The 130,111-nt window shown below is 43.9% G+C and overlaps 3 protein-coding genes and 1 long non-coding RNA gene across 4 annotated transcripts; 2 read left to right on the top strand and 2 right to left on the bottom strand.

The window, feature by feature from the left end:
* Positions 1–28,127: 28,127 nt before the first annotated feature.
* On the bottom strand, positions 28,128–45,728 carry LOC132322254 (V-type proton ATPase subunit S1-like protein). The gene is made up of 7 exons (XM_059836617.1): positions 45,640–45,728; positions 39,320–39,360; positions 38,463–38,524; positions 36,158–36,405; positions 31,808–31,858; positions 30,317–30,560; positions 28,128–28,715 (listed from the first exon to the last, which is right to left on the bottom strand). The coding sequence occupies exons 1-7, from the start codon at positions 45,726–45,728 to the stop codon at positions 28,416–28,418; spliced, it is 1,035 nt and encodes a 344-aa protein (XP_059692600.1). The 3' UTR covers positions 28,128–28,415.
* Positions 45,729–56,293: 10,565 nt separating this feature from the next.
* RPS23 (ribosomal protein S23) lies at positions 56,294–58,043 on the top strand. The gene is made up of 4 exons (XM_059874125.1): positions 56,294–56,406; positions 56,653–56,812; positions 57,591–57,711; positions 57,852–58,043. The coding sequence occupies exons 1-4, from the start codon at positions 56,403–56,405 to the stop codon at positions 57,996–57,998; spliced, it is 432 nt and encodes a 143-aa protein (XP_059730108.1). The 5' UTR covers positions 56,294–56,402; the 3' UTR covers positions 57,999–58,043.
* A 3,342-nt stretch (positions 58,044–61,385) lies between these two features.
* ATG10 (autophagy related 10) lies at positions 61,386–120,682 on the bottom strand. The gene is made up of 8 exons (XM_059873797.1): positions 120,605–120,682; positions 118,429–118,554; positions 114,195–114,314; positions 82,941–83,067; positions 76,411–76,508; positions 63,549–63,646; positions 63,163–63,282; positions 61,386–62,794 (listed from the first exon to the last, which is right to left on the bottom strand). The coding sequence occupies exons 2-8, from the start codon at positions 118,540–118,542 to the stop codon at positions 62,782–62,784; spliced, it is 690 nt and encodes a 229-aa protein (XP_059729780.1). The 5' UTR covers positions 118,543–118,554; positions 120,605–120,682; the 3' UTR covers positions 61,386–62,781.
* Positions 120,683–124,132: 3,450 nt separating this feature from the next.
* Positions 124,133–125,376, top strand: LOC132322528 (uncharacterized). Its single transcript, XR_009485125.1, has 3 exons — positions 124,133–124,290; positions 124,819–124,972; positions 125,240–125,376. It is a non-coding gene; the product is annotated as an uncharacterized LOC132322528 (long non-coding RNA).
* Positions 125,377–130,111: the final 4,735 nt, after the last annotated feature.

The raw sequence follows: 130,111 nt of genomic DNA on the forward strand, positions 1-130,111 counted from the left end.
GAGAAAAGGAAAAGGAGAAAAGGAAAAGAAAAGGAAAAAAGGAAAAAGAAAAAAGGAAAATGAAAAGGAGAAATGGAAAATGAAAAGAAAAAAGGAAAAGGGGGGAAAGGAAAGGGAAAGGGAAAAAAGGAAAAGGAGAAAAGGAAAAGGAGAAAAGGAAAAAAGGAAAAAGAAAAAAGGAAAAGGAAAAAAGGAAAAGGACTCTTCTAGACAAAAATAGCAGTGACAATCTTTCCAGTGCAAAGAATAATCCCTCTTAATTCAGATTTCAGCACCTGTGTGTTGTTCAAACATGGTAACCTTCATCCTCCTCCTCCTCCTCCTCCTGCCTCGGCCACTGGGCTGTGCTCTGTCACCTCCCCTGCACTCTGACAAAAATTCTCCCACCTGTGGCCACATCTGCTTAACCCTTAAATTCACCACATAAAATTCTGCCCCTGAACTTGTCCCACTCATTTTCTTCCCATTTTTGGTGTCTATAGTTTAAGGACAGAGGCTTTATTTCTGCCAACTCTAATACCACCCTGGTTTAATCAATACTGACACTGCCCATTCATTTGGAGTTAAAATTATTGCAGACTCCTCTAAATTCCTCATTAACCTCTGATTTCCCTGCATTTCTTCACAAAGGGAGGGTTCACCCAGGGAGATCTCCACCCTTTCCTTGCAAGGACTTACCCTTGGCAGGGATGGGAGCTCTGCATGGAGCAGGAGAGATTTAAACTGGGTTTAAATCTGCAGAATTTTCTCAGTTCTCCGCCTCATCCCCTCACCTCTGAGTGCCTTACAGCTCCCAGTGCTTGAAACTTCAAATCCTTCTTCAGCACCCAGTTTCTGTCAAAGGGACAGTCACATCCAGACACAGGCACTGGAAAAATTTCTCCACCTCCCACGAGACCTGAACTACACCCCCTGTGAAAAATTCCTGTTTTATGATTGGCTTTTGGCAAATATTGCAATGAATATTATATGTGTTGTGTTAGGAAGTGATGCTGTATTAATTTTCTTAAGTAGTGTGTGAAATATAGTTTTAGTTTATAACAAAATGTTAAAATAGGAAACTATGCTGTGTAAGATACTTTTTTTCCTAAAGAAAGGACTCAAAGTGAGATAGCAGCCACGGGACACCTGAATCTTTCAGAGAAAGAGAATTTATTGCTCCATTATCAGGAGAAATGAACTTCTTCCTGCCTCACTCAGCCCTGAAGGCACTGTCAGGATGCAGATGAAGGAGCTGACCCTGCCCAGCCAGAATCCTGTGTGTGAATGGAATTGATGCACCATGGGTGAGGTGTATGGATGTGCAACAGGCTGTTGCTTTTAAGGGTTAATCCTCTGTTAACGTGGGGCCTTTTTGGGCTTATTTTGCCCAGAAAAAAGTACCCAGACTGTCCCTAACTCTTTGTTTTATTGTCTTGCATTGTCCTAATCCAAATTGTCCAAATTATTATTACTCTAATTATATTACTATTTTTATAACCATGTCATTCCTATTAAACTTTCAAAATTTTAAAAACAAGGGACTGGCATCTTTCACACCCCCCAAACAATTATTTGGGCAACCTCACCCTGGCCTCTGCAGCTGCCAGCTCCTGATGTGCTCTGCTCCTCCTGGCTGGATGCAGGTGTTCCTCCTCCTTTTACCCTCCAAACTCTCTCTAGTCCTCATCTTCCATCCCAAATGGCCCCAGAGGTGTGGGTGGTGTGGCTTCCATCACACTGCCACCACCAGCAAGGACCAAGGGCTGGCTTGAGGAGGTGTGGTGGAGTTTGAGGGTCCCCAGGACGAGGTGAGAGGTGAGAACCTTGACTCCATGTTTCAGAAGGCTGATTTATTATTTTACTATATATATTATATTAAAAGAAAATGATGTACTAAAACTACAGTAAAGAAAGAGAAAGGAGACATCAGAAGGCTGGAAAAGAATGGAATGAATAATAAAATCTTGTGACTGCTCACAGCCTTGACACAGGTGGACCTGTGATTAGTCATCAAGTAAAACCATTTCACATGCTGGGTAAGCAATACTCCAAATCACATTCCAAATCAGCAAAACATGGAGAAGCTGAACCTTCCCAGCTTCCCAGGAGAAAGGATCCTAACAAAAGCATTTTTCATAAAATGTGTCTGTGACAAGGGGGCACCAAGCAGCTCCAGAGTGCCACAACTGATTTGCACATTCCACCCCAGTAAAGCATCTCAGTGAGGCTGTGCAGCCACAGTGGTGATGCCTGGCTGGAGCAGTGTAAAATAAAAATGAAGCCACAGGGGCTAGCTTCTTAGCTGGATAGCTGGTCCCTCGTAGGGTAAGTGCCCCAGGCAAGCAGTCTCAAGGCTGGGTACCTCAGCCCTCTGGAGGCTGGGGTGCCCTAGGCCAGACTGCAGCTCAGCCATGGCCCCTAGCAAGCTTAGTGATTGTCAGCTCTTAGTGAAAATCAGCTCTTTTATGATTTCAGCTCTTAGCTTGCTCGTAGGGGCTGTGGCTGGCTGGGGCTTCTGGAAGGCAGACGAAGAGAGAGGAGAAGGCAGCTAAAAGTGTTCCACGATGGTTTATTCTGAGGGTCTGGCGAAGGGTCTTGAAGCTGCTCTTCTAGAAATGGGCCAAGACAGCCTCTTTTATAGTGTTAGGGAGGATTGAAAACTGACTAGGGAAACTAGCCTATGGGGTCATAAGCAGGCCTGGAGGACCAGAGTGAGGACTCCTGGTTCAATTCCTGTGACTCAGCAAATACCCATCTCTAAACATCCCTCCACGGAGCCGTAGCTGGCCCTGTGCCTGCTACAGAGCAGGGCAAGCACCAGCTGGGGGTCACCTGTTCAGGCATTCCAAGATGTGCTTGTTGCACTGATGAGCACAGCAGACCCTCCTCACCATCAGAGCCAGGGAAGTGCATCCTCTGGCGTAGCAGGGGAGGCAGCCAGGAGGCAGGCAAGCCATTAATGCTCTTTGATTAAACAGGGATGAACCCTCATCTGGAAGAGCCTTTGCTGCTGAGCCAGCTGTGCTCCAAGAGGAGCTGGGAGTGGGAGTGGAGCTGGCTGGATGGGACAGCTGGGGAGGAGGTAGGGCCAGCACAGAGGATTTGGGAAAAGGCTTGCTTAGTATATCAAAGTCAGGAAGCATGGCTGATCTCTAAAAATACACCAGTGGGTGAACCCTGGGCAGGAAGAAGGGCTCCCAGGCTCAAAACCAGCCCTGGCACGGCAACAAAAGGGTGTAAAGCTCGTGGGGCTGTCCAGCCTCCTCCCAAGGGCAGCACAGGGTCAGCTCCCATCTCTGCTCCCTGTAACAGGGACAGGGCTGGGGCTGGGCCAGGGGATTTGGGATGGAGATGAGGGAAGGTTCTTGCCCCAGAGGGTCACTGCTGGCACTGCCCAGGCTCCCCAGGGAATGGGCACGGCCCCGAGGCTGCCAGAGCTCCAGCAGAGCTTGGACAGCCCTGCAGGGATGGCCAGGCTGGGATTGCTGGGGCTCTGGGCAGGGCAGGGGTGGCACTGCGTGGTCCTGTGGGTTGGAGGGGGTTTTTTTGAGCTAATTCTGGAAATGGTTAAATAAACAAGTACCCTCAGAAGCAAACTGCTGGCTTGGTAGAAGGTGCCAGAATGGTTCTCACTGTGTCCTGTCCCTTTTACCTGTGCCTGGAGCACTGTGAGAGCTCAGGGACTGCTGAGGGGGGCTGAGTGGGGGTGCTCAGGTGGCACTGGGTGATCCTGTTGGGTCCCTTCCAGCTCAGGGCATTCTATTCCAGCCAGTTCTACTTCTATTCTATTCTATTCTATTCTATTCTATTCTATTCTATTCTATTCTATTCTATTCTATTCTATTCTATCCTCTATCCTCTATCCTCTATCCTCTATCCTCTATCCTCTATCCTCTATCCTATTTCTATTCTATTCTATTCTATTCTATTCTATTCTATTCTATTCTATTCTATTCTATTCTATTCTATTCTATCTTCTATCCTCATTCTATTCTATTCTATTCTATTCTATTCTATTCTATTCTATTCTATTCTATTCTATTCTATTCTATTCTATTCTGTTCTGTTCTGTTCTGTTCTATTCTATCCTCTATCCTCTATCCTCTATCCTCTATCCTTATTCTATTCTATTCTATTCTATTCTATTCTATTCTATTCTATTCTATTCTATTCTATTCTCTATCCTCTATCCTCATTCTATTCTATTCTATTCTATTCTATTCTATTCTATTCTATTCTATTCTATTCTATTCTATTCTATCCTCTATCCTCTATCCTCTATCCTCATTCTATTCTATTCTATTCTATTCTATTCTATTCTATTCTATTCTATTCTATTCTATTCTATTCTATTCTATTCTATTCTCTATCCTCTATCCTCTATCCTCATTCTATTCTATTCTATTCTATTCTATTCTATTCTATTCTATTCTATTCTATTCTATCCTCTATCCTCTATCCTCTATCCTCTATCCTCTATCCTCTATCCTCATTCTATTCTATTCTATTCTATTCTATTCTATTCTATTCTATTCTATTCTATTCTATTCTATTCTATTCTATTTCTATTTCTATTTCTATTTCTATTTCTATTCTATTTCTATTCTATTCTATTTCTATTCTATCCTATCCTCTATCCTCTATCCTCTATCCTCATTCTATTCTATTCTATTCTATTCTATTCTATTCTATTCTATTCTATTCTATTCTATTCTATTCTATTCTATTCTATTCTATTCTATTCTATCCTCTATCCTCTATCCTCTATCCTCATTCTATTCTATTCTATTCTATTCTATTCTATTCTATTCTATTCTATTCTGTTCTGTTCTGTTCTTTTCTATATTCTATCCTCTATCCTATTTCTATTCTATTCTATTCTATTCTATTCTATTCTATTCTATTCTATTCTATTCTATTCTATTTCTATTTCTATTTCTATTTCTATTCTATTCTATTTTCTATTCTATTCTATTCTATTCTATTCTATTCTGTTTTCTATTCTATTCTATTCTGATCTGTTCTGTTCTGTTCTATTCTATATTCTATCCTCTATCCTATTTCTATTCTATTCTATTCTATTCTATTCTATTCTATTCTATTCTATTCTATTCTATTCTATTCTATTTTCTATTCTATTCTGATCTGTTCTGTTCTGTTCTATTCTATATTCTATCCTCTATCCTATTTCTATTCTATTCTATTTCTTTTCTATTCTATTCTATTCTATTCTATTCTATTCTATTCTATTCTATTCTATTTCTATTTCTATTTCTATTTCTATTCTATTCTATTTTCTATTCTATTCTATTCTATTCTATTCTATTCTATTCTGTTTTCTATTCTATTCTATTCTGATCTGTTCTGTTCTGTTCTATTCTATATTCTATCCTCTATCCTATTTCTGTTCTATTTCTATTCTATTCTATTCTATTCTATTCTATTCTATTCTATTCTATTCTATTCTATTCTATTCTATTCTATTTTCTATTCTATTCTGATCTGTTCTATTCTGTTCTATTCTATATTCTATCCTCTATCCTATTTCTATTCTATTCTATTTCTTTTCTATTCTTTTCTATTCTATTCTATTCTATTCTATTCTATTCTATTCTATTCTATCCTCTATTCTATTCTATTCTATTCTATTCTATTCTATTCTATTTTCTATTCTGTTGTGTTCTGTTCTGTTCTATATTCTATCCTCTATCCTATTTCTATTCTATTCTATTCTATTTCTATTCTATTCTATTCTATTCTATTCTATTCTATTCTATTCTATTCTATTCTATTCTATTCTATTCTATCCTCTATTCTATTCTATTCTATCCTATCCTATTCTATTCTATTCTATTCTATTCTATTCTATTCTATATTCTGTTCTGTTCTGTTCTGTTCTATATTCTATCCTCTATCCTATTTCTATTCTATTTCTATTCTATTCTATTCTATTCTATTCTATTTCTTTTCTATTCTATTCTATTCTATTCTATTCTATTCTATTCTATTCTATTCTATTCTATTCTACTCTATTCTACTCTATTCTATTTCATTTCTATTTCTATTTCTATTTCTAATTCTATTCTATTCTATCCTATTCTATTCTATTTCTATTCTATCCTATCCTATTCCATTCCATTCCAACCAAATTCTGATGGCTCACACACCAGAACTGGCAGAGGCAGCAATTAGTGACTTTTAAAGAGGCATTTCACAAGTTATTCTTAATTAGACCGTGATAATGGTCTGACTTGGACAAGGTGGTCCATCATATCCTCTATTTTTTTGAACTTTGTTCACTCCCATTAAGCATGTCATGTTATTTCTAAATCTTTTATTTCTTCTGGACTTGTCCAGACTAAGTCTGTCGTGGTGGTTTTGCCTGAGTGGCATTAGGGGACATTATTTTATCACAATTCTCTAGGTCCCTACGTATCAATCATCAGCCTTACACCCCATACAAAACTGGCTGAGAAGAAAATTCTGTAAGGCAAAAGTGTGTGAAGTGGCATTCTCCTTAAAAAGCAAAATAAAAAAAATTTAAAATCATTATTTTGATTTTCAGCTTATTGAACGCAGTACCACAAATGTCTTTATGATTTTGGAAATCCTTAATTTCTTTTAAAAGGCATTTTGCTGTCAGAGTTTTGCCTGACACAAACGTTCAATGTTCCAGTCTGGAAAAACTTCACTATTAGTTTGGAATTTTAAGATTTGCCTGAACCTAAACTCTTCATGGAATTAATCATAAGTTCACAAATTCTTTGGATCAAGAGAAAATTTTAATTGTCAAATAAATCTGCAAAACATTTCAGTCCATCCAATCATGCCATGATATACAAACAGTTTTACATGACACAGAGCACTCCAATAAAAAACAAAAATAAAACTAAATAACCCACACGTGGCACACATTAAATGGCAGATTTCTAGGAGTAACTGTAAACAGAAAACCAAAAAACAAGATGGGCTATTACTGCAAATTATAGAAATTAGTTATTGAGTCTGTACCATGCAACATTTTGTGAATGATCCAGGGTAAATATTTAAAACTGCTAGTGGCAGATGGCAGAAAGACTGGGGCAGTGACAAACAAGGAGGCAAGAACAGGACATAACTGACTAAGTAGCACTTAAAGACTCCTAATGCTGAATGAAGGAAAATCTTGTTGGGCCCTTCTAACCCAAACTTCTGTGATTCTGGGGGGATTTTGTGGGGATTTTGTGGGGATTTTGTGGGGATTCTGTGTTACCACCAGCTCCAGCTGAGGCTCTGTCCCATGGCTGCAGGGTCTCTGCTCCCACAAAACCCAATTTCCACTGCAGGGAGCCAAACCCCCTGCCCTGAGCACCCCCACTCAGCCCCCCCTCAGCAGTCCCTGGGCTCTCACAGTGCTCCAGGCACTGGGAAAAGGGACAGGACACAGTGAGAACCATTCTGGCACCTTCTACCAAGCCAGCACTCTGCCTCGGAGGGTACTTGTTTATTTAACCATTTCAAGAATTAGCTCAAAAAAAATATACCTCTTAAAAAATTCTATTCATAATCAGGGTAAGGAATTCATGGAAATAAACATTTTTTGCTGAGTTTCTTGTTCATTCCTTTTTCTCACCAGCCAGGGTCCATGCCCAGATCACAGACAGGACAGCACTGCTGGGAAGGTGCCTTGAGCTGTTTGATTTTCCAGCACCCCTCTCATTCCAAGGTTATGGGAAGATGCCAGCAGCTCACATCCCAGCAGCAGACACAGAACTCAGTGGTACAGCTCCCTTTGGGAGTTCTCTGGCCAATCTCACCGAGCAGAGGCTCACTGACAGGATTTATATCTGTGCAGGATCTGCTCTGGACTGACAGTGGTTCCATCCCACACTGCAAGCACAGGTCCCTGTGGTGAAACAGTGCTGGCTCCTTTCAGACCCAGCACTGCCTGTGAGCCTCAAACACCCTGCACAGAGCTCCACAATTAACTCAGAGCTCCCTGGTGTCTCACCAGACAGACTTTTCTGCAGCCTGGGGAGTTATTCCAGACAAGCACTGACACACAGACCATTGCTCTGTTTGTCCTTTTCTACCTCTCCCGTGACTTTTCTGCTGAGCAATCTCAAGGCTGCTGCTCACTCCAGTCTCAGCTCTGCTGTCTCTGAGTTTCCCAAAACCCTCTGATTTTGTAGATTCCCACACCTTTTCAGATGAAGCAGAGGGTTTTGTCCAGCAGACTCCTCCCTCCTTGCATCCCCACTCCCACCTCTTCCCTTCCCCTCTTCCCACAGCACCCACAAGCAGAAATCTGCACACAGAAGTGCAGATTAAAGGAACAGGAATATTGAAGGGACAGCTTCCACCTCCAGGAAACTTGCAGAAAACCAAATCTATTTTTTCCCCCATGCACATCTTTTTAATGATAAAAATATAAGAGGTGATATCACAGAATCCCAGGGTATTTGGGGTTGGAAGGGATCTCTGGAGATGATCTGGCCCATCCCCTTGTCCAGGGTAACTTGCTGGGGTTGGTTTTATGGGGTTTATTTTATTTTATGGCCATAAAATGGCAACCCTGGCACCACTGGGCAGAGCCTGGCCCCATCCTCTGGCACCAGGGGATGAAAAACTCCCTGTGGATTTCCAACAGATCGTGCAAACCCCAGAACCACTGCCCTCAATACAGGGAGCACTGAGCTGGCTCTTTGACAGGATAAAAAATCCATGTTCTGCAAAGGAAGCCTGTCCTAAAGAGGGAAAATGTAGAGAGGAATGAGAAATTTGTGTTTACAGACCAGCTGTGGGGCTGCTGGTAAATAAAACCAGCACTGGGAGAGGAAAGAAACCATGGGAAGGATTCCACTGGTTGATCAATGCAAAAAGAGATTTACTTTTACAGATAAACTTTGGGTTGGCTGAGAAATGAAATTAAACAATGAGAGATGAAAGGAACAGTGGGGAAGAAAAATCCCTGAATTCCATAAGAATTAAACATTAAAAGGGAGGGTTGTACATCAGAGGGAAATCTCTGGGATCAGGAGTTCTGGGAAGTCTGAACCTCTCCAGTCCCTCAGCCAAGGGGAAAGAGAGAAGGGAAATGTGGCTGGGAATTGGGATAAGAAGGAGGCTGCACCTCCAAAAACGTGAGAGACCCCAGGGAATGGCCCATGGCCTCTGCCTTGGTTGGAATAAAGGCAAAGGGCTCCTCTGTCTGCTGTTTGGACACAAACCCCTGCTGTTTGTGGGTTGATTTTCCTGAGAATATTGTGAATTATATATTGTGATAATAATTTATTATACTATAACCTGGGAGAGACTGCAGCTTTTTTCCCAGGAACACAGGGGTGTGAGGGGTGAACAACCCTCCTGCTGGGTGTTTTGAGCCCACCCCAGGTCCTGCTGGCACTCTGGGAATTATTTTATTTGTGTTTGGAAGCAAAGGAGAGCCTGGCAGTTTGTGGGTTTAATCATGCAGCAGCTGGGATGCATTTTAAACAAGCTCCTTGTCATGGTGAGTTCACAGATCCTGCAGGTTTTAACCAAAATCCCCCTGAATCCAGGTGCCTCAGGTACCTGCAGGGAATTCTGACCTGCAGAGCATCTGCTCCCCATCCATCCCTGTGCCTTGGAAATAATCCTGCATCCCTCTCTAGTGCTGACAAATCCCTTCTGTGTGCAGTCCTGAAACAAATAATTTAAAATTTAAAATTGTACATTTAAAAAAACCCCCAAAAATTATAAAATAAGTAATATGAATTATCTGAGAATTATCAGTTTAAGAAGACCCAACCTGTGCAGCTGTTGGTGCTTTTTGTCTAATTGAAGAAGATTCTGCTGCTTTAGACCTCAGAATTGGTTAAAAATAAAAAGTCTGTGCCAACTTTCTGTTTGATCTGGGCAAACAGAAGCTGCCCTGAAGAGCAAAGTGCTCCCTGAATCCACAGTGAAAATGTAAAAGCCTCTGCAGCTTGTGGCATGGAGGAGGAATGAACTGGAAGTGGCCTTGACACAAAGTTTGACCTCACATCTTTACATCTGCAGCTGAACCTGCTCCCCCCCCCAAAAAAAAGAGTGTGGCTCCACAACCCTGGCACGTCACTATTTAAACCAGATTTATTCAGATAAAGTTACCCAAGTAAAAATCAGTGTAACTGAAAATAATATAACTAAAATTTAATATCATTTTTTATATTTATATATTTTATATTTATAAATATTTCATTTATATATAATTATATTAATTATATATAGTTTTAATAATTTTAATAAATGTTTAAATTAAATATAATTTTATAGATTAAATATATATTTATAAAATAAATAGATAATTTATATATAATCCTACAAATTATACATAGATTTAATTTTTATATAATTTAATTTAGATTTTATATATTTATATATTATATATATTTATAAATATTTAATCTATTTTTATATATTAATATAAAATAATATAACTAAAAATTAAATGCTCTAAAGCAAAACTTCTTTTGTTCAGAGGAGTGCAGAAATGCAGTTACTTTGGTTTTACTAAGCCCATGCAAACAAGCTTGGCCCTGGAGACCCAACACTGCCTAATTTAGACTCAAGAAATTCCATGAACTACCAGGAAAAATCCATTTCCTGATCTCCAGGCTTACCCTGAGATCAGCAAGCACCTGGGCAGTGAGGGGTAGATTAGTGACCTCCAGGTAAGTGTGAGAAATATTGGTTTGCACCTGAGAGGGAGGCAGGAAGAGGAGCAGCAGCAGATGAAGCTGCTGCCTTTCAGTGCTCCTGCTCTTTTGGCTGGTCCTGCAGTGTTTGAATAATTCCAAGGTGGCTCCTTCCAACAGGAGCTCCACCTTGCCAACAGAACACACAGATTTTTATTTGCTTGGGTGTGGAGGTGGCCTGAGAACTCTCAGCTGCCTGAAGAGGCAAAAATAAAAAAAAAATCTTTAGTCATTTAGAAAATAAATATTAAAATTAAATAAAAAATGGTAAAATAAATATTAAATTTTTTAAAATTCTTTAATAATTAGATTATATTTTATTTATTTTATTAATAAATTAGATTTTATTAATTTTTTTGTTCCATTTTCTCTCTGGACCAAAATGAAAAGTTAGGAGTTTATCTGGCACATGCCTGCAGCTTGCCAGAATTCTTGGTTTAGTAAATGATAATAGTAAAATAAATATTAAAATTTTTAAAATTCTTTAATAACTAGATTATATTTTATTTATTTTATTAATAAATTAGATTTTGTTAATTTTTTTGTTCCATTTTCTCTCTGGACCAAAATGAAAAGTTAGGAGTTTATCTGGCACATGCCTGCAGCTTGCCAGAGTTCTTGGTTTAGTAAATGATAATAGTAAAATAAATATTAAAATTTTTAAAATTCTTTAATAATTAGATTATATTTTATTCATTTTATTACTAAATTAGATTTTATTAATTTTTTTGTTCCATTTTCTCTCTGGACCAAAATGAAAAGTTAGGAGTTTATCTGGCACATGCCTGCAGCTTGCCAGAGTTCTTAGTTTAGTAAATGATAATAGTAAAATAAATATTAAAATTTTTTAAATTCTTTAATAATTAGATTATATTTAATTTATTTTATTAGTAAATTAGATTTTGTTAATTTTTTTGTTCCATTTTCTCTCTGGACCAAAATGAAAAGTTAGGAGTTTATCTGGCACACGCCTGCAGCTTGCCAGAGTTCTTGGTTTAGTAAATGATAATAGTAAAATAAATATTAAAATTTTTAAAATTCTTTAATAATTAGATTATATTTTATTCATTTTATTACTAAATTAGATTTTATTAATTTTTTTGTTCCATTTTCTCTCTGGACCAAAATGAAAAGTTAGGAGTTTATCTGGCACATGCCTGCAGCTTGCCAGAGTTCTTAGTTTAGTAAATGATAATAGTAAAATAAATATTAAAATTTTTAAAATTCTTTAATAATTAGATTATATTTTATTTATTTTATTAATAAATTAGATTTTGTTAATTTTTTTGTTCCATTTTCTCTCTGGACCAAAATGAAAAGTTAGGAGTTTATCTGGCACACGCCTGCAGCTTGCCAGAGTTCTTGGTTTAGTAAATGATAATAATAAAATAAATATTAAAATTTTTAAAATTCTTTAATAATTAGATTATATTTTATTCATTTTATTAATAAATTAGATTTTATTAATTTTTTTTGTTCCATTTTCTCTCTGGACCAAAATGAAAAGTTAGGAGTTTATCTGGCACACGCCTGCAGCTTGCCAGAGTTCTTGGTTTCCTGATGAGGACAAATCTAGCACAAAACTTGTGTGCACTCAGTTGTCCATAAATCCTGTGTAGAATTGCTGTTTTCCACCGTGTCTCACAACAACAAAGAAATTAAAATGACATTTTGACAAGGGATGCTGTCACAGTGCACCCTGAGGGGGGACACCTGCTGAATTTTGGGGCTCTCCTCACTCTGCAGAGCTGGTGGTGGGTGCAGGGTCAGCCAGGGAAACCCAAACCAGCCCTCCTCTCCTCAGTCTTCCCTGGAATCCTGGAAAAACTCACAGGGGAATATGAGACACAGAGAGGGAAATTTATGCTGAATATGGCAGATGGTTGTTATGCAGTACGTCCTGAATTCCAGCTCCTTGTGTCAGCAAGAGCAAGACTGGTCCACAGCTGCAAAATAAAATTAAATTAAGTCTAATCATTGTAGAAAATTAGTTATCATATAACAAACTTTATTTATTTATAAATAATCTATAATAAATATAGAAATATAATATATTATAATACATAAATATTTAATAAATATATCATGTAAATGTATAAAATATATCAATAAATACATTTAAAATATTTACTTATATATTTGTAAGTATAAGTAAATATGTGTCTCTGCAGCAGGCTGGGCAGTGGGGCAGGGTGTGTTTGCACAGGACCTGAGAGCAGGGGAAGGTGCAGGAGTGTGGATTTGCAGGGGTGGGGGGTCAGCCTGTGAGACAGCTGCTCACTGTCACTGCCACATTTCCTGAGAAATCCCTTTGCCACGATTTCTTCTCCTGGGAAGGTGAGAAGCCTCAGAGAAAAAACAACATTATCTCATTTCCTTCTCCCTGTTTGGCTGCTTTGGAATGTGGCTGGAGATTGTTGACCAACAGGTGCATGTTTGATTGGTTTAATGTTAATTGTTTTTACTTAATGACCAATCACCATCAGCTGTGTCAGACTCTGAGTCAGTCAAACAAGATTTTATTATTCGTTCTTGTTAAGTCTTCTGTCTGCATCCTTCTCTTTCTTTGGGAATGGAATGGAATGGAATGGAACGGAATAGAATGGAATAGAATAGAATAGAATAGAATAGAATAGAATAGAATAGAATAGAATAGAATAGAATAGAATAGAATAGAATAGAATAGAATAGAATAGAATAGAATAGAATAGAAAATCAGCCTTCTGAGAACATGGAGTCAGATTCTCATCTCTCTCCTCGTCCTGGGGACCCCTCACAAACTCAACAGCTCACAAGGCTGTTCTTCCAGGGCTGGAGTGCCCATCCCTGGAGGTGTCCAGGGAATTCCTGGAGGTGGCACTCAGAGCTCTGGGCTGGGGACAAGGGGGGGATGGGGCGCAGCTGGGACTCCCTGGGCTGGGAGGGCTTCCCCAGCCCCAGGGGTTCTGTGATTTGGGCAGCTGTGGAGCCTCTTGGGGTCTGGCACAGGACCCAACTCAGCTATTGGTATTGGCAGAAGCAAAACTCACAAGCAGAACCTCCTTACTCTGGAGGATGATGCCCTCCAGCTGCCCAAGCACAACGAGGAGGTCACAGCACTGAGACCCAGACCAGGTGCAGCCAGGGGGGCAAAAAGCCCCCTCCAGGTGTGCATCCCCACCTGCAGAGCCACTGATCCCCTCTCCTGCTCCACCAGCCCACAGAGAGCTCCAGTGAGGGAAAGGAGGAGAGCACAACGTCCTTGTGCTGCTCATCAGCTCAGCATGGGCACATCCACCAGGGGCTGAACCTCAGGGCACCTGGAGGGTCCCAGTTCCTGCAGCTGGAGGGTCCCAGTTTGTGCAGCTGGAGGGTCCCAGCTCCTGCAGCTGGAGGATCCCAGTTCCTGCAGCTGGAGGATCCCAGTTTGTGCAGCAGGAGGGTCCCAGTTCCTGCAGCAGGAGGATCCCAGTTTGTGCAGCAGGAGGATCCCAGTTCCTGCAGCAGGAGGATCCCAGTTTGTGCAGCAGGAGGATCCCAGTTCCTGCAGCAGGAGGATCCCAGTTCCTGCAGCAGGAGGATCCCAGTTTGTGCAGCTGGAGGGTCCCAGTTCCTGCAGCAGGAGGATCCCAGTTCCTGCAGCAGGAGGATCCCAGTTTGTGCAGCAGGAGGATCCCAGTTTGTGCAAAAGGAGGATCCCAGTTCCTTCAAAAGGAGGGTCCCAGTTTGTGCAGCTGGAGGGTCCCAGTTCCTGCAGCTGGAGGGTCCCAGCTCCTGCAGCTGGAGGATCCCAGTTTGTGCAGCTGGAGGATCCCAGTTCCTGCAGCAGGAGGGTCCCAGTTTGTGCAGCTGGAGGGTCCCAGTTCCTGCAGCAGGAGGGTCCCAGTTTGTGCAGCTGGAGGATCCCAGCTCCTGCAGCTGGAGGATCCCAGTTCCTGCAGCTGGAGGATCCCAGTTCCTGCAGCTGGAGGGTCCCAGTTTGTGCAGCAGGAGGATCCCAGTTCCTGCAGCAGGAGGGGTCGAAGTTCCTGCAGCAGGAGGGTCCCAGTTCCTGCAGCTGGGGGGTCCCAGCTCCTGCAGCAGGAGGATCCCAGCTCCTGCAGCAGGAGGGTCGAAGTTCCTGCAGCAGGAGGATCCCAGTTCCTGCAGCTGGAGGATCCCAGTTCCTGCAGCAGGAGGGTCCCAGTTCCTGCAGCTGGAGGATCCCAGTTTGTGCAGCTGGAGGATCCCAGTTCCTGCAGCAGGAGGGTCCCAGTTTGTGCAGCTGGAGGGTCCCAGTTCCTGCAGCAGGAGGGTCCCAGTTTGTGCAGCTGGAGGGTCCCAGCTCCTGCAGCTGGAGGATCCCAGTTCCTGCAGCTGGAGGATCCCAGTTTGTGCAGCAGGAGGGTCCCAGTTCCTGCAGCAGGAGGATCCCAGTTCCTGCAGCAGGAGGGTCCCAGTTCCTGCAGCAGGAGGGTCCCAGTTCCTGCAGCTGGAGGGTCCCAGTTCCTGCAGCAGGAGGGTCCCAGTTCCTGCAGCTGGAGGATCCCAGTTCCTGCAGCTGGAGGGTCCCAGTTCCTGCAGCTGGAGGGTCCCAGTTCCTGCAGCAGGAGGGTCCCAGTTCCTGCAGCTGGAGGGTCCCAGTTTGTGCAGCTGGAGGGTCCCAGCTCCTGCAGCTGGAGGGTCCCAGTTCCTGCAGCTGGAGGATCCCAGTTCCTGCAGCTGGAGGGTCCCAGTTTGTGCAGCTGGAGGGTCCCAGCTCCTGCAGCTGGAGGATCCCAGTTCCTGCAGCTGGAGGATCCCAGTTTGTGCAGCTGGAGGGTCCCAGTTTGTGCAGCTGGAGGGTCCCAGTTCCTGCAGCTGGAGGATCCCAGTTCCTGCAGCTGGAGGGTCCCAGTTCCTGCAGCAGGAGGATCCCAGTTCCTGCAGCAGGAGGATCCCAGTTTGTGCAGCTGGAGGGTCCCAGTTCCTGCAGCAGGAGGATCCCAGTTCCTGCAGCAGGAGGATCCCAGTTTGTGCAGCAGGAGGATCCCAGTTTGTGCAAAAGGAGGATCCCAGTTCCTTCAAAAGGAGGGTCCCAGTTTGTGCAGCTGGAGGGTCCCAGTTCCTGCAGCAGGAGGGTCCCAGCTCCTGCAGCAGGAGGATCCCAGTTCCTGCAGCTGGAGGGTCCCAGTTTGTGCAGCAGGAGGATCCCAGTTCCTGCAGCAGGAGGGGTCGAAGTTCCTGCAGCAGGAGGGTCCCAGTTCCTGCAGCTGGGGGGTCCCAGCTCCTGCAGCAGGAGGATCCCAGCTCCTGCAGCAGGAGGGTCGAAGTTCCTGCAGCAGGAGGATCCCAGTTCCTGCAGCTGGAGGATCCCAGTTCCTGCAGCAGGAGGGTCCCAGTTCCTGCAGCTGGAGGATCCCAGTTTGTGCAGCTGGAGGATCCCAGTTCCTGCAGCTGGAGGATCCCAGTTTGTGCAGCAGGAGGGTCCCAGTTCCTGCAGCAGGAGGATCCCAGTTCCTGCAGCAGGAGGGTCCCAGTTCCTGCAGCAGGAGGGTCCCAGTTCCTGCAGCTGGAGGGTCCCAGTTCCTGCAGCAGGAGGGTCCCAGTTCCTGCAGCTGGAGGATCCCAGTTCCTGCAGCTGGAGGGTCCCAGTTCCTGCAGCTGGAGGGTCCCAGTTCCTGCAGCAGGAGGGTCCCAGTTCCTGCAGCTGGAGGGTCCCAGTTTGTGCAGCTGGAGGGTCCCAGCTCCTGCAGCTGGAGGGTCCCAGTTCCTGCAGCTGGAGGATCCCAGTTCCTGCAGCTGGAGGGTCCCAGTTTGTGCAGCTGGAGGGTCCCAGCTCCTGCAGCTGGAGGATCCCAGTTCCTGCAGCTGGAGGATCCCAGTTTGTGCAGCTGGAGGGTCCCAGTTTGTGCAGCTGGAGGGTCCCAGTTCCTGCAGCTGGAGGATCCCAGTTCCTGCAGCTGGAGGGTCCCAGTTCCTGCAGCAGGAGGATCCCAGTTCCTGCAGCAGGAGGATCCCAGTTTGTGCAGCTGGAGGGTCCCAGTTCCTGCAGCAGGAGGATCCCAGTTCCTGCAGCAGGAGGATCCCAGTTTGTGCAGCAGGAGGATCCCAGTTTGTGCAAAAGGAGGATCCCAGTTCCTTCAAAAGGAGGGTCCCAGTTTGTGCAGCTGGAGGGTCCCAGTTCCTGCAGCAGGAGGGTCCCAGCTCCTGCAGCAGGAGGATCCCAGTTCCTGCAGCTGGAGGGTCCCAGTTTGTGCAGCAGGAGGATCCCAGTTCCTGCAGCAGGAGGGGTCGAAGTTCCTGCAGCAGGAGGGTCCCAGTTCCTGCAGCTGGGGGGTCCCAGCTCCTGCAGCAGGAGGATCCCAGCTCCTGCAGCAGGAGGGTCGAAGTTCCTGCAGCAGGAGGATCCCAGTTCCTGCAGCTGGAGGATCCCAGTTCCTGCAGCAGGAGGGTCCCAGTTCCTGCAGCTGGAGGATCCCAGTTTGTGCAGCTGGAGGATCCCAGTTCCTGCAGCAGGAGGGTCCCAGTTTGTGCAGCTGGAGGGTCCCAGTTCCTGCAGCAGGAGGGTCCCAGTTTGTGCAGCTGGAGGGTCCCAGCTCCTGCAGCTGGAGGATCCCAGTTCCTGCAGCTGGAGGATCCCAGTTTGTGCAGCTGGAGGGTCCCAGTTCCTGCAGCAGGAGGATCCCAGTTCCTGCAGCAGGAGGGTCCCAGTTCCTGCAGCAGGAGGGTCCCAGTTCCTGCAGCTGGAGGGTCCCAGTTCCTGCAGCTGGAGGATCCCAGTTTGTGCAGCTGGAGGGTCCCAGTTCCTGCAGCAGGAGGATCCCAGTTCCTGCAGCTGGAGGATCCCAGTTCCTGCAGCTGGAGGGTCCCAGTTCCTGCAGCAGGAGGGTCCCAGTTTGTGCAGCAGGAGGGTCCCAGTTCCTGCAGCTGGGGGGTCCCAGCTCCTGCAGCAGGAGGATCCCAGCTCCTGCAGCAGGAGGGTCGAAGTTCCTGCAGCAGGAGGGTCCCAGTTCCTGCAGCTGGAGGGTCCCAGTTCCTGCAGCTGGAGGGTCCCAGTTCCTGCAGCAGGAGGGTCCCAGTTCCTGCAGCAGGAGGGTCCCAGTTCCTGCAGCAGGAGGGTCCCAGTTTGTGCAGCAGGAGGATCCCAGTTTGTGCAGCTGGAGGGTCCCAGTTCCTGCAGCTGGAGGATCCCAGTTTGTGCAGCAGGAGGATCCCAGTTTGTGCAGCTGGAGGGTCCCAGTTTGTGCAGCAGGAGGGTCCCAGTTCCTGCAGCTGGAGGATCCCAGTTTGTGCAGCAGGAGGATCCCAGTTCCTGCAGCTGGAGGGTCCCAGTTCCTGCAGCAGGAGGGTCCCAGTTCCTGCAGCAGGAGGGTCCCAGTTCCTGCAGCTGGAGGATCCCAGTTCCTGTAGCAGGAGGATCCCAGTTCCTGCAGCTGGAGGGTCCCAGTTCCTGTAGCTGGAGGATCCCAGCTCCCAGTTCATTGGGACACACCAGACAGATGATGGACCTTGGACCTTATCAGCGTAAGAGATTTGATACACAGGATGCCTTGGCAAGAGGGAACAGAACTGTGTGGATTAAATCGAGATGAAGCTGAAGGTTAAATCAGGACTTAAGTCAGGAATTAAGTCAGAAAAGAAAATTACATCAAGACTTCTGCAAGCAGGAGGTGTTATGAAATGTGTAAGTTTTTAATGTGATGATTAACTCGATCATTGCTGTAAAACAGTACTAGCCTTCCTAAAATGGTATCTAAGCACAGGTAACCCACAATAAATTTGGATTCCTTTGACCAGCTCACAGCCTCCATGTCCCTCTCATCATCACCAACAGCAGTTCCTGCAGGTGAGGCCAGGCAGAGCAGCCCCATCCCTCTGCTCTCCTTGTGCCACCCTGAGCCTCACCTGTGCAAGGCACAAATAAATGCAGAGAGATACAACCCTGCAGAGGGACCCCATCTCCTGATATTAAAGGGTTTCTCTGAGAAAATACCTTTGCTTTGGCTATTTTGGCATCTTTGAATAACATCCTTGGTGCTCTGGTGCTTCCTCCTCCTGTTCAGATTTCCATGGTAAATATTCCTGGTGAATTTAAAGTTCTCCCCAGCTGGCTGGCCCTGCCCAGGTAGTGGGCAGATCCCACAGACACACTCCACACCCTTCCTGCCCCACAGCAGCCTCCTCGACAGAGAGACACAATCATCAGCCACGAGGTTTTCAGGAAAATAAACATTTCCCACGCCTTTAATTGTGATGGAGCTGGGACTGTAGGAGAGCTGCCTTCCCCCCAAGCAGCTGCATTCCTTTATTACAAATATTGCCTTCCCCAGACTGGCAAGGCTCACCTCAGCCAGCCATGACCTGAGCCTCTCCTGGAAGAGGAAGAAGTGCCTGGGGCTGGGGGCTGCTCCTGAGCCTCACATCAGCCCGTGCAGCACCAGGGGAAATCACATCTGACAGCCACCAGGAGCAGCAGGGACCCCAAGGAGTAAATAAATCTGCAGGAGGGGAAGCTTGCCAGGGATAAAACCACTCAGAGGTCAGGAGAGGTTGGGAGTGTCAGGAAAATCAACCCACAAACAGCAGGGGTTTGTGTCCAAAGAGCAGACAGAGGAGCCCTTTGCCTTTATTCCAACCAAGGCAGAGGCCATGGGGCATCCCCTGGGGTCTCTCACATTTTTGGAGGTGCAGCCTCCTTCTTATCCCAATTCCCAGCCACATTTCCCTTCTCTCTTTCCCCCTTGGCTGAGGGACTGGAGAGGTTCAGACTTCCCAGAACTCCTGATCCCAAAGATTCTAATGTACAACCCTCCCTTTTCATTTTTAGTTCTTGTGGAATTCAGGGGTTTTTCTTCCCCACTGTTTCTTTCATCTCTCAATGTCTAATTTAATTTCTCAGCAAACCCAAAGTTTATCTGTAAAAGCAAATCTCTTTTTGCATTGATCACTCAGTGGAATCCTTCCCATGGTTTCTTTCCTCTCCCAGTGCTGGTTTTACCCACCAGCAGCCCCACAGCTGGTCTGCAAACACAAACCCACTGCTCCTCTCAGGAGGAAAACAAGGAGAGGGAAGAGCAGGAGGAAGAAGGGGGAGAATTCCTTGCTGTCCTGTGAGGAGGTGCCCCACAGCTGATGCTGCTGTGTGACTGGTGTGTAACTGGTGTGTCACTGGTGTGTGACTGGTGTGTAACTGGTGTGTAACTGGTGTGTGACTGGTGTGTGACTGGAGAGCAGCCACGGAGGAGGCCAGGCAGGATGACACCTTTGAAGGCTGACCTGGAACACAGACCAGACAGGGCTGAAGGATAAATAAAGGAGAGATTTATTAATCAAGAGGCTTCAGTGGATGCACCTGGGGCAGCACAACCCAGAATGGCCCCAAAAGTGGATGGGAGGCCTCGGGGTCCCTCACTTCTGTTCTGCTAATGTTTTTTTAATTGAGTTCACTGTCCCATCCCAGCTTTAGCCCAGGCAGTCCCACCCTGCTTGTTTTTCTCTCTCCAGCCCACGGGGTTTGTGCTCCTGGGCTGAGATTTGGCTCATTTGTCCTTGGTGCCCAGCTGGAGCAGGAATTGTTTTGTCTCCCTGCTCTGTGCACAGAGCTCACCATCCCATAATGTGAACCCAGACCCACACACTAAAGCAGCACAGAATGTGAAAAATAGAAAATCCAAACCTGAGCCATCAAGGAGGGGTGTGACAAGGGCACAAGCAGACACCAGCAGAGGGAAGGGTGTCACCAGCCCTGTGTGGCAGGAGGGGACAAGGCCACAGGCTGATGCTCCTGGGGCTGATCAGGACAGCTGCCAATCATCCTGAGTGACAGCCAGGAGGGGACAGCACGGGCTGAGCCTGACACAGAGGGGTCAGAGAGAACAAAAGTGAAGCTTTCCCAGCAAACACGGGGCCAGAGGCTCCTGATGCTGCTGGGGGGGACCCCTGGAAGGTGGCACAGGCTGCTGGGGTCACCACAGCTCCCTCCTGATGTCCCCCACTGTCCCCCCACGCTGCTCTGACCCCCCCATGCCAACCCCAATGCCCGCTGCAGAGATCCCCCCTGGCTTTCCCAGTATTTCAGTCAGATTCCTGAGCTTTAAACGTGGCCAGAAGTGGTCGGAAAAAATCAGGCAAAGCAGCACAGACAGCACCTAAAATGGTTTACACACCAGCTGAGGGCCTGAGCATCTTTTTTCTCAAAATTTAATAAATACAATGCTACAGTGAAATTTTGCTGCTCCAGTGAGCTCTGAACTGTGACTTAGGCTGGTCAAGCAGCAGCTGCTGCTGTCCTTAATACATCAGCATTTGACATCTCCTCAAAAAATTCTTACTGCTACAGAGATTATGAGCCAAACACTTCTGGCACCAAATTTCCTGCAGCTCAATGGCATTTGGAGCTGGTTCTACTGGGTTGTATAAAAAATAAAAAAACATCACCCATTTACACTCAAAGATGAACAGAATAAACTGAATTTTGTATCTTATGAAAGACAGAATGGCATTTCTGGATGGGCTGAATGACAAACAAAAATTATAAACATTACTCTTTATTTTAATAAAGAGGTAAATAAATAATAAAACTCATCCAGCAGAACAAGGGGTTAATCACAACCAAGCAAATCTCCTCTGTAAGGCTGGGTGTGTCCTGCTTAGGGAGGGTTCCATTCTCCATAATTCATCTGTCAATTATTACCTGCATCTCCTTCAAAATTCCCAGCTGTTCCTCCCAGTGTGTCCTGGAAGCAATGAGAATTTTCTAATTCAGAACAATTCAGACATTATTAGAATAATTCAGGCCTCCTAAAGGACCACCAAAAAAAACCCAACAAACCTCTAATAGTTGTGACTCACTCCAGAGTCTGGAAGGACAGAAGAGGAATTTGTGGGGTCCCAGTGTCCAGCCTAGATCCTGCACCTCTTGCACATAAAGTGAAAGTTCCCCCAGAAATTTGTTCTGCAGAACAAAGGAGAACAAAAAGTAATTATTATAACGTGGTCTTCAGAGGAACAGAAGCAAACATATTCAGGCAGCCCTGGGGAATGATGCTCCAGCTGCTTCCACACAAATTGCCAGCAGGGATTTATGTGAGTCACCAAGGAGATTTCCAGGAGGACTGAAGATTTCCTGATCACTTTAATGACATGAAGAATCTGCCTTTGGAGAGGTTCACTCCATCATTTCCCCTCTGCTGGTGAGCCATTTATCTTCCCAACCCTGCAGCGAGGTTACAGCTGTAATTCTGCACCTCTTTGATTTTCCCTGCAGAGTTCTGCAGGATTCCAGGCAGGGGCTGCCTGCCATATCCTGGGGACAGCAATCCCAAGGGACCTTGGCAGACCATGATTTTCACTGAGACTGTGTTTTATACAAACCTTTTCAACCCTTAAAAATTCCCAGGTGGCACCACAGGCAGCAGCCCTGACACAAAAGGGATTCAGGATTTTTTTTCCTTGTGCTGCACCTCGAGCCAGTGGGAACAGATCTGAAAAGGAAGAACATTAATGCTGAGGATGTGCTTATTTGGGAACAGGTTTGGGGATTTCCACCAAGTTCCTTTTGCTGATCAGGGGCAGGATTTGTCACGGCCCCACACTCCATTTCACAGGCTGCTTTAGCAGAGAGGTTGAATGTGGGGTTTTTTTCAAGAAGTGAAGTTAAAACTGTCCCTTTCTCTCAAGGCTTCACATCTGTGCAGTCATGGCACAACTGGAACAGAGCTTTTCAGTCTCCTGAAGAGCCTTGATTGATATTTTGTGACAGAAAGCTGCAGCTGGCAGTGAAAAACCTGCGAATTGTTGATAAGACAAAATGCTGAAAATTCCTTTTCACTGGAAAGAGCAGCTTGAGCTTGAAGAAACAATGGGAAACCAGAGCTGAAAAAACTCAGATTTGGTTTTATCATGTGTGTAGTTTTGGTTTGGCCTTGTTTTTTGGTTTTGGGTTTTTTTGGGTTTATTTAGTTTTGGTTTTTTGGGGGTTTTTTGGGTTTTTGGGGGGTTTTTTGGTTTTTGGGGGGTTTTTTTGGCGGTTTCTGTTTTGGTTTGGTTTTGTTTTTTGTTTTTTTTGTTTTGGGTGTTTTTTGTTGTTGTTGTTGTTGTTGTGTTTGGGTTTTTGGGGGTTTTTTTGGGTTTTTTGGGGGTTTTTTTTTTGTTTTTTGTTTGTTTGGTTGGTTGGTTTTGGTTGGTTTTTTGGTTTTGGGGGTTTGTTTGTTTGTTTGTTTGTTTTGTTTTGTTTTTTTGTTTTGGGGTTTTTTTTTAAATGATAATGAAATCTCTCCACTGCAGACATGAACAAATAGCAGAAAAGCTGCAGACTGGCTCCAGGACACCTGAGAGGCAGCTCAGTGGTGTAAGGGACATCATGGAGCCAAACAAAAATCTTGATTCATTCAGCTGGAAAACCTCCTTTTCCAGCTTCTATCCCAAGTGAAAACCCCTTCCTAATCCCAAGCAGTTCCCTGCAGACCTGCAATTATTTGCAATAACCAATTCAGATATTTAGGCAGGTAACACAGAGCATGCTGAGGTACCAGAACCAAGAGACTCTCCCAGGAAAAGCACTCAGACAGAGCTGCAGAATGTTCAGGAAGGCTGTTCCAGAAATTTTAGGAACTGAAACTCTTTGTTAGGCTTCAAACATAATGTGAGTAGTGAGTAAATTTACACTACTGACTCATAAGAAACAAGCTGCAATTTCTGATTTATGAGAAGTGATCAGCTTGAAGGAAGAAAAGAAAATGCAAAAACATATAAAATATATAAAGTATATATAAAATTGAGCACTTTCTTCTGATTTCATACAGGTTTTGCCCTATAACATCAAATTTTGAATTGATTTACTACATTGTTACAGTGAACAAATTAAGGTGTGACCTGGGAACCATTAAATCAAATTTCAGGCCTGTCACACACCAGGGAAGTGCCATGTCACAAGGCTCTCTGGAGCTGGAGGACCCCTCAGGAGGTGTTCAGGAATGGTGAAGGACAGACCCACCCTGAAAATGCCCTCTGAGCTCCTGAGGACACTTCCTGAAATGAGAGGTTGCACACAGCCTTTTGGAAGTCCTGGTTTTAAGAGGAAAACAGCAGAAATACCAAAGCTGCTGTGGCAGGAATCAGCGTTTCAAGGATGAGAGTGAAATGCCACCATTTAAAAACCTTGAAGGAAAGAAATAAATCCATTTCTTCTGGCTCCCTGGAGCTCAGTGCTGCTGGCTCATGGTTTGTCTCCCTGCCTTTACAGTGACAATGGCTCTGATTATTGTCTGTGCATTTTTAATTAAGGCTAAGCCAAAACTCTTCCACTTCAGTTCAAGCAAAAGTGCTTCATGTGCTGCCTGAAAATCCAGTTTCCTGCCCATGTGAAATTGCCAAATATTGGGGTGAGGGGCAATTGCACAACATTTTAAGTACTGCAGATGAAATGTATGAAGAACAGATGTTTTGATTTGTTTAAATCAGCCTTATCACAGTCTGTGAAATTTATCCTGTTTGAGTTAAAGGAAGTGAGACTCTCCCTGTCAGCTCTGAGTGGGAGTGGATGGGACCCTGAATTTCCCACTCAGTTGGTTCTGAAAAGATGCTGTAAGGTTTTTGTTTGAGTGAACACATACATGTTGGAAAGCCTGAGGTGTTCTGACGTGGAAAAAAGTTTTTATTTTATAAACCAGTCTGTTAGTGCCACCACATCTTATTTCTGTAGCAGACAAATAATTTTAACTTGAATTTTCCTGTCCAAGGACCAAGGCAGTGGAATGTCTCTGTTGTTCCAAAATGTGCCCTTGACCAGGATTGTTGTCTCACATTTACTGGGAATGTAAGAATACACATTTTTGTGCTTTTCAGCCATGGGTGCTTGCTTTCATACATGGCACCAGGAGACACAAACTGCAATTAGGAGGATTTTTCTCCCTCTGGTGCATGTTCCACCAAAGCATCATTAACTCTTTAAAAATACATGGCTCATCCTTCCAGTACTGTGACCAGCAGTGTATTTCCTGCCTAATTCAAGTAGTTTATTTATCCTTTTTTAATCCTTCTGTCATTTGAGTAGAACTGTGATGGCACAGGGGCTCCCTGGCAGAGGAGAATTACCTGCCACTGCCAGGCAGAGCAGAACACAGAAAGTCACAGCAGAGATAAATACAATGTGTGTTCCTTTCCCCAGGGCATCCCAGTCATGCCATGGGTTAGGAAAAGCTGATAAAGACAGGTGAAAAAAAAAGCTGAAATAATTTTTTTCCTTTTTTTTTTTTTTTTTTTTTTCCCATTTTTATCCGCGTTCTCTTCTACTTCTGAAGTTTTCCTTTTAAGTTATCAGGTACTAATTCTTGCCTTTTGTTCAGGAGGGGCTGGGAGGGACACACACACATACACACACACACACAAGCCTTGAAAATCTGCAACAAAAAGTCTGGCCTTGCACATGCTGGAGATTTGCAGTGCTGAGCATCTCAAGCACTCAGGCAGCAGATATCCACCCTGAAAACCAGGGAAAAGCAAAGAGAACATAGCTGGGCTGGAAAAGGGGATGAGGAATGAGAGACAGGACCAGAGGGAAATTCCCTCATTCCCCACCTCAGTCGTGTAGAACCTCTCACAACGAAGGTGTTGATTTGCCCATTTAAACCAAGGAAAGGAATTATCAGGTCAGAACTATCCTGGCAGCACCCAAAGACACCAGCCAGGAGGAGAAATGAACTCTGTGGGAGGAAGAGGCTCCCCTGTGCCTCAAGAACCTGGGTTTGGGAAGGGCAGCTCAGCAGGGTGAGGATCTCACACCAGGGACTCACACAAAATTTGTCAGGCTGCCTCTGAGCAGCGCCAGGTTTTATTTCCTCAGCCCCAGGCAGGACAGCTCTCTTGGTTTGGAAAGACAGGAGTCTGCTCAGGAAGGCAGGAGCCTCCCCTGGAATGGAGAATGGAACCCCCTCCCTCTGAATTGCTATAGATTTTAAATTAAGGGGCCCTCAGGCAAAGATGTGGGAGCAGGAATAACAGTTCTTTACTAGGGAAGAAAATAAAGGGATAAAATGAACAATGCAGTGAACCAAACCAACCCTGGCAGAGCCAGAGCACAGCCTGACACCCTGTGGGTCAGGGGGCTGGCAGCAGTGCCACTGGAATTGTGGCTCAGCCCTCCTGCAGTGCCAGGGGTGGTTCTGCTGGAGCAGGGATCCTGGAGAAGGGTGCAGTCTGCCTCTGAAGGTCCAGGAGCAGAGGCAGCCGCTGCTCCTCTGGGAATCCAGTGGAGAAGCCATGCTGGTGTTCCAGGATCTCCAGATTATATCTGGGTAGGAATGCTTGGGAATCTCCAGATTCTATCCGGGTAGGAATGCTTGGGAATCTCCAGATTCTATCCGGGTAGGAATGCTTGGGAATCTCCAGATTATATCTGGGTAGGAATGCTTGGGAATCTCCAGATTCTGTCCGGGTAGGAATGCTTGGCTCCTCCCTCTGGGCTCACATCTCCCAATGGGATGCTGCAGTTCTTATCAGCAATGCAGGGACATTCCATGGCCTGTTATCAGCAGGTGTGTGCCCAGTTGTGGAAGAGATCAGGAAAACTGCCTACTGAGCAGAAGAGAACTGCCAGACAGATGGCAAACAGATACAACTTGCTTGGCAATCCAGAACAACAGCCCAGCTCTCTGGAGCACAAGGAACGTCTCCTGTTTGGCCGTGGCACCCTGAGCTGTGCCAGCATCAGCCAGCTCTGTGTGCTGGACAGGGAATGTGAAAAATTCCTGTTTGATGATTGGCCTCTGGCAAATATTGCAATGAATATTACATGTGTTGTGTTAGAAAGTGATGCTGTGTTAATTCTCTTTAGTAGTGTGTTAAATATAGTTTTAGTTTATAACAAAATGTTAAAATAGAAACTATGCTATGTAAGATACTTTTTTTAAAGAAAGGACTCGCAGTAAGATAGCAGCCACAGGACACCTGAATCTTTCAGAGAAAGAGAATTTATTGCTCCATTATCAGGAGAAATTAACTTCTTCCTGCCTCACTCAGCCCTGAAGGCACTGTCAGGATCCAGAGGAAGGAGCTGGCACTGCCCAGACAGAATCCTGGGTGTGAATGGAATTGATGCACCATGTGTGAGGTGTATGAATGTGCAACAGGCTGTTGCTTTTAAGGGTTAATCCTCTGTTAACCTGGGTCATTTTTGGGCTTATTTTACCCAGAAAAAAGTACTGAGACTGTCCCTAACTCTTTGTTTTATTGTCTTGCATTGTCCTAATCCAAATTGTCCAAATTATTATTACTGTAATTATATTGCTATTTTTATAACCATTTTATTACTATTAAACTTTAAAAATTTTAAAAGAAGTGATTGGCATTTTTCACGGGGGACCAGCCTGGGCAGGGTTTAATTCTCAGCTTCTCCTGCCAGCCCCACTCAGACATTCCTGCTTTTGCTAGCTCCCTTCATGGGAAAGATAAAAGTCTGGCAGCAGCTGGCCACAGGCAGCCTTGGCAAGTCCTCAGAAGCTTGTCTGTTACACCTGGTTATGTGTCAAAGATTCAAAGATATATTTTTTCCTTCTGAAGTGCCTTTCTGGATGAACTAATCTCTGAGGACTCCACATCTAGTCTGTGTGTCACCTGAACTAATAAACAGGGTACATGTAGACATCTCTCAAGGGGTTTAAAGACCTCTGCAGCACCGTTTGCAAAGGCTCCAAACAACCAATTCATTCTGTAATCTAAAATTTAAAAAGCCATTTGCTTGCAAATCTGTTTTTGGTTGAGTTTCTATCATGCTGTGGTTCCCATGACTTGTAGCATAAAAGCACTACAGTGATGAGAACATTGCTGTGTTCTCACTTGCTAGAAATCAAATGATGGCTAATTTGGAGTTCCCAAACTTTGCCCCAACAGAAGAAAGGATGAGTGGGATGGCAGTATCCTAAACTCTCAGAGGCAGCAATGGAAATCATAGCACAGTATCCTTGTCACTGCTGGCACCTTCCTGTTTGTATTTATATTTTCCATCTGGCATTCTCCATTCAGGTAGAAGTCCTGAGGGAGACTGATGGGATTTTGGTAGAAAATAAATTTACCTGGAATTACAGCATATAATTCTCATAATCCATCTCCTGGCGCAGAGCTGAGCCATGGGGTGAGCAGGGGTAAGCCTTTGTGAGCAAATGTCTGGTGTTTTCCCACCAGATCCTTGGGATAAACCTCCAGCTTAGGCACAGGAAAGCACTGGGATGCTGCTGTCCTGCAGCCACCAATTCTTCTGTGCAGTGGATAAAAACACACCTTAAGGGGCCCTGAAGATTCCAGAGTAAGAAAAGGAGTTTATGGGGACAAAAAGGAGGGGATGTGACTTGGGAAACAGAAGGAAAACACATCCTGAGAAAGAAACTGATGCTGGTTTGTCAGGACACAGAGCAAATATAAAATGGGGGAAATCTTGCCTTCTGAAAGAATATGCAAAGAGCTTGGTTTGAGGTTTTTTTAAAGCTTTATTTCATTTCAAAGTGTCCATTAAAGATTCTCTCTTCAAGACTTGGTAAGCTGGATGAAGAGCTATGCCTCTATTTTGGCTTTTGCTACAGGAATAAAGTCCCACAACACGAATATCTCTAACTCACAATGGGATTTTTTTTTTTCTCACCTTCATTCCCAAGGCATCTTCCAGATGATTACCAGTGAATAACTGGCTAAACAAACTGTTACCTACTTTTCCTTTCATCAGCTGGTGAAAAAATCTGCACAGACTACATAAACAGTGCCAGCAGAAGAAAACACCTCTTGTTTCACTGAGACACAGACACACTGCTAAATATAGATTTTACCAAACTGCTGGTTCCTGAGTTCATAGGACTCGTTTCCACTGCTTCTCAGGGGCTCCTTCTCATCTCCCATGTCACTGTCCTTCATCTGTGCAAAATAGGCAGGAGGAGCTTTGCACTCGTAGTGCCTGTCCAGGGATTTCAGGTGGATGAGCATGTGCAGAGCATAAGCCAGGACCAGCAGCAGAACCAGGGACATCACCAGCCCCATCAGGATTGCTGGGGAGAAGGATGCACAGTCCCTGGCATAGGCAAAATGTCCTTCCTGGATGTTAAAACCTTGAATCTACAGGGAGAACAAGAGGGAACATGTTAAAGAAAGCACTGCTGTTTCATTAATTTGTGTTTCGTTAATTTGCTCCTGACGGCAGTAAGAATTTCTGATTTGAGACCTGCACAAATTTGTGTCTCCCACTGACAGCTGGAGCTAATGCTCAGAGTTTATCCAGGTCAGTCTTCTGAAACTGGCAGCTCCTCTAATCCCCTGCACTCTGCTGCCCCAAGGATTTGCAGCTGTGTTTCAAACAGAGCCTTCCACGCTCACTCTTGGTGGCTCAGCAATATTTAATTGCAAGCACGGTGCCTTTCATGTTAACTGTGCATCTCCAGCATCACTTGCTGAGAGTCCCAGGAGTTTTTGCTTCAGACTGCACAAACTCCAACATGACAAACCAGGAAATATTCCCAAGTGCCTGCCCTAGGACAAGATTTTTCTCACCAGTTCCACATGGGTGGCATGTGGCAGCAAAACTACAGAAAGCTGCACCTAGTTATGGAAAACACCAGTAGGTTTTATTCGTGGCTTCAGTTCTAATATGGATTTTAGCACTCTGGCACTCAGGGAATTGACTGTCTGCTCCACTAAATCAGTCCTTGGACATTTTTCACACGGTGACAAAAGGTTTCTCCATTCCTTTTTCAGCTCCTCATGCCCCCTGACTCAGGTGTCTAAATGCAAGGCACTCTAGTCCTGCCACCTTAGGCTCCCTCCTTGTCAAACGCAGAAGAATCGGCACTTCCAGAAGACTATTAATCTCCTCCTAAAATAAGGACTTAAGATGGGTCAGGGGAATTATCCAGTGGCTTTAGAGGCAGGCTGGGGTGACATTAATCAGGGCACAAGGTTAAAATTCCTAGCCATCCAAAGTGAAGTGAGATGAATCCCTGGGTGTGTGGTGCTGTTATTGGTGCTGAGTGTGAGAGCTCAGCTCAAAATGATGTAATGACAAGAAATCAAATTCACTCACCACTAGAGGGAACACAAGCAGAAAGACTACAAAAAACAGCCTTTAATTTCCTTGGACAGGCAAAGTCTTGGTTTCTATTTTGTGCTCCATGTGATGCCTTGGGATTTTGGCTTTTATATTTTTCATGTATTTGTGACCCTGCAGTTCTTTAGTGTCAAACTCCAAACCCCACACTCAGTGTCAGCTGCTGCTGTCCCATTTTGGGCAGACACAACAATTCCTCTCCAGGCCTGGCAGCCAAGGACACCTCACTGCCTCAGGGCCAGAGATGCCAACAAATGGGAGCTGGGGGGGCAAACTGGGGGTCAATGACTTCATTAGCTGAAGCTGGAATTGTTAGATTAACCCCCAATATGCAAATGGATCAAACTTAGAAAAGTATAAACAACTCATGACCTGTTGTTCATTTTGGGTGTAGCCCCTGGATGAGCTTTGTCTGCCCAAAATAAACCTGAAGCCCCTTCAATGAATACAACCACATTTTACTCTCTTAATTTTGTCTGGCCTCTCTTTTTAGGCAGCCCCAAAAAACATCACAAGGTGAGGCGCGAGCGTAAACTGCGCATGGAAGGTGACGGCCTTTCCCGAGAAGGGCAGAACCCATCCACGGGATCCATCCGGCTGAAACCCATGGCATCACCTGGAAGTCGATGAAGGTGACCTCCCAGAGGTGGGAGAGGTCGTTCTCAGAGCTGGGCACCAGCAGAGCATCGTGTCTCTGCAGGCTGCTGACGCGCTGGCAGCGGAAGGAGTGGGTGGCGGGCGCGCGGATCCCCGAGGCGTTGAACGTCGCCTGCACCGAGTGGTTGTACAGCAGCTGCAGCCTGGGCAGGCTGAACCAGCTCTGCACGGACAGCTGGTAGTAGCTGGTGGTTAGCAAGAGCCTGGGAAGGCCACGTTGGAGCAGGGAGGAGGGAGAAAATCCGTCAGAGGGTTGCAGCTGTTAAAGTCGCGCAGTGAGCGACTCCGCGCCCGGTTTGTGTCAAAGTAATCAGAATATTAGATCAGGATATCAGAATATTATAGGAGCTCTTGCTCCTTCCTTGGGGTCTGGAAAGGGAGGGAAAGCTTTCCACAGGGGGTGGCAGAGCCCTGGAGCCACTGCCTAGGGAGGGCCTGGAGTGTCTGGAGACATCCCAGCCCCAGCTCCTGTGCCTCTGCTCCAGGGGACCCTGCCTGCGGAGGTGTCACTGACATGTTTTATGAAAAATCCTTTCCTTAGGATTTTTCCCTCCTGAGAAGCTGAGAGGCCTCAGGAACAAACTGTAAACAATTCTTATCTGCTGCTGTGGAATGCAACAGGTGGATCTGGGATTGGTCTCATCTGGTTGTTTTTAATTAAGGGCCAATCACAGATCACCTCTGCAGACTGTCTCGGTCAGGGACAAACCTTTGTTATTCATTCCTTTTCTATTCTTAGCTTAAACTTCTGATGAAATCCTTTCCTCTGTTCTTTTAGTACAGTTTTAATATATTATCTATCATAAAATAATAAATCAAGCCTTCTGATACATGGAGTCAACTTTCTCCTCTCTTCCCTCATCCTGGGACCCTTGTGGACAATACCACAGGGAGGGGAATTGCACCAGATCATCTCCAGAGGTCCCAGCCCCAAATACCCTCAAACACCCTGCGTTCCAGCCCCAAATACCCTGGGATTCTGTGGTCTGAAGTTGTTCCCTGTGGCAGCTGAAGGAGTTTGGTTTCTCCCACAAAGCAAGAAGAAAACGAGGGGGTTTTGCCTAATTACTTGGAAAAATATGGATGTAACACTGGTACTGTACCCCCACCCCCACCTGGAAAGTCACTTCTCAAGAAATGATGTTCTCTTCCATCACCAAGAAGCAAACATAAAGTAGGCCACAGTCTGATGCCCAGAGCATTTCAGCTAAAATCTCAGACACAGGAAGATTCTACACAAAAGAGATGACCCAAACTTTTCCATGAGTAGAAAACTCAATGTAGAAGAAAAAACTCCTTAATAAAGCAAGCCATGCTGAATGCAGGTGTTTCAGTTATACAAGACTTTCTCTCATATTATTTTTGCTTAAAATATTCTCTTGAATTCCCCTCACAACTGCATAACAATGTATTTGTGCTATCTGGTAGGGATTTTATTATATAAACTTACCTGATAACAAGTCCCTTTAGATTGTCAATGTCACCAAAGTTCAGGGACAACCTAGGTCAAAAAGCAAGTAACATCAGGCTAGGAAAAAAATTCAGAGACCTTCAGAGAAAAAAGCACCACAAAAGATTAAGCTCAGTTCAAGTAAGACAGAAAGAAAACACAGTGAAAGCATGCAGGTTCTGAAAGGCCTCCAAAATTAAAGTTGAAGATGACTTGAGGAAACAAAAACAAAACAAAGCAAACAAAAAACCAACAAAAATATTTAAAAACAAACAAACAAACAAACAAAAAACCCAACCAATGTAAAAAACAGCTAGCCCCACAATTTCCTAGGTGATCCAGACTTCCTGGGTAACACTGGTCCCCTAGGACAGGACACTGAATCCAGACCATTCCTTGCTTTACTACAAATGCAAGTCAGAGATACTTGATGACTAGACACAGGAAATTTGCCATTCAGCTAAAAATAAAACAAAAATGCAGCTTGGATTATCATATCTGATACCCTTCCGTGTGTTTTGAATTTTGCCTTAATTTTTCCTCAGTTTATTTTCTGTTAGGTTAAAATACTTACTAATCAGACTAAGATTATTTTCAAATTGCAGGCCAGAAAAGAGGGAGGAATGTTTGTAATCACTTTTTTAACATAAGTTTATTCCATTCTCTGCCTCTACATGTCAGAAGAGTGCTGGATAAGTTCACATGCTGATGATGTAATATTCCTGCTGCCTCGTTGAATATTGTGATGCTGGGTTCTTTCTCCATTTCACTTTGAGCTTTCTGGTAACCTCACCAAAATGTCTGTGCACCTTGTGCTGCACAAGTGCAAGGAGGTGACACCTAATTTTCAGTGAAAACATATTTAGATATACAGGTAAAAGGCTGTGTAGGAGATAAATGAAACTGCTGGGTTTGGTCATCTTATTTGTATTGCTGTGTGTGTCATTCCAGATTTAAACTCCCTTTATCCCTTTATAATTTATTATTTATTATTTAACTCCCTTTATTCCCCAGGAATGATGATCAATTAGGATTTTTAGACCTCCCAGAGTGGAATCTGATGTGAGCCACGAGGCCAGCACCCTGCATGGGGGGAGAGAAGCAATCAGGCACGTGGCAGAGGAAACCAAAAAATGCCACCTGCCTTCCCAGGCAGCCCAGGCACCTGAGGGGTTTGGCTGCAGAGGGGTTCATGTTTAGCTCTCACTCAGGGTGAGAAGCATAGAAAGCAAAATTGTGCTGAACGCTTCTCACTCGGGGTAAGAAACACCAAGCAAAACTGCTAAATGCTGCTGATACTGACAAAATTAATGACAGGCTGGAGTGCAGAGCTCAGGTTCCCAGACACTCTGGTGCCACATGAAAACCTGTGGTGAACCCACAGTTTGTCTGCAGCACCTCAGGGATCACAGCCTGGGATTTGGGGTGACCATCCAAACACAGACCTGCACCCTGTGCAGCACTGATGGTGATGCCTTCAAATTTTAGCTTTTATAATTTCCAGGTATTTGTGACCCTGCAGTTCTTTAGTGTAAAACTCCCAACCCCACAGTCAGTGTCAGCTGCTGCTGTCCCATCCTGGGCAGACACAACAATTCCTCTCCAGGCCTGGCAGCCAAGGACACCTCACTGCCTCAGGGCCAGAGATGCCAACAAAAGGGAGCTGGGGGGCAAACTGGGGGTCAATGACTTCATTAGCTGAAGCTGGAATTGTTAGATTAACCCCCAATATGCAAACAGACCAAACTTATAAAAGTGTGAAAACCTGTTTTCCATTTTTGGGTGTAGCCCCTGAGGGAGCTTTCCCTGCCCAAAATGTACCTGAAGGCCCTTCAGTAAATATAACAGCTTTTTATTCTCTTAACTTTGTCTGCCCCTGTTTCTAGGAAGTCCCAAAAACTCATCACTGGCACAGACCCCTGGAAGGGATAATCAGTCATGCACAGCACCTAAGCCCCACAAGCACAGGATCCCCTCTCCAACCCCACAAGCAGCTGTGTAAAACAGCTGGAGGTGAAACAGAGCAACAGCTTCAGCCCCGTGGGCAGGGAGAGCAAAGCTGGCTGCCCCCAGGAGGGGCTACAGCACTGAAACAACTGAATATGGGGGTCCACGACAGGCTGGGCTTAAACTGCATCACCCTGCTGCCCACAGTGGCAGGACATTGTCACAAAAACCTGGGTCTCAGCAAGGGCTGCTCTCCTGATGCCCTGGAGGGGCTGCCTAGAACAGAGGCTGGACAAGATTGAGAGAATAAAGTGGGTGTTTATTAAAGGCCTTCCAAAGGTGCATTTTGAGCAGTCAGAGGCCTCCCCTGGGCTACACCCAAGGTGGACAATGGTCACGAGTTTTTCACACAATTATGTTTGGTCCATTTGCATTTCAGGGGTTAATCCTCCAATTCCAGCCTCAGGTAATGAAGCCATTGACCCCAGTTTGCTCCCCCAGTTCACTTCTGTTTGTACTTCCAGGGCCTGAGGCTGTGGGGTGTTGTCCTGGATTGCCAAGCAAGTTGTGTCTGTTTGCCATCTGCCTGGCAGTTCTCTTCTGCTCAGTGGGCAGTTTTCCTTATCTCTTCCACAACTGGGCACACACCTGCTGATAACAGGCCATGGAATGTCCCTGCATGGCTGATAAGAACTGCAGCATCCATTGGGAGATGTGAGCCCAGAGGGAGGAGCCAAGCATTCCTACCTGGATAGAATCTGGAGATTCCCAAGCATTCCTACCTGGATAGAATCTGGAGATTCCCAAGCACTCCTACCCAGATATAATCTGGAGATTCCCAAGCATTCCTACCCAGATAGAATCTGGAGATTCCCAAGCATTCCTACTCAGATATAATCTGGAGATTCCCAAGCATTCCTACCCAGATAGAATCTGGAGATTCCCAAGCATTCCTACCCAGATAGAATCTGGAGATTCCCAAGCATTCCTACCCAGATAGAATCTGGAGATTCCCAAGCATTCCTACCCGGATATAATCTGGAGATTCCCAAGCATTCCTACCCAGATAGAATCTGGAGATTCCCAAGCATTCCTACCCAGATAGAATCTGGAGATTCCCAAGCATTCCTACTCAGATATAATCTGGAGATTCCCAAGCATTCCTACCCAGATAGAATCTGGAGATTCCCAAGCATTCCTACCCAGATAGAATCTGGAGATTCCCAAGCATTCCTACCCAGATAGAATCTGGAGATTCCCAAGCATTCCTACCCGGATAGAATCTGGAGATTCCCAAGCATTCCTACCCAGATAGAATCTGGAGATTCCCAAGCATTCCTACCCAGATAGAATCTGGAGATTCCCAAGCATTCCTACCCGGATAGAATCTGGAGATTCCCAAGCATTCCTACCCGGATAGAATCTGGAGATTCCCAAGCATTCCTACCCGGATAGAATCTGGAGATTCCCAAGCATTCCTACCCAGATAGAATCTGGAGATTCCCAAGCATTCCTACCCAGATATAATCTGGAGATTCCCAAGCATTCCTACCCGGATAGAATCTGGAGATTCCCAAGCATTCCTGCCCAGATATAATCTGGAGATTCCCAAGCATTCCTACCTGGATAGAATCTGGAGATTCCCAAGCATTCCCACCTGGATAGAATCTGGAGATTCCCAAGCATTCCTACCCAGATAGAATCTGGAGATTCCCAAGCATTCCTACCCAGATGTAATCTGGAGATTCCCAAGCATTCCTACCCAGATAGAATCTGGAGATTCTGGAACACCAGCACGGCTTCTCCACTGGATTTCCCAGAGGAGCAGCAGCTGCCTCTGCCCCTGGACCTTCAGAGGCAGACTGCACCCTTCTCCAGGATCCCTGCTCCAGCAGAACCACCCCTGGCACTGCAGGAGGGCTGAGCCACAATTCCAGTGGCACTGCTGCCAGCCCCCTGACCCACAGGGTGTCAGGCTGTGCTCTGGCTCTGCCAGGGTTGGTTTGGTTCACTGCATTGTTCATTTTATCCCTTTATTTTCTTCCCTAGTAAAGAACTGTTATTCCTGCTCCCACATCTTTGCCTGAGAGCCCCTTAATTTAAAATCTATAGCAATTCAGAGGGAGGGGGTTCCATTCTCCATTCCAGGGGAGGCTCCTGCCTTCCTGAGCAGACTCCTGTCTTTCCAAACCAAGACAGCTGTCCTTGAGTCTCAGGCCCAGAGGGATTGTGTTGTCTGGCCAAAATGTGAAGACAGGAACTTACAATCTACTTGGAGCTTAGAGTTATACCCTAAAGCAGCACAGGATTTGAAAACAGTACCAGGTAAAACCCTAAGGCTCCACTCCCAGGTGCACTTCCCCTCCTGGCAGTCTGGCCCCAGCAGAGCAGAATTCCCCTTACATGGCGCTGTCCTGGCTGCAGTTTGAGTCCCCAACATCCACGGTGGCGTGGACTCCAAACGTCCTGTCTGTCAGATCCAGCTGGGTGTGGTTCCCAAACCTGATCAGGATCCTCCTGGCCCAGAACAGGATGCAGGGGGTGCCGTTGATGGTGACGTTCAGGGGGCTGTCGTGGCTGTGGGGGAGCCCAGGGTGGCTCCAGGCTGCTCCTTGCCACTGTCCTCCCCTGCTCAAGTTGTAGCTGACAACCTGGGGGACCACACAAGAGATTTCTGTCAGAAGATGAGCATGAAAAATGCATTTTTTATTATTGGTTTTTGGCAAATATTACAATGAATATGATATGTGTTCTGTTAGAAAGTGATGCTATATTAATTTTCTTAAGTAGTGTGTGAAATATAGTTTTAGGTTATAACAAAAGGTTAAAATAGAAACTATGTTATATAAGATACTTTTTTTAAAGAAAGGACTCATAGTGAGATAGCAGCCACAGGACACCTGAATCTTTCAGAGAAAGAGAATTTATTGCTCCATTATCAGGAGAAATGAATTCTTCCTGCCTCACTCAGCCCTGAAGGCACTGTCAGGATCCAGAGGAAGGAGCTGACCCTGCCCAGCCAGAATCCTGTGTGTGAATGGAATTGATGCATCATGGGTGAGGTGTATGAATGTGCAACAGGCTGTTGCTTTTAAGGGTTAATCCTCTGTTAACCTGGGGCCTTTTTGGGCTTATTTTGCCCAGAAAAGGTACCCAGACTGTCCCTAACTCTTTGTTTTTATTGTCTCATATTGTTCTAATTCAAATTGTCCAAATTATTATTACTATAATTATATTGCTATTTTTATAACCATATTATTACTATTAAACTTTGAAAATTTTAAAAACAAGCGTTTTTCACAATGTGGTTTCAGGAGTCACCAGCCAGCCCTGGGCTGAGGAAGCTGAGGGATTCCTGGCTGTCTCCCCTTCCCACCTCACAGAGCACCCAGCCCCAGCACAGGTTCCCCCTCAGCTGAAGACTCTCTGGAGCACCTCTAAGAATTGCTTCAGCCCACTGGAAAGGACTCAGGCTGTGCCAAGGACACAGCCCACCATGCTGGAAGCACACTGGGCAGTGTCCAGGTGAGAGAGATGTCTGAGGTCACACCTACCTGCAGGCAGCTTGGCTCACCTTGGCTTTAAATCAGGGAAATACCTGCTGCAGAATGGGATGGACCGAGTAGGGATCCCTGCCTTTTCAAAATCAGAACTAAAACCCTGTGTCCTCTGCACACACCAGAAAACTGCCACCCCTTCTAAGCCTAATTTCCTAGCCAAATTTCAACTTTCAAAAAGACAATTTGGCTGTCAGGCAAGACAATCTGACTTTAGGAAGAACTAAAGAATTCAGCTGCCGTTCTCAAATTTCGCACTCAGATTTCCAGTCACCACCTCTGTCCTGTGCAAAGAAGATAACACACACAATCTGTGTTGTTACCATGCCACATGACTGCACGTTCACAGTAAAACAGGAAAGCTTTCCTGAGTCCCACTCATAAACAGCATCTTACCAAGCTCCAGAAGGGACACAGCTAAGCCCCAAGGTTTTGTCTTGGCTTAAAGAGAGATATTTTGTGTGTGTGTGTGTGTGTGTGTGTGTGTGCATGCTGTTTAGATCAGCAAACCACAACCCTCAGCTCAGACCCTGAAAGCTCCCTTTTGATGCTGGACCTTACATATGGCACAAGGATGTTTTAGGATTAAAATTAATGAGCACTGACAGCAACAAGCTGAAAGCAAAGCAAAATCATGGTCAGGAAATGTGCTGAGTGGCTATGAGTGTATTTATGTAAATGACAGGGCTGTCTCCTCAGAAGTCCACATGAGAGGGATTTATTCAACATGTTACTAACACTGGAGTGCATCACTTTTGGTAAGGAAGCCTTTTAAGCTCAGTTTTTGACAAGACCCACAGCCTGCTCTCAGGTAAAAAGCTCCCACTAAAAATCTGAAGTTCTGCTCCAGCTCTTCCTTCAGGACCAGCTGAAATCCTTCAGGACTGGTGAAATCCCATTGCACAGAACGTGGAGGCAAGGATTTTGTCCCAAGCCCACGGCCAGCCAGCACCAGAGGTGTCACTGCAGTCCTCAGAAAAGCAGAGGATGTTTGTACAAGTGGTGAGGCAGAACTGCACGATATTTTACATGGTTTTCTTGGCTGTTCCTTGTAAACAAAGTAAATCCAATTTAATTCAGCATTGTCATTCAATTGTAAGACCTGAATGTGCTGTGAAGAGACTTCACAGATCCAGTCCTCCAGGCATTACCTGTGCAACTGCCTCTTGATTGACATCAAACTTTGGCTCCACACGACCACTGTAGTGCTGACCTGCAGAAGAAGGAGAGTTATTTCATCAGCAGCATATTATAAACATCTATTTATAAAAACAGACGTCTATAAAAACACGCATCTATAAAATTTTGCACGTTGTTTTGTATGCAAACAATAATTATCTCTGCACAGAATGTGTATGTCAGAATTACTGCTTTTGCCTTGGAAAGTACTCGACTGGCAGAACATGCTGCCTGCTCTACATGGATTTTCTGTTTCACCTTTCTTGTTCACCAAAGTTCCTCTTCTTTTCATTGGACACCTTGTTACCCTCACTGGGAGGATCTCCAGTGCCCCAAAATTACAGGATTCAGGCTATACCTGTATTTATTCATCTTAAACACATTAAAAGCTGGTTTTTTTTCCTTCATGCAGCAAATTCATCAAAGGGTAGGTGCTGAACTGCCTGGCAAAAGTGTGATAACTGTGCTGGGAGCTTTCTCCCTGCACTGCCAGAGACAGGAAGCTGTGACAAATGCCCTGACACCCCAACTCCTCCTGGCCAGGAGGGTGAAGTTTCACAAGCGCAGAGCATTTCATGGGCACTCTCACAGCCCCATCCTTCAGGCACTTAACTCTGTTTTCATTTGGTTAAAAAAAGGTGAAGGCTTTTTCCTTCCACATTCTCACTGCACCTCAGAGTTGGACAGTGAATTGTTATTTTAGCAGGAAAATCCTTTAAAGGGTATTTTTAAAGAGGGTTTTGCTTTAACAAAACATCTGGGAATGAAATCTTCTGCAGCCACACTAACAGAACCTGCATCCAGGGATTCAGCCCACCAGAAGCCTTACCAGTTCTCTGGAGGGAATCTTGATCTGAAAATCCATGTGAACTAGGAGAGAGGAGAAAAATATTCACTGTGCAGCATCTGACTTCAAAGTCTGCAGCAAGTTTAGAGGGGAGAGCTCCTGTTGCTGCTTCACAAAACATTCCAAAGGCAGCTGGGGTCCTTGGCTGGTGGAGGCCACAGGAACAGGGCAAAGCATCCCAAAGCTGCTGCAGCCAGGCTAGAAAAGTCTCATTTTCAGAGATCATTCAGCTGGACCAGCCCTGACAGGCACTCCCATGTCCTTACCATGCTGTCCCAGTCTGGAGGGGCTGGACAGCTGGCCTGCAAGCAAAGCTGAGTTAACAGAAGAAATAACAATTGATGATTTTTGAGTGTGGGCATAGCAAGGAAGAAGACAAGGCCATCAGCATGGAAACTGACTAGAAAAGATACATGAGAATTTTTGTAAGCTAGACTCCATGCATAAATAGATGTGTACATGTGCCTTATTAAATTTCTGTAAAACTTGTGCCAATTACATTGACACTAATTGCTTTGCACCAATGAATATAATAAGTTATTGTGATGCAGTTAATGACTTAAGATCAGGCTTTGTTAAGGGTATATAAACTGGAGAACACATAGAATAAAAAACATTTCCTTCTTGGACCCTGCTCACGTGTGTGTGTCACATCTGACCTCCCAGTGACATCTCATCCCATGGGATGTCAGTTTTGGGGTGGGAACAGAGCCAGCTCCAGGCACAAACAGGGGAAGAAAGGAGAGCTCAGAGCCACCCTGGTTCCCCAGGGAGGATCAGAAGGATCCAACACGTTGGATTTAGAGCAAAAGCAGGGGTTTGGCGTGCCTCAGGCACAGATTGACACCAGGTGAACACACCTCCTGGGTGGTTCCATGTTGGGAAGGATGAGAGTTTGACAGGAAAGTCTCACAGCTATGTGTGCTTGGCAGAAAGATTTTGGAATGTGGAGTCTGAAGAAGGAATAGAGATGGAAGCAAGTTTTGATCTGGAAGAAAAGAATTGCTGAGCCAGCCTGACTGGCTGACCAAGGAGCAAAGGGTGTGTTAGTGAGAAGGGGTTTTGTGGCTCAGAGCAGAGGATAAACCCACCCCAAAGAAGAAGATGTTTGTACCCAGCACAAAGAGAGCACAGGCAAACAAGGCAGCAAATGTGGCAAGTAGAAAAAAGGGCTCAGAATTTCCCACTGCAAGAAAACTGAAAAACAACTTCTGGCTTTAACTGTAATGTTCTGTGAGTGATTGGAGAGCAGTGCCATGAATATGGGAATTACAGGAGTTATGACAGGCTATAGGCAATAGTTCAGGTTCAGATTGGTTCTGCTGTGTGAAGATGCTCAGCACAGAAAAGTAAATAATGCATTGTAACCAAACCCAAAGGGTCTCCAGGCCTGCCTGCAGCTGGAGCTGACAGCTGTGGGCACAGCTCTGCCACCCACAGCCCTGGGCTGCTGTGACTCTTGGATGGAATAAACTGCATTTTGGAGAGTCCCTGGAGTCCCACATCCCTCATTCAGGCTCTTACAGTTCCAGGCAGTAACAAATCCCATGGGAGTGACTGCAAGGCTGGGCTCAGGTGAGGCACATCTCAAGTGACAACTACCAGGCTCATGCATTTTGCAGCATTTGATTTCCTCCTTAGGGCTGTCTTCAGCTGGAGTCAGCACCATCAGCTTTCCCCAGCTAGAGACTCAAAGGCTTCACAAACACCAACAGACCCCTCAAGAGCAAAGCCCACAAAACCAGGACTCCCTCAGGACCAGAATCCTCTCCGTGAGCCCATGGACACTTCCCACATTACAGCAGCTTCCTTGGGACTGCATCCCCCTTTGGTGGATGGCTTTGCTCCTGGGATGGCCTCTGTCCCCTTGCCAAGGCTCCATCAGAATTCCCACTCTCCCAGCTGAGCCCCAGCCCACAGACCCTGCCCTCGGAGCCCTCCAGACCTGCCTCACCCTCCACTGCTCAGGGAAAGACTCCTCCATCTTCCTCCCTCACCCCATTTATCACCATCCTTCCAAACAGAGCAGAAAAAACACGTGGAAATATTTACACCAAGGCTGGCGTATAAATATCAGGAATAGAGCACTTTTCAGTGTTGGTGTGCAAACTTCACCACAGGTTGTTGGGATTGCAAAGTCAGGGCTGGGCTCTCCTGGGGGCAGCAGGGTGAACCAGAGCCAGATTTCCATCACAGCATGATCCCAGCCTGATTTCCATCACAGCATCCTCCAGGGCAGATAAATGGGACAGCCCAGAGCCCACCCTGCTTGCTGCCAGGCTGAAAGGACTTCATGAAGATCTGACATTCAGAAAAGCTCAGCTCTGTTCAGCATTTATCTGGCAGTGTGATTTGCATCATAGTTTTTATCTGGTGATGTTATTTACATATGGAGAGGCCAACTTTGCCCTCAGTTGCTGCTCTGAGACCCCAGGGGCTTCAAGAAGCACTTTCAGAGTGGGTCTTCTGCTTTTTGCTTCTTCTTCTTCTGCTTTTTGGGTGGCAGGGTTAGTGCTGGCCTGGGGTCTTCAGGGGGCTTGAGGCTGCTCATGCCAACAGCAAACAGAGATGGGTAGAAATACTCAGATTTTGACATGCAGGTAATAAAAGACGTGGCTACAATGGACCAAAACTTGTTTTCCTGCTTAAACAAAAACCCTCTCTCAGGTTGCCTTACAGGTACATTATTTAGTTATACTGACTTTAGTTGAACTTATTTGCAGATAAATATATATATATATATATATACACACACATATATATATACATATATATATATATATATATATATATATATATATATATATATGTAAAGTTATGCTTAGTTATACTTTTAGCTCCTCTCCATAATTAAACACTATTTGCATATATGCATAATTAAGCATTCATAGCCATTTACTCCAGCTTGGAAATCACCCCTCTGAGGTACCTGGACTAAAACATTGGTGTTGGAAGAAGAATCCTGTAAAACTGTGCAATTCCTTCCATTCTCTGACAGGTTTCTATGCTGTTTATGGAAGGGGAAAGGTTAATTCTGTTTTTTGTGATTGTCCATTAAGAAAAATGAATCCTGGCTCCTCCACACCCCGTGTAGGCACAGCCACTCTGGGAGAGATGTCACAGCTCTGCTTTCAGCATGAAGGCACTCAAACAGAGAGGAATGTGCACAGCTGGTGAAATATTCATGTTTTCATGGGGAATGCAGAGCAGAGAGTGACCCAGGAGCCACCACGGATCTGTGAACACACTCAGCCCTGAGAGGAGCAGTGGGTTTGTGTTTACAGACCAGCTGTGGGGCTGCTGGTGGGTAAAACCAGCACTGGGAGAGGAAAGAAACCATGGGAAGGATTCCACTGAGTGATCAATGCAAAAAGAGATTTGCTTTTACAGATAAACTTTGGGTTTGCTGAGAAATGAAATTAGACATTGAGAGGTGAAAGAAGCAGTGGGGAAGAAAAACCCCTGAATTCCATAAGAATTAAAAATGAAAAGGGAGGGTTGTACATTAGAGGGAAATCTCTGGGATCAGGAGTTCTGGGAAGTCTGAACCTCTCCAGTCCCTCAGCCAAGGGGAAAGAGAGAAGGGAAATGTGGCTGGGAATTGGGATAAGAAGGAGGAACTGCACCTCCAAAAATGTGAGAGACCCCAGGGGAGTGGCCCATGGCCTCTGCCTTGGTTGGAATAAAGGCAAAGGGCTCCTCTGTCTGCTGTTTGGACACAAACCCCTGCTGTTTGTGGGTTGATTTTCCTGACAGCCCCATGCCAGGCACAGTGAGGGAGGTGCCTCCAGCCAGGCCCTCCTGCTAATTACTCTGTTAATCAGCAGTGCTGGTGCCTGCTCTCATCCTGCAGAAGGCATGCAGTGCCAGCAGGAAGGGAAATCCATCACCCCACGTGCCCATGGCACGGCCAGGCTGGCACACGGGGACAATCCTGCCCTGCTGCCACCTGCCTCTGACACTCAGCCCTCAGGTGTCACCAGGGTGTGATCCCTGCCTGCTGCCAAAACAGCAGCTTTTCCACCCAAAAAGGCCAGCTGGGAATGCACGGGCAGCAGAGGCCTGTGGGCCTCAGCTGGAGCGTGTCCCCTGGAAATAGAGGTATTGAAAGTGAGAAAAGGGAAAATAGCTACACGCTGAAAAATATGTATTTCCTTTTGATTTTAAAAGTGGCAATTACATGTGTAAGAGAAAGGAAACTAGCCAGCACGAGAGCATTGTAGTTTGATTGAGTTACAGGCCTTTCTATCAGCCTCCCTCACTCTGAAATTTCAAACTCATTTGATCACAAGTGGAGTATGTTTTGATGAGCCACATTTTCCCTTACCTGTTGGTAAACAGCTCTCCCAGGTGCACCCAGGCACATCTGTTGAATTTACCACACCAGGCATGTTAGGGACCCACATGAAATTGGATTAGCCCTAATACAAAGCACTGGAATGACTAATCACTATGTAAACCCCAATTAAATAGGATTATAAGTGTAAAGAAGTGTAAATTTCCTCTTTATCAGATGACATTATCCATCTACATAAGATAACCAAGTCTGGCTTGTTTGTCTGCAGAAGTTGATAAACACTCCAGCTCTGAGGACTTGTGTGTAAACAGCATTTTCTCCACTCAAATAACCCCATGGATAATCCTGGCACTCAGCAGGGGTTGAGAGTGCAGGCCACAGGCAGTTTTCATGCCTTGTCCACACTTCTGCTCTTCATATCACTGCTCTGACAAACTGCACCAGATGGGAAAGTGCACTCTGCATCTACAGAAGCAGCATTTCTGTGTTTCCATTACCTCAGGGGCATCTCCCTAGGACTGATAATCTCCAGCTGCAGAATTCCTCACTGGCTGCTGAACTGGTTACAGATAATTTATGAAAATCGCATGTGACCTCTCGAATGCACTAAAAATAAAACTCTGAAAGGTGAGAAGCACCTGGGGAAATGCACTGCTTGTAGTCCTAGGGACACTCAGCATAAGGAATTGCAGTGAGGTTATTAATGCTATAAATGTGGAAACTTGGAGAGGCCAGGTTCGAGGAAAGAGCTGGCTCCTTCTAAGAAACATCCTGACAAAAACACATCACTGTGTAAATTCCATCAATAAGAAATATCTACAAAACCCCACAGCTCTTCTGGGTTTGTAATGTGTGATTTGGCACATTTGACACAGGCAGACAGATCTCCATAAATATTTTACAAAGCACTGATTACTGGGGCTGATTTGCAATTTAATGGATGTCCAGCAAGGTCTGGATCAGAGCAAGATGATACTTCTGTTTTCAACACAAAAAGAGAAACTGAGCTCATAAAACTTCTAGCAAATTTACACTGTGCAGGTATAATCCCATTCCCAATGAGGCAAAATTCCCATTTCATTCACTGGCATCAAGACCATTACTTCATCTGTTAATATTTATTGCAATAAAGTTCAGGAAATGCTCCACTGCTTGTTATCTGTCAGATTTTGGTCTGATTGAAAGACAAAGAAGTGAAATTATCTAAGAAGAGCAGTAAGAAATCTGAGAACTGGCAGAGGAGAGCAGCAAATAAGCAATTTAATGAAAACATATTGTAGTATTTATCAATAACTGGCTACCAGATCTCTTAATACAAGCTTAGGCAAATCACCACATGTCCTTCTTGCCTCAAATGCAGATTTTACTGACAGCTGCGACCTTCACCAGCATGCTTCTTCTGAGTTTTTGTGTCTGTTTTTGGTGACTTTGGGCATCATTCAACTCACACAGCTCAGGCTGTTTTCACTCTCTTACTGCTTGGCTCTACAAAGTCCCCTCTTCCCCCTGCTATGATCTGGGCTCACTGTTTGTGTTTCATTAGAGAGTGAAACAGCACGACTAATAATAAACCCAAATCTCCAGTAATTTTTTAAGTTTAATACTCACTTGCAATATTTTATTCACACTTCAGATACTCCACACAAGCAGAATATTTTCGCGCCTGTGTTTCTTGGAGTAGTTTTCACACCCTTGCTGTTATGCTATTTATAACTCCCTTTTCCCAGGGACCAGGGAAAATCAGCGTGGGAGTCAGTAAAACGTAAATTAAACTTAGGGGGGATGCACAGAAAACACCCGATTTTAAACAACGTTCACAAAACTGCTTCGAAGTCACATCCCTACCGCACCGCCTGCTTCAAAATAATCAATTTCTGCATTAGCGCGGGGTGTTTTCAAACCTGGAAAGGAAAGCAGAGCCACGTCCTCGCGTTCTGAACGCGGCACGAACGACAGCGATGGAGACCAGCGCTCGCCCGGCTCCGCCAGCGCTCCGGGTACCGACCTGTTCCCCGCGGGGCTTCGCTCCTCGGAGCGGCCGAGCCCGGCGCAGGCCAGCAGCAGCAGGAGCGGCAGGGCAGCGTTCCCGTCCATGGGGAGCCGAGGAGCCCCTCCACGCCCGGCACATCAGCGCCGTGCTCCGGGGGCGGGACAGCGGCGGGGCGCGGCTGCGGGACGAGCCGCCGCTCCACCTCCATCCCCGCTCGATCCCTGATCCATCCCTGCCTCCATCCCCGCTCCATCCCCGGCTCCATCCCCGCTCCATCTCCGCTCCATCCCCGGCTCCATCCCGGCTCCATCCCCGCCTCCATCCCCACCTCATCCCCCCTTCATCCCCGGCTCCATCTCTGCTCTATCCCCGGCTCCATCTCCGCTCCATCCCGGCTCAATCCCTGGTCCATCCCCGGCTCCATCTCCGCTCCATCCCGGCTCAATCCCTGGTCCATCCCCGCTCTATCCCCGCTCCATCCCCGCCTCCATCCCCGCTCCCATCCCCGGCTCCATCCCTGTTCCCATCCTCTCCTCCATCCCCGCTCCATCCCCGCTCCATCTCCGGCTCCACCCCGGCTCCATCCCCTATCCATCCCCGCTCCATCCCTGCTCCCATCCCCGGCTCCATCCCTGTTCCCATCCTCTCCTCCATCCCCGATCCATCTCCGGCTCCATCCCCGCCTCCATCCCCGCTCCATCCCCGCTCCATCCCCACCTCATCCCCGGCTCCATCCCCGATCCATCCCCGGCTCCATTCCCTGCCCCATTCCCGCTCCATCCCCGCTCCATCCCCACCTCCATCCCCGCCACATCCCCGGCTCCATCCTGGCTCCATGCCTGCTCCATTCCCGCTCCATCCCCAGCTCCATCCCAGCTCCATCCCGGCTCCATCCCCGCTCCATCCTGGCTCCATCTCCGGCTCCATCTCCGGCTCCATTCCCGCTCCATCCCCAGCTCCATCCCAGCTCCATCCCAGCTCCATCCCCGCTCCATCCTGGATCCATCTCCGGCTCCATTCCCGCTCCATCCCCAGCTCCATCCCAGCTCCATCCCAGCTCCATCCCCGCTCCATCCTGGATCCATCTCCGGCTCCATCTCCGGCTCCATCCCCGATCCATCCCCACTCCATCCCCGCTCCATCCACGGCTCCATCCCCGCTCCATCCCTGCCTCCATCTCTGCTCCATCCTCGGCTCCATCCCCGGCTCCATCCCTGATCCATCCCCGCTCCATCCGTGATCCCATCCCCTGCACGACTCCCGCTCCATCCCCGGCTCCATCTCCGCTCCATCCCCAGCTCCATCCCAGCTCCATCCCTGCCTCCATCCCCGCTCCATCCCGGCTCCATCTCTGCCTCCATCCTCGGCTCCATCGCCGCTCCATTCCCGCTCCATCCCCGCTCCATTCCCGCTCCACCCCCGGTTCCATCCCCTGTCCTATCCCAGATCCATCCCCGCCTCCATTCCCTGCTCCATCCCCGGCTCCATCCCTGCTCTATCCCGGCTCCATCCCCGGCTCCATCCCTGCTCTATCCCGGCTCCATCTCCGGCTCCACCCCCGCTCCATCCCCTGTCCTATCCCCGATCCATCCCCACTCCATCCCGGCTCCATCCCTGCTCCATCCCCGGCTCTATCCCCGCTCCATCCCGGCTCCATCCCCGCTCCATCCCCGCTCCATCCCCGCTCCATCCCGGCTCCATCCCCGCTCCATCCCCGCTCCATCCCCGCCTCCATCCCCGCTCCATCCCCGCTCCATCCCTGCCTCCATCCCCGCTCCATCCCCGCCTCCATCCCCAGCTGCACCCCCGGCTTCATCCCCAGCTCCACCCCCGGCTTCATCCCCGGCTCCATCCCGGCTCCATCCCTGCTCCATCCTGGCTCCATCCCCGGCTCCATCCCGGCTCCATCCCCGGCTCCATCCCGGCTCCATCCCCGCTCCATGCCCGGCTCCATCCCCAGCTCCATCCCCGATCCATCCCCGGCTCCATCCCCGGCTCCATCCCCGCTCCATCCCCGCTCCATCCCCGATCCATCCCGGCTCCATCCCCGCCTCCATCCCCGCCTCCATCCCCGGCTCCATCCCCGCTCCATCCCTGCTCCATTCCCGCTCCATCCCCGATCCATCCCGGCTCCATCCCCGGCTCCATCCCCGCTCCATCCCCTGTCCTATCCCCGCTCCATCCCCGGCTCCATCCCGGCTCCATCCCCGCTCCATCCCCGCTCCATTCCCGCTCCATCCGCTGCTCCGTCCCCGCTCCATCCCCGCTCCATCCCCGCTCCATCCCCTGTCCTATCCCCGCTCCATCCCCACTAACACCGCCCTCCGTGTGCCCCCCGCACCTCCCAGGTACCTCCAGAGGCAATGACCACTCGGTCTGGGGAAACTGTACCCGAGTGAGAGCTGCTTGCTAAGGGGGCAGAAGGACAGGATCAGAGGGCTCCAAAGTCACACTGAGGTTCCCTTCTCATCTGCACTTAACCCTAACCTTAGTGGGAGCTGAGGGTGATGTTTATGAGCAGCTCTGGAATTTCTCCTTCTGTTCACAGAAAGAATTGCTTTTGTTCTGAAGTCTTATAATATCTTATGTCACCTACATATTATAGAGATGAGATGGATATATGTATGTTGAATATCTCGACTCCACTGATGTGAAAGCAAGGCACTGTAAGCTTTGGAGCCAAATATTTGGAAGCACTTTCCTTTCTTCAGCACTAATTCAGTTCATGCATGTCCAGCTTCTTGGGCTAATTGTTTTGGTGCTTTGAATTCTAAAATTACTGAGTGGTTTGGGTTGGGAGGGATCTTAAAGCCCACCCAGGGCCATCCTTGCCATGGCAGGGACACCTCCCACTGTCCCAGTGTCCAGCCTGGCCTTGGGCACTGCCAGGGATCCAGGGGCAGCCCCAGCTGCTCTGGGCACCCTGTGCCAGGGCCTGCCCACCCTGCCAGGGAACAATTCCTCAGCTGTGAAATGCCCACAGAATCACAGTTTGGTGTTTCAGATTGAGACACCAAAGCTCCCACACCACTGTGACTGCAGGGGGTTGGCTCTGGGTCATCCTCAAAGACATCTGTGGGTCAGACACACTGGTAGCTCTCAGAATCATGGAGTCATAGAATGGCTTGGGCTGGAAGGGACCTTAGAGGTCATCTAGTTCCAAAATCCTTAAATATCAGGCAGGACACAGCCATGCACCAACCTGCAGGCATCAGACACCCAGTCCTGTCCTGCTACCTGCTGATGGCACCACCAGTGCAGCTTCACTGGGCTGATCAGGAGCTCCTGCCTGTGTCATTCCAGATATTAGAGAATGCCCGGGGCTTTAGCATTGTAATCATTAAAAAGGATTTGCCATCTTAATTCATTTCTCCTTCTGGGATGCAGAGGGTATCTGCTCATCTGAGAAATCCCCCAACAGCTTGTCCTCAGTTGAGCGGCCTCTATCCAATTTAAGGAGGAGTAAAGATGCTTACGTGACAATCCCAGATTGGAAAATGAGATGAGGGAATGTAGGATTAAGCAAAAACCACTTGAGGATAACCCCTAAATTTTCTGAGGAGCACCAGCAATGCATGATGCTAAAGTTAGAGGAATTACACCAGAATGGACACAGGGCTCATTTTAAAAATTTAAGCAGCCCGGGGAAGGAACAGAAGTGTCACACACTTTTCTAAACACTGTGAGGTCACAAATGTCACTGCCCAATGCCCCAGCACTCCTGGCTCCTAAATAAATGGAGGAAAATGCACAGAGAGGCTTTCTGGTGGTGCCTTGAGATCTGATCCATGTGCATCCATTTCCCAAACATTCCTCATCCACTTGGGAGCAAAAGCTAAGAAACAAAAACTCTGAAATACACACCAGTAGGGGCCGAAAGAAGAACAAAATGTTTCCTTTCAGGGCAGAGAAAAGTGAAAGAAAGTAGCATAAACAATACATGGCAGGCCACAGGTAAAGTCAGCACAGGCTGAACCCCTGACAGTGCTCTGTGACAACTGAATGAACCTTTAGCTGAATTTCCACCCTCTGTGATTCCATCTATTAATTTATCAATACCTGCTTTCTTGGAACACCATTCCACATCAGAAAAAAATATTGCAAATTTGCTCAGAAAAAATGGGGGGAGGTTGCAGACAACCCAGAAAACACCTAACACCAAACTGCCAGCAGAGGTTAAACCAGAATAAATCAGTGAAATTATCCTGACTCTCTTGCTATATATTAATGCTAGGGTACTGATAATAAATCACTAATCAGCAATCAACTGGAATATTGGGGAAGCAAAGAGCAAGAGTAAAAGCCTTTCCTCGCCCCTTGGCTCTTGCTGATAGTAACAATAAATCAATTTTTTTTTAATGCTGCTTTTTGCATAAACAAATACACTCGGTACCTGAAAAGAAATTAGATCCTCATTCTTGTGAAGAATGACAATAAAATCAGCATCTCTGAGTTCCTGGGGTTGGTAAGTAATTTTGAATAGAGCCTTGCATGCAGCAGTCCTGACAAGGGCGTGGTATGGGGAGCTCTTGTGATTCCTTTTTTGAATTGCTGTTGCACTTTTGCCTGGTTTATGTTGAAATCAACCAGAAAAAGCTTCATCCTTGAACTTTTTGTGGTCACAGACGAACCACCTGTAGGGCAAAGTCAGTGGAAGTCAGCAGAATCCCAGAATCCCTGGATAGTGGAAAATCCCTGTCAGATCCTTGAGTCCCAGCTGTGCCCAGTCCCCACCCTGTCCCCAGCCCAGAGCTCTCAGTGCCACCTCCAGGGGACACCTGCAGGGCTGGGCACTCCAAGCCCCCCTGGGCAGTGCCAGGGCAGTTCCTGAGCCCCCTTTCCATGGGGAAATTCCTGCTGTGCCCCCCCTGAGCCTGCCCTAGCCCAGCCTGAGCCGTTCCCTCTGCTCCTGTTGTTTGCAGCCTGCACGATGGGCCATGCTGGGCTGAAAAGTGCCCAGTATTCCAAGCAAACTGCTGTTTGTCATCTTCCTCCCACATTTGGAGATGAGGTGTTGGCTGTGGTTACTCCTGATGCAGAACTCCTCCTCTGGTGATCAGTCAGCAAGGTGCCACTTGTCTGTTCCCCATCTCCCACCAAGGCAGCCCAGACATTCCCACCCTCAGGAAGGAGGCACTGAAGCTCTTATTGTACTTTAAACAATGCTTTTTTTATTTGTTTTTTTTTTTAACTCTACCTCACAGGAAAGGTAATTATATTCAGATCAAGTCAGTGCAAAGGCTCATAGTTCTGTCAGGGCTGTGAAGCAGAGAGTGACAGGTTAGACGTGGCACCCTGGCCACCCCCGGTGTGTCACCACTGTCCAGCCACCCCCTGTCACACAGAGTGACCAGATGGACACTCATGGAGACCCCAGGATGACAGCTGTGCTGCAGGAGCTGTGCAAAGCTCAGCACAGGCTGGGTTTGCATGGCACAAAGATGGATAATCTATCCCCGTGGCTGCGTCTCCTCGGGCACACACAGCAGAAATCATTTCCAGCTGTTTGCAGTTCCCTCCCAGTGCCATTTCAGGACACCACAAAGCTTCCTAAATTAACCAAAGTGTGAGGTGTCAGCCACTTTAAACATCACCTTTTTATCCAACAGATCATTGCTGCTCTGATGCACAGTGCACTGGCAATGCAAGGGAGCAAGGACAAAAAACTGGCCTTAAAATACACAAAAATCTTGTCTCAGTTCCAACACCATCCTCCCTCTGGGAAACTAACCAGGCCAAAAAGTATCCTTCTGGGGTAGGATGCAAAAATTAATCCTTTTGCAACTCTTTTCTGCTTCCCTGGCAGGGTGGGCAGGCCAGCTGCCCCTGGATCCCTGGCAGTGCCCAAGGCCAGGTTGGACACTGGGGGCTGGGAGCAGCCTGGAAGGTGCCCCTGCCATGGCTGGGGGGGAGCAGGATGGGATTTAAGGTTCCATCCAACCCAAAATAGTCTGGGATTCCAGGATTACCTTTTTTTGGGTCCCACATCCCCAAAGGATCCCATCCCTGAGAAATCCCCATACAGACTCCAGGCCTTCCTGCACCTTCAGGGAAGGGTCAGGGGGGGAAATTACCCCAAAAAAACCCCAAAAAAATCCCAGTGTGTGTCACAACCCAGCTGTGCAGCACCACAGGGTGCCAGGCACCAGAGATCAGATTATAGCAGGAGTTTCAGGATAAGTGGTGGGATTTTGGGTGGATTTGTCTGCTTGGCCAACCAAGACATTTAATTTTAGAAACGCTTATCTGGCAGCACTCTCCAAAGCTGCCCTGAGGGCTGTGCCCAGGAGGGGAGATCTGCAAAAAGGAAGGAGTCTCAGACTCTCTGCAGGTCCCAGAAACACAGAATGGTTTGGGTTGGACACTAATGGTCATCTTGTTCCAACCCCTGTCCCTCCAGGGACACACCTTGAGGCTACCTGTGCCTGCACACCTCTCACTCATTAGCCTTAATATTGATTTTATTCTTATTTGTTGTCTCAAATCTGACATGTGCTTTGAACTATTATTTATTTCAGTTACTAAACTGTTCTTACCTGAACCCATTTTTGGTACAATTCCCTTCCTGGAGAGGGAGAGGAATGAGGGAGAGGCTGTGTGGTGTTTAGCTGCAATCTGGGGTTTAAAAATGACATATTGGATTAAAAAAAAAAAAAAAACAGCACTAATTTTGAAGAATGTGGTGGAACAAAGAAAATCTGTCTTAACAGAAGTGTCCCAAAGTGTAGTTTAAAAGGAAAGAGCAAACCCCATAGTAGCTCCATGGCAAACCATCTCTTTCCCAGATCTTGACCTTTTAATGAATATTTGTCCAATAAATACCAGTCTGTCGTGGTATATTTATGTTATATTCACCAATTGTCTTCCTAGTCAGCTTTTAGGTATTCCTAGTATTCCTAACTTTGTAAAGCAAAGCTGCAGCATTTTCACAAAGACCAAATGGTTCTGAAATTGCCAAACTACAACTGCATTCCAACACTGGAGCTGCATCCTCAAGAGCTGTCTTTTATAACAGTAATGTTTTCTCCTCAAAGTGCTGGTGGGGTTTATGGTTTTGTTTGGGATTTCTTGGGGTTTCTTTTGCACAGGGAGGTTGGATTTTTATAATATATAGAAATTTTATTATTACTTATTATATAAAGATTGAATGTAAAACCAGCCCTACATAAACACAAATACATAAATGCAAAATATGTATTTTCCACTTAAGCCACGAGCACAGGCTGTGTTAAAAATGATGTGTTTATATCTAATTACTGCCTCTTCAGAGTGATTCCCAAAAGGGGAAGGGAACATTCATGATTTGGATGGATGCATCCTGGCAGCGTGGCCTGAAGCAGCTTTCAGAAATTAGAAACACAAGCTTGTTTGTGTTACAGGACTGAGTGCAGATCTGCTCGGGGGCAGTGCAGAAACTAAAGTCACAATGCCTCTGGATCCCTGGAAGTGTCCAGGGCCAGGTAGGATGGGGCTTGGAGCAGCCTGGGATGGTGGAAAGTGTCCCTGCCCATGGCAGGGCTTATGGAAACCCAGGGCACCCAGGGAATATTTCTGTGTCTGCCCTGGGGTGCCCTGACCCCACGGAGCTCTGACTCTGACCCTCATCCATGGAGAAAGTTTCCCACACTTCCAGAGGGACTGGAACCCACAGAAGTGGGAAATAGATTGTAGAGAGCAGTGCAGGTGTGTCACTGGGTGAGACATTGAGGGTTTGGGGTTTTTAGGGTGCTGTGGATGGGAGCAGGATGGAGGGCACAGGGTGTCATCCTGGGCTTCTTCTTCACCTTCTTCTTCCTCCTTCTCCATGGGTTTGGGTGTAATTTGTAACTGGGCAGAAAAGTCTGCACTGGGGCTCTGTGGGATCAGTTCTTGGGTTAAAAGGGAAATAATCCAGGTGTCAGCTCTTAATTGGATTGTTTAGCTGTAAAATCCCTTGTACCAAGAGATTGTTGGGCATTTTGTGCCTTCTAGTGACAAGCTGCCCAGCTCACAGCAGAGAGACTGTTTTACTGATAAGAAATAATAAACACCTGAGTCTGAACATGAATTACTCCCTCAAGTGCCTTCAACCCAGAGCCAGAGGAACCCACAACTGAAACCCCCACAAGAGCTGGCACTGGATGGGATTTAGGATCCCCCCCAGCCCACAGCACTCCATGATTCCATGAAAAGCTGCAAGCAAGAACCACAGAGGTAGTGAGGCTGGAAAAGACCTAAAAAACCAGTCAGCCCAACCATCTCCCAGCACAGCCAAGGCCACCCACTCATGTCCCCAGCTCTGCTTTTGAATCCCCCCAGGGATGGGCACCTGCTGGGGTACCTCTGGGACTCAGGCTGGGCCCTCCCAGGGGGCTCCCCTTCCTGGGAGACCCTCCTGGAGGGGTTTTGTGTCAGGAGAGACACACTGGATCTTTTCGGTCTTGAGGTTCTTGTTCATTGTGATCTGATCTGGAGTCTTGCACGCTGCCCACACCAGGCTCAGTGCACTGGAAAAGCACCACAAAATGGCCAACAAGCTCTTGGTACAAGGGATTTTACAGCTAAACTATCCCATTAAGGGCTGACACCTGGATTATTTCCCTTTTAACCCAAGAACTGATCCCACAGAGCCCCAGTGCAGACTCTTCTGCCCAGTTACAAAATGCCACCCAAACCCATGGAGAAGGAGGAAGAAGAAGGTGAAGAAGAAGCCCAGGATGACACCCTGTGCCCTCCATCCTGCTCCCATCCACAGCACCCTAAAAACCCCAAACCCTCAATGTCTCACCCAGTGACATACCTGCACTGCTCTCTACAATCTATTTCACACTTCTGTGGGTTCCAGTCCCTCTGGAAGTGTGGGAAACTTTCTCCATGGATGAGGGTCAGAGTCAGAGCTCCGTGGGGTCAGGGCACCCCAGGGCAGACACAGAAATATTCCCTGGGTGCCCTGGGTTTCCACAGGGACCCTCCCCTGTCCTAGCTGGACAGCCCTTTCCAGGAAGGAATTCTCCCAGTATCCAACCTGAACCTCTCCTGCTGCAACTTTAGGACATTTTTTCTCATCCTGCTGCTTCCTCCCTGGGGGAAGAGCAGAATCCCAGCTCAGCACAGGCTCATTCCAGGCAGAAATCCTGGTTCAAGCCCCACCAGGCCCTGGGGACAGTCCTTGCCCATCCCAGACCCTCTGCAGGACTCAAACCTGCCACCTCCGTGTGAAAAATGCCAATCACTTGTTTTTAAAATGTAAAGTTTAATAGTAATGACATGGTTATAAAAAGAGCAATATAATTACAGTAATAATAATTTGGACAATTTGGATTAGGACAATGCAAGACAATAAAAACAAAGAGTTATGGACAGTCCAGGTACCTTTTCTGGGCAAAATAAGCCCAAAAAGGCCCCACGTTAACAGAGGATTAACCCTTAAAAGCAACAGCCTGTTGCACATTCATACACCTCACACATGGTGCATCAATTCCATTCACACACAGGATTCTGACTGGGCAGGGTCAGCTCCTTCCTCTGAATCCTGACAGTGCCTTCAGGGCTGAGTGAGGCAGGAAGAATTCATTTCTCCTGATAATGGAGCAATAAATTCTCTTTCTCTGAAAGATTCAGGTGTCCTGTGGCTGCTATCTTACTGCAAGTCCTTTCTTTAAAAAAAGTATCTTATATAGCATAGTTTCTATTGTAACATTTTGTTATAATCTAAAACTGTATTTAACACACTACTTAAGACAGTTAATACAGCATAACTTTCTAACACAACACATATAATATTCATTGTAACATTTGCCAAAAGCTAATCATAATATATGCATTTTTCACAAATTTTATGCCATTTTCTCTCACCCTGTTGCTTCCTCCCTGGGGGAAGAGCAGAATCCCAGCTCAGCACAGGCTCATTCCAGGCAGAAATCCTGGCTGAAGCCCCACCAAGCCCTGGGGACACTCCTTGTCCATCCCATCCGCTGCAGGACTCGAACCCGCGACCTCCGGGACTCCAACCCTCCATTCCAGGGACGCCTGAAGGCCTCTGCGAAAACAAGGCCCAAAAAAAAAAAAAAAAAAAAAAAAAAAAACCACCAAAACCCCGCGGTTTTACCTGTCAGAAATAACAATCTTTTATCCTTTTATCAGCAGTTCTGCACACCAGTAGTAACCAGGAGCTCCCCTGAGTGGGCTGGTCAGTCGGGTTTGGTGGCAAAGGTCAGCAGGCACAGCCAGGCCGGACATCACCTCAGCCCTGTGGCCGGGGGAGGGTGAAAAGAGCTGGGGCACGTGTGTGCATGTGCATTAACAGCTGTGACATTGATTAGTGTGTGTTGAAGGCTTTTTGGAAACAGGTGTAAAGCTTTTGGAATGAAAAAACACACACGACCCACAAAAGCAGGCACCTCGGTGTGGGTGACAGGAAGAGAGACAACCCCCTCCCCCCAACACGCAAGCGATGTAGCAATAAAGCACTGCCGGTTTTTTATGCCCAGCTCTGGTTCCAAAATTTTCTTTCCCAATTTTCTGTGAGGCCAGAAGGAACCTTAGACCCCCGCAACACGAACCGGCCGAACCGGGACTCGAACCCGCGGCCAGCAGCGGGAGGGGTCCTCACTGCAGCACCCTGCCGGGATTCGAACCAGCGGCTTGTCTGCTCTCTACCGGGCTGCCCTGCGCGGTGCCGGTCGGTATTTGGGTCAGGCGCGGCGCGGACAGCCCGCGCGGGTCCTGCCGGGCGCGGCTATAGGCGGCGGGCGGGGAGCTTCCTCCCTCTTTTCTCGCTCGGCAGCCGCGCGGAGAAGATGGGTGAGCGCCGCGGTGGGGCCGGGACTGGGAGCGGGCCGGGAACGGGTTTGCGAGATCCCCGGTGCTGCCCGCGGCGCTCCGCAGGCGCCGCCCGCCCGCCCGCAGCCGGCTGGGTGCGGTGCGGGCAGCGCTGCAGGCCGTGAGGCCGCGTCCGCCATTACCCGCCGCATGCCCGCCATGGGCCTCAGGCCGCCTTCCCCTCATGGCTCCCTCCCCGCCTCACGCCGGCCCCGTCTCGCCTTGCAGGGAAGTGCCGAGGCCTCCGCACCGCTCGGAAGCTGCGCAGCCACCGCCGGGACCAGAAGTGGCACGACAAGCAGTACAAGAAGGCGCACCTGGGCACGGCGCTGAAGGCCAACCCCTTCGGGGGCGCTTCCCACGCCAAGGGCATCGTCCTGGAGAAAGTGTGGGTGCTCCTCCCGGCTGGAATGGGCGTCCCAGAGCCCCTGGGATGCAGCTCCGCGAAGGATGGGGAAAAACAGGGATTCAGGGTGGTTTTTCCAAAAAAAGGGGGGGGCGGGGAAGAATAAAGATCTTGGGCCAGAAATAGTTAAAAAAAATTGAAGGAGTTGGCACAACTTACAGCAGCAGGAGAAACGTGTAGGGTTTTATCAAAAACTAGGGAAAACCGGAATTTGTGGTAAGAATCAGAGAAATCAAATTTGTTTTAAAAGTAAGAAAAAATACAGATTTTTAGTTAAAAATCAGGGTGGTTTTTTTTTTTTTTTTTTTTGCATAGATGATAATCAGGATTATTTGGCACAAATAGAAAGGAAGTAATGCTCATGTGTCACAGATACTACCTCTTTCTTTTTTCCCTCTTAAGTAATTTATAAATTTCATTGGGATGCTGCCACAGCTCTAGTTTTGGGGCACTGTTTCTGTGATTACAGTTTAGGGATTTCTCTTTTGATTTTTTTTTTTTTTTTTTTTTTTTTTGGGTTTTACTGCATAAATCTGGAGATAATTTAAGTTTCTGTTTGGCTTAGGAAGTGGTATTTTATGGATTCAAGCACAAATCTAGATCAATATATATTATTAATTCAGTACTTCCAAACAGCTCACAGGTGTTGAGGTACAGATACAATTCACACTGAACACAAGGTAAAAAGGTAAATTTTGTGTTAATTATGCCCCTCCTGGTCCCCCACCCTGATTTCTTTGCTGGCTGGTTCCCTTTGCAGGGGGGTAGAGGCCAAGCAGCCCAACTCTGCCATCAGGAAATGTGTCAGGGTCCAGCTCATTAAGAACGGCAAAAAAATCACAGCTTTTGTCCCCAACGATGGCTGCCTGAACTTCATCGAGGTAACTGCCCAGCACCCTAAAACCTTGTGGAAATCAGATTTACTGTGGTAGCGCAGATTAAATGTGGTGGTGGGCTGGGTTTGGTGGGTTTTGGCTGGAGTTTGGGGCTGGCTCTGTGCTCACTGTCCCCTCTGTCACAGGAGAACGACGAGGTGCTGGTGGCCGGCTTCGGGCGCAAGGGCCACGCCGTGGGGGACATCCCGGGCGTGCGCTTCAAGGTGGTCAAGGTGGCCAACGTGTCCCTGCTGGCCCTCTACAAGGGCAAGAAGGAGAGACCCAGGTCGTAAACCCTCGGTTTGACAGGAACACCAATAAAATATTTGGTTTTCAAAGTGTTCTTTGCTGTTTGTTCAGGGGTTGCTGCAGGAGATGGGGCGGGCACAGAAATCTTCTCATGCAAAATTTGATTTCTCACTAGGTCTGGACAAGGAGAAAGGCCAAACCCTAATGTTCCTTTGGGACTGGTAATCAGGAATCAGAATATCCCCACAGGGTATCACAAACTTTAATGCAGGAATTTTGTTGTGAAAAAAACCCTTCCTCTCTGGAGTGCTGGGAATGGTGTTTGTGGCAGCGCTTCCAGCCTCAGGTGAGAGTGCAGGCACAGAACTCACTGGGTTTGGGCCCTGAAGGGATGATTGAACCATGGACCCAAACCAGAGAGTTTCACCTCTGTTAAATGCAAATTAGCTGCTTATTTTGGGGCAAGTCTGCCCAATTTGAAGACACCTGTTGTAGTTCACTAGTGCTGTGCTCTGACTTGGGTGTCTGACTTTTTACTGGCTTAGCAAGATTAAATGCATAGTTCAGCACTTTCTTAAGGCAGTAAAACCTCAGAATATTTGGCTGGAGTCAGAGTGAACAATTCCCTTGTTACAGCTGCATGGTGAGGGAAAGGCTCTGATTCAGATCATTCACTTATTTCTATAGGAATTCAGGTGAGAATTCAGTAATTTCTATAAAACTGCAGAAGGAATCTAAGAGTACGTTCAGAATCCCTCCCAAGGTTTGTGCAGTCCAGCTTCTGGGGGAGGCAGAAGGGACGGGGAGTGTCCCCAGGGCGCTTCCGAATCTCCAAATTCCAGAGGGGGAACGAACATTCGGCGGGCGCTGTCGTGAAGCCTTGTCGCCACCAGGTGTCGCGACAGGAGCGGGGAGGGGGACAGCTGAAACGGAAAAACGGAAATGCTCGAGACAAGAACTTGTGGGGTTGTGACAAAGGAGACGGGGAAATGTGGGCAAAGCGGGGCTGTGGAGAGGCACGAGAGCAGCTCCGGGCTGGATCCTGGCTGGGCTGAGCAGGGGGAGCAGCCCTGGGGGTGCTGTGGGGCACGGCTGGGACCCCAAACCCTGTGCTGAGCTGAGCCCAGCGTGGGCAGCAGGGCAGGGGGGATTCTGCCCCTCTGCCCCTCAGCCAGAGCCCACCTGCAGAGCTGCCCCAGCCCTGGGCCAGCCCAGGAAGGAGCTGGAGCTGCTGCAGCCAGGCCAGAGGAGGCTCCAGCATGGGCAGAGGGATGGATGGAGCAGCTCTGCTGGCAGCAAAGGCTGGCACAGCTGCCACTGCTCACCCGGGCAGGAGAAGCTTTGGCTGAGCTCAGGGTGGCCTCGCAGGGCCTGAAGGGGCTGCAGCAAAGATGGACAGAGACAATGGCCAAGGGCTGCAGGGACAGCCCCCAGGGAATGGCTCCCAGGGCCAGAGGGCAGGGCTGGCTGGGATCTTGGCACTGAGGAATTGTTCCCTGGCAGGGTGGGCAGGGCCTGGATCCCTGGCAGTGCCCACGGCCAGGACAGACATTGGGACAGGGGAGGTGTCCCTGCCATGGCTGGGGTGACACTGGATGGCCTCTGAGTCCCTTCCCACTCCAGCCATCCTGTGATTCTGTGGTTGTACCAGTGCCCAGGAATAGTTTGTGTTACCTGGACCCTGCAGGAAGAACTCAGAGAAAGATGAGCTGAGCAAAATGTCACCAAATCATTACTAGAGGGGTTTAGAGCCTAAGAAATACGTGTTATGTAACCCAGCATCCTCCCAAACAGAGGAGAATCCACAGCTGGCCACGTTTTCCACCTCATCACCAAGGCTAATTAATATTTTCACTTATTAAAGCAGCTGGCCAGCCATCTGACACCAGCAACACCAGACTGAACAATAACTGCTGCTACAGGAGATGTTTTGTAACACACTTGAGGAAGGTGTTAAGAGGGTGCTCTGTAAATCCATTCTCTGTTCAAACACAGCAGTGAAATCCCTTCTGCCTTAAGGTGAATTTGTCTTCAGGAGGTGACAGCTACAACAACCTCTCAAGTGGGGAACTGAAAGCTTCCTCGTGGAGCAGGGTTTTTTAAGATTTTCATGAAATCCAAGAGATAACTACCTGTGTGACACCTCCCTAATCCTGAGCACTCAATACAGGGTTACTTCTGCAGCTCTCAGCTTCAGGCTTTTTTTTTTATATCTAGGTGGTAAGAATTTATTGCTAAAAAATGCACCAAATTCCTTGAAACACTTTTAAAAGCCCACATGTTGCTAAAAATAGGTATAAATACCCATACACACGCTGTTCTCTCGAAGAGAGTTTTTTTGAGGAAATAATTGTAACTTCACCATACAGAGGGAAGAGCAATCGTCCTTCCTTTGTGCTGGCACTGAATTTATACGTTTGCAATATAAATACAGATGTCCAATCAGACTCATGAAACCATCATCACAGCAAACAGGGAGGGGGGAAAAAAGTTACTGAGAAAGTTTTGCTGAAATTCAAGGAGTTGCAGCAAGAATTGATACTGATTACTTGACTGTATTGAGCTGTAGTTAAGTAGCTCCACATTTCCTGCCTGGAAAGGAATGTTCCTGTTAGTAAGCAAAGCCAGGCAACCTCAAATCTCCTGGCAGGGGGTTAAATTCGTACCTGGTCATGCTGACACAAATGAGGGATTATGTATGTGGCTACCAACTGCCCTCCCCAGAAAAACACATTTTTTGGCTTAGGTGAACCCATAAAATTGATTCCTCCTGATGATTCTGGCAACCCAGGGCAGGTATGAGACTGTTCTCTCTTACAAGAACTCCCCAGAAGTGAAGAACCTCCCTTGATGTGTCTTCCCACTTTAGCAAAGATGAACAACTGAGCAAATTTACAAATCTAAACTGGAAATTTTCTCCTTGGTAGGATGCAAGAGTTCAGACAATGCATGTAGACAAAACCCAAGCTCAGGTCTAAGGATCTTCAACAGTTTACCTAAATAATGAATTACATAAAATATAATCACAAAACAGTGCTACAATTCACTTGATTTTAAAAGATTATATATATATAATTTTCATGCACAAAAATTCAGTGAAGGTATCCTAGGTCATTAAGGCATAAATGTAAACAGGAAATTGGTTGCTTACCTCTCACCCCAGCCATTACAAAGGAGATATCCAAATGGGCTTACTTATCTCCTTGGTTCCAAATATTTATGTTAGCCTGTATTTGTTTCTCTGTCTAACCTTCATGTATTTCTACTAGCCAAGGTGAATTTTAGTTTTCCAGGCAAATTTCAGGGAAACATTGATACTGATGAGACACAGCACTGTCATCTCATTGTTTGAGCCCAGTGTAATGGCCTGGTCAAATAATCCTTTCTTTGCAAATGGTGAATTAAGGTAAAAAAGGAATGGCTGTTGAGACTTGTTCAATATAAAATACAAATATTTATTTTCCTTTACATATAAATTACACATTTTGAAAGCTGAGTGCTTCTACTGTTCCAGGGTATTACAAGTGAAGTTCACAGAGCAGGGGTGAACATTTAACAGCTCTTAAACCTGCTGTTACCTCTTTTTGTTGGCTCTTCCTCCTGTCTAAGTCTCACTTAAATTTAAAAATGAGCTGTGGATGCAATTATCAAACATGTGTTACCAAAAGTGTTAAAAAAAATCAATGTAGCTGCGGGCCATATTTTGTAATTCTTACATGAGAAAAATGGCTTTTCAGGTTGATATGACACAGAACAAAATAAACTATGTGCTTTCATAATTAATTCCAAATGTCTGGCAAACAAATTCTGCACCCATGGAATTTGAAGGACTGCACTCTGTATTCCATGTCCACCAGTGGCAAGTAATGGAAGTTAAAAACATAATTTGAAACAAGAGAATCTGGATGCATCTCTGACGTGGCACACCCTAGACTCTGCGTGCAAGTGGCAATTGCTGAATGCAGAGAGTGAAATCTGTGCTCCAGTGTCAGCTGCTCAGACTCTGTTTTACACTGCAAATAAAATGGGAGCGGGAGAGAAGCCAGGATGGGTGGTAGGGAAGTTCCTCATCATCTGGCTCTCCATGGCAGCACCACCAGGCAATCCCCAAACCCAGCAGCTGTCAGGGGAGGCTGCAGCAGCAGTGCAGGGTAGGGAGCAAACCTGTGAACAACCACAGCTACAAGGAGAAACACTAATTGGGAAGAACAGCAGCTCCCGGGGGCACGGGGAGCTTCCCTGGCAGGCAGCAGAGCAGGGCAGAGCCAGATGTTCCCACAGGGCTGCTCCAGGCTCCTGAGCTCCAGAGCTGGACCTGCTCCCTGTGCAGGCTCCAAGGGCTCTGTGTGTGACAGCCCTGACCCTGTTTGCTCCCTGAGGTGTGGTGTGTGGGGGATATTCCCGGGATGAGGATGTTCTGTGTGCTGGGGAAGGTGGCTCCCAGTCTCAGCCATGCCCTGGCTGCCACAAGCTCACACCAAGCCCCACGAGCATTCCTCTGTGTTCATATTCCTTTTTCTGCCCCACAGATGGTGCAGATTTTCTAGAGGTAAGTTCAGTAGATCCAGCAGCTCTGGCTTGTGCATGTGTGTGCAGCCTCAGCAGGAGATGAGTGACTGCAAGGGAGGTCAGGTCTGGGTGGTGCTGGGGAGATGCTCCCACAGCTGCAGCCAATTCCCACCATCATCACTGCCGAGTTCTGGCCACAGAAAGAGCCATGAGCAACCATTTCCACTCTGGCATGGCTGAGCAGCCAGGAAGGAACCTTCACTTTCACCCCAGGGAAGTCTGCAGCAGCTGTATCACAGCCTAACCACTCCCAGTCCTTCAGCTCAGGGCCCTGGAGAGGCAAGAGCAAACACAGAAAAAGGAGGTAAATCAAAATCCTTGCAGCAGTTATGCCAGACCCCCAACTTGTGCTGGGGGAACCAATATAAAACACTTCTCCACACCTGAGAGAGACCCCAGGAGCTCAGGAGCCCTCTGGGCTGATGAAGGCTGTCAGCAATGGGCTGAGCACCTCTCTCTGCACAAGTTTTCACTGCAAAGCAAGTGAGGCACCAAGGCAGGCAGGTGAGCAAAACACTGAAAGGTGAGTCCTAAATTAACCAAGATCTTCAAAGGAGGAGGAAATGGTTCTGCCATTTATCCATCTGATCTTTGGGACAGCAGAGTGGGAGAGGAAAGGATGGTTTCCTTTTCTCTTACCTTTCAGCCACAGCAGCAGCCGTGCTCTGCTCAGGTGCCAGTTTTGCATAACTCAGAGGCAGATTCAGGCCAACAACTGGGCCTACAGTACTGAGCCACAGTGTGATGTAATTTATGTGTCTAGGGGGAAAAAAAAACACAAAAAAGCACCATAACTATATTATCCCAGCTTTTTCTGAATTACAGACAGCCTCAACAGTCACAAAACAATTTAAGATGGAGTTGTTCCTTCATTTTTCCTATGACAAATGTATTTTAATTTTCAGGCCTGAAGTGACAATACAGAAATCTTATTCTGCTGGCACTAAGGAAGCAGCATTGTCCATTTCCACCCTGCAGCTGACTGACTGTACCTGCATTGCAGGAAGCCCAGCAGTGCCCCTCACCTGTGGTGCTCCTGTGAGCCTCTCAGCACAGCAGAGATGAATTCATTGGTTCGACAGGGGTGCAGGACAAAGAAAGGCTGCCCGAGGATGGGGTGCTCCTAAGAGGGAACAGAATTTGCTTTGTCATGGAAGGGAAAAACACAAAACTCATCACGTGCATCTGAAAAAGACAAGGCAGGGTGCAATCAGCCCCTGATGCAGCTCTTCTCACTTCAGAATCTCAGCTCACATTGCTCTTCCTATCACAGTCACGAAAATTAAAATATATTGTATATATTACACATCAATAATATATATTCTCCTCTGATGAATGGGAAATAAAATCAGCAGCCAGGCTACGCCACTATTTTAGTTAAAACGTAATGGTTTGCAGAAGTAACTCAAGTTACTGTATCAGCATTAACTGGCTGGGAGAGGAAAAGCCACTGTGCAAACCACAGTCTGAGCAAATGTAACACAGAAACCCTTCAGGAAAAAAGGTCTTCAACCACCCTGAGCCCTGGTGTCTTCTCAGGCTGGTGCTGGGAAATACACATGGTTCTGTTTGGAGAGGCAGCAAGAAGGGAGAAGGAAGTGCTCTCAAGGTGGCTTCAACTTCCACTTGGTGCTGAAAATGTTCTCATGAGGATCAATCCCTTTATGTCCAATAGAACTTTAAAAAAACTCCCAGAAGCTTCAGAGTATACAAAAAAAAAAGGTGTTCAGAAAGCTTTGTTTCACACTGCAAACAGATAACTTGCATAAGAATGCTACCATCTGCTGTTGTCAAAAGTGAATTGATGCAGTTTTTCTTTGAGAAAAAGTAAAATTTTGGATTAAAACCCCCTTTTCATATTCTGCTCAAATTAACTTAGGCCTCCAAATAATTCCAGAAAATACACGGATTGTACCAATGGTATACCTTAAAGACAGCAAAAAAAAGTATATAGCTAATAACATTTACAAAACTATTACGCAAAGTAAAAAAAAAGAAATTGTGGAAAAAATTTCAGTGGGCTTCATGAACTCCCAGAAAGAGAGAAGTAAACTGGGTGTGACTCAGCTCTTTTAACAAGTCATGAAGACAATTCCCAAAGCTGAATATTCAGCCTAAAGTTATTCCCAATCATCCTGACCCCCAGTTTTTGATTTTCCCCTGCAGTCCTAGCTGCAGCAAACCACTAGTGAGTGACACATGGAGGCCAGACTTGACTTTTAAAAACAGTTTATTACCTTTACATTCTTTTTCATTCTTCTTTTAGTCCTTCCTCTTCTTACATGACAACAGAGTGACACTGAAAACATTCCCAAATGCAGGAATTTCATGCTACTCAGGACAGGAATGTATCACACACTCCCAGGAAAACCACGGAAGCACAAGAAACCAAAAGAAATCCTGAGCCAAGAGCCATTAAGGAGCAGCCTTTAAAAAGGGAGAAGGCTGAGGTGGGGATGAGAAGCTTGTGGAGCATCAGGGAAAACACTCTGAGAGCATCAGCTCTGATTCAGTCAAATGCTGCCTTCCAAATCCTGTACACAGTGGCAGCCTGGGAGACTGTGATGTGCACTCAAGGTTAAACCACTGACACAGCAGCTCTGAGCAGGCAGCACGGGGAAGCTGCCAATAAAAATGCAGGAGTTATCAAAGCACTGGATGATTTCAGAATTGGGAATGGGCTACAGAGCCTCTCACTGCCAGGCCCCCAGCCTGCTCTGGGAGAGGGTGAGCTGCCTGTGGTGGGATGAACCCCAAGTCCTTCTCAAACGCTGTCAGAAGGGTGAAAATGAATGAAAGTTTGTGCTGCATCAGCCTCATTAGCATTAGCTCACTGCCTGCTGCACTTACCTGGCAGAACCATGACACTCCACACGCACTGAAATACAAACCTGAGCAAAATATTAGGGCAGCAGTTCTACCCTTCATCTAGGCTGGTCCTGTGCCAGCTACACCAAAAATACACAGTCCTACTGGGACTTCATGAAGAAAAAAAGCCAAAACAGTACAAATAATATGTAAGAATCATCTATTTCTTGTTTACAATTAATCTTTTTCCAGTCAGTCATGCACCAGGGCAGTGTGAGAGTTTCAAGTCAATTCCCACAAGCACTCACTGGCGTTGTACTGCAAGAACCCATTTGCAGGTTGCCCACAACTCTTCTGGGCAGTAATACTCTGACACACAGTTTATTTGAAATCAACACCATTATTTTCTTGGATCTGTCTATGATTTTGGATCTATCCAGCTACGAGGCTGATTTACAGCAGTGCCTGCTCAGCACCACAGGCTGGAATCCATCACACATCTGCATATCCCTCTGAGTGTGACCCAGCTGGGATGGGGAAGAAATACTTTCAACAGGCAGGCATCAGCTCTGCTGAATTGGGTAGCTCAAAATATTGCTTCATTTATTTTCTGTGGAAAGACCTCTCTGGTCCAGCTGACGCAGGAAAGATGTGTGAGGATGTTCTGTGCCTGCTGCTGTAGCTGCTACCTCATCCCCACCCACTAAAAAAACCTGGGAGGGAGAGATGGATGCGAGACACAAAATGTTCCATGGGACAGACTGAAAGGTAATCACAGAGTCCTGGAATGGTTTGGCTTGGGAGGGGCCTTATATCTCATCCCATCCCACCCATTGCCATGGCTGGGACATCTCCCACTGCCCCAGGCTGCTCCCAGCCCCAATGTCCATCCTGGCCTTGGGCACTGCCAGGGATGCAGGGCCTGCCCACCCTGCCAGGGAACAATTCCTCAGTGCCAGGATCCCAGCCAGCCCTGCCCTCTGGCCCTGGGAAGCTGTTCCCCCTTGTCCTGACCCTGGTTTGCTCAGGAATGCCAGCCCAGGCTGGGACTGAGTGAGCTCTGGCAGCACAGCTCTGTTCATTGCCTGGGCAGGTACAGGGCTGAGCAGGGAAATGTCACAGCACTGACCTGAGCAGTGGCAAAGAGCAGGCAGTTCCCAAGCACAAGTATAATTAAGACTAAACTTTCGTCAGATTGGATTAAGTCATTTTATCAAGCAGTCTCCATGTCGGATTTAAACCAAAAATAAACATTACTTCAGATAAGGGGTAATTGTCTGTAGGTTTCTGTACTGTGCTCTGCTGCTCTCCTCCCCAGCCAGCAGGAATTTTGTTGTCAGTACATCTCTTGTAACAGCACCATTTATTTTCTCTGTCATAACTGGAGCTCTTCCAGGGGTAATGGCTTCTATTTTCTCCAGTGCTACATTAAACTGCCTTCAAGCATCCATCACAACATTTATGGTCTCTCCATTGATGACAGTTCAGGGGATTTGTGCCTGAAACTGCCTCTTCCCCAACCTGGTTTGCATGATGTTGCTTTGCAAAAATAAATTCACATGCAGGTGTCAAAAAGTTCATGCAGGATCCTACCAGCAAACACCACAGCCAGTGCCAAGTGATTCCAGACATTTTCCCAGCAGTCACCAGGTCAGAAAAAGAAGGCAGAATTGATAAAACATGCCCCCCATTATCTCTTCCATTTAGGAAAAGGAAACACTGATGCAATTAATAAAGAGGATATAACTTTTTCCCTTTCTTCTGATTTCTGACCACATTTACTGAAACAAATGGCTGAGTTTCAGTAAAAATTCTTCACTCAAGATTATATAAGTAATTTAATGTTCTTGAATTCATGGTCTATCTTCATTTTATTCCTTATTTTCGTGCACACCAATAGTAACTTACTTGTTAATATAATCCAACTCTATACATTCAGAAAGAAGGCAGGAATATTTCTCTCTTCAGACTGACCCTGAGTCCCACAGCCAGAACAGCAACTGCACACATGGAACTTCAGACCTGTGCAACTCGAGGTCAAAGGGATTTTCCTCTAAAAATGGAACTACTACAATGGAAAATCTGTTCCTATGGAATCACTATATTGCAAGCACCACGTTAAGGAACTGTAATGACACAGGGAACTTTTACAATCCTGACAGAAGATGTAAATCACAGTAATAAAGCTGTTGGTAGCAGAATAATTGTACTAGGGCTTCTCCATCCTACTTAGGGTTTTGCTGGATTTTGGGCAGGAATTGTTCCCTGAGCCCTGGCACAGGGTCCCCAGAGCAGCTGGGGCTGCCCCTGGATCCCTAGAAGTTGGTTGGACAGGGCTTGGAGTAGCCTGGGACAGTGGGAGATGTCCCTGCCCATGGCAGGGGTGGAATGGGATGAACTTTCAGGTCCCTCCCAACCCAAACCAGTCTGGGATTCTGTGACCTGGGACAGATAAAGTATTTATGGTCACTGACTTCCACTCACAACCAGAAGCCAACTCATCCTGCTGGCATAGCTGAGGCAAGTTTCCCCAGCTTTGCAACAAAACACAGAAACCCCACCAATTCCCAGGAGGTGGAAAAACCTGCCCTGCCTGTGACAGTGCTGAGGAATGACCTGGCAAGTGCCACTGGCACTGCTCTCCTGCTTTTCTCAGAAAATCAAAGCAGATCTGCATTGGCATTGAGCAGGGGAAAGCGTGAAGGGACCCTGACAACACAGAGAAGTGCAAACTACCCCAAGAAGCAGATTTCTGTGGTCACTGAGCCTGTCTTTGTGGAGGAGGCTGGTTTGTTTTACCCCCCAGCTCTCTGCAGGCAGCAGCTGCAGTTGCCCCCATGACTTAATGTCCCCATTCCTGAGTGCTCCCACAACCAAGCTCAGGGATGATTTTTTATTGACACCTTCACCACTTCCAACACCACACAGCCAGTCAAGCTGGATCCTGTCCTTCTTTCGTCAAATACCAAGGCCAAGCTGAACAGGCAATTAAATGGCTATGCTTTCCTGAGGAAAGCAGAGATGCCTTGGCAGATCCTACAACACAGAAATACTAGGACACTTAACACAGCCAGAATTTCTCTGAGATGAACCACGCCTACCACTTTGCATCTGCTGCTTCAAATCCATCATGGATCCCAGCAAAGGTGCCTTCCAAGCCAAACCATTCTCTGACTCTGTAATTCATATTTTATGCCCCAGTTCTGCCTGATTCTGGAGTATTTACAGTTTTGAAGAGGTGGTGATTATTTTTTACATTTTATAACTTTATTATTTTATTAAATGTTATTATTTTTTATTTTAATCAATTTATTAAATGGCTAACAAAAGATGCCTGAAAGGCAGGAGAGGTAATGCAGAACAAGCAAAACAGTAATCAAGAATAGGCAACACTGCTGGTCCATAATTACATATTTAATATATGTATAATAAGGTCTGAAATATTAATTTCAAGAACAGGAGGAATCAAAGCAGTAGGTGACACTCAGGCATGTTTCTAAAGCTTAACAAGCTTCATTTGAGGCTTTAAAGCTTCTCACAAGCACGTAACTTATGCATTTAGGATTTTTCAAGAAAACTTTATACTTAAAAATTGGCAGGTCCATAGTTACATTGTCAAGAAATGGCATCTCAGCCATTTTCCTAAGAAAATAAACAGATGATTCTTCTTCCATGCTTGCCAAAAGTAGATTAATTCAGTTGTCACCATTTTAGTTATGTAGCATATAGTCTTAATTAATTACTATTTAAAATCTGTTCTTAAGTTATGAGATTCATCTAAGGTGCAAAACTGAACGATCCAACAAGCTGTGGAAGTATGGAAAAGACATTGGAGACAGATTTCCTACCCTGATTAAAAAAATTTTAAGGGGGGAAAAAAAACCACCACAACCAAAAAACCCCAAACCCATGCTGGCATTTGACAAAAGTGGCCTGAAAGGGTTCATCCCATAATCCCAGAGATTCCAGAGGATGCCCCAGCAGTGTTTCCTGCCTCCCCCAGCAGCACCTGGGACAGCACAAGCCTGGGCTCCCTCTGTGGTTCACTCCCCCTGCACTGATCCAGCAGATCTGCACCCCGGGCACTGCAGGACAGGACTCACTCCTGCCAGGTAATTTTGCATCCATTTATGGACAAGTGGCCTCATGAATTTGTCTAAATGCTTTTGAACTGCTGACACCATCTGCTGCCACCACTCCAGAGCGCAGGTGCTTAGGTAAAAACTGCTTCCTGTTATAACAGATACCTAACTCCTATTTCAGTGGCACTTCAAGTGCTCTTTTTAATTAATAAAGTAAAAAACATTACGGTTTACAATGCCCTGTGGCCCCTCCAGTGGCCTCTCAGATGGATCTCAGTGTACCACATATGAGTGAGCCTCACTTCTTTCATACTGTGCAGTCAATGCTGTTGTGTAATTTAGGATTTTTCCATAAGGGGGGAATGTTCAGTAGGCAGATCCATTCCAGAAGTGAACAGCCAGCAGTCAAGGTGGGGGAAGGCAGAATAGACCCACCTCAGCTTACAAGGAGAAATGCCACAGCAGGCAGGGAAGGTGCTCTTACCACTTACTTCACAAATCTCTGCATGGGAAGCTCTCTGGAAGCAGAACCACTGCTAGATAAATTATCTGTAAATGCAATGCACAGCACTGAAACAGGTTTTACCACAGAAGTAGAAAATAATCAAGAGAATCAATACTATTACACTGTAATTTGTTCAGTTAATTACGAATCTGCATGGAAAATATTACTGAATCTTCATTTCAGAGTAACTCAAGTAGCAATAGTACTGGGACTTGAAAGTCTTTCCTGAATTATGCCCAAGGAACTGGCAGGGAACTCCACACTGCTTTCATCTCTGCATGTAAATTATTATAGAATCCTGGAATGGTTTGTGATGGATGGGACTCAAGAGCCCATCCAGTGTCACCCCTGCCATGGCAGGGACAGCTCCCACTGTCCCAGTGTCCAGCCTGGCCTTGGGCACTGCCAGGGATCCAGGGCCTGCCCACCCTGCCAGGGAACAATTCCTCAGTGCCAAGATCCCAGCCAGCCCTGCCCTCTGGCCCTGGGAGCCATTCCCTGGGGGCTGTCCCTGCAGCCCTTGGCCATTGTCTCTGTCCATCTTTGCTGCAGCCCCTTCAGGCCCTGCGAGGCCACCCTGAGCTCAGGGAAAGCTTCTCCTGCCCGGGTGAGCAGTGGCAGCTGTGCCAGCCTTTGCTGCCAGCAGAGCTGCTCCATCCATCCCTCTGCCCATGCTGGAGCCTCCTCTGGCCTGGCTGCAGCAGCTCCAGCTCCTTCCTGGGCTGGCCCAGGGCTGGGGCAGCTCTGCAGGTGGGCTCTGGCTGAGGGGCAGAGGGGCAGAATCCCCCCTGCCCTGCTGCCCACGCTGGGCTCAGCTCAGCACAGGGTTTGGGCTCTGGGCTCAGCCCAGCACGGGGTTTGGGGTCCCAGCCCTGCCCCACAGCACCCCCAGGGCTCCTCCAGGGCTGCTCCCTCTGCTGAGCCCCAGCCTGTGCTGGTACCTGGGACTGCCCTGACCTGCCCATTGACTCACTGACCCCAAATGCCCAAGTGTGACCACAGCCCCATCCCTCCCCCACCCAGGCCTTCATCCACCAAACCCATGGCTCTCCAACTCAGAGACAAGGATGTCATGTCAGACACTATCAAATGCCTTGCACAAGTCCTGGCAGATGCCACCAGCTGCACATCTGTCAGCTACTTATCCATTAAGCTTCTGCATTTACTCTACATTCAGTATTAGTTCACTTTTTGGTCTTCTCCCTCTATTAAATTAGTTGAACTAGATTATTGTCCATGAAGTCTTATGGGGAAAAGCATGACTCAACTGTAGGGCAGCTGAACATTAATAATCAGTGGCTAAATTAACAATCAGTTTTAAAATAAAACCTCCTTGGTAGCTTGTACAATACTATAGCTTGGTTGAAACCCCAGGAGTTCAATGCATTGTAGAAGATTTTAGTGGGAAATAAATACCAACCCAGCTTTGCCATCCTCCTATCTTCCCCTGTCAAATAGCCTTCCAGTCTGTACTGGTAAGACTCCCTTTTCTCAGGAAGTTGAACTAATAATTTTCCAAAAATATTAGCAGGGGATCCATAGCAACTGTTGATGCAACTCAAATTCGTTAGGAGCGATCCTAGCAACCTTCTGTTAAGAAATACTGTATACAGCCTCCCCCACTTAGCAGAATCCCACAATATGGCAAGAAAGATTCGTGTGTCTAAGAATAGATACCTTACCACATTTTTCAAAATGACTGAGCCGTAATGATTTAAATCCTCCCTATCACATTTTCAGCAAGATGTGCCTCTACAACACTCTATCAATGTATTCTGTTCAGAGTTTTGACTCTTTCTCCTTTTTTAACTCACACTATTAACATCCCTGACATTTTAGAAATAATGTTTATTGATTTTCCTGTTAACACTGCTATAAATTAAGTGATGTAATGGACAGGATTATTGAGGTGCTATAAAGAATGTGTCCTCCAGATTCCTAACTCCTGGCTGAAAAAGACTCTGGATTAACTCAGAAGTAGGTGCAGTTCTGTGTTGTGATTTCTGTAGTTTAGGTTTGGTTGAATACTTTTGATATGACAGAAAGGACATATGAAAACTACCTGCTAAGTATCAAATGACAGAAGAAAACCACCTCATTTAGATGAAACTGAGAAATGAATGGTTGAGAAAAAACAGATGCAAAATTCCTGACCACTCACTACTCAGAAATGTAGGATACAGTCAGTATCAGAATGGTCTGAGTTACTTTCTCTGCAGCAACATGCAGCAAAATGCGGATTTATTGCTGGCAAATCCAGTACCAAAGTCACACATGAAATGTGTCCCCTCCCATGCCTGGGAGCACTTTGGTAGCAGAAGAAATTGCATCTGAACAGTGTTGGTTAAAAAGGAGGGGAGCCATGTGTGGACACATGTGCTCCACAGCTTCCAGAGCCCTTTGGAATCCTGACTCACTGATTAATTTTTAAGACTATTTCTGCAGGATCTTCAAGTCACCGAGTTTTGTTCCTGTTTTATGGGGTAGTTTTTCAACCCTTGAGCCTCCTGTAATAATGCAATTCGATTTCTATCCTTGGATGTTTGGTTTTACATTCCATCACCACTAAGCATTGATTAAGCCTTAGCCCATATTCTCGATTGTGTTTATGACTTTGTTTCCTCAGGGGAAGGTCAGCCTTTATGACAACATCACTCTGTTAAAAACAAAATTGTTGGTGATGCTACTGACTGTGATCAACTTCAATCATCAGCTTACAAAATTCTCTTGCTAGTTTGCTTCCACATGGGAAAAAATTAATGGAAGGCGTGGATTAGCAGAAGTAACAAGAATCAAAAATGGACTTAGGCACCTCTGTTCATAGAACTAATTACATCAATACTCAGTTTCATCATAGTTTTAGAAATGTATTTGTCAGAGTGCTGTCTCTCCCCCTGTTGAAGTCCTTCTGCTTTGTCTACACTTTTATAAATATCCATCAGGGCAAAAAAATTATGAAGATTCAGTAGTGCCTTTACCCATTTTTTTTTCAATCCCTTATTCCACTATAATTAAATTTCAGAAAGTGCTTGAGAAATCAGTGGACCTCAGTTTACCTCCTAGTAGGTGACTGTATCCATAAATCCAGCACATCCCACACTCTGTGGAAAATACCTGGATGTGAAGGCTACACCAGGGTCCTGGATCTTGATGGAGGCACTTTCAAAAAGGTGTGCAGCCCTCAGCCACAGCAGGATGAAAATTCATGCCTATCCCACACCCATGCTAACAACAAAAGCCTTTCAGTCTTGCATTTCCAACTCCACAGAGAACACCCAACCAGGGCCACACAGCCCAAAGTTATGGCTATAACCACCAAATCACCCTCTGCTGCTTCACATCTCCCACCCATCTTCAGAGAGGTTTCCAGAATTATAAAAGGTCAAATGCAGCCTCTACAAACTAACTCAGTATTAGTTATCTGGTTTTGTATTTTTTAATTCTGGTTCTTACACCACACACTACTATGTGATGAAATATGTTCACCTTCATATTTGGGAAGATTTCTCCCCATTCGTCTCATTTCTGTTCTCCACTCTCTGTTCCTTTTTTTTTTTTTTTTTTTTTGGTTAACTTTTTTCCTGTTCTTGTGAAGCTTTATTCTCTCAATTTGCCTCATCATTTAGCATTTGACCATGGCACTTTTGGGCTGCTACCTTCTTAACTGGGACATTACACCTGCTATTTATTATATTTATTACACACAGAGGGCCCAATAAGTTTGAGCTGTTTAGGCAGTACCACTATGTATTTGTGTATGCTCTCTTATAAATAACTAATATAAATATTATACATCATACATATAATATATGTTTATATGGCATTTAAATTACTAATATAAATAAATAACACTAAAAAGCACCCACTAAGTTACAAGTAAACAATTCAGGAGATGGGGCTGCAATATCTGTAATTCCACTTCTGAATCCTCCTAAAAAGAAGCTGAAAATCACAGTTGGCAACATTTCTGGAAGGCAACAGTAATCCATAAATACTCCTTAATTTTCCTGTCATTGTAGAATTAAGCCACTTCCAGCTCACACAGATCTTACCAGGTGTGCTAAATTGATGTCATTATAAGTCATCAGGAAATACCCACAGAGACCTGTAGCAACATTTGGAAGTTTTGTTAAACAGCTGTGTGTTCTAATTGATTTGTATTATTTAAAACAGCTAAAGCAAGTTATCGCCGGATGTAGAGAAGGGATGACTGAAGACCCCAGGGAGATTTAACTCACAAGAAAGCCAATCACAGGAACTTCATTTGAGCATTTTAAGATTATTACTAGAGGAAGTGCAATTAAATCATCACCATTTATCAATTATCATTATAAAATACTATGCAACCTTATCATGTTAATTTATTTATGAGAAGGTAACTAGTTGACTTCTGCTTTTTGTAGTAATCTAGTCAGGAAAAATATTTCAAGATGCTTTCTCTGGAAATGAGCGTAGCTTTCCACCATCATCAAAAGTAACTATAAAAGTCCAAATTTTACCTAAAATTTGCAAATGTCAAATATCTCCACTCTTTGCAGCTTGTCTCAATTCCTGAGATTTATATCATTACAGATGTATTCTACCACAGGGAGTATACACCAAAATATAGTTGCATCAGAAATGTGCACAGGTCTGGCACCCTCATTTCATAAAATATATGGGGAAAAGTCCTCAAAAGTCAGTAAGCCTTTCTTTTCCTGGCCTGCCAACCACCGTGCAGATCAGCTCTAGTTTAAAGTTAAGGAACATGAATGTTACTCTTGGCAAACTCAATTTTTCTTCCCAGTGGTGGAGTGCTTGTAGCACCTAACTTTTGGATTAAAATCCTAAACCATTTTTTATTTTGCTGCTCATGTGCACTGAGTGCTCAAGCCTGATTTGATGAGTTTGCCCAGTGACTTGCATTATAGGATCTGTGTCCCTGCAGGCAAAGCCTAACCCACATAACAAAATGGGTCAGCAGAAAAGCAGCAAGGCAAGACAAAACTCTGTATTTCAGTACAGAACACTGATTCATTTGACAGAGAATAGCAGTTTTTTTCTTGTAGACCTGACTCTTGCTTTGATCTGAGGCTTGCAGGCTAGTTTTCATTATCTTCCATAATCTCCTTGTTTCACAGAAAGTCACATTCTGCAGCTGTTAACTCTGCTAATTTCTCCAAAATGTTCTTCCTGTGTTTGTCAGTGCACTCACAGCTAACTGTACCACCTCTGGAGAGTGTCCCAGAATCAGATTCGTCACTGCACACATTCTGCCACCCAAAACTCCTGTTTCTGCAGGAATTTGTGTGTAAGTATCCCACACACACACCTCCAGTTATTAGATGCAGGACAGTTTTTACTTTACTGTCCCTTAAGAGGCAAAAATAATCCCCGTGTGGGAGTGACCTGAATTTCCTTTTGACTTCCACAACTCTGATTTCACACATTCTAAACATCCCATTTATGCTTTATTCTCAGTAGTGCCACATTATTACATTATGTTATTAAAACCCAGTTTCCTCATCTTCATTCACAGACAAGCCAGGTAATTAATGCTTCATGAGAAAAGTGTGTATTGTAAGAACCTGCCAGCTCACAACTGGAATTCACACACACACAGCAATCACCAGAACACCCATGGCTTGGTAGCTTCTCAGGAAGCTGTTATAAGATAAATAATAGTCTGTGGCTGCAAAAAACAAGAATTCTGCTTGGGTTCCCATGGCTGAGCACCATCCACAAACAGGCATCCTGCAATTAAACCCTGTTATTTGAATTAAGAGAGCACCTGCAGGACCTGGTGGATGTCACATCCTTGTCATGCTGCTGCGGCGAGAGACCTGAGTGCCTGGAAACAGCTAAAATAAAAAAATCAAGGAGGCCAAGGGGAGGGAGAGAAGACACATGGGTATCTTGGTCTGATGGGAAAAACCTCACACCTGGAGAGTCTCAATTCTTTGTCAGATTTGCTCATGAGACCTGGAGCAAAGGGAAGACACCAGAACAACAAGCTCAGCTCTGAGCCATGTGGCTATTAGACAGCACCAGCTTATCTGAGGATAGGAAACCAATTCTCCCTTGTTCAATCCTGAAGACTGCAAGTCTATTTAAAACTGAAAATTACACACAGTCTTTTTTGGTAATTTGATTACCAGACAATCCGTGAGATGTTACAGTGATATATTTTATTTACATAAACAAGTCTGCTTTTGTATTTACCCAAATTCACAATTACTCAGAAACTGCCTGAATTTTTGAGGACTGGCTTTGGAGAAGTATTTTAAATGTGAGACACTGTCAAAGCAAGCCTTAAATGGTGAACACTTATATATCCTTCAAAATCCAGGACTGACACTATTGCTGGTAAATGGTTCAGCACAACATGATATAGACATATATTTAATTTTAATTTTAATTTTTTTCCCTTCTGTGCAAGAGAGGAATAAGACCACTGAGGATCCAGGCATATATTTCATTCCAAAATTTCATGAAGGACCAGAGGATTCTCACCTGCTGTGTAATAGTGTCCCAGGGCCCCTCCTGCAGACGAGCCTGGTAGGATGCATGAACACTTCCCCATATTTCATCCAGAGTTAAAGGCCTTCCATCTGGGGGAAAAAACAACCACCTTCAGCTGAAGCTCTTAGGCACGCTGTATCTTTAATACAGAACAGCAAAATTAAAACTGAAAACCGTTCAAATCCTGGCTGAAGGTGCACATAGAACCACCCTAAATTTCCTGTTTGGTTTTCTTCTCTGTCACCTGAGAGTAACAACTCACTGTGTGCTGATTGTAAGGTGTGAAGTGTAACTGGTTTTGTAAAACAATGCTTTGGTAAGATGGATTTAAAACCAGAAAAGAACATAATGAAGAATCACCTACTGTAAATATATGCAACTCATAGTGAGAGAGTGAAGAAAATCTAAGGGACAAAATTCTACAGATAAAACTTTAGTGCATTTTCGTGTGACCACAATGTTTCCTTGAGCTACATTTATACAGCTTTACTGTACAGCTTTTAGCTGTGATGCTAGAATTATGCCAAGATATTAGTGTCAACCACTTAGAAAACAAGCATGTCTATTTTAATGAATATTTGTTTATGGCAAACAGAGTATTTCGATAGACTTTCAATAAGTAGCTTCATCTTGGCATTTATCAGGTGTCAGAAATTACCATCCTCTGATAACCAGTTTTATTCTACTGACATTTGTATGTCTGTAAAATGAAAAAGATTTATTCACACAATTAATATTTGAATGCTATGTTTAGACACAAGTTCAAACCAGCTGCCTACAGCCTCTGTTTGATTTTCTGCACATATTTATAAAAAAACCCAGGAAGTTCTGAACTTATGTAAGAACCATATAGCAGAATCATGTGGCAAATGAAGTATCTGAGGGGGTAACAGCATATTAATCAGTTTTTCCATGCTATCCTCATGAAGGTAAGACTTGTCAGACCATCACATCCACTGCCTTGGGATGACAGATGCTGGAGTTGTGCTGGGGACCGTCTAACATTCAGAAAGAATTTGCTACAACAGCATAAATTTATTTCAAGAGGATGTATTTACACTCAGATCACCTGTGTGCAAGTGATATGAAATGCCATGCATATCTGCAATTTTGTTCTCAGCAGAGAAAGCCCAAGTGTAAAATCTACAATAACACATGTTCTAGTGCAACCCCTGATTTGCCATTGTAGATGTGCTCTGTAAATCTTTCTCTGAGAATTTTTACAATAACACTGAGCAGATTCACGTTCACGTGCAATGGATTACTCTGACTCTGTTAGTCCCATTTTTATAAATGATCAGAAGTTGCTGAAATATTAACCATGTTATAGTTGAAAACAAGTTTTGTCTTTATCACATGGAGATTCATTCTATTCAGAGGCTCCTGGACTTGCTCTAAACACAGATCTGTATTCACTGGGCTCTCTTACCCCCTTCTTCCACCACTCTCACATGTTTAGCAGCCCTGTTACACATTCTTACAACCACTGAGACCTCAAATACCCAGCTGGTCTGACAGAGCAGGCAGTAATTGTTGCTGCTGGCAACAAGAGCTCACTGTGGCACCTGCTGAGCCAAGCAGCCTCTTGCCTTCGTGCCTCTTTTCTTCCCTGGGATGGAGCTGAGCTGGGAAGTTCAGCCAGAACCTGAAGGAAACAGCAGCACCAAGCCAGGAGAAGGGGCAGGGGAGGAAGGTGAAGGCTCCAGATTCACCCACCCATGCATTGATTTAGTCACCATCCACCCACAAGGACACAGCTTGCTGTGTGTCCCAAGGGTTATCCCAAGTTCAGCTGGGATAGTTTTATTATTTACACTGCTTAGACTACAAAAAACTTTTCTGAGAAAAGCTTCTAGACTGCCCAGCTGGGGTTAACTCAATCACATCCCCACAAATAAGAAATAGTTAAAGGCAGAATACTGAGTGCCCTCTCACAGCAGCAAGGTGAGGCTGTCAGACTACACAGGAGCTGCATTCTCAGCTGGACCTTAATTTCTGCAAAGAGCAGAAATTCTTTAGGCAGACAAAATTCCAAAATTTATTTTCAGAGAAAATTTTCAGGCTTCCCAAGTCACTGTATCCTATTTTCTTCACGTGTAGTGAGGGCTTTTAGTAATTTCAGAAATTCCCAATTAAAAGCTTTCAAGAATTTCTAAGATTTTCAGTTAAAGGTTATTTGATGCTTTGGGTGAAATGGTGCACAAATTGTTTTGAGGCTTCATTCTGATGTATTTTATAAAGAAACAATATTAAAAACCACTACCAAATGAGAAAAAAAACCCTCGTACAGCTTAAGAGAATATATGATCACAGAAATCATTCAATTTCAGTTATGTCCAAAGCCACAATAAAACCAGTTCTTACAGGATATGGTCTTTAGAGCAGCTGTGTTTCTGAGAAAGGACACGGTGGTTACATGTTTCTGAGCTCAGGAAGTAAATCTGTATTCTGGAAAGCACTTCAGCCAAGCCCAGTGTGGTTGTGAATACAGAAAGTCATGCCTTCAGGGTTGGAGGAAGTTGCCCTATCTCAGAAGCTCCCTCTCTCTAACCACTGATTAGCATGGTTTTTATTGGCAGGGATTTAGCTGCCACTGAGCTGAGAAAGTATTTTGAGCAGGTCAGCCTGAAAACCTCATTCCTTTTCTCTTCTCTAGAGGAGTGAGGGTGCAGTTCTTGTTGACTCCCATTAGTCCTGCTCTTTCTTTTCAGTGTTTAGCAGCTTTCCTGCTGCTTCCTCTGCCTTTGCAGGAAAAAGGAGAAGTGTGAGACGAGCCATTATTTTCTCCACACATGGGGTGATTCCTGAATGGTGCCTGTGCTCACCTGTGCTGCTGATACCTCACTGTGGGCTTTCTAATGTATGGCAAGAGGGTTCTGAATGCCTGGCTTCAGATGGGGATGGTTCAGGAAAAGACTGAAGCTCCTTGACATCTTAAAGAGTAGGAAAAGAGGAAAATACTCTGCTGATTAAAGAAAGCTTACTGGACCTAGCTCAGCCCATCTGGCTGATGCCAGCATTGAAGGGGAAGGATAATTGCCTACACCATCTGTCTCCAAGAGGGCTAATTGCTGACATCAGATATCAGCAGGGGTTCATGCATTTCTTCAACTACCTATTTGGTAGTCTCAGAAGCCAGGGGAAGAAAGAAGTGCTCCGTTTTTGGATGGTATGGCAGGCACAGGGCTGATTTTGGAGAAATTAGCCTCTGCCCTGAGCTCCTGACACTTGACTGTGACTTCAGCAGGTCTGAAATTAGGAATAAATGCCACGTGGCAAGTATCATGAGGCAGTGAAAAATGTTTCTTATGTATAAACACACAGCCTAAAAATATCTTCTTGTACCCTATAATGTTCCCAAACACCTTTCCAGACAGTCTCATCATGCTTAATCACTATTTTCAACTGAAGTATTTGTCCTTGCACAGAACAAGATCTTCCCTGTAAATCCATCCCCTGAGATTACAAGAAAGTTTAGATGTCTCTCAAAATGTTTTAGTTCTGTTGCAATCAAAATTTCAGACCTTACCTTGCACCACCTTACATAGCAAACTTCATCTCACAAACAACAAGAAAAAAGACGTGTTAAAGAAAGTAAGTTATTTAATCCAATTTAGACAGCAGGGGCAAGGATACAATGCAACTTTTTTCCCTTCTGCCCAAGAAGTGATCTGTAGTGCTTGAATGCTCCTAGCAGAGAGGACTGAGAACTGGATGTCTTCACTGGCACAAGCTCCTGAGAATGCCAACCAAGCTGGAGACCACAGGAAAATCCCCCCAGCAAATCCACAGGGAGCCTTTTTCCTAGGAGGGGCTGAGAGACCAGGTAAATGGAAGCTGTAGTCACATGGAGCAGGAGAAAGGCAGGATTTCATTGATTTCAACATTCTAGGGAAGTTTGCAAAGCGTCTGTTGGAGTGCAGATTTGGACAGGCTGGCATCAGCTGCTGTTATACAAAGGGACAAAGTGAATGCTGCAAAAGCCCTCGACCAGGCTGAACAGAAGAATCATTGTTTCCCAGGTGTGATGGGCACTGCAGACACTGCCAGGGAGGAAGCACAGCTCTGAATTCCAGCTCTGTGCCCTGTGCTGGGGAAGGCAAGACAGGACAGGGCTGTGGAACCACTGGAAGGATTACAGCTCACCTCTACCTCCCGAAGCCAGCTGTAATTAGCACGGGGATCAGTATGGGCAGGATCCCAGGGGAACCAGAACAGCTCACAGGAGACTTGTGAGGAACCCCTCCTCTTACCCAGTCTACAAACAATGGTAGGAATTTAGACTGGGAAATTGAGGTAAATCTTGGGGAGATTGTTCCTTGATTAGTGCAGGTGAGCAATGCAGTGAGCATTGCTGACTGTCTGACAAACAAAGTGAGGAGCCTATCACATGGACTCTTACCTCCAGAGAAAAAAACTCAGGGCATTTCCGAGAGTTTTCCTCACAGCAGGCTTGGGACAAGACAAAGGATACTCTGCTCAGGTATCTCCAGTGATTGTGAGCACATGCCAGCTGTACATTTCCAAAAATCCCACTTTGGGACCTTCAGACAGCACAGCACAGGCAGACCAACAATGTGCAGGGAAGACAGAATTCTTCATTTTCAAAAGTAAGTTGCCCATAATTAAAATCAGAGAATACCAGCTGGTAACACTGTAGGAAACACACTTACTGCCAGCATTTAGTATCCTGCTCCCTTCAAGAGTCAGATATTGTTATAATTTAAAAGAGAATGCAAAATGCTGAAGAGAACCCAGGTGACCTTCGGAAGCATCTATAAAAAGCCCTTGTTTTCCATTGTGAAAGGTTCCCAAGAAGTGTTTTAAAGGATAATTGAACTTGTAGAAGCAATTACAGTTCTGTACTGCAAGGGGAGCTGTTGGCACATAATACCAGGATTGTGCATTAGATCATCCACTGGCTCCTGGAACATCCACTTCCAGCTATAAGGAGTCATGTTTCAACACCTCCGATTCCCTGGTGCTGACAAGCTAAACAACTTGTTTTGTCTCTATGAGCTCTTCTCTGGTGATTAACTGCTTATGGTGAATACTAATTATATGGAAGTACCCTACAGTAGAGATACTGTCCTACTTCCTCTACCTGCACCATCTCCGTCCTCTTCTGTAGACACTGCACCATAAATTCAGCAAAAATCAGGAAGATTGCATTTTTCAGGACCACAAATAGGCTAACCTGTCTCTCACAGCAAAACTACCTTCATCTGCCTGTCTGCACAGTAAGTTCAAAAGCAAAAAACGCTGCATGTTTGTAAATGCCTGTAATAATGCTGGAAATAAATTTGCAACAGGATGCGTGCAAATGAGTTTTGGTGGTGGCAAAGACAGAGCAATGTCCCCAGTTCCCCATGTCCCACTCTGAGAATTTACCCCAAATTATCCATTCCTGAAACTGCACCTCAGACTAAAATCTTTCCACCAGGGAGCCTGTGAGAATTTGTTCTTCAATTTTGAATCTGAAGTGCTTTTTGAAACGCTAACACTGCAAAATTAGAAACCATTAAACAATATAAGGCAGAGAGTGATTAAATCTACCAAACACATTCAAAGCAGCTTAAGCTACTTTTTAATTAAAAAGGAAAAGATATCACAGGCAACATTCAGACATCTTTATCTAGATAAAGTTACGATATTATTCAAAACACAGAAGATGCTGATCATAGAATCATTTAGGTTGGAAAAGAGCTCTAAAATGATCGAGCCCAAGCCTTAATCCAATACAGCCATGCTCCCCACTCAACATTGTCCCCATGTGCCACAAGCTGGCCCTGCTGGCCACAGCACTGCAGGCACAAGCCAGGTGGCCCTGGAGCACAGGTACACAGGCTTGGGGCAGCAAGGAACAGAGCACAGCCAGTGCTGCAGTGTGATCACTCCGTGCCTGCTGATCAAATGAGTGACACCAACAGTGGCTTCCGTGGGAGGCTGAGTGTTCCTCCTTCCTCCCCTGACAGGATGGGTTCTGAAATCACAGTGGCTACAGCCACTCAGCAGTGGGTAGCAAGATGTACATACCAGGGAGGGGACAGGATCAGACTGTTTCGTGAGCCAACTTCAATACAAAAAAAAAGTCAATATCCTATCGGTATTATATTATTTTCCCTTAAGCAGCAGATTTAAACAGAAAACAGCATACATTTTAAAAGACACATTTAGACCCCAGCCTTGTGGCTCAAGCACTGTGGTTATGTCCACTGATTGCCCAGCCCAGTTTAAACCTGCAGCACTAAGTTTTTGTAATCACTTCAAGAAAAGAACAAGAAAAATGACCGGCAGTTTCAGTCAACCCACAGGCAAGATGCCAGGAGCCAAGGATCAGCCTCCCTCAGGCTGAGATGATATCATCTCCTCCACGGTCCTAGAGCTCTGTGTCCAGAGCACTGAAAAATTCTCTGGTGGGCAGCCTCACCTCTTGGTTTCTTATTACATCTCTTCCTCGAGCTAATACAAAATTTCCAACATCTACTGCACGCAGCACATGGAGTGTGTGCTGGCCTTACCCAAGAAGCAGGCTCTGAAATACAGCACAGGCACTTGGTAGCTGCTGGAGTAGAGGACGTGGTACTCGTAGCGAACCACTTCTTCTGTGCTGCAAACCCCAGCAGCCTGGGAGTCATCCGAGGGCTCCTGGAACGACACACGTGGCCACGGCAGCACGTCAGCCTCTGCTGCTGTGCCCAGGGAAATTGTCATGAACTCAGTAAATGTGCACAACAGAAATAATGGCAACCACCCCTTCCACAGCGCTACTCATGCAAACTCCCAAGGGAATTCTTCAACGCTAGCAAGAAAATCAGAGAAGTCTGAAACCTACAGTGTAAGACATCTTGCACAGTCCCTTCCAGAAACTGAACTATTTGCAAGCCTTTCCAGAACTGAGATCTTTCTAAGCTGCACCAAGGCTCTCTCTAAAATCTTCATGGCACAGTAACTGGCACAATAAGGGGACTACAGCTGTACCTGTCCTCATTACATTCAGTATAGACCATTTTAGAAGTGTATCCTGAAATAATCCAGTTTTGCTTGCCAAAAGACAAATCAAATGTATCCTCCAAAAATCCTCTGATCTACTTTCTTTAAAGGCTTTTTGCCAGGAGTTGCTTTTGCTAATAATATAAAATATATAATGTAATGTAATTATAATAATAACATAAAATGTAATAATAAAACTGAGAGGGGTTTTTTTTGCCCCTGTTAGTGTATATTCCAGGTGTAAAGTACTAAAGTTTATGGTAGATTTGAAACAAATCAAAATAGATGAAACTAATTGCATTGAGATATACCACAGCTGCAGCATGAATTTCACAACATTTCAAATTAATATTCCAACAGTGCTAAGCACACAGTTGTTTGGACTTTTCTAAAAGCTGTCATAATTCAATGTCTCTGGAAATTGAACCATTAAATTAATAATGCCATTGAGATTAAACATAAGAACAAACTTTCCAAGAAGACACTCTGGGTGTGGACTTGTTCAGTGCTCAAACCCCCAAATTTACATGCATGAACTAAGCAACCATAATGCCCCACAGGTTGGGCGTGCATTTCATGACTTGGCTATTGCCAAGCAACCCTGAATATTGGCTTATGATATCTGTCCAAGCAAAACAGAAAAAGATTGAGCAGAAAAGAAGAACCAGCATCCTCTGAACACTATGTTCATACAACACACCAGAAATTTACAGCTATTTTGCCTTTTTATCTCACATCCTTTATCAAGTCAGCAATGGATGAATCGATATATGACAAAATATAAAAACTGATAAACTTTAACAGTAACAACACCCAAGATATTTTCAGGTTTTTTCCCTGATGTGACTTTCCCCAGATTTAGTGTATTAGGCACCCAGATGCTGCTGAGGCAGAGGGACAGAAGTCCCCAAGTGAAAGCCCAGACCTTGGGAAGCTGCAGACCAAGGAACTGCCCACACATTTTTGGGCACAAAGTGAGAAGATCACAGATGACCACAGAGCAAAGGTTTCCTGGTAAATCCCAGATGTCTGCAGGAAAATGGCTGATTTTTGCTTATGGGGAAGCAAGTGCCTAAAGCACTGAATGGGAATGTTTGAAAACATGCCCTCAGGGTTAACCTGGTTTTAAAAACTGTATGTGAAGAAGTCAACCTGCCAGAAGGACAGTGTTGATTGCTGTTCCTGATGTTACAGGCCAGACAAAGACAGGAATGACATGCCCAGTTCCCACATACATGAGTGACAGACCAAGAAGGGATGTTCCTTTCCTCCTCACACAAGTCATACCCAGTGGTTATAAGTAAAATACAGCTTAAAATAAAAAAATTCTCCATATAACACTGAACCTTCTTTAAAATTGATTAATGCTTCAGTAAGAATAGCAAAAGAGACCATCAGCAGCCGGTGGGAAAAGAAAACAAAAAACCAAGCCCAGGTACAGTCAGGGTGGGGAAGAGAAAGAAGTGAGCCTACACGGTGCTTCTCAGGCATTAATGTTTCATCAGATACCACGGCCTTGCCTCCTGCTTAGTCACCAGCTTACCCTGCCCTAAAAGATACTTCTGGAAATGGCAACACTACCTGTTCCTGTGTTAAATACCACTGTTGTAGAAAAAAGACTGTCTGCATACACTGCATTCTGTACATAATGGTAAAATGACTAATTTGTGACTATTTTAGATCTGCACACAAAGGCAAATAGCTGAATCCTTCTCAGGGCTACTCTAATCCCCCCTCCTCTCAGGAAACAGCAATTTCACGTTTTCTGATTTAAAAAGACACATCACTGATGTGCAGTCGTGCTCTCTACAGTCTCTGCAAGTACAGCCCACAGCATTTTTGCAGGCAAAGTACATTTTGTAGCCTACAAGTTTCGATGGTATCTCTGTAGTTGATGAGATGAACTTTGCTGATGAGATGAACAAAACGAGTACAGTCATTTTAGGTGATCTTCAAAACAGCTCAAAATCTACAAATGGGTCACTAGAACCAAGGAGCCTCAGACAGTTTTGTATCAGCCCACAAGACCTCATTTTCACTCTTTAACCAGTACTGATAAAGCCCTAAATACAAAACACAGGTATAACTTTTAAAAACCAAAACTGACACTTTACTTTTACTTATGTCATGACAGCCTATTTTAACTCTTTCTCTGAATATTTGTTCTAGGCTTTTTTCATATTTATATTGTTGTTCTGACTCTTTTTAAGCTAATGCTGAATTTTACTTACTGCACTGGACAACACTGAAATCAAATTTAAATTTGGATGGTTTTGTAACTGCTGCAAAACATTCACATGTACAGACACCACAAAACAAAAGACAAAACACAAACATCAGCCTTAAAAAATGTCATATACAACACTAACCAAAAAAAGCATTTTAACCAAACTGCAATCTTTAAAAATTATACGAAGAAAGTTGTTTCTCAATTTTTTTGTTTCTGATTTTCAAATTTACTTGCATGCCTGCCATGCTTCTGCTTCAAGTTAAACTGTGAATCCAGGACTGACTGGCTGTTTCCTAAATAAACTGGGAAGCTGTCATCAGGAAGCATCTGCTCCTCTATTGCTCTCAGGTAAAATCACTCCTGTGCTATCATAATGGACTATTGAGCAGATGTTTAAAAGCAATGTATGTATTAGAAAGAAGATAAGCAGCAACTATCTAATTAATTACATTAGTTCCATCATAAATGAATTACCACTGATTTTAATTGATATAAAATTGTCCTCAACCTTTAAGTATCCCCAAAACAAATTAAGTCGATTTGTTCCTTTTAAAAAGCTAAATTATTTAAATCAATAGGTACGAAACACTGCCAGGTGTCATTCCGAAGGCAAAACAGCATATTTGTACTATTTCTATTCCTCCTGATGAGGAAGGCAAGCTTAAAACCTGTGATAACGAGTTAATTTGACAGCAGGAGAGAGTTAATTGTGGTTTTGGGTAGTTTAATGGCAGCAGGACAGCAAGGAGGTGTGGGTTAAGGCACCTTTGGAGGGAGACCATGAAGGAAAGGCAAGGCAGACAGGGTAAGCTGGGAAGGTGACAGACTCACCTAAAAAAATGGATTTCCCTACTGACACCAAACATTTTCTTATCTCTACCTCACCCTCAGAGGCCCACTGAGCCAGACTTTCTTGCTCAACCTGAATTCCCTTAGAAATTAAGAAGCAGGCCCCCTTTTGGGGGAAAAGGTAAGAGAAGTGGTGCAAATAAATGTTTCTCCTGGATGTCCAGGTACTGTTGCCCTTCTCCCAGTTCCCACATTCCACATCTCCTTTCTTGCTGCCTTGGCCTCTGTGTACTCCTGCCTTGTCCAGGCTCCTGGGAGATGCTCCTGCAGGACTGGGAAGAGGAGACACAGGCACAGGTATGGTAATGCTGCTTTGAGTGTGAGGAGGGGAAAACGGAGATGCAATCTGGATTAGTAAGCAAATTTGCCTTCATTGCTTGGAATGCATTTACGTCTAATTCCATTTCAGCCTCTAAAGTTGAAAGTGTATCACTCTTCCTCTCTCTTCAGAGGCGCAGAGCCACCACTGAAACGCAAGAACTTTCAGGAGCAGCTCTTTCAACACTCCTCCCCTGGCAAACAGGGAGATTTGAGCATGGAAACTGAATGGAAGGACAGCGTTCATCAGGGAGAATTAAACCAGGCTGATGAGCAGGGCGTGGCCATGTGGTGAGATGTTATCTCTGCTCTCCTCCCGGCTGTTCTCTCAAGCACCCAAACTTCCAGATCCAGTTCTTGCTGCAGCCCCCAAGGGTGCAGTCTCTGCAGGCCTTGGTCCCTCCTGTGCAGGATCTCAACTCAACTGAGACCTCCAGACCTTGTGGTGCCTTTGCCACCAGCAGTCACTATCCATGCAGTGTGGGGTCACAGTGGTCAGCTAGGTGACCCTGCCTGGGGAGGGGTGACACAGTGCATTTACTGACTGTCACTGTTTTTCATCACTACTAAATGCTCACACTGTGCTCAAATTTACAGGCTCTAAGCAAAAGTAGCCCGCTCTACCACAGACTCTAAAAATGCAGGTATCTCCCTGAAGGATTTCAGTGCAATATGGATGTTGTACAAAACCCTTTACCACCAGATGCACCAATTTTAAGTGCATTGATAAACTGCTCTCTTAAGTGAAGAACACATGGGGAATCCAACCACCTCCAGGTGCTTTCTAGTGCTGACATCACTAGTGACAGATGAGGAAAACACAAGGAAAGCAGAAGTGGTCTGAAGCATAATGAAGTTATCTTATGGATTTATTTTCTGTGTGCAGCTACAAAATCCTCCCCACTGTCTAAGACTTCTTACAATTTAGTCATCCAAGTGAAGAACCTGGTTAAATACTCAATAACAGAGAAAGAAAGTGGCTCTTAAATCATTTGGTGATGCCTATAATACTGTGTGGAAGGAGCTTTCTTTTGCAAGACACAGCTGCCCTGAAAAGCCACAATGTCATCAGTGGAGTCAAGGTAAACAGGTAGTGGATCCCTGAAACATGTCATTTTCCAAAGGGAAATCTTCTGGCTGAACTTAGCACCCTGGCCATGACACTATGAAAGCATCCACTCATTTTCAAAATAACTTTTTCCCAAAAATGTCCTTCCCCCCCCAACCCCAACCCCAAGCCTTCTGTTATTCACAGCAAACCAAAACACCAAAACCAAGACTTCCATCCCAAAAAGACATGGCACATAAAACTGCAGTAGTTCCTCATGCATGAACAATCATTTCTAACAGCTGGAAATTAGATTTGTCTTTTGATTGCTTCAAAACCACTATCACAAGTGAAAGCAAAGCCTTTTCAAGCAAAAGAAGCAACGGACCGTGAAAACGGAACAGTTGTGAATTTTGTCTTCATATAAAGGTGGGGAGCTGTTACAAAATCTCTCCTCATTCTTCCTGACTTGTCACATACAAAATGCAGATTTTGGTGGCTTTTCTCCTCCCACAGAAGAAACATTTTCTCTTGTTTTCATGCAGAGAGTACAAGGCTGTCTGCACAGGGCTGGAGCAGAGGCATGGTGTGTTAGGAAACCTCTTCTGGAGGGAATGGCAAGAAATCTGGGAAATGAGGCAAAGAAATCCAAGGAGACAGAGGGACACAGCTCATCTGTTAAGGGAAGATGGACCAACCCAAACTAGCTACAACTCCTGAGGGGAAGATCTCCCTGAAGCTAGGACACAGACCTTACAGAGGATCAGAGCAGCCCCACCTGGAACCGCCTCCACTGCCCCCCGCCAATGTTCTATGCCAATGTTATTCCTCAGACTGAGGAATTCACAGCAGTTTTCTTCCCATGGAACAATGGTGGGATAAGGAGCAGTTGGAGATAGCAGTGCCTGTACCCACTCATTTTTGCCACCTGCCTTCCAGGAACAATCATAGCGTCCCAGGATCACTGAGGATGGAAAATCCCTGTCAGATCCTTGAATCCCAGCTGTGCCCAGTCCCCACCCTGTCCCCAGCCCAGAGCTCTCAGTGCCACCTCCACGGGACACCTGCAGGGCTGGGCACTCCAAACCCCCCTGGGCAGTGCCAGGGCAGTTCCTGAGCCCCCTTTCCATGGGGAAATTCCTGCTGTGCCCCCCCTGAGCCTGCCCTGGCCCAGCCTGAGCCGTTCCCTCTGCTCCTGTCCCTGTCCCCTGGAGCACAGCCCGACCTCCCCGGCTGTCCCCTCCTGTCAGGAGCTGTGCAGAGCCACAAGGTCCCCCCTGAGCCTCCTTTTGAAGGATTTTCCCATCATTTTTGTCATTATCTTCCATTTGCACAAATTGGAGTAAGCTACAGCTTTGAGGTTAAGTACTATTCCACAAGATTATTGCTTCTTCGTAACTGAAGTGCTTCCAGGACTGGGCTCTGTGCTTTACAACAGGCAAAAAAAGGAAAAAAAAATTGCTACACTAGAAGACAACAGTAGCAGTTCAGCTGTATTTTAGGTCAGCTTTATTTTTTAGAACAAGGATTATTATTTCTGCTTTGTGAATCACAGCAGCAACCCAGTTTTGGCCGCGCTTAATTCAACAGGGAGACTGACAGCAAATGCCTACAAACCTTTACTTTTTAGAAGACAAACTCAAATCCTCATTAATTTCTCAGATGGGAAACTGTATGAAAACGATGCCAAGACTGACAGACAGTGTTTAACAGTAATTCTGGTGAAAAAGTTACAGACAGAAATGCTCAAATTATCACAAAATCTGGCGCTGTAAAAACAAGACATTTGAAATTAAGGGTTGCAATTAGAAGTGGCTGCACTGGTGCCCACCCAGGACTCTCCAAGGAAACAGCTCTGATACCAGGACAGTGACTTACTGCTAGAAATAAAACAACTGGATGCTGACCACTTGAAAAAGGAAATGGCATCTGATTAAGTTAGTATCTGACAAAATGATACATCTTGAAAGTTACTTGAGATGCTAACCTAAGCTTGGCCATAGACTGTATTAGATAAGCACGACCATTAGAAACAATAATCATAAACAATGTGGCTTAATTACAGCTGGCTTATTTGGATGTGAGAGATCCAATCCTATTACCTATATGTTAGGGCTAAAGCACATGTGTTATTCTTTTATTAGGAAAACATGAAGATGATACTAAATTATAATGACTCATTCCACATATAAAACAGCCTGAATTCAAAAATTTTAGCTATCACTGAAAATATTTTAAAAATTACTCAAAATAGTTGTGAAGTTACTCCTAAAATCTCCAAAAGAAAACCTGAACTTGTTCCTACAGTCAGACAAAAAATGACAGCACTTTAGGATCCAATGATTGTTTGCATTTGGGAATATCCAAGTTTAATAACTACATTTTTAAACAGAACAGGGGCAGACCCTACCAAGTCAAGTATGTTCAGCTTCTGCCCACTCTTAAAAGCTATTTATTGTATTCAAAAATTATACAATAAAAATGCATTTACCTTCAACTCTGTAATCACTGCTACAAAGGAAATAAAAAACTGAACTCAGACTGGGGCAGGTCAAAAGCCCTTAAGTTCATTTTCAAACACAATACTCTGCAAGAATATTCTAAATAGTAAGAAACACAAAGTTATCAAATGTCACTGATTTGGTGTCACAAACACACCAAATGTCTATTGGAGACATTCACAGTGGCTGGAGATACTTCCTTTATTAGTCTAATATCAAATGAAAACTGCCACGGAGTGTTACATGGTCTTTTCAATTTCCAGAAATGTGGTACATAATAAGTCTTGATGCAAACTTAACCACTTTGAATTTGCTTTATACTTCTTTAAAGCCAAGTAGGAAATCTGCATGAATTATTGACAATGTTTTTGTCTGGAATGACTCTTCTAACAGTCTCCATTCAAACTGTGCTTTATTTGACAAGAAAGCCCAGTACAGAATTAAGAATACCCAAATATTTCCACTGCTCATTGTGGTGGGAAACATGGGGTCAACAACACCCACAAACACAATGACCAGACAACACCACTTTAGCAGAAGGGTTAAAAACACCAAGAAATGGTACAGATGTACATAACTGCACTTGGCCAGGCTCGTGAATGCTTAAAACAAAAACCAGCATAATGGCTGAATTATTAAATAAATTAATCTCATTTCAAGGAATTATTCTCGTAGTTGAATTGCTCAGAACTAGGTGGAGGGACCTCAAGAAACTGTTCCGTATACAACTGTTCAATAACCATATCAGATTTTTCCCTTCAAACTTTATAAATAACCTACATAAAATACTTCAAGCAATTAGCAAGTTGTTCCAAAAAATGTTCAAACTCATTATCCCACAGGATGGGAAACAAGAAGCAAGGAAAGAGCCACTAATTGTACACATGTGCAGAGAAAGAGCCAGAACGTGGCTCTGACTGTTGGGACATTTTATCTGCTCTCATTTCCCTCAAAAGCTGCTCTATAATTTATTCCTTCCATTTGATTAAGGTATCTCAGGGGTTATTCCATATATTTATCCCTATTTGCAACTAACTGAAATCATAGCTAAGACAATGAAGTACAGACTTGGTTAAATTGCTCTTGCTTCTCAAAACTGAGATATTCCAAGTGTCCTGAAGGCATTCCATTCCAAAACAGGAAGCCAGAGAGGAGAGCACTCAGTAATTCTAATCATGTGCAGATCTCTTGGAAAGTATTTTCCTAAACATTTGCTGCAAGAACCTTTAATTGTACTGCATGCTGCTGCTTGTACCCCAAACAGGGTCCCACAGCAAGATATTTACTACTTAAATTGTCTCTGGTAATGTAAAGGAATCAACTGGAGACAACCAGGACCAGAATATTAAACTTCAGCCAAGTGCAAAACCAGGGAATCTGGGGAAGAAAAAGCAATTAAAAATATGTTAATATATTTTTAACATCCCATACAATGGCTTAATTCATAAAGCAGAGGCTACAAATGGTAGTGTTGCACCAAAATCAAAGATAAGTTAATTGGGTTTTTTCCCTAATTTCAGTTTATAAGTTTCTGCAACTCAACTGCCATCTCTGAATGAATAATTTTAGAAAAAAGGCTTGGTGTCCATATGATATTTCAAACAGTACTGCTGCAGTCCCTATTCCATCATGTTTCAGCTAACAGAAGAGTTTCTGACTTAGCTGAGACTGAAAGTAACATGTGAGTGGATCAGGAATTAACAACTGCAGAAACCAGCTCCCAGGGTCTTTCATGAACTGAATTCCAGAGGACTCCATCCCATTTACAGAAAAAGGCTAATGATGCCTCTTTATATCAATTTGCTTCTTTTTGCAAACATCTACACACCCATGCACAGCACGAGTGCAGGTATGTGGAACTATTTTTACAGCAGACTTCTTTCCCAGAGGAAAGCAGCTTTGGATTTTGCTTTGGATTTTGTAGAATTATGGAATCATTTAGGCTGGCAAAGACCTCTAAAACCATCGAGTCCAAATGCTGATAGGCATTCACACAAAACTGACCTCTCAATAAAAAGACACCACAGCCTCTCATATTTACAGGATCCTGGTACAGTTAGAGTTTTAAACCAGGAAAAGTGTTGCAAGAGATGTGCCTGTTACCCAAACAGAGAATAAAAGCAAAGATGAAGAAATAGCAAAATATAAATAAAACAATTCTTTTTTAAAAAAAATTTTAAAAACCAAACAAAAGAAAACCCACACAAAAACAAACACAGAAAATTGTGCAGGAAATTGTGTTTCTAGTGGTTTTGGATGCAATGCTGGTATTGTTTCTTCACCTAAATTTTTTGAATAACAAACAAAAATATTTTTATGCAGATTACCAAAATTCTAAGATGATTGCAGGATAGCTGCTTACATAAAATAAATCTGACTCAAATACTACAATTATATACAAGTAAAAATACATGAAGATAGGTGCATACATGATATTAAGTTTATTTGACTGCTGGGTCTCGCTCAATCTCTCAAAAACAACCAACTGCAAGACACCAAGTCAGGTGGGAATCTCATCTGCCATCAGACTGGCAGAGATTATTGAAATTTTAATGTCTTGAATGGAAAATCAAGAGCATGCTCTGCTTTCTAGGATCAGCCAGGAATTTTACAAGTTCAAGTAGAGGCAGTCAGGATTTTGTAACAGATCTTTGTATGGTGGACAGGGAAAAGTGTTCTGGCCTGCCATGTCCAGGTGACCACAGAACAAGAGAACAGGCATTTCAGGAGTCCTCCTGAACTCAGCATCTGTTCCATGATAAGCTTTCTAAATCTATGTTTAGACTTTTTTTTTATATTTGAGAAATAAGGGAGATCATGAGTTAAAGCGGAAAAATTTAAATGGGGAAGGACTGGAATCTGAAGAGGTTTAAATTTATTTAAATCAGAAATACAAAAACTTCCTAAAATTTATATCCTGAACTACTGAAAACAATACATAGGATACAGTTGCAGATCTGAGTGAATGACCACCTCACAAATGATATCAAGAGTATGAAAAGAAAGCCCCTACAGAGAACAAAAAAGAGGTATGGCAAGCAAAAAAACCCTACTTCTTGAAGCATAAGTTTAAAGAAGAAAGCAAGAACTGCCAAAATCCAAGTGGTACTTACAAATGGCAAAAGGGATTAGAACCATTTCTGAAAGAAAGAATAATTCATCATACAGAGCTACGTAGAAATTGGATTAAAACTTAACATTGGTTTGTCAAAAAAAGAGCAAGCCAAAGGAACCTGATACCTTCCCCTGATAAGATAACTGAATTAGTGGACAAGGAAATGCAGGAGATTCAATCTGTCTGGATGCAGTAAAATATCTGATATCAGGCCAAATAGGAAGCAGTTCTTTAAGTGGAGAAGATGGGGATTATGTTCAAAATGTAATGCACAAGAAAGTGGAAAAAGGGAGAGAATAACATGAAAAGCTAAAAAGAGAATTATTGACCAGGAGACAGTCAACTAACAAAGCACCTCTACAGCTGGGCAGTAAAGTAATCTTAGTTACAATATTCCTCCACAACCGGAGCACAAAAGCAGGAGATTGTTGACAAATTCTGCTGATGATACAAAGCTGGGCAGCACAGTCAATAGAGCAGGAGATGGAAACCGTGGCAGGAAATGGAGTTTATAACACCTGCGCAGCCACGCTGAGCTTGCCCACGAGCTGATCTCAGCTCTGCTCTCCCCTGTCACACGAGTATTGACAGGGCCAACAAATCACAAGACAAATGCCCCTCATTCCCTGCTGCCACCAGGGATCCCACACACACTCCACAGAGCTCATTGCCTCAGCCGTGATTTACACCCAGAGCAGAGAACCAGAAATGCTGAGATTTGCCCAAATGCTGCCGTTTTCACTCCTGGACAAAATCCGGGATTTTAACATTTGTCTTTTTCTTTAATCAATACAGAAGTTAAATATGAGCACTTTTCACAGGACAAAAACCTTCTGGTCTGAGATGGTAAATGTTAAAACAGAAAATGTCAGAATTTCCAAATTAAAGTGTGCCATATAAATCTGAACAGGCTCACCCGGAATCAGCTGGACATTCACTCTGATAATCCTGGTAGTGTGCATTAGGGCATCAGTGGGAAAAGAATTCAAAAATACAGCTCTGCTGGGCAATGCAGCAGATTATTAAATTTGCTAAAAAAAAAAAACTTTCAGAAAAGTTTAAAACCTTGTCACATTTTCATTAGGATTAATCTGATCCTAGATGAACTACTTCATTTATCTAATTAGAAAACAAAGTTCCTGAAAAAAATCTGAGTTTGTAGAAAACGGATTTTCTACTCAAAAATTCTCTTGACACCTTCACCTGTACTGCAGTATCCATACAGCACTAAGCAAAAGAAAAGTGAATGTTCATTAAAACTGCAGTTATAACTCTGAAAAAAGGGAAAAATAAAGCCACTTCACAGTCACAGAAAATCCATTTATTTCATATCAGTACATTAAAACATGTAACATTAGGCTAGACAGAAACTGAACTCCAGTTTTCTTGTTTATATTATCAACCAATTTTAGGATGGTAGAGGAATGCAGAGCACTACACTAAATACTGATTATACACAGTTCTGATGTGACCCAAAGTTTGTTCTGACTTTCAAGGATAGCTGACCATCTGTATCATAAATATCAAACCTCAGCTCTGTCCTGAGGTTTTTTTGTCCCCAAGAACCATCTTTAGTGATATGACTTTTAAGCTGCACCGTGCTTGTTTATCCTACAGCTCCACCCCTAAAGAAGTTAGGCAAAATTTTCAGCAATAAACCCAAGAAGACCAAGACACAACAGGAAAGGCTAAGTCCTAAATAGACTATTTTATTGTTTAACACAGGAAAGTAAACACTGCAATGCAGAGATGGAGTAATTCAAGGTAAAGTTCTTGCCTTAATGGTTTCATTGAATATTTTAAGAAGGTTTTCCAATACAAAGTGACAATACAGAGCTGACTGAATATTCTACATCAGAATTACTTTTACAAAGTTATTTCGTTCTGTTTGCTTCTACCCCCTACAAGCAAGAGCTACTCTGTGAAAACAGAGACAAAAAAGTGAAAAGCTTTGATCAAACGTACATTTCAAAAATCACAACGGAACAGAGAGTATAATTTACTTATCCTGATCCCTACTGCCAAAATGCTCAGGATTTCCAAACATGTAAAAAAAAACCTACTCAAAAAAACCCCACCCCCAATTCGTGACTTTACAGCTCACTATTTTAGTAAAATAACTTCAAAATTGGTTCTGCTTAGGAACACCAGCGAACTTTAAAACATGTGATGGCAGTAAAGTACTCAACAAATATTTCAGATCTCTTTGTTTTCAAATCCAAACATTCCAAAATTTAAATCAAATATTACCAGGCTGTAATCATTCACTGGTAAAATACCTATGTATTTTAAAAGTCCTTTTAGTTTAATTTTATAATTGAAAATTATGTAAAAAACATGCTGGCTGCTTCACCACAGGTGAGGAGAACCTCTAATTACAGGACAACAATATCATGCTTCAGACAGCCTTGGAACACACCCTGGCACCTCCACAGCTTTACCAACTGTAAAAAGCATGCTTTGAAACAATCTAACAAATAACTTTTTGAAGAATATCAACTCTCTGTGCTAAACACTTATTTAAAAACAAAATCACTGCCAATAGTTCTGTGAACTATTAGACATATTTTCAAAGCATGGAGACCCTCAAATCAGAAAGAATTACATTTTCAGCAACCTTGAGGAACAGAATGAAATAATACCCAAAGCTGCAAAAACCAAAATTTATTTATTTCTTCAGGTGGTGCAAGACTTTTATCAGATATAACCCAGGAAAACATACAACTGTGTCTGTAGAATTAATAATATTAGCATGCTATTGAGTAACTTCCAGTGTAAACCCAGGTCACTGGAGAAGCAACAGTAAATGCAAGATTTGTTTGTATCTTTAACTTGAAAATGTGATTTCAACACTAGGAGGGTTAATACTTTTGAAAATTAAAAAAAAAGGATTAATCACAGAAACAGGTGCCAAAAGCATAATTAAAACACATCTGAACATATTATTTTCCCACATTTTCCTATGTAGAAGAAAATACTAATTCTTTATATAGTCTTTGGAGGACAAATACAAATACAGGAAATAAAAAAGAAACATTAATTTTACAACAAAAACTACAAATACATATATTTCCCTAAAATTATAAAGGATGATGATGTTTTACACAGCTTTCCTAAACTGACTGACCAGCTCTGATGTATTTGCTTTGCTCCATTTTGCCATAGTTCAACAGAACTTCTGTGTCTTTCTTCCCTTTCATATTAGGTGCTTTCAAAATAACTAATTTTTTTAATCTCTTAATCACACAGGCATTAAAGGAATTGTTGATACTCCAGATATTAAGTAATAGACATAGAACCAAGGCAAATTTGGAATGGGCAAAGGGAAAAATCAGATGCTAGATAGAAACATGTAACTTTGCTAACCTAAAATAGAAAAAAAAAAAAGTAATATTAAATTCTTAGTTCTAGAGATAAGCCTGAAGAAAAAGCATATGCCATGTTGGAAAGTGAAAAAAAGTTATTACAGATTTTAATCTGGTTTTAAGGTGTAAGGTTAGAATCTGTTGAGTTGCCAATGTTCAGCACACCTTAATGCCCACTCTATTTTATGTTTACATTTCCCTCCACCTAAGCCTTTTGTCTCCAATATTTTACACAATAACTCAGTCCCACAAACTTGTTCCTTTGAACAACAGCAGTGCAATCCCATCTGAACCTGTGCAGAAAAGCAAACAATTATTCTGTCTGCTCCAAGCCCTGTCATTTCCATGAGGAAGCATGACAGTGCTCATATCATTGCTACTGGTTGCCAATCACAACTGGGAACTGCCTGAGTCAGACAAAATCAACCTAAAAAGAGCATATTAATATTAGATTTTATCATACAAAATTATAATTCTGTCATCAGGGTTAGCTTTTTTTTTTTTTTCAGTATAAATCTCTACCGAGGCACTCTGTACAGATGGTGCCAGGGTGTTTTCCTACCACCTGAGAGATTCCAGGTGCTCAAATGGACCCCTCCAGCTGGCAGGACTCCTGCAGAGTTCCAGAAAATTCCAAACTTAACTCAAGTTCTACATCCCTGCTGCCTTCCTGTTACACATCCTCCTTGGAGAAGATTATCTGTCAGTTCTGCTCCTTTTTAACACCAAATTACTGAAAAATTAAAACCAATTCCACCCAGGAAAGGAAAATACTATGTTCTCGGTAACAGATCTGGAAAAGGTAAAAATCCAATGCTATGAATAATCTCAAATTGTGTGTCATTCATAATTGCATTTTTAAAGACCAGAGTGTTTCTCTGCTCGAAGACAAAGCTTGGCTCCAAAGGTGAAATAACTGACTAACCTTGCAGCATTTCTCTTCTTTAATCCATCAGGACATAAAAGAAGAAACTCCTAGCTGAACTTCACATGAAAACAGAACTAGGGAGACAGCTTTTTAAAAGAATAAAATCTGAGGGATTTTGAGGATCACACACTCTCAAAATCAGACCCCAGGCTTTCAGGACCCTTTATCTAGGCCAAAAGTGAAAATCCCTCTCACAGAGCTATGTAAAGATGAGGGTCCTGGTTCACACAGGGAAAATATTCGCTCTTGTGCAATCTCTGCTTTGATTTCCTTGCTCTCCAAGCAGCCTTGCAGAATCTGATTTTACATATAAACAAAGGCATTAACTCTAAATGTGCATCCTGCACTGCAGCCACAGATTACACAAATGAGCAATGATCTATAAAACAGGAGGCTAAGGAACCTCCTAGGTGGTGAAGTTCAGTATCTTGTTACCACAGGTATCAAACCTCGCAGAATGCCTTTTTCTAGATTTATATACTTTTATCTGCAAACTGACTGACTTCAAGATACTATTGCTCCTTTTGGAAAGCTATTTCAGCATCCCACTTCTCTGATTCTACTGCATGCTTATCCAAGTTCAGTTTATAACTGTAAATTCTCATGGCAACATGATAGTTTAGTTTAAGGAGCTTTTTTTCATACCGTGGCATTTCAAACCATTTTGCCCAATGTATTAAGAGAGATAAACCATATTTCCTTCCAGGCTTTTTTTTTTTTAATACTAAGCAAGAATTCTTCTAGTCTTTTCTCTTTTCCCAATCTGATTTTTCCAATCAACATAAAAAAATCCATTATATTTTAATTCTCCTAATTTTTTGTTTCAGTGGGAGTGGCTGTAATTAAACATACAACATGACAGACAAGTCCTCAACATCCTTGTTTAATACCAGTTCCATCAAAGAGCAACAGCAAGACAGAACCTAAACCTGTCTTTATTTCATTCATGCCCATGAGCAGTTACAGTAATCCTATGATCAACTAAAACACCCATTTATTTCTCCTCCTCAGTCATTTCCAACTAATGAGCCTCACACTTCTGAAGCAGCATTACCTTACCCCTACTCCCCAAGTACATGACCTTATACTTTGCAGCACTAAATTTCATCCTGGCTCTGTTCTGCCAGTCCTAGATCCCCTCTGGCTCTCTCCACAGGAATTTCTTACCTTCTGCTGTATTGACAATGCCTCCAGATATTCTGACATCAGCAAACTTCATTAACCCTCTCCAACTCCCTGTCCTGCAACTGCAGCTTAAAACAGGAGATTTATCTGAGGGTGAATTTTTGTGGTGTCATCACACAGGTCTGCTTTCCTGTGCTCCATGGATAAAAAGTTTTACTAAAGTCTACAAGAGTTAGGAGCACTGAACTGTCTTTGTCCAGTCACTCAGTTATTTTGCCAGATCCTAGACAATGGTTCAATACATCCACTACCTTCTGAACATCACCTTGCATTCCATCCTATTTCCATATTCAACCTTTACTTAAATCTTCCTTAAGGATTTCTTCGAAAACTTTGAATACCACTGATGCCAGACTAATGAATATATAGCTTTTTCCCTTTTGAAACTGAAAAAAAAAACCAAAACCCAACAGATTTCTGACATCTGACAGAAATTCTAGGGTAGAAGTTATCTCTTTCTTCTGTATGATCTCCTTTTAAAATGTGTTTCCCCCTTGATTGAAGCATCTACTATCTTCAGTAGTTGTTCATCAGACCCATCCTCACCAGACATCCTGCCTTGTCTGAAAGAATCTTTACTGGAAATAGGAATTTATTTCCATTTACCTGGTGAACAGACTAAAATATAATTTATCTGCAATCTGTTTCCTGGGCTTGTTTCTCTTTCTTTACTACTGCTATATGCAGAGTTAAATAACCTTCTGGTATTTCTCTCAGCATCTTTTCAGACCTATTTACCATATATAAAGCAGGTTCTCTTTCTGACAATTCTTGACTCTAAAAAGCCAAAACTATACATTTGTGCCATTCCTAAGTGTTGGGGATTTTTTCCTAATGATTTTGATACAATACCTGCTTCTCAGATTATCCTGCACATTTGATTGAAGAAAGGTGAAGCATGCTTCAGTCAAAACCATTAAACCTCTTTAGAATTTAAAATCTGCCCTTTGGAAATTAAGAAACATAAACACTCAAGTTGTCCATCTATTTATTTTAAACAGAATCAATTAATGATGTGTCCTTCTGAGCCTGTTTTCTCGGGCCAGCTGTTCTGTAATTCTTACTACATGCTAAAACCAGGTCTGAAGGAGTTTCAGGTTTTACTCATTAAGAAGCATAACTCTGGGAGAAATCCATCTGCTGTTACATCCCAAAGACCCTTACAATTTTTAGCAATAATAACCAGAATAGTAATTAAATTTAATAATGTCATAGTTACCAACAAGCCACTTGCAATAAATTAGTGGGGAAAAATAATTTTACAAGTCTGACTTCAAATCCAATTAGTGACCTACTCAAAACTTGTTTCAACTGTTTTTTAAACTAAAAAGTTGTAGAGCCTCTCAAACTGACTTATGGTCCCACAACAAGTATCCTTAACTAAGTTTTTAAGAGAAGTGTTGAAGAAGTTTTCTGTATTTTTCTTATTATTTAAGAACAAATTGTTCACTTCAGGAGTAACTGAAAACAGCTGTATCTCCTCTACAGAGAAAAGAAATTTTTTAATATCTATGTTTTCTTGAATTGGTAGGGGAAAATTTAAGTAAAAGGCAATTCAAAAAATGGACAGGGAAAAAGGAAAAAATAAAAGGCAGGGAAAACCCACCCTTCTGCTCTCCTGCTGCTGAAAATTAAACAATTTGCAATCTCATTTCTGGCATTAGGAAGCCACTAAAAAAAAAGCCTGTAAAACACTAGAATGGGCTCATGCCCTTCCTTACCAAAGTATTGCATCAGCTCACTTCCCTCCTACTCTTCACACTTCTTTCTATTCATCCATTCACTCCCTCCCTCTTTGCCTACAAATTATTAACAAGTTCAGCTCAAAGTATCAAGTGTTCAGTTCTTAATAATCATTATTTCCAAAACTTTGAGGCACTTAATTCCAATTTTATTTGCTTAAGCACTTTGTTGTATTACTCATGCATGGCCATTAAATGTTCTTCAACCACTAAAGAAAACTGATTATACTTTTTAATTACACATTATTTACATCTTGGAGGAGGGCTGTCCTTTATGAAGGGCCTCACACAACAAAAGGGAACAGCTCATCACAGCAGACATGACTGAAAAAAAGAGATGATGGAACACCTGCTACAGCTGTTTACACATGGTAACAAGGTCTGTGATCCAGAGATGCCTTGGAAAAACAACAGGTAAAAGGGAATTCTCAGGAACAGTTTAAAATACCAATGGGCAAAATCTGAAAGTACCAGCTAATTGAAATAGTGTAAGAATACCTTCCAGAAAACTAAGTGTACCAGAACAGGGATTACAATTTAAGATAATGAAGTACATTAACTGAGAAACATCACCAACCACCCCATTCAAGTTATTTTTCTATTTCTTCTTTTTTACCAAGATTTCTGTCACAGTATTATCTCAGCAGTTTTCAGAAAGACTTTTTTTAAAAGGGACATTAAAGTCTAGTTATTTTTAGAGATATTTCTAGAGATGGGTTTCAAATAAAATTCTATAATGAGACCCTACTGTGGCAGCACTTTCTATGCAGAGACAAAGAAAATCAGTAGAGTTGGTAGATGAGGTAAAAAACCTGGCACAGGAAATAAAGTCCAATACCAGAAATCTGGTTAACAGGGGAGAAAAAAACACCTTGCCAAGGTATTCTCACTGCTCATAAGCATTCAAACCTGCCATTCACAGGGACAAACCTTGTATCAGCTACAGTTAAGCTGGGCTCCCCCAAAGAATGCAATGTTTTAATATCCATGTACTTTGCATATTGTGCCAGGAATACAAGGGTGCCTTTACTCACATTCCATCAAATGCACTCTCTGTCTTCCCAAAGCACATGCTCTTGAGGAAAGAGAGGGAAAAATCAATAGCAAAAAAGAAGTCTCTTTTTTTATGCAAGCATAGTTCTTTAATCAATTCATATTTATTATTTTGTATTGCCTCAAATTCAGATGACAAAATATTTTGATATTGCTTATCAAGTTGCTTGCTAAGTGCTGTAAGCCCAGAATTACCTGCAATTACTTTTAAATGTTTAGTGTGGCTGATTTTCTATCCTTCAGATCTGCTTTAAGTGTTAGGCCCAAGGAAGAAGAGGGCTCTTGCCCGATCTGGGACATTTACAAAGGCCTTTGTCCTGAGGATTCTCTGGCACACAGTAAATTACCTCAGGCACAGAACTTTCATGGCCTGTCCTCCACTCAGCCACTTACCTCCATAAAACTTGCAGGAGCTTAATTATCTTTAAAAACCTTTACTTTGCTCAAATGGGGTTAGCATCACTCCACAGAAAGAAGAATTTCTGAGAAGGTGCAAGGGAAGAGAGTGAAGCACACATCACAGAAAAACAGATCAAAACAGGTTTTCTAACACAATCCAAAGGAAAGTGTTATACCTTGCTAACCATGGTGTAGCAGACCTTTTGCAGTCTCATCTTTCCAATGTTTAACAGTTTTCTCAGAATTCAAATTTGTGCAGTTATGGTTTACACAAAAACTACATCTGATCTTAAACAGCAAATATGTCTCTATCCTTCTAAAATATAGGACAAAACCTGGGGAATATGAAATTTAGGCATCTAACAACAGGCAGCAATTAAAAATATTTTTAAAATTACAAACTTATGAGATAGTCTGCCATTTACATTTGTATTTAAATGGACAGTAGTAATAATAGCAGTGGTAATATTTTTTTTCTGACTGCTAAATATTTCTAACTTATACCAGACCATGGGATCAAAATCTTGATTCAATATTCTCTTCAATTTTTAACTACACTTCTGCATCTTAAACACTGGACTAATTAAATATACATTTACATGTATTAGAACACATGCTGTGACTATGCTGAAAGACAGGAATCCTGCAAAGGAGATGTTTAAATATATTCCATGCATCCTACTAGGTTTCAGGATTTCATACAGGAAGTTTTTCTAGCTCTTGTGCTCTTCCTTGTAAACCAGTGCAGCCTAACTTTGCCTTAGCTTCTAAATCTTGGACAACACCTTCAAAATCACAGATTCTCCTTCAGACTGGCTTTGGTCTCTTTAAGTGCCCATGTGGCTTGATTTTCCCAAGCATTTGTGCTCAGAAGCTTCTGCTGAGGAGAGGCAAAGGACCCAGTGCTGCCAAGATCCTGGTCAGCTCAGACACAGCTCAGCTTCCACATCTGCTGGAAACTGTACGGCCCAGATAGCAATGTTTAATTCTTCTGACACACCTCCCTTCCAAAAAGATCAGTACTACCCACCAACATCTCCAAAGTATGGGTTTCACTGAGTATCTAGGAGGGAAAACAAAAGTTTCACAAGCACTAACTGAAGTACTAACAAAGCTGGAAGATGGAATTCAGTTTGCTTAAGCCAGACACTTAAATCATTAAATCATATTCATCATTAAATCATATTCAGGGCTAAAGTTCCAAGTTAGTTGATGAAGAAATAACTGGCTTTGAAGGTCACCATGACCATCTACCCACGTCTGCACTGCTGCTGCTGCCTGAACTCAAGCAGATAATATCTTAATTTAGAGAAACTCAAAAGCACAAAGCAACCTCAAGAGCACACTGTGGTGACAAACAGAATCTTAATCCCCAGAGCATTTCCAAAGGAATTGAGTCAAATCCAGGCACAACCACTGGCTCCCACATACCTGCCTATGAGAAAGAACTAAGCTTTCATCCTAAAAGCCCTGAGGCCCCCAAGAGCAGACCTGGTGGCTGGTATTTCAGACACCACACCTGCAGCACGTGGAAATACAGCACTGCCAGATCCCACACACAACACAGGCAGCACCAAACCCTTCCAGAAAATAAAAAAAGCTGAAAAAGACAAAGGCACATCGTACAGCACCTGAAAATCTACATATTGTGAAATTAATGTTTCCAAGGTCATCTCAACACATCCCAATACTGCTCACAGTTTCTGAAATCAACATCAAGATTTACATAAATATAATCATTACATAACATTCAACTGAAATGGGCAGAATGCTGGGAATTCCTATAATACTCCCAGGAAAACTATTAATAAATTAATCTACCTGCTCAACACCGTAGGACTGAAGAGATTAATTTAAATTCTGGGATAGGATCATGTATGACAGGTGATGGCTAACCCATCTTGCTACAAACATATCACCAAAGACTACTGCTGTATGAACACAGTGGCTTTAGATATTTAGGGAAGACCAAGGGTTGGACATTTCTGAGTGGTTTGTGCTCAGAAATTATATATGAATTCCTTGATCTCGTGGTCTGGCAATAAGAAATGTGTCTTCACTTGCTTTGGTTCCTTAATCCATTCCTCCCTCTCAGAGTGACACCTTCCACTCAGTTGCTATCTCACCTTCCTGAAAATTAACCAGTCCAGATGCAACAAAGAAAATTACCATCAAGATCCCAGGAAAAGAAGGAAAACCAAGGCTGTAATGTTAGCTAACACAAGCCAGGAAATTTAAAGCGGAAATTGAAATTTCAGCCTGAGATAGACGTTTTGGCACAGATATTGCATGATTTTCCTTTGAGTATTGTCAGTCAAGATCCTCGCTCCTGGGACTACACCTTCACAGCACATTCCAAATATACACAACATGCGGAGAGGCTTTGAGAGTTGATGGTATTTGCATTTGGACTGACATCTCCTTGTAATATGTTTGACACTGAGCACTTCTGCAACAAAGAACCGAGCCGCTTTCAACCCAACTCTTTTCCAAAGAATAACGGGCAACTACACAAGAATGAATAAGTGAACAGTTTGCTACAGCAGTGAATGCTTCCGAAAACAGCAAGTTTGCAGGCACCAGATGGAAGAGAACATTACTGCAATTCCTGCATCCCATCGTGTAACAGCCAACAGAGCCGTTAACGCTTTCGGGTGATTTCTGAGCTTTTTAATGTGCTTCCCTTTGAAGGTGGGGGGTTTTTTTGTGCCCTGTCAGTCTGCAAGCTAGGTTCAGCTGTCTGGGAAAGAAATTTTATTGGCAAGCTATCAAATAGCGAAAAACACAAAATACAGATGGAAACACTAATGATCATATTACAAAAATCACTAGATGGACACAAAGCTTATGTTATAAAGTATGACCTACAGCACAAGTCTTTTGTCTCCCAGCTTCCTCTCCCATACTAGACACGTCTGCCTTTCCACAACTTCATTGATCACTAATCCCAGAAAAATGTCTATCTCATGATCTCAACGAGTTCTTACACTTTATTGTTTTCCTCTTCAAACAGCAAACTTAAATCTTATTTAGTGTATGACATTATATCTTCCTCAGAACTCAGAGAAAAATGGTGGTAAGAGATGTCTGAGTCAACGCATATAACTCATTTTCATTGCTACCACCACAGACCATCGTGAGAAAGCCACCCATTAAGCAAAATACTCCCAGTTACATCCATTCAGGCCAAGAAGAATATTTTCCATTCCCAAGCATTAAGGTCCCCTGTGCTCAGGATGTGCTCTCAGTATCTTGCACTCAGGAGAAGTGAGTGTCTCATTTAAGAAGTCAGAGAGCATGTCCAAGTGCTGCCTGAACTAGTCCCTGGCAAACCAGGGCAGAAAGATTACACAACATTAACAAACCTAATTCAAGTGAAAAAAAAACCCTGCTCTGTATTAAAGATCTATTGTCTTGCTCATTCAGGGAAACACCTGTATCACAGAAGTTGACAGAACCAAATTAATTTCTGCCATATACTAGAATAGAAATTTTGAAATTGGGGCATTCATAATCACGTTAGTACCAAAATTTAGCACTCTGCATTGGCAGCATTATGTTGAGTACCAGTGCAGCACAAAAAAAGTCTTATGCTATATACACTTTTTATATATAGACATGTTTTTTAAGTATATATATTAAGTCTTGACTCCTACAAGGTAAAAAAGAAGTGTCTTTTCTCTGTGTGTTGGTCTATGTGGGGAAAAATAAGGTATTTTTATGATTCATGAAAAATAATTTCTAACTCTAGAACACATTTTCCTGCACAAGTTCCTAAGTTTCAGTGAATTTCAATGCTCTTTAGTTATATCTAGAAAGGACCTGACCTCAAAATCACACACTGATTACACAATGTAAGTCTACAATGTTCTCGAGAAACACCACATTCTGACCTCAAGAAAAAAGCTGATTTGCTTTATTTACAGTATTAATACAAACCTGCAGTGGCTGCTTCTTCATTAATAAGGCTAACAAAAAGAGTCATGGTAAAGAAATCTTATCATGCGGGGGGGGGAAAGAAAGTATGAGACTGCATCTTTTTCAAGAGCAGAAAACTGCAACCATTCTTTCTGACAAAGGGGAGAAAAGCATTTTTTCATGTATCTTGAGAGTTGAGAGACAATGAGAGTGAGATGGTGTTGGGAAGGAAACAAAACTCACAGTTGGACCTCACAGCTAAAAGGACAATAACCATGAATTTTCCACAAAGCAGCAACATATGGAAGTTTGGCCATTTAGCCTGGTTCTCAGGAAGCCACTCTGAGGCCCTAAATCTGCAATATTCACTCTGAGCCAACACGACCTGTGTGCTGCAGGCGAGCAATCCAAACACACTGAAAGATAATCATATGACACTGCTAAAAACACAGGCACTTGGCCAAAATAAAAGCATTGTTCCAATACAGATGAGCATCATCATCCCCAGAAAATTGGAGCGTAACATTGAACCAGTACAATTTAATTTAAGAGAAACAAAAGCAGGCATATATACAAGGCTGGAAACATAAAGTGTTTTGAGGTTCACCATTAAAAGTAAAACGCTAACAATTGACCAGACTGTGATTTTGTTTCTACTGTGGTAAAACAGTATTGACAAACACTATAGTGTTGTGCCTCTCCTTTGTGAAATAATGTCCTTAAGTATTTGAAAATGTGTATTTATCTACGAAATTTACCTACACCTGGCATGGTCAGGATATTACAAACATACTGGAGATTTCCTTTCAGGAATGCAAGAAAGTTAGCATTAATCTTTCTGTGATATTTAACATCACATCCCAATGCATGTGCTTGGAGAAAAAAATCCTTCTGTAATGTTTATATTTCAGTGATTAAAAAGCTCTGAGCAACTATGACCAATATGAATCGTGATCCACTGCATCCTAAAGTGTCTTGACATCAAAATTACATAAAAGTTGGGGAATTTAGATTCCCCCCAAAGTTTTCATTTCCATTATTTCCAGGCACACAGCACTGCTTAGGAAATGCCACAGTGGTACTGTGTTACAACATGCATTAGTTCAATATATTAAGAAAAAGGAAACCGAAGTGGGGCCAAATGTGCCAACATCAGCACTGCTGATATGGCCATCAGTTCAGGATCTCCTCCATTCATGGCATTTTGAACACTTTTGAGGAGAAAAAAAGAGGGAGAGAGAGCAGGTGAGCAATACAAGAAAGGAAAAATGTCCTTTCTTCAAAACTGTCTCTCCTATTAAGACCATATTAAGACCACAGCAGTAATATTTTTTAAATTGGAAACAGAAAAACAGATTTTAACTTCTCACAAGCCTTTCCAGTGATAAAACTGCAGAAGCTGGGCTCTCTTGATGCTTTGCCCAGCTATCAAGGCATGCCAAGCATCAAAACATTTGACAGAAGAGAGACCAAGACTTGTAAAAAATCATATTAACCCAGCAAGTTGAGAGGGGAAGCACACAGTCCATGTAGGTAAGTGACTGCACGGCCTACATATCTCTGATACTGCTGCTGTATAAAAAATTACACACAGCTCTAAGGTAAATTAACATAATTTACTGTGTGAAGACAACCACAGTTCAAGTCCACTCTGGCACAATTTTTAAAAACTATTTTTTACAACCTCATAATAATGAATTACTGTACAAAGAAACCCCAGCAAAATGTACATTTATGACATTAAATCAAACTACAATTATTTCATTAAATTTTAACTTGAAGAATTTAAAAAGTGTAGATACTTTACTATGATTTTGATCTAAAAGCACAGGAAAGGTTTTTCAAAACACCTTTCCAGACATCATGAGAAAATGCAACAAATGGAAACAAAACAACAATACCCTTTCTTGATATCTAAAACACAGGATCACCAGGACAAAAGGGTGAGCTTATAAATAGTTTTGTCTCTGGCATTGCTACTCTCTCAAAGTTCAGATTCTGGGAAAATCACCTTCACTCCCCACAGCCTCAGAGTGTGCTCCACAGGAAATGAAGGTTTATTTACTGCAGAAGAAAGACATTGTGCTGGAATGACATCATGCCTTCAACCAGGCTGACTCCAACTCAACTGTCACATTCAGTTACCAAACCTTAATTAGAGCATCTTTTCCTGTGTCTGATGTAGCATTTTTTTCTAATATTAAGTGACAGCTCTGAATACCAAGATGGCAGATAAAAAGCTGAAATCACTCCATGCTAACATCTAAACAGAAAATGAATCACTTTTGGGGGTCATACAAAGTCCTCCTTCAGCTCTCCCAAAAGCACCATAATTAGTTTATATACTTGCTTTTGATATATTTCTTAGGATTTGTGGAAAGTTATTAGTGGGTAAAACAGAACAGCAATCAGAGAATGTGCAAGTTAGAGAATTCAGATCAGGGTCCCACCACCCTCAACGATAGTCAAGCCAACAGCATGTCATCAAAGCTGTTGGAAACTAAATGTAACTACTGCTAACAAGATTTGCCAGGATTCCAACGTGACATGCAGAAAATGATGCACAAAGGTCTGTGTGTGGGAGACAAAAACCTCCCGTGCCTCCAGAACTTTACAAGAGCAGAAGCATTTAAACTTCCTCCTTGAAGACTAAGGCATCCCAGCACCGAAGGAGCCCCAAAGCAGGACTGGGACTCAGGTGGCATCTGTCTGAGGAATTCTGCTTTTTCTGAGGGCTCTCCCCCTCAAAGAAGGGGTGCAAGGACTCCACCAAAGTTCCTTCCAGCCCTGATATTTCTAAACAATGCCTTTATTTTGCCAAGCCTTTCCATGCAGACAACAGTTAATAAAATCCACACTGGAATATTTTCCTGTGGTTTAATAAAGGCTAATTCCACTTTCATATTAATAGATTTTTAAGCAAAATCACGAGGATCTTCACTGTGTTTTTGCAATATGCTTTAGAACTCTTCTGCATAAGTGGTTTCTTGATTTATTTCTTACAGGTCTCCATTTGGGTTTCATTTCTGTGACATTTGAAAACAGTGCTGGTAACGAGCAACTTCACTGCTCTTGAGCCCAACACATTTACTGCAAACTGATGGTTTAGGTATGCAATACTTGATTTTCTTCCTCTTTACGAAGGTCCTTCCATTATTTCCTGCAGTGAATGCTGGATTCTATTAAATGTATTTACATTTTTCTCCTTAAGCACTGTTTGCTGGGTTTTCACTTAACCATCCAACAAATACTGTGGTTATACAAATGTTTACACTGCGTTCATCTTATTTATTTTAGCACAGAAAAAACAAAAAGGAGCTGTTCCTAATTGCAAAAAGACTGGATTTGTTTAGAGAAAAAATTATCAATAATTGCTAAAAATTGGAGTTTTCTATGTTCTACAATCTTAAAAGCACAGCTGAACAGCAAATCATGGAATTACGACCTTTAAGAACTCATTGCCACATCCCCCATCAGGCAGATCCTCACCAACACTCATGAACAGCTGCCAGCAAAGGTGGAGCCCACAATGCAGCAAATGCATAACTTCATCAGTTTTTGCTGGGGCTCAGTGCTCGTTCTCCAAAGGCAGTATCAGGTATGAACAGACCTTCAGCATTCCCAACCTGCCCACTCCTTTATAAAGTGGCAGTGGCTCCAGCTCCAGGAATGGTTCCATGCTGACTCACTTCTGCAATACCCAGAGGAGCTGAGACAAACCACACACTGAGAATTATTACTCCAAGTTATTGCTTCCCTTGGGCTATTTGAATAACAAACAAAGAGAATGCATAAAGTGAATCCAGATTTTCCCATTTTACTCGTTTAGAGTATAAGCTCTTTGAAGCAGGAGAACTACCTTCACTTTGAATCTTGTACAGTATTTTTCACCTTATCAACAATTCATGCAATAATGTATGTAACTGTTCTGTCCTTGCTAGAAAAGAAGACACAGTCCCATGTTCACTGATAAAGACCCTGACAGATGTCCTGGAGGACAGATTTGATTTGGATCAAGAAAGAATACATACTGAAGATTGTTGTTGAATTAGCCAGAACGCTTTATGGTGGTTACACAAGATTTATGCTGTCTGTGGAAAAGTACAGATGACACTCAGCTGGCATAAAGTCAGAACAGCTCAGAAAGACAACAACTGATTCAATAAAAATTTAACCAGAACAAAATGGCAACTTAAAAATTTTCAAATGGCGCCCATGTGTTCCTATCTGTCCCTTGCTTTGCATCTAAGGCTATTTTTATTCTTTTGGAAGAGACTCTAAAAGGTTTATGACTCTCCAGCTCATATTCAAGGGACTGAATCTCATCTCACTGGTCTGAAGAGCATCCTCCACCAACTTGGCCTGAAGTTTATCATCAGTAACACTGCCATTAGTAGTTTTTGTTTACCAATCAGAATGTTGAAATAAACATCTTGATTAAACTAAAACCACAAAAAACAGAGGATGGCATACCAGAAGAGCAGTGAGAATCCTTTTCCAGGAGGATAGAAAAATGGAAAAATAGGGTCTGTCTAACACAGGATCCCCAGGCACCTCATTAAGATAAACAGCTTGACAACTGAGACACTGCCAAGTATAAAAAGACAAACCTCCTTAAACTGTCTTCAAGTTGCTACTTCACAAAACACAACCCTCAACTAAGTATGAGCTCCACCATCAAAGGGAAATCTCAGCTCCAGTGAAGTGCCCTGCACAAATTCCCAGTGCTGTAAGGAGCCCAGAGCCACCTTTGTTGTAGGGGGCTCTGATGACAACAGGCAGGCATCTACAGCCATGTAGCCTAACCTCAATCACCCCTGAGGAAAAACACACACTTTTAGACTTATCCTCTCCTAGAGGAGACACCTAAAATAGGTCAACTGATTTATACCCAAAAATGCCTTTTTAGTTCCTCAGGCTGAAACAAAGATTTAAGTGACAAGCTCTATATTGCAGATATCTAAAATAAGCAGAAAGAAACCCACATAGAATTTTATTCTTGGTTTAAAGATGAAAACACAACTTGTATAAAAGGAACCAGCACATAATACAGACTGCTCTGTGGAAAAGACCAGAATACAAAGTTATTCATCACTCCTTCACCAGAAAGGCTCCTGATATTTAGACACCAATCAATGAGATGGAAGGCTGGAAACATTAACCATCCATGCTAATCAATGAGGTGAAACAAACTCCAAGTAAATTGGTCAGGCTTCCAGTAGATCCCATAAGATTAGCACATTTTTGAAACTGTGATAACTGATAATTGATTTTCTATTTGAATAAAGTTACTTCAGGCTACTTGTGTATTTTCCTTATCATATAGTTAGGTTTTAGTGTCTCTTCACAGACTAAAACTGAGCAGAACAATGATAACTTTGCCCCTGTGCAGTTTTAACATCCTAACTGTACCCCACTAAAATAGCATATATTTATGATTTATTCTACATCACCTCCTCCCTGATGTGTCCTGGGTTCACTCCCTTACACAGGAGTTAAATCCTCACTATGAATAACTTTCCCATAACTTCACTTCGAAAATCTGTCTTCTGATTTTACTCCAAATTTTCACCTCATCTGTCAAAACTGATGTTCTATTTCTAACCTTTGAACTGAATTTCCAGGATGAGGGGAGGAAAATCTTCTGGCCTCTTATACCCTGGCATATTCCACAGTACATTCTTTTTTTATTTGTGTCAACACTGATTGTTCTTAACAATCAATGTTGATTACTCAGATCTTAATTTCTGTATTTTTCCTTTCTTACTGTTCCTGGTTAATTATATCATTAGATGCACATGCATCGTATCTACCACACCTTGGAGGAGATCAGATTAGTCAGATGGAAATATTCCAATAAGATACAAATAAAAGAGATACAATATTGAAAAATCAAGATCATAACAGTAATTCTGGAACTGAAAATTGTGAAATACGCAACTATCATTCAATGGCTGGTGGTTTTTTTTTTGCAAAATAAATTTTATTGCCTATTTAGAGCTTTTTTAAGCTCCAAATATATAAAAAATAATTGATTAATTAAAAAAAAGAGTAAATATTGAATGCATATAGCCAGAAGAAATCTTTCCATTTTCCACCAAGATCACAACTTTTGCTTTTCATCAGAATGCATTTCAATAACTTACTCAAACAGATTGCAGTAATTCCATTACACCATGTGATTTATGGGTACAACATACATTAAAACTAAAAAAACCCCAAAACCTAACACCTATTTAAATAACAGATTGTTATTAGCAGTGGAATTGGTCTCTAGCACTCAATATCTGTGAAAAAGAACATGCATCTTACACAGGAACTACTGTGCCTAAGAAAATGTAACCTCTCTACAGTCACCATTTTCATATTTCTTAGTGTTAAACACACAGCTTTACTCTACATATCCAAAGCAAATTTCATTTTCCTATTTTATAGATTAAATAACTTTAATAGTCTGGTTACCCTTCAGCTCAATGTAGAATGTAAATTTTACATCATCTCTATTAGGCATTGAATGTTTTGGAGAAGAAATTAAATTATTTTTCTTATGGTCTTATAACCTCCATAATTTTCTGAGATGTTTCTCTTGTTTCACTCTTCATCTTTACTGCTCCTACACGACAGGTACAGAGGTTCCTTCTCCAAAGAGGGTCCTTCCAACTTACAAAGAAATCTTTCCAAATACCTCATGTACTGCTCACTTCAGTATCTTGATAAATCACTAAACTTGGCCTGGAATCTGATTTCAGTGTATTATTTATTATAATATTTCAGTGTATTTAATATTTCAGTATGTTAGAGACTCTGAAGTCTCTTTTGTTTCATGATATTTTCTGTAACTGACACCAGAAGAAGGACTCAATAGCTTTTTACAGGTGTTCTTTTAAAATGCACTCTGTAACGAAGACTTGATTCATTATTTAAAAAAAGGTCACAATAATCAAAAGCAATTTTCAATATAAACAGTACTCTGTTGTTACGAGTCAGGACTGAAGTATACAAACACTGCTGGTAATGACAATTAAATAACAACCCCTGAAGCACTGATACCACCTTCTTTTTACAAAATACTAGAATACAATTCAAAGAAAAACTTGAAAAATGCCTCAGCTATTTGTTAAATGACTTGGATATCTATCCTTCTTTAAAATGCAGCTGAAACCTGTGAGTGAGCTCAAAAATCTGTAGAAATGACTGTATCACAGACTAATAGTACAATTGTTTTAAGTGCCATTTCCTTCAGAAACCAGGCCAAAAGAATACTCATTTCAGACCAGAAATGTCTTAAATGTACCAGAGTCTCAGTGGGAGAAAAAAATGCAATCAGAGTGCTGATGAAAAAAGGAAAGAAATTGCAGAAAAAGGTAACTGCAAAGTTTACCTCATCCACCTACTCAACAGCTTATAGCATACACAATACATTGGTTTCAGACTATTATAATCCATGATTTATTTTCATTTTTATGGTAACAACACAACAAGGGAGGGAATCCCTGCCATTTATATCCAGATTAGTCAATAATCTGGAGCTCTAATGAATACTCCAGCAAGCAAATAATTATTCAGATCAGTCCAACCAGAGTTTGATGAACAGTTTTCATTTTCTGGAAGAAAGACAGTTATTCTCCTTCAGGAACACCTCATTGCCCCCCACCAGTTTCAAAAAATTGCTCAGTCTTTAAGTCAGTTCCACAGTAGGAAAGTAGCCACTGAGTACAAAAGTCTTATTCAAAAAATATCACTTCAATTGAGTATTAAGCTCACAGTTTCCTCTATTCTTTTAACTAACATTTACCTCTAAGATAAATAAATCTTGGTGATTAACCTTTTTCCAAACACACACACACACACAAAAAAAGTTTCTTTAATGTTATTTAATAAAAATGCCAAGAAATATTAACCTATGAGGAGAACACCTACACAAAGGATGCTGGAATCTTCTTCATTTCTTCCCAATTTTCATCACCAATACTCAATGAGGTGTATTAATTAGTTTTCCTATAACTGACAACTAATTAAAAGCCAGTGGTAACTTCAGATCTGAAGTCTTGCTGGAAGGACTTACTAGCATAGTGGTTTTTATTTTTATTACTTATTTTATAAAAACATAAGTTCAAAAATCTGTACTTACTTCTACATGTGCAAATAACATTTGTTCACTGTTATCATTGTTTTTCTCCTTGAGGTCTGGTGGGATGTGTCTGTTTCTTACTTGGAAATGTGTCTTACTAAGATAACCATCACCAAGGTCCTGTGTTCAGAAAAAGAGAAAGAAAAAAGAAATTTTCTGTAACCAAAATGGTAAATGCCTTCACTGTTCTAGAAAATAAACAGAGCATGGTATTTAGGCACAGGCTCCAAGTCTTTTTATAGGCACTGATGACTGCAGTGCTCCTCAGCACCTTCTCACGGATGGTTTACACCAGCTCTTGGTGTTGAAGGAAGTCAAAGACCTCAACAGCAAAAATAAAGTTTAATACAGCTATTAATGGAATAAGACAACTGCACCCTGGGGATCAGGATAAGTGCCAAAGAACGGGAAGGCAGAGCACCAAGGTGATGAAGAGATGAGGAGCTATTAACGATTCTGACCTATTTCAATGCATTCATGCCAGGATTACTTCCCAACTCTCACAAGGCTGGTTTGGTTTTGCTGTTTCCCTCTCTAACTTTACAAAGTTCTGAAAACAAACAAAACAAAACCACTTCAGAATTTATGTATGCAGAGTCACAACTTGTTTCCTTCTCTTGATCACCTCAGAGGTGAAATGTAAGAGAAAACAGACAAAGCTGTGCCTTCTCCCAGTTCCCATTTTATCATTTTGCTTCCCAGGCCACACAGCCCACAGTTGTTAAGTGCCCTTGTATAATTCCAGAGTGGCAGAAGAAAGGTTTAGGAGTTTTCCTGCATTACTGGCCTGTCTACCTGCACATTTTATTTTTCCTAATTAGGAGCAAGAGGAGAGAAAGCATTTAATAACAGGTATATTCTGAAAGGAAGAAAGCAAGTACAGAACACAAAGAACAGGAGTTGCACGTCAAGGATTTACTTCTCAAAGGAAACAAATAAATTGGGAGTTTATTAGCTGTTTCATTACATTTTAGTTTAGACAAACAGCATAGGCACAACATCTGATGAAAAAGGATTTTATTCAAAACAGTCTCACTACAAAATTCATTAACATAGCACTAAATTTTTAAACAAGACTGCAAATTTAACTATGATTTAACTCTTTGGTTAATTTGTCATTGCTGACAGAGTTTCTGCTATTTATTTTTACCTTTAAACCATCATAGGTTTTATAATGACACACTAGTTCTCTCTTTCCAAAGACACCATAGATTAAACATACCTCCAAAATCTACTATGAGCTACTTGTTTACTTTGTTCTGATTGAGTTTCATGCATTAAAAAAAGGGTAATGCACTCTATGTGTACTTTTTCCATTGATTTTTAAGCATGAATAACAGTATAGCCAGTTACAATGCACACTTCTCCTACTTTATGCCTCATTTTCTCAACAAATCTCATTAAAAGCATGAACCCACCAAACTTTGCTGCAAGTCCTGGCTGCAGAGCCAAGTGCAGCCTGTGCAGGGAGGAGCCCAGTGCGCAGAGAATGGTGAAAGAAAAACTAACCCTAAACTGGTGACAGAAAACCCACTTCTCACTCTCAACTCCCTCTCAAGCATCTCCTCTTTCCTCTCAAGTGTCTCCTCGTGGAGCTGCCCCACAGTGCCAACAGGAGGAAAGATACCTGCACAGGTATTTGTCCCACTAAGAGCAGCAGAGGAAGGGCTGCAGCCACCCACAGAGGAGAAATGCCCCACGGCACAGTGAGCTGTGCCAGAGCAGGGCTGGACTGAGCCTCCTCCTCCCTGAACCAGTTCTTCCCCCCAGGAGAGTGCAGCCAAACTTCTCAGCCCTTGCATTCTGTGATGGATGATGGAGGGATGGAGGGATGGATGGAGCCAGCAGTCTCTGTAGCTGTGTCAGAGCAGGCAGGAAGGAGCAGCATCCCTCCTGCTGCACTCAGTGGTGTTTTGTACCCTTCTCTACCCCTATAAATCACAGCTGTAGCCAGAACCCTGATCCTACTAATGTGCTAAGGGAGTCCCTTCCTACTGCAGCTGTACCAAAAGCCAAAGGGAACTAATGCAGCTTTTGGTATGATTACCTGGATTAACCTCACTAGATATGAAACAAACACAAAGCAGAGAGCAAATTGGGCCTTGTTTGCTTCAGCTAAATCTCGACCTCCACAGCAAGATTTAACCATTCATCCTTAACAGCAGCACCCAAGTTCAGCTCCACCAGCTCCTGCAGAAGAGGTGCTCTTGGCTTTTTTACAGCTTTCTTCCGGTGGAAAAAAAACCCCAAACCAAGAAAACACATTATAAAAATAACATCATTTGGAACATTTCACTTACAGCTATAAATACAGGGTTCTGCCTGGGCCATGTGAGCTTATGCACCAAGAGCCAGCTCCAGGAGAACAATGAGTATTTCATCATCTAAATTTAATCTCCACAGAAAACACGGGAACACAGTTCTACCAGCCTGGTTCACTTGTGTGGTCTCACTGCTATCAATGGGTCTATTCACGTGAGTCAGGAATGAGGAATGGGATCCAAGTGCATTACATCAGCAAAATTAAGAGTGCCCCAAACTACCCACAACACATATACTGGTTAAAAAAAAAGGCAAAAAGACAATGAGACATCTTGTTGAGGAAAAGCTTTCTTCTCAGACTCCACACTGTAAATGGAAGGTCTCCATGGCCAGGTTTTTATCACACACTGAAATCACAGAGTCGCCAACTTGGCCCATTAAAAAAAGAAAACAACCCTCTTAGAATTTTTTTATATGAGAACAAAAATCTATCTCATTCTGCTATTTCCAGCAAAGCTTCTTATTTCACAGAAAGTTCACACTTTGACCCATGTATTAAATTCCCAGTAGAGGCTCAGAGCATCTTTCTTTGTTGAATAAATCCTCACAAATATAGCCTTGAACTGAAATCTAAAGTTTCAAATGGTTTTCTGTAAGAAAGGGTGCATTGTAACACTTGGCTAATATTTGCACTCATATAAAAACTCCTCAATAGAACAAATCTAAGTCCAAGGTCCTCCCTCTTCTCCCTCTTACTGAAATTCTGATTGTCTGTGATGGAAGGGTTACAAATATTAATGTACAACTACACATGTAAAAACGATGGCACACATTGGAAAAAGCATGACTTTTCTCAAAAAAAAAATCCATGAAAACATGGGAAAACACTGAAGCCAATAAACTCTAAAGAAAAAAAAGAAAGCTAGAATATCAGATTTTCTACAATAGAAAGACAGAGTACAGAAAAAAGAGAACATGAAAACCTAAATGCTGGAGAAAGCCAGCATGTATCAATACATCTCCAGATACTGTAACAATAATTTTTTATATACTGTATCAATATATATTTATACACTATAATACATATACTGGATAATTTGTGTACCTATACACATATTAGTTTGACATTATCCTGAGCAAAATAACAAAAGTCATATAGAACTCAGTAAACAAAAAAATATGTATAGCAAAGCCATTCTTCTTAAAGAAAATAGATTTTGTCAGTGTAATTTCAGAAGACATGTTTGGTTGATAATCATACAAGTTGGAACAATACATGCTCAGAATTTCCTAAGATACCTGTGGATTCTACAAGTGGAAATTTAAAATATTTAAAACAATCCCACACTCATCTTACACATGCTATAGGATGAAAATTTATTAATTCACAGATCTCAAAGTGTAACTTAAAAAATGAGCAAATCATCATAAAATAAGTGATTCTAATGGGGTCCTTTGGGACTAGTCTTAGCCCTGTGCTATTTAAAATTTTGATTAACGACCCAGTAACAATATGTAGTTATTGCTGTAGAGGTTTGAAAGTTATGGAGAAGCAGGAAATAATGAGAATTGATCATTAATACTGGCAGATATTTCTGGCTGCTGTATGCAACTGACAGGTACTGTAATGAAAGTACCAAGCTAAGGATCTAGAACAAAGACTATGTGCTATTTCAGCCTAAAGGGTTAAAGTGAACCTTGGATATAAAACCACACGCAGTTGCCCAGAGTAGGAGGGATTGAATTTCTCAGTGACACCACATTCATTGTCTGGTTCTGCCCAGAGCTGAAAAAGGGTTTTGATAGATTGGCCAGGATTCAGAGACCCACAGCCCTGTTCAATACCTGCATTGGCCTAAACCCTCAACCGAACACACCCGTGCAGTTAAAGGATGTTTCAGCTTGTGGTGGCTGTCAACAGCTCAAAAAGCCCACCAAGAGTCTCTATAAGCCAACACTCTGACTGTTTTACCTTGCTAGTCCTCCACTCCCAGCCATCTCCAATCTGCTGTGAATGCTTAACAAACTCTTCACAGAACTGCCTGAATCTTTTCTCCTCCAAAAAGAAGTCTTCTTCACCTGCCATGCTACAGGATACCTGCAGAGCAAACCGAAGGTTAGTGCTGGCAGATGAGAAAAACACTGAGAAATTTCACTAAATCATAGCAGCTGAATAGCAAAGTAACAAACCATAAGGAAAAAAAAAAACTATTGCTTTAAATAACACAAAGACTTTTCTTCAATTCCATCAGGGAATCATGGATCTGCAGAACAGCTGAGACTGGAAGAGACCTTTGGTCCATTCCCCCTGCTCTCAGCAGTGTCAACTGCAGCAGGTTGCTCAGGTTTGTTTGCATTTGGGTATTGGTTATCTCCAAGGATGCAGATGCCACAGCCTCTCTAGGGAACCTGTTTCAGTGCTCAATTACCACAGTAGGGAATATTTTTTCTTCTGTTTAACTGGAAGCATTTATCTATCAGTTTGTGCTTGTTGCCTCTTGTGTCGTCTCAACTGAAGGAAGTCTGGCTCCATCTTCTTTATTCCCTCCCACCACGTATTTATGGGCACTGAGAAGATCCCACTGACCCTTCTCCATGCTCATTCCTCCCAGCTTTCTCAGCCTTGCCTCACCAAACACCCTTAATCACATTTGGGGCTCTTTGCTGGACTCATTCCAGTATTGTGGTGTCTTCCCTGTACTGAGCAGCCCAGAGCTGCACTTTAAACATGTATTTTCTTAATAGTGCAGTGCAGCCCAAAAATAGGGCTGCAAAATGTTCCTTGTGTTTCAAAGGGTTTTCTCACAGGGTTTTGAAGATAAAATTTTTCTCAGATGATTTGGTCATTTTTACTTGCCCTCCCCCTCCCCTTGCCCATTTCAATGAGGATGTGTCATAAACAAAGCTGGTTTAATGTGTTTGTGGACATCAGGCAGCACCACAAACCAACCACTGAATCACAGAATGGTTTGGATGGAAGGAACCATAAAACTCATCATGTTCCATGGGCAGGGACACCTTCCACTGCCCCAAGCCACTCCAAGCCCCAATGTCCAGCCTGGCCTTGGGCACTGCCAGGGATCCAGGGGCAGCCCCAGCTGCTCTGGGCACCTGTGCCAGGGCCTGCCCACCCTCACAGGGAAGGATTTCTTCCCATTATTTACTCCAAAGTTACTTTTCCTAATTTTCAAGCCATTTCCCTTGTCCCGTCAGCGGCTATCACAATAACCTGTAACTATTACCACCAGATCACACCTCTCCTTAACAAGAAATACAAGTGACACAGAATGTCACACAATGCTCATTATTTTTCAGTATCTGACCCTGAGTCACATCATGATCCTGTCTGCCCACGACAAACGTTATTTATTAGCACTTGAAACACATTACTCTCAACAGCAGTTAACCCAAGGCTCTGTGCCCTGGATGCCAGGGAAGGGGAAAAGCAGGAAACAGACAGTGCAGGTGTTTCTGCAATTCCCCAAGTGCCCCAGCCCTGATGAAGGGATGCAAACGGCCCTCACTGAAAAACGTACAGAGTGCACAGCTCCCTCGCAGGGTTGAAACAGAGCTGCGTGCTTCTGGAAAACGGCAGCTGTGAAGAATCACCGAATCCCACAGCCCTGGGGCTGGAAGGTTCCTCTGGAGCTCCCCCAGCCCAGCCCTGCCCAGGCAGGGAGCCCTGAGCAGGGGCACAGGAAGGTGTCCAGCTGGGGCTGGCATGGCTCCAGCCAGGGACACTCCAGGCCCTCCCTGGGCAGCTGTTCCAGGGCTCTGCCCCTCCAGGGACACAAGTTCTTCCTCCTGCTGCCCTGCACCTTGCTGCCCTGGATTTGATGGCCACTGCTGCTGCTGCTGGCACTGGCAGCAGCGAGCAGAGCCCGGCCCGTGCTCCGGCAGCCCCTGGAGATGTTTGGGTGGACTGATGGGACCCCCTCTCGGAGTTCCCTTCGCCAGACTCCGTGAAGGAGCCCCGAGCCGATCCGCACGGGCCCGTCCCGCTCGGACACGGGCCTGGCCGGCTGCTGGAGGCCAAGTGAGCCCCGCACAGATTTTTCCTTTTCCTCCTTCCCACGGTCTTCCCGGCCCCGGCGGACAGGGTCGGGGACAGCGGGAGGGACCAGCCACGCTCGCCGCCCCTCACGTACCGTGCGCTCCTCCTCCTTTTTCCTTTTCCTCCTCTTTTTCCTCCTTCTCCTCCTTCTCCCGCCGCTCCGGGCGCGCGCCGGCCCCGCCCCCGCTGCGCATGCGCGGCCCTGCCGCTAAGGGTGGGGGGGGCGGGCGCCGGCTGCGCATGCGCGCGGGTCGGTGGGGGCGGGAATGGGGGACTGAGGGGATGAGGGGGAGAGGGGGGGTGGTGAGGGAATGGAGGAGCGAGGGGGCTGAGAGGGATGAGGGAATGAAGGAGTGAGGGAATGGGGGAGCGAGGGGGGATAAGGAAATGAAGGAGTGAGGGAATGGGGGAGCGAGGGGGGATAAGGAAATGAAGGAGTGAGGGAATGGGGGAGCGAGGGGGGATAAGGAAATGAAGGAGTGAGGGAATGGAGGAGCGAGGGGGCTGAGAGGGATGAGGGAATGAAGGAGTGAGGGAGTGGGGGGGCGAGGGGGTATAAGGAAGTGAAGGAGTGAGGGAATGGAGGAGCGAGGGGGCTGAGAGGGATGAGGGAATGAAGGAGTGAGGGAATGGGGGAGCGAGGGGGAATAAGGAAATGAAGGAGTGAGGGAATGGGGGAGCGAGGGGGGATAAGGAAATGAAGGAGTGAGGGAATGGGGGAGCGAGGGGGGATGAGGAAATGAAGGAGTGAGGGAATGGGGGAGCGAGGGGGCTGAGAGGGATGAGGGAATGAAGGAGTGAGGGAATGGGGGAGCGAGGGGGTGAATGAGGAAATGAAGGAATGGGGGATGGAGGGATGAGGAAATGAAGGACTGAGGGGGATAAAGGAGTGAGGGAATGGGATGAGGGGATGAAGGAGTGAGGGAATGAAGGAGTGAGGAGGATTAAGGAGTGAGGGAATGGGATGAAATGAGGGAATGAGAGGTCTGAGGGGATGAGGGAATGAAGGAGCAAGGGGGATGATAGGGACGAGGGAATGGCGGGATGCCGGGAACGAAAGGGATGAGGGCGATAAGGGATACGAGGGGGATAGAGGGAATGAGAGGAGCGGAGGAAAAGAGAGGGATGAGGGGCTCTAGGAGATGAAGGCTGAGGGGGCTGCAGGGTTGAGGGGGACAAGCGGGGTGTGGTCCGGGGGTGAGGGTGGCAGAGATGGGGGGCAGCGGGGCTGGAGGGGATGAGGGGCTGGAGGGGCAGTGGGGCTGGAGGGGATGAGGGGCTGGAGGGGCAGCGGGAATGGGGGATGAGGGGCTGCGAGCCATGGCGGAGAGACGGGGTGGAGATTCCTGCGGGGTGTGAAGGCCCTGCGGGCCATGAGGGACCCTGGGGCCTGCAGCCGCCCACCCCAGCCCGGTGAGGGGTGCGGGTGCCCGGCCAGCCCGGAAGGAGCCGACCCTCTTTGTTTTTACACAAAGACCTCGGCAATAGCAGGCCTAGTCACCTTCCTGTCCACGCTGTACAAATATATCGTGTTGCTCCTTAAGGAGGAGGTAGTGTGGAGTTAACATGGCAAGGAGGTCACCTGAGCACCTCCTAGGCCATTTCCAGGAGGTGTCAGCATGTATTCCAGTGTTCCTTCCATTACCCAGCTGTGCTGTTTCTGTAATTGCCTGTAGGTCTGAGAATTTGTGAAGAGCATTGAAGCTGCTATGCAAATGGATGTTGGAATTATTTTTAAATTAAAGAGTCTATTAAACCATACGTTTTCCAATGGTAAAGTCTTGCCTGGCACAGCTAGGCAGTCCAAGGTAGTGTGTGCAGAATGCACTACAACACGACAGACATAGAATATTTGGTTTTACCTGTTTAGCTATTAAGTGGTGTTTTAAATAGGTGTAGAATTGTTGTGTGTGTAGTAAACCACAGCTTCCCCACCCGTCTGGAGACCACACTATTCAGGAAACCTTCTGTATGCAAATGGTGGGTTGTGATGTGACATATTCCCAACTGTGCACTTCCAAATTTCCTTGTACTTTGCTGGGTGTGGAGAGCTCAGGAGAGTCAAAGCTTTCTTTTTTCTTTTTTACTTTTTTTCTTTTTTTTCTTTTTTTCTTTTTTTTCTTTTTTTCTTTTTTCTTTTTTTTGTTTTTTCTTTTTTTTCTTTTTTCTTTTTTCTTTTTTCTTTTTTTTCTTTATTTCTTTTTTCTTTTTTTCTTTTTTTCTTTTTTCTTTTTTCTTTTTTCTTTTTTCTTTTTTCTTTTTTCTTTTTTTTTCTTTTCCTTTTTCCTTTTTCTTCCTTTTCTTTTCATATATTCCTGAAGTAAAGCATCTCTTTGTTCTGTTAATTCCTGTTAGCAGCCAAGTCCTTCAAATAAATACCAGAGTTCAGGTGCAAAGATGATTTTCACCACTTGTGATCCATGAAATGTTCCATCTAAGTTTGCAGTTTTCAACGTTAGGTATATATATAAATGAAGTTTTACTTCATTAACATATTCTAAAGAATTATTAATTGTATTATGTATATTATTGCATTAATTGTACTGTTTGAACAGATTACTGTGCCCTCAAAGATTGGTATTTTCACTGCAGACATAATTTTTAAAATCAGCTGCATAGTTTGGGTGATTGCATTATAAGCTGTGATGCTATAGCCCTTATTTAATCATCAGAATTAATTATTTATATCATTTTTTACTGTTTCTTTTAAATGTTTTTTTTAAATTTGTTGAGTAAAACACCATGTTGTCACCCACCCCTGAGTTCTGGGGGAGAATTTTTCACTGTGGAGTGTTCTCTCTAGGCCATTTTTGCCAACAGTAAATGCATGTGGTAATGAAAAAAAGTCACGTAATGTGCATTTCCTTGGAAGCTACAGCTCCTGATTTCTAATTTTAGCTTTGTTACTGTCTCTCTGGATTATCTTAGGGAAGAATCGTTGGGTTTGAGACATGGCTTGTATAAAAAGTGGCTGAGAGGGCCCTGATTTTGCATCAAAGTTGGCAAAGGAGTTGCCATGGCTGACAAAATAAGGCTGAGCAGAGTGAAATAATTCTGTTCTTGCAGCACCTGGTATCAGCTTGGTCATCTCCAGTCCTGTTGCCAGGGCACTGCAGTAGATTGCAGTGTGTGCCTCTTTATCAAGGGAAATGCATCTGCTGAGGCTCTGAAATTACTGGACAAGAAGTCCCAGAGTGGGGGGTTCTCTCCTCTCTCTTCCTCCTTTTGCCTGAAAAACGCCTCAGGTTTCCATCCCATCTCTGCCAGGCAAGAGCATTATTAGCCCTGCTCCTTGTGTTTAAATGCATTAAAAGGTCATCAGACCATTTAATTTTCTTCTAAATTTATTATTATGCATTTAGAATATATCTATTTTTCATATATCATTGATGATGATGATGATGAAGGAGCAAAATCATTGATACCAATACCAAGTTTTTATCAAATATCAAAACAAAACAATTTCCCGAGTAAATTACAGTTGTTGTAGGGACTTAGTTGATTGGGAATTTTAGAACTGAACTAAATGAAGATTGTGGAGAATAATCCTTTATCAGCCAGACTGAATGACCTCTGAAAGGTCTTTTTCATCTCTTCATCCTGCTCTTTTGTCCCAGGAAATGCAGCTCCAGCCCAAACTCCTTGATCAGTCGAGCAGTTCATGCAGTACTCCCCTCTCCAAAGGAGAAAAGTGACATTACAGCTCCCAGACTGGCAGAATTAACACCATGAACATTTCGTTCCATGAATCTTCCTCAGTGTGCTTCATCTCCTGACAAAGTAATTCCTCACAGTAATTCTAATGCTACTTCTTACACTTTGTTCTTTGATTACTCCTAATTTCTGACACTGAGTGATGTTGCTGGGACAAGAAGAGATAATAATTTGTGATTGCCAGTGCCTGGCAGTACCCGTGTTGCAAAGTCACAAAAGAATATTGCCAGGTGGGCCAAATCAGAAATAATGGTGTAGCCAAAGCAAAATGCTTCTGAGAATGTCTTGTGAAGCTGCTGGACAGCATGCTTAAAGCATTTCACCTGTGCTATAACACAAAGTTTCTTCATCTTCTGTACTATATGTAATAAGAATTATAATATGTAATAAGAATTAAAAATAAGACATTCTGCATTTTTCTGCTGTGTTTGTTCAGGAGACTTAGTAGTCAAAATCCTCTCCCCTCATAGAACTTGGTAAGTGGACAGTTACTTTTTCAAAATTGTTAACAAACTCTATTTTTCAGTAATCACTGTAATACTGCTCTTCTTTTGTGAGCTACACAAGTAGTGTTATTTTTCCTTTTGCTGGCAGAAAAGGAGGAATGAAGTGACATGTTGAAGACTGTGGTAACTGCTGGGCTGGTGAATGGAGATGAATTTTGTCAACTTGTATTCTGTGCCTTTGACTGTTTGAGCTCTTGGGCCCTGTGACTTCGCTGAAAGTTCAAAAAGAAATAAACTGAGAGGTACACAAAGAGCATTCATTTTTCATGAAGGTTTTTATTCCACTCCAGTGGCAAATGTTTCCAATCAGCACTGAAGGAAGTACAGTCAAAATGCAGCAGTTGTTGCCACCTTCTGTTTTTAGCAATTTTTCCTACCTTTTCTATTTTACATAAAAGTTGAATAAATCTTTCAGAGTTTAGACTTTTTTTTTTTAATTTGTTTTGTATTCTTTGCAAGTTACTGTTATTCATGTTCCTTTCTTGTTTATTTTTTTTGTCTCCTATTAGCCCAATTTATATCAAACTCAGCTTGAGACAGGCTATCTAGGAAATACTGACACCACCCATACAAAAGTTGGCAACAGCTGAAGGTCTCAAAACTGTTGCTCCTGAGCAGGGAAATTGAATTTGGGGGATGTTGCAGGCAATGAGAAGAACTGCTTGATGCAGAAAGATTTTGTTCTAATTAGCTAACAAGTTCTTGGTCAAAACAGCATTAAAATATCTGTGGGCAGTGGAGCAAAGGTCAGTATTATATGAAATTACAGTAAGAAGATACACTTGGAGCTGTAGTAAATATATATAATTCTAATAAATAAGCAAGTTAGTCTTTCTCTCTTGTTTTATTAAACCAGCAAACTACAGTGTTAAGTTCACTAAAAAGTCAGAAAGAAGTTCAAAGTGCAGTAGGTAGATCAGAACTAGGATTACTTTTATGCAAATAACATAAATTAAACTTATTGATAAGCTCCAGAGTAAATTTCTCTTCTGGTACAGGCTAAAGAATTCTTTTACCTAAGGAGACTGATCCAGTTGAAGATTCAGAGGGAAATTCTACACAGATTAAAGAAATTACCCAGAAGCCAAGCAAGAGGTAACACAAGTTTAAAAGTCTTTCTGTATATTTTTGTTACAGAATTTATCTATAGTACATGCAGTACAGGTTGTGTCCCAGCAGGTTGGACTTTACAGCTGTCCTTGATGTCACAGCGCTGCATGCCCACAACACCCTGCACACCAGGGATGGGTGGGATCTGTATGTTTGACCCCAGGATTTCTGACGATCACCACAGGCATCGTTCCAAGAGTTAGATTTGGTTTCATTTCCCTTTCTTCCCTTTTTTTCCCCTTGTCTGTGACAGCAAAGCGACAAGCCCTGGGGCTTAAGTTCATACTCCAACTGAGGCCCCTCCCAGTAAGGCTGTTACCCACAGAGTGTTTCCACTCCCTGTTATTTTAGTAACAGCTAATTTCTCTTATTAGAGACCATGAAATCCTCTCTGACTGCTCAGATCCCAGGAGGAAATGCCAGTTCCATACCTAGCAGTGGAGCAGCACAACTGCAGTGTGCTTTTGGCATGCTGGAGACGCACCAGAGCTGTGAAAACACCTCCTGATGGCAGCTGGGTGAAAACTATAGGGGTGGTATTGTGGGTTTGGGGGGTCTGGGGAGGGGTACAAGGGGCCTGGGGGGAGGTTTTGGGGTGCCTGAAGGGGCTAAAGGGGAATTATCCTGGGTTTAAGGGAGGTCTGGGATGTTGGAGAGGCTTGGGGGAGCTGATAGGAGGATTATCATGGGTTGGGGGAGATCTGGGGGGCTGTGAATTTTTGGGGTAGCTCTAGGGGGTTTTCATGGGTTTATGGGGATCTGAGGGGCACAAGGGGATTTGGGGGTTTCTCTGGGGTGTTATAGATTTGTAGGGGAATATAGAGGGATTATGGGGGTGTTTGGGGAAGTCTGGGGAGGCTGTAGGGGTAATGGGGTTTGTCATGGATTTGTGGGGGCTGGGAGGGACTGGGGGAGCTATCAGGGAGTTACGGGGGCCTGGGGGTTCTGGTAGGTCTGTAGGGGATTTTGGGAGTGCAGAGGAGTTGAGGGCTCTGAGGTGTTCTAGATTTGAAGGGGCTTTAGAGAGGTCTGGGGGTGCTGTGGGAGCTGTGGGGGTTCTAGAGGGACAAGAGGGTTAATGGGGAGATAAAATTGAGTGGGGGGCTCTGGGGGAGTTGGGAGGGGTTCTGGGGAGTTATCACAAGGATTTGGGGGGCCTGGGGGTCTCAGGAGGAGTCTGTGGGGCTATAAGGGCTTATCATGAATTTGGGGTGGCTCCAGGGGGGTCTCAGGGGGCTAAAGGGAGTTATGGATTTGGGGAGATTTGTGGAGCTACAGAGGGGACTGTCATGGGTTGAGGTGGTCTTTGGGAGCTGTGAGGGGGTTATGATGTGGCTCTGGGCTTCTGTACCCTAGAAAACATCCAATGGGCTATGGACATGAACCTACAGTAATGAAATTAAATTGCTTTGTGCTGTCAGAGGGCATGCTGGTAACACTAGTGTGAGTTTATCAATAGCAGATTGGAGGTGCTTCTCTAAGAAACCTAAAAGTTTACCTGGGAAAAAGAAATGTTATTAAATATCTCTTAAGCACAAGCGCATAGCCTGGTCATGGTCTGCCTGTGAGCCTTTCAAAGCCTCTTGTTAAAGTGTGAGTTAAATGGGTGCAGAAACAAAGTAACCTAAAACAAGGGATTGTGCAGCTCTCCTTCCGGCCTCCCCTCCCCAAGGAATTCTTACAGTTTTACTACTCTGTAGCATTCCTAATAGAATAGTTGTGGCACTGGAGAAAATCCCTGCTTTAATGTCCTCACCAACAGAAATCGTGCCCTCTAATCATTTTTATATTAAAATATCTTTTTTAAAATTATTTTAAATTATTTTAATAAAACATTTTAAAATCTAAACAATTTTATGTTAAAAATACCTTTCTCCCATTTGTTATTGATAAGATTTTTTTTTACTTCACAGAAAAGACCTGCTGCCTAAAATGAAGAGGTTAGCATATGCTAGAATATCACCTTTATGCTAGACTTCACCAAATACTCTGTTAAATAACATAAGTTAATTTATAACACTCATGCTTTTGTTTATCTTTATTTGGACAAGGCTAAGGACTTTTTTTCCTTCTTTTGAATTACAGAGTCCAGGAATTTACCAGAACCTCTAAAAGTCATACCAGCAGTTAAATTAGAGGTATTATCAAATCCAGTTTTGTTTGGGGTTGGTGGTTCTTTTCCCCATAACATCTGTGCATTTATTCAGGTGAAGTTTGAAACCTGCAGCACGCTGCATAATCACTGCGTATATCAAGCAAGATGATCCTTTGAATGTTGCTGGAATACTTTCCTGACCCTGAAACTGCTGACAATTTCCACTGCAGAAGTGTGTGCAAAAAAAAGGATTTGTTGGGCTCCAGACCTCCAAACCGTGTCAGTAGAATTCCAGCACCAGGTTCTTGCAGTTTCAGTACTCTTGTTCCCCCCCCCACCAATACTTACCTCAGAATTTCTTACTTTTAGTCCATGATTCCCAAAAGCACTGGCCCCGCTTGACCAGATTTACCCTGGCACAAGGGTTCACTGAAGTATTTACCTACAGCACAGTTATACCACACGGGAAGATTCCAGGCAGGGCAGGGGCTAGAGGTTATCCAAACCACTTCCAATCCCCAGCCCCAGCCATTGTGCAGCACTTTCACCGGGTAAATAATACCGCAGGAGTCAAAGGAAGTCAGGAAGAGAAGAGTCTGAGAGCAATCTGTCACCGAAATTTGAATGATTTATTTAATAACACTGTGAAATAGCACACTTTAGCTTCAGCAGCTCATCAGCGCCAGCTCCCCTGATCTGTGCGCGGCACTGACAGCTCCTTACCATAACAATGGGATCCGCGGGCCAAACTCACCGCCGGTGCAGCTCTGCAGAAGTCAGGGCGGCTGTGTCAGAATTCATTCAGCCCAGCAATCACTCTGCATTATCCGGGCTAGTGCTGGGGCTGCAGCACCTGAGGAATGACAAACCCGCCGAAGTCCTGTAAGACTCAGACTAAATCACGCTGAAGAGACCGATTCCTCTTCCCAGGAATTTCCACAGAAGCAGCTAAATTCTAGAAACAAAGCCAAAGTAAGATGTAAAATTAAACGGTGGATCCCTGGTGTACGATGTATACATTTGTCGGTGATTTTTAGAGGCCAGAGAGGTGGTTACTCTGCGTGTAAGACTAGCGGAATGTGCCCCCGAGCACCAATTCAAAGGAGACCCACCCAGCAGCAGCGATCCCGAGCATCGCTTTCCCAGCCACGGTTCTTTTGTCTGCCGTCCCGACAGTTTACCCAAATCCAGGTCACTTTCTGCTTAATCCCTCTTATCCTAACTCTTGGAAACTTTTCCTGTCCCCTCACCTGCTCAAACAATGTGGGTTTGGGGATAGGCGTATTTCGTTCCTGTAGAAATGCATATCCGTGTGTGTTTGCAACAACACCTACAAATGTTGTCTGTCTGGTAAATTACCTTGCCTTTTTCAGGAACATGTTTACACACTGAGGTGGCTAAAAGCACCTTGGGAGATGACAGCTCGTTGTGGGTTTCCAGAAGCCGAGGGAGAGCTGCTCTATCATGTTGTATCAGCTGGGGAATTGCTGGGGGATAATGGTGAGGCTGGTGTCACCCATTTTCAGCTCTCACCTTCTTCCATCTCTGCCCCTGCTCTCTCCACTGCCTTTCGCAGGTCACTGGCTCCTCGCTGCTATTTCCACCTACCTGCGGAATGAGGATGAGGAGGATAATGGAAGAGGTGTTTTGAAGATCAATTCAATAGTACTTAAGGCCCTTTCAGACTCTCAAGTGAGAGCACGGGTGTATAGAAAATCAAAGTATAATTACTATGAAAATGTACAGTATTGTTCAGAGTAAAAGGGAAGGGAAGGCAGGCTGATGAGATAATCAGACCACAGTAACTGAAGGATTTTGAGACATGATATTAAGGAAGTAAAAAGAAACATTTTTAATTGAGCTTAGGGAGGGTATTTCTAGCAAGAAATGTTAATTTCCTTAATTTTTTTTTTTTCATCTTAACCTTTGAGTTTGGGCAAGCCTCTAAGACCAGTAAGTACAAACTTTAACCCAGCCCCACATGTTCACCACTAAACCGTGTTCCCAGGTGCCACAGTGTGGTAGGGAATGGGAAGCTGTAAAATGGTGTTTTAAGGGCTCAAGCCTGTAACCATATCCACCATACCAGTAAATACAACATTAACAAGTCCAGATTTAGGTCCCTACTGCTTTGTTATTACTGGTTATATTATCAGATTAAGGCTTACTAGGCATA

The sequence above is a fragment of the Haemorhous mexicanus genome, chromosome Z (genome assembly GCF_027477595.1).
Source record: "Haemorhous mexicanus isolate bHaeMex1 chromosome Z, bHaeMex1.pri, whole genome shotgun sequence".
Classification (NCBI taxonomy): Eukaryota; Metazoa; Chordata; class Aves; order Passeriformes; family Fringillidae; genus Haemorhous; species Haemorhous mexicanus.

What these genes read in the sequence shown, in the direction of transcription:
- ATG10 (XM_059873797.1), bottom strand. Translation starts at nt 118,542, where the DNA reads ATGGCAGGTGAAGAAGACTTCTTTTTGGAGGAGAAAAGATTCAGGCAG. An exon ending in TGTTATTTGCACATGTAGAA is followed by an intron (nt 83,068 to 114,194) that starts GTAAGTACAGAT and finishes GTGTCGTTCCAG; the next exon opens with GAGCCCTCGGATGACTCCCA. An exon ending in TTTCAGAGCCTGCTTCTTGG is followed by an intron (nt 76,509 to 82,940) that starts GTAAGGCCAGCA and finishes TTTTTCCCCCAG; the next exon opens with ATGGAAGGCCTTTAACTCTG.
- LOC132322254 (XM_059836617.1), bottom strand. Translation starts at nt 45,728, where the DNA reads ATGGACGGGAACGCTGCCCTGCCGCTCCTGCTGCTGCTGGCCTGCGCC. An exon ending in CGAAGCCCCGCGGGGAACAG is followed by an intron (nt 39,361 to 45,639) that starts GTCGGTACCCGG and finishes CCTCTCTCCTAG; the next exon opens with TTCACATGGATTTTCAGATC. An exon ending in TCACCTTCATCGACTTCCAG is followed by an intron (nt 28,716 to 30,316) that starts GTGATGCCATGG and finishes TTCTCCCTGTAG; the next exon opens with ATTCAAGGTTTTAACATCCA.
- RPS23 (XM_059874125.1), top strand. An exon ending in GGCATCGTCCTGGAGAAAGT is followed by an intron (nt 56,813 to 57,590) that starts GTGGGTGCTCCT and finishes TTCCCTTTGCAG; the next exon opens with GGGGGTAGAGGCCAAGCAGC. An exon ending in GCTGCCTGAACTTCATCGAG is followed by an intron (nt 57,712 to 57,851) that starts GTAACTGCCCAG and finishes CCTCTGTCACAG; the next exon opens with GAGAACGACGAGGTGCTGGT.